A 126,050-nucleotide genomic window follows, 5' to 3' on the forward strand; every position below is an offset into this window, starting at 1 on the left:
ATATGGTCCATTCAGAATTCTAGAAAAGATTGGTAACAATGCAATTAGGTTGGATTTTGCCTTCATATATAAAAATTTATGCTGTTGTTAATGTGGAGAACTTAAGGTTGTATGAGCCTCATTTGATATAAGATCAATGAGAAAGTGTCCAAATTCCTTCCATTGAGGATTTTTTTACTGAATATCTTGATGAACTACAACAAGACACCATTCTTAACAGAAGAACAAGATCTTCAAAATGAGGGAATGTGGATTACCTTCCAGTGGGGCTCAAGGGAACAAAACCTTCAAAGTCCAAATGGACCGAGATTGGAAAGGTGAGGGAACTGTACCCTCACCTACTAGACAATCGAAAGTGATCTTTTGGGGTCCTAAAGGCTTCCAGTGGGGAGGAATGATCAGGTGCTAAAAAAAAATAGCTCAAAATTCAAAATTTTCGGATTGGTGTGGAACCTAAATGACTGCATAGTGCTCGTCATCTTGAATCCGTTGCAACTCGTTTCGTATGAAACAGACACCATATGCTCCCAGAATCATGTTTTGTTCACTTTCCCAAACATGGGAATTAAAAAAAAAAATTCTCAGCCCAGTCAGCAGTCTGTACTGCTGATGTGGCATTAACTAGGCATGTCTATGTGGTAGGTTGACTGGTCAATATACTCCAGTGAATGACATTGTGCCAAGTGGCACATTCTCATGGGTGCATTTGGCGAATTTTTAATGGTTGGTTGGTGGCCAACCACGGGCTGACACATGGCCAACTCCGGTTTGACATGTGGCCCAACCAGAGGCCACCAAGTGGCAACCTAAGGGCCACGAAAATTATGGGTCGAAGTCCGGGAAGCAGCAGCGGGAGTCGAACTTGCGACCACCAACGAACGAGCATAGCCATACACCAACACGCCATAGCCAAAGGACTTAACCATATATGTTCGCGATGTTTATTTAAATGTTATGAATGCGCCATTTGGGGGAGGGGCCAGCCTAGGGGGCCGACCCTTGGTCACAAAAACACCATACGACCACTAACCAAAGGGGAGTGGGGGCTCAACTGACAGGGGCAGGCCGTTGGCCTTAACCCCGGACACGTGGCCCCCATGTGCTCAAATTTTTCGGAATTAAGGCATTGGAGGCTATTAAAGCGTTCGACAATTTCGCCCAAAATTTGGTGAAATTGTTGCTTCGTTAGTGCGTTTTGGGGCAAATTTGTAGGATGGCGCCGGATTTTTGGAATTTGTGGTGCAATTAGAAAAAAACTTAAAAATGACATAATTTCTTTAGGTTTTTTTACCAAATCAGGAGCAGAAATAGGCTACATAGGCATTTTTGAGCCATTGGAACATGTTCCAGAGCTTTCTGAGCATTGTAAATTGTTGTATTCACATTTTTGAGCATAATAGAAAGGGCCAAGCCATTGAAAGTTGGACCAAGGAGACATAGCCCAAGAGGGGTGAAATCTTTCATCATATGTTGATGTGATACTGTTTATGGTGATGTTTATGTTTGTTATAAGCTATTGTTCAGTCATTTGTTTATGTTATTTTGCACATAAAATTTACATAAAAGCACTCAAAAACTCATGTTTTTAAACTTGCAATTAATCTCATGAATCCTTAAGCACATTTAACATAATATGAAAAAGAATTTAGCACAATAAACTAATTATCCCAATCAGATCAGAAAGGAACATTCAAAGAAAGCAAGAAACCGAAGAGATATTTAGGATATGCAACTTACATGACCAGACTTATTGAAGTAAAACCTATGACTTATGAAAATGCAGTCGAACATCAAGTATGGAAGCATGCAATGTTAGAAGATTACCAATCTATAATGAAGAATGAATTGTTGCTATACCTAAAGACAAATTAATTGTGACTTCCAAGTGGGTGTACAAATTAAGCATGCAGTTGATGGAAGTATTGGCAAATATAAGGCAAGATTTGTGGCAAGAGGATTTTCTCAATAAGAAGGAATTGATTACGAAGAAACTTTTGCTCCAACAACCATATACACAACCATTATACCCCTCATTTCTATTGCATCTACTATGGGATGGAACATTCATCAAATGGACAAAACGACAACCTTTTTGAATGGGACAATTGATGAAGAAGTCATCATTCAACAACTCAAGGATTCAAAGTGCATGGCAAGGAAACACATGTTTGCACATTAAAGAAGGCTATATATGGCTTGAGACAAGCCCCTAGAGCATGGTATGACATAATGGATACTTATCTATTAAGACGTGGTTTCTTTAAAAGTTATGTAGATTCAAATCTCTACATCAAGGTGGTAAAGAATGAAGTCATGATCATATTACTTTATGTGGATAAATTACTAATAACAGGTGTGGAGCATCGTATTCGGGAATGCAAGAAGGAACTAGCAGTTGAATTTGACATGAAAGATCTTAGACTAATGCATTATTACTTAGGACGTGAAGTGTGGTAGAAACCTGGTGAGATTTATCTTGGTGAAGGAAAATAGGTGATCAAGATTTTGCAGAATTTGGTATGATGAATAGTCAACCTATGACAGCTAGTATGATCACTAATTTAAATAAGTTAAGAATTTTGTAATCAAGTTTTTTTGATCCTACATCCTACTAACAATTGATTGGCTCCTTGATGTACCTTTTGAACACCCGACCAACCATATGTTTTGTAGTGAACACTCTTATCCAATTTCAGATGGAGCTAAGGCATGATCATTGGATATCAACCAAACACATGTTATGATATCTTTATGGTACTATACATCATTGTTTGAAATACGTTGCAGGAAATGAGATTCAGTTATTAGGATACACAGATTCAGATTAAGTAGGCAGAGATTCAGATGGAAAAGTACTACATGAGGATGTTTTTGTTGTTTGGGATCCTCTACAATTTCATGGATGAGAAAGAAACAAGACTCACTTGCATTGAGCAGTGTTGAAGCCGAATATATAACAATCAATGAAGTTGTTATATAAGTAGTTTAGCTACGAAAGTTGCTTACATATTTGTTTGAAGGACCTTTGGACCCTACCATTATATCTTGTGATAACTAGAGATGCATAAGGTTGACAGAGGACCCAATTTTCCATGCAAGGACAAAACACATTAATATCAAGTATCACTACATTCAAAGCTTCGTGCATGATGGGGTCGTGAAGTCACAATACATATCCATTGATGAATGAGTAGCTGATATATTGGCGAAGTCTCTTCCTAACATGAAGCTTGAGTATTTGAGAGACAAGCTTGGGCTTGTGGATATTTCCTCCCTGGTTGAGAGGGAGTGAGGATGGACACTGTATTCTCAGTGTGTCATGCACTATGGTTAGGACTAACAACCGTAAGCCCAGTGAAGGGACTGGTAGGGAGAATGGTGGATTGGATAAGCATCTTGGACCAATATTCTTTGAGGATAGATGGTATCCAAGATAAGAATACTCCCGATGATGAATATTCTTTGAGGATGGGTGGTATCCAAGATAAGAATAGTCCTATGAGGGCAGACCTAGTGAACATACATATGAGGTATGTTCCTAGAGAGTCATTGGTGGTGTCCAAATTTATGCCTCCCAACGTTGTGATCTGATCTAGTAGAGAGATAAAGTTTGTTAGCCAAGGCCTTGCTATTTTTTGACAATGCTGGTTATGATGATGCTTATCAATTTGAATCCCTTCTTATGAGAATATTTCAATTTGAAAGTATCCTATTGTGTCATGAATACCTCCCTAGTTAAGAGGGAATGTTGAAAATATAACTAGTGTTGATGTTCATAATGTAATACAAATGTATAAATGACGTACTAATTATATTCATTTATTACATTCATTATTATTATTTTATTTATAGTAAAAGCATGTTCTTCATGCTTATAGGATCAATTGAGTAAAAAGAAAATTTATTATGAGTCAAAGAAATGCAATTAAGTCAAAGTCCCATTTGGACTTCTTATAAGAAAAAGAATTTTTTGTTTGTTTGAGTCATAAAGTCAAATTGTCATCCACAAGACCAAGTCTACCCTCCCTCGACAAGTCGGCCTAAAAGAGCTAGCCATTGGACCTCGTGGACAACTACAAATACAAGACACTTCGAACTCATTCATTCACTCATCCAACACATCGATTTTTGTGGCAAATACATGAATAAGAATAGTGAAGTAGAAGAATAGAGAAAATTCATATTTTCTTTTGCTTGCTTTTGTTCACATGTGCAACAATTTTTGGGCAGCTCTACCAAATTACAGGTCCGAAATTCTGTGATTTGACAATATTTGACCAACGTTGACTTTGACTTGGTAGGAGGAGATTTGAAGGAGGAATGTGGGAAACTTGTTATTCAAGGCCCCATGAGAATGTTTTCAATGCCAATTGTGTCAACATTCTCTTCTAGTTTTGATTTGTTTTGTGTTTACACTAACCACTACTTTGTTTGATGTTGATGATGCATGGTGTCCTAATCTCTAATCTCCATCACACAATGACTAGCAACTTACAATCTCAATGTAAATGCAGTGATAAACACACATATGAACAATGAATCCTACATAACAATATTGAACTAGATCACTCAATTACGGGGTAGTTGTCTACTCATGCATTAAAGGTTAGAATGCATATTTAGAAATTGTAATTAAGAGCGATTAGCTTTGCTCTCTACTACTTAGCGCTTGATTGGCTTACTAAAACTTCCTCTTGATTTTGATTTAGCTCAGATTTGGCTAGCATGTTGTCCAATCAAACTCTAATATCTATCATCATATTTATTCTCCCTATCGAATCTCATCTTCTTAGACTCTTAAAACCCCAACGTCATTATTTGACTTCATCTTCTTTATACCATAACACTCCAACTTCCTTCAATGTAATGTTTCACTGTATTGTAGCATTGTTCTTATTCTTTTTGCTTATCAATATATTGGTCATAACATTCATTGATACATTTATTATCTTGATCATGATCGGGTTAATATCATCCAACCACTCTATATTCATCTATCACACACTTACTCCCTCTGAACCAAAAAAAACATGTGTTATCTTTATCACATTTATGGTTTAGCATTTGCCCATACTATCTCAAAATGTGGGGTTGTGCACATTTACACCCATAATAAAATATTTATTATATACTTTACATCATCGTAAATAAAACCATACACGAGAAATTAGTTATTCATCATAAAACGGGCTTTACCCATCTTTGTTTATGGCTAACTAAGCCAGTATGCGAAAACACCATCAAAATTACAAATTTCTCTCGCACCTACCCCATCATTTGCCTTCCCTCCAATTCGAGTTTGTCTCCATAAAGAAAGCATTTGCATAGGATTGTTTGCGTTGACAAAAATAAATTGAAGAGCCGAAGGGCGGTTGGGGCTCTAACCGACTTCACCTGCAATAAACGGGCCGAATTGCTCTGTTCACCCTCATTTCAACCCCTCTCTCGGCCGGTCTTCGTCCCGCAGTTATCATCCCATGTCCCGCGATGGCTCTGAAATTCAGCATGAGAGTAGTGTGCATGGATTATTACATGGCCACTCCTATTCCAGAGGTGGATATCTGCTACAACGCATTTCATGGTATTCTACTCATCAAATGGCTTGTGAAACCCTTGAATTTTACAGCACTTTGCCTGTCAAATTCCTTTTTTTAATTTATTTATTGCTTTTATAGTTAATTTGATGGTCTTCCGTGTTGTTGACAGGTCAAACAGTGGCAGAGGTGCCCGTGATAAGAATATATGGCTCTACTCTCGCTGGTCAGAAGACTTGCATGCATGTTCATGGGGTTAGATTTCGAGTTCTTTTATTCAGAAGAATTTTAAGAAATGATTTTAATAGCTTGCATCTTTGGACTTTTGTTGTATCAGCAAGATAATTAAGAGCACGGGGTTCGAACTTGCGACGATTGGAAGCAATTCCAAAACCTTTTCCTCACTCTAGTTAAGTAGGCACAGTATAAATTTAACACAAGAATTGACTTCCTCGGGCAATCAGGCTTTCTACTTGTTAAATGTGCGCATAGGTTTCATTGGAACATGATCGCAGATAGATAGGCATATTAACGTGGAACAAAAGTTTGTCAAAGGATACGTGCCTTTGTATTAAGTTTCCTTTTGCATATTATAGGCATATTAACGTGGAACAAAATCTTATCAGAGGATACGTGCCTTTGTATTAAGATGCAATTGCATATTTGCATAACATCTGATAGGCCAATTATGCTGGAGGGGATGATAAATAAACAAAAAACTCTGCATTATAATTATGGCCAATATCTTTACATTGGATGTGATCCTACATGATTCTACCAGAAAGTTAGACAATAAGCATCTCTGATGGTTATTTTTCAGGTTTTTGTTTTCAGACACACTCTCTCTCTCACATACGCATGCTACATATAGAAGGAAGGGGATGGTTGAAGAAGCAAACATAAACACCTTGCAACTAATTGATCACTATGTTGGTAGGGGCTTGTTACTGTTTGGATTGTCTGGATTAACAGTCAAGATGCTAGGGCGGACAAGTGCATACTTAGTGTCATCTTGGCACGAGTCCCCACTCTTTAAGCCAACTTCTAAACGAGCCACTAGAGGCTTCTTTACACAACAACAATACTCCACCACAAAATCAATTGACAAGTGCCTACGAAATCTTCTTTGGGTGATTGGGGTCTAGGAGTTAATTTGAATAATTGCCAATCTGAAAATTTATTAATCACTATGTTAGCAGGTAATCTGTTACTCTTTGGATTAACAGTCAAGATTTTAGGGCAGCACTGCATAGGACAAGTCTCACTCACTGTCATTTTGGCATGAGTCTCCACTCTTTAAGTTGACTTCTAAAAGAACCACAGGAGACTTGTCCTATGAAATCAATTGACTAGTGCCTATGAAATCTTTTTTGGTTGATGGGGTCTAGGAATTGATTTGAACAATTGCCAATCTGAAAATTGATTTACTATAGTAGAAAAGTGTAGACCAGCAACCAAAACATTCAATAAATGAAAAAATAACCCCTCAAAAATGCACAAAATTGAGTGTGAACTGTCCTCACCAATTTTAGGATGAATGGCCTTGATGTTACCTTTGATACGATGTTGGAAACATAGTTTTAAAAACCGGAACTGATGACCGGATTGGTTCACCTAATAAACTAGGTTTCAAATCGGCATTGGTCAGATCTCAATGAATCGATTTTAAAAAATGGAAATAAATACAAGTACACAAGTACATGCTCAACACATTACAGATCATCAACTGAATGAAACAAAAACAAACACACAAGTGACGCTGTTGTTTTTGGACTAATGTCCTCGGAAAAACCCAATGCGGGAAAACCGGTGCTGAGGGTTTGATTTATTAAGCAGTTTCAAAATACAATTTGGGTGCCAAATCTGGCTCACCCAACAAAGGAAAATCTCGGCAGTAGTACCTCTCTACTCGGAAGCAGATATTCCGGCTGAAACCCTGGATAAACACTCCGACAACTGCACAGCTCCAATCTACCCCATGAAACCCCAACGTCAGCCTCTAGGGACTGCGTCAGTGTATCTCTGGCTCAGCGTTAGCCCAACGTCACTCTGGCTTGGCTTGCGTCAGCATCTGGAGGTACTGTGTCTGTCCTCTGGCCCTCTGCGTCACCCATGCTAGCCCTCTGAGGCACTGTGCAGCTCTTGGCTGCCTCTGCGTGAGCCTTGGCTAGCTCTGCATGAACCCTTGGCTGCTTTTGCGTCTCTCTCTCCGGCTACTGCGCTGATCCTATCAGTGCTATCTCTCAACTTTCTCAGCAAACCCAGCCCTAGAAAGTTGAAATTTTGATCTCTTGTGTGTTCTCCAAGTGACCCTCAAGCCTCCTTTTATACTTTTCTCGTTGACAAATCAACGGCCGAGATTAAGTCCCTAATCAACGGCTAAGATTAGATCTAGCTTGATCTATGACTTTTGGACCATTCTAACACAATTTTATATTAATTCACATTAATATTTTATTTTCCCTAAGTTTAGACTTAGGGACTCCATTAAAAATATTAATTATTTTAATATCTCCCAAACTGTTTAGAATCTGCCCAAACCCTTTTATTGGAGATCTCATGTGTCTTAGCCTCTCCACCAATTTTCGTGGCTAGAGCACATTCGATGCTACCCCAAATCAACACTTCCTCTTAGCGAGGACTCTGCTCTAGCAATACTTCTCACCGAGTATCACCCTGATCATCCGCCATCGGTCCTTGTGCTGATGCTAGGCCTGCTGCCCATCATCTGCACTGCTGCATCTTGTACTGCTACCCATGGCCCTGCCACTGCTACTGCTGCATCCGTATTGCAACTCCCTCTCATCCTATTGCATCGTGCTGCCCATAGCATTGTCACTGCTAACCACTGCACTGTAACCCAGTTACTGAGAAGTAAGTAACTGATCTCCCAACTCTGACATCTTCGTCAGGCTAGAGACACCCATGATGCTGAAGCTCCCTCTGTCGCTGACAAGAGATCCCTCTCTGACCTTTGCGTTGCTGCAACAACTCTGTGCATCTCGCACTGTTGCACACCTCTCTATGCCATCCTGCACTGGTGCAACACTCCCATACTTCTTGCACTGTTGCCTCACGCTGTCTTGGGAACCCTGCACTGTAGCTCCCTCTGTCGCTCCATCTGCATCTGTCTCTACTGACATCCGCCAGTACTGTTACTTCTCTTCGGGGCTCTCATAGCAAGGTCTAATCCAAGAGGATGGGTACCTCGAAGATCCCATCCTCGAAGATCTTGCCCCTCATCGCTTGTAGTCTGCTTGACTATAGCTCAATGTCTCCCCACTTTCACTCAAGTGGTATGTGTGCACTCATGGCATAGTCATCGTCTGTCTCTACTTCCTTCTCTGCCCTTGCTGGCACAACCTTGGTCTCGGAGGCCTCTCCCTTGCTCTTCTTCCTTGCACACTAGGTCGCATGATGACCCAGGTCCCCATAGTGAAAGCATTTGACCTTGGAGAGGTCCTTCTTTTGTTTCTCTTGCTTTCCCTCAGATGTTAGGGTAGCATCCACCTCCTCCTTCCTGATTCTGATCCCCTTGTCGCTGCTTCCCGCCTTGCTTAGCCTTCTGATCTCTTCTTGGCGAAGAGCAACCCACATTTCCTCCCAATCTGGAAGGGTCGTCTTGCCCAGTATGCTCTGGACAAACACCTCCTAGTCTCCTGAGACTGCGTTCATGGTTGTTCTTACCATCGATTCTTGATCCGGTGTGGCCCCTATGGAAGTCAGCTAATCCTGAATCTCCTTCAATCGACCGAGGAAGGGGTCGATCTGTTCTCCCTTCTGCATTTGGTATGATCGCAACTGATTTTCTAGTAACATCCTTCTCTGCACAGAAGTATGCTGGTACAATTTCTTTAGGGCCTCCCACATCTCATTTGCCGTGTCCTTTTCAACAATATGTGGTACTACATGGTCCTTGATCTCGTCAAGGATGATGCTCTTGGCCCTCGCCATTGCCTCCTCGTACTTGTCGTTATCAGCTGGGTCAACTGGGATAGCTATCGTCCTCAAGGCAAAGTGCTTGACACGATTCTTGTCTAGAACGGATAGGATTCTGGCCTTCCAGACTACGAAGTTTGAGGCTCCATCTAGTCTGTCCTGGTCTCTTACTTCGTTCACTGCCATCTCGTTGCTCCTCTACTTCCCTCCTGGAAGTTTTCGGTGTGACTCCCTCTGAGCCTCGATTTCGCTCCTGGAAACCCTTCTGCCAATGTCGAGATGCCCCCACTCAGATTGCCAATGCAGCGGCATCACTGATCCGGATTTTTCGGCTAGAAATCCTTGGTAGCAACTCCCTCCTCCTTGGCCTTGCCCTATTAGGTACTGTTTTGACTACAACACCCCACCAACTACACTCGGCAACTTACCCACAACCTCCTAAACCCTAGCAAATTGAAGGTTAGAGCTCTTAGGCTCTGCATTATCCCGGCAAATCAGCTTCCTCAGTCAACTGCGTCAGCCCTCCTGGCCTTTGTGTGGCTCTGCATGAGCCTGTCTTTGCCTCCCTCAGCATCTGCGCTGCCTCTTCCTGGCTCAATCTTGATGATGTAGGCACTATGTCACCCCTTTCTCGCTGCTACTTTGCTAGGAACAACTTCTGTCACTCGGGACAATTGTTTTTTGCCATTGCTGCTTTGCTCGGCTGATGTCCTCAGTTCTTGTGTGATTTGCAACCACGCTCTGATACCATGTTGAAGTTTCTAAGTCTAACCTGTTAGAAACCCTTCATGTACTTTACTGATTTATTCCTACCTACTTGTTCTGTTAATTAACAAGTTATTTACCATGTAAATACTGGAAATAAATACAAGTACATGCTCAACACATTACAAATCATCAACTGAAGGAAACAGAAACAAGCACACAAGTGATACCGTTGTTTTTGGACTAATGTCCTCAGAAAAACCCAATGCGGGAAAACCGGTGTAGCTATTTGAAGGTTTGATTTATTAAGCAGTTTCAGAATACAATCTGGGTGCCAAATCCGGCTCACCTAACAAAGAAAAATCTCGGCAGTAGTACCTCTCTACTCGGAAGGAGAAATTCCGGCTGAAACCCCGGATAAACACTCTGGTAGCTCTACAGCTCCAATTTGCCCCACGAAACCCCAACGTTAGCCTCTAGGGACTGCGTCAGCCTCTCTCTGGCTTAGCGTTAGCCCAGTGCCACTCTGGCCCTCTGCGTCAGTCCTCTGGCCCTCTGTGTCAGTCCTCTGGCCCTCTGCGTCACCCATGCTAGCCCTTTGAGGCACTGCGTAACTCTTGGCTGCCTCTGCGTGAGCCCTGGCTGGCTCTGCGTGAACCCTTGGCTGGCTCTGCGTGCCTCTCTCCGACTACTGCACTGATCCTCTCTGTGCTATCTCCGCCTCTTTGCTTCTGTATTCACTGCCCCTAAGCAACAACTTTGATCATTCTCTCAACTTTCTCAGCAAACCCAGCCCCAGAAAGTCGAAACCTTGATCTCTTGGTGTGTGTGCACTCATGGCATAGTCATCGTCTGTCTCTACTTCCTTCTTTGCCCTTGCTGGCGCAGCCTTGGTCTTGGAGGCCTCTCCCTTGCTCTTCTTTCTTGGACACTGGGTCGCATAATGATCCAGCTCCCCATAGTGGAAGCATTTGACCTTGGAGAGGTCCTTCTTATGTTTCTCTTGCTTTCCCTCAGATGTTGGGGCAGCATCCACCTCCTCCTCCTTGATTCTGATCCCCTTGCCGCTGCTTCCCGCCTTGCTTAGCCTTCTGATCTCCTCCTGGCGAAGAGCAGCCCACATTTCCTCCCAATCTGGAAGGATCGCCTTGCCCAGTATGCTCTGGAAAAACACCTCCCAGTCTTCTAAGACTGCGTTCAGGGTTGTTCTCACCATCAATTCTTGATTCGGCGTGGCCCCTATGGAAGTCAGCTAATCCTGAATCTCCTTCAATTGACTGAGGAAGGGGTCGATCTGTTCTCCTTTCTGCATCTGGTATGATCGCAACTGATTTTCTAGTAATATCATTTTTTGCATAGAAGTATGTTGGTACAATTTCTTTAGGGCCTCCCACATCTCATTTGCCATGTCCTTTTCGGAAATATGTGGTACTACATGGTCCTTGACCTTGTCAAGAATGATGCTCTTGGCCCTCGCCATTGCCTTCTTGTACTTGTCGTTATTAGTTGGGTCAACTGGCATAGCTATCGTCTTCAAGGTGAAGTGCTTGACACGATTCCTGTCTAGAACGGATAGGATTCTGGCCTTCTAGACTACAAAGTTTGAGGCTCCATCCAGTCTGTCCTAGTCTCTTACCTTGTTCACTGCCATCTCGCTGCTCATCTACTTCCCTCCTGGAAGTTCTTGGTGTGACTCCCTCTGAGCCTCGATTTCCCTCCTGGAAACCCTTTTGCCAATGTCGAGATGCCCCCACTCCGATTGCCAGTGCAGCTGCACCACTGATTTGGATTTTTCGGCTAGAAATCCTCGGTAGCAACTCCCTCCTCCTTGGCCTTGCCCTATTAGGTACTGTTCTGACTACAGTACCCCACCAACTCCACTCGGCAACTTACTCACAACCTCTGAAACCTTAGCAAACTGAAGGTTAAAGATCTTAGGCTCTGCGCAATCCCGGCAAATCAGCTTCCTCAGTCAATTGCGTTAGCCCTCCTGGCCTTTGCGTGGCTCTGCATGAGCCTGTCTTTGCCTCCCTCAGCATCTGCGCTGACTCTTCTTGGCTCAATCTTGATGATGCAGGCACTACGTCACCCCTTGCTTGCTGCTACTCTGCTAGGAACAACTTCTGTCACTTGGGACAATTGTTTTCTGCCGTTGCTGCTTTGCTCGGCTGATGTCCTCATTTCTCCTGTGATCTGCAGCCACGCTCTGATACCATGTTGAAGTTTCTAAGTCTAACTCGTTAGAAACCCTTCATGTACTTTACTGATTTATTCCTACCTACTTGTTCTGTTAATTAACAAGTTATTTACCATGTAAATACTGGAAATAAATACAAGTACATGCTCAACACATTACAAATCATCAACTGAAGGAAACAGAAATAAGCACACAAGTGACATCGTTGTTTTTGGACTAATGTCCCCGAAAAAACCCAATGCGCGAAAACTAGTGTAGCTATCTGAGGGTTTGATTTATTAAGCAGTTTCAGAATACAATCTGGGTGCCAAATCCGGCTCACCCAACAAAGAAAAATCTCAGCAGTAGTATTTTTGTTTATCAAGAAGTTTTTTGCTTCATTGGTATCAGAAGAAGTTCGTTCCTCAAGCTCTGTTGATCTTCCGCTATCTCTGCCATCCGTCTCCGCTCCATTGCCATTCTTTGTCCACACGTCGTCTGCTACAATTACCCCGCTAACGTCTCTGCACTCAATCCGCTGCTGCGCATTCCATTTCCGCTGCAATCCGCTACTTATTCTTGGCCGACCCCATCTCGTCCGTGCACTGTTCACCGCATCCATTCCCAACGCCTGTGCACTCCCTCACATTGCGGTCACGCTGTTTGGTTTCCGCTGCCAAGTCCCTCGCTGCAATCTTCGCCCCAAACCCTCCGCTCCGTCGCTACGATAACCGCGTTTCCGCTCCATTGCACACCAGTCATTTGACCCACACCGTGCCACGTTCTGCCAGTTGTTTTGTTGCTGCCGTAATTAAGATCGAACTCTGGGCAAGTTCCGTGTGACCTGCGGTTGTGTGGAAAACAATTGCGATGATAACGCTGAAGGGGACCGATAATAACGCAAAAAAAAATCGAAGGGTTTGAATAGTCAATGGTTGACATTTCCATTGGGACGAGATTGTCCATTACGTGACTGTCCATTCGGGTATTGAAATAATTATCGAGTAATACGTGACTGTTCATAGAAAACACACACACACACACACACACACACACACACACATATATATAAGATATATAATATATATTATAATTTAATTATAAATTATATAATATATAACTCTTTAATTTAGTTATAAGTTATATATAAATATATAAAAGTTAATTTAATTAATTAAAATTATTTTAATTAATTAAAAAGTATATATATATATAAATGTTAATTTAATTAATTAAAAGTTATATATATGTTAATTTAATTAATTAAATTTATATGTATAAAATTTATTTTAGCTAATTCAAAAATAAAAAAAGGAGAAAAAATATTTTAGCTGGCAAATAAATACACACCCCCGCAAACCCGCTCAATGTTGACAATGACAATGGCGGATTTCCAAAAAAAATTGTTGGATGCGGAGCATAAGATAAATAGCAACCACGATGAGGTCAATAAAAGATTAAATGAATTCTACATCAAGCTTGGGGAGCAAGCTGATGAAATCAAAAATCTTCACGATACGACAATTCGAATAGAAATAAAGATGGAAAATTACCATGTCCAGACAGAAGCAGGCATCAAAGATGTCTTAACAATGCTGAAAATTTTGTGTAAAAGGTCGAATTGTACACTCGAACACCTACTAAAAGAAGGTGAAGAGAATCAAGAACACATCTCGTCAGATTCAACAAAGTCAACAGACTCTCATGACAAAGTTGAATCCCCAAAAAAATCAGCGACACCCCACCAAGAAGCGAGTAACACAACCTTTACAAACAAGCAACTCTGGGATAACTTTACCAATCAACACCCTTTTTTCGCTCAACCATTAGCAACATACCAGCGAAGGGCAAAAGTCGAGATGCCTAAATTCGATGGAAACGAAAAAAACAATGTTGCAGGGATAAATAAAGCAGAAGAATACTTTGAGATATATGACATCAATGACGATGACGAAAAGCTCAGGCATGCATCCATGAAAATGGGAGGAGAAGCATATAACTGGTATATGTGGTGGAAAAAAACAACACACGTCATTAGCTGGAGAAAATTTAAAGATGCATTCTTTCAAAGATTCCAAGGTGTAAGAGAAGAAGAGTTCTTTTCAAAACTCATTAAGTTATGACAAAAGGGAAGTGTGGACGAATACACTCAAGAATGGGAGACCTTAGTAACACGAGTACCTAGGTTATCGGAATCTCGTCTAATTCAATCATATGTCTCAGGACTCAAAACCCATTTACAAGCAGAACTTGAGATGCATGACATCACATCAATAGAAGTAGCAAGACGAAAAGCAAAAACAACTGAAAAGAAATCCGAACCAATATTTTGGTCAAAAGCGGAAAAAACATATGCAAGACGAAGGATACCCCAGTATGTGGACTCAAATAATACGAGATATGTTCCACCACATCGTCGTGAAGATGAAAAATCTAATGTGGAAATGCAAAGGATAAAAGAGGGTAAATGTAAACGTTGTGGTGAGAAGTGGGACCCCAAACACAGATGTGCTAAAGGAAAAGAACCAAAGTACCTATATAATTGTGAAGCAACCAATGATTCAAACAGTGAAGATTATGAAATAGAAGAAACAGAAGATGCCCCAGAATTCTCACCAAAATTAGATGACGGAAGTATTCCGCAAGTGTCATTATTAGCTATGACAGGTATATCACAACCTCAAACCTTAAAGTTAAAAGGACACATAAAGAAGAACAACGTAGTGGTTCTCATCGACTTTGGTAGCACACACAATTTTTTAGATGCAATTGTGGCAAAGAGACTCAATATTTTTTCATTTCCCTTACCAAACATGAAAGTGATGGTAGCTAACGATAAGAAGATTGAAAAGGTGGGGAAATGCCATAAGGTCAACTTGCAGATTCAAGACTTTAATTTAGAGTCTCCGTTCTTCACGGTACTGTTAGGAGGAGTAGATGTAGTCTTAGGTATTCAGTGGTTATGAACTTTAGGTACTTATGCTGCCAACCATCAAGTACAATTTATAAAATTCAAATGGGGAGGTCACAAGTACAAACTACACGGATTCCAAGCACTAGAAAATCAATTTGTATCATCATCTCAGATGATGAAGCTGAGTCGAAAAGGAGCACCTGCTTATGTAGTACAATGTCACCAATTAGAAATGTTATCTGCAAATATGACTAGTGAAGAGTCACCAGAGATACAAGATCTAATTCAGAAGCATGAAAAAGTATTTCAAGACCGACCTATGAAAAAGCCATACCGATATCCACATCACCAAAAATCGGAAATTGAGAGATTAATTCAAGACCTTTTAAAGTGTGGAACCTTGATCATCTTGGAATATTTGATCAAGTGGAAGGACTTACCCGAAGAAGACGCTTTCTGGGAGAATGAATCATTCTTCAACAACATCCGTTGTTATTAATGCTTTGAGGACAAAGCAGTCTTTCGAGAGGAAGGCAATGCTATGTAAAAACTAATTAGTTTTAGGTTTATTATTTAATTTTAGGTTTAGTTAGACGAAAGGGCACGATCATAAGATCATGCCCTTTCCCAAAGGGTGTCATTGCGGTATATAAGCCAGGAACCTCATTGTAATCAATCATCATCTGTCAATTCATTTATTAATAAAATATTTCTATATATATTTCTGTTTATCAAGAAGTTTTTTGCTTCATAGACCTTTGAAGAGTGATGTTGTGCCTCCTCAATAATGGCCTGGAGTGTAAGGATGTGGTCAATGCTCTAATAGTTAGGTTGGGGTCCAGCATGTCCTTTGGCTTTGAGTAGCCTCCTCTCAAGCTCCCCCGAAAGCATCAAATTGGCTATGGCATAAAATTTAAAAATTATATGGCCTAACATGATTGTCTTGTAGTTGTTGGGATTCATACGAGAGCCTGATTAGTGAATCAAGTGGATAATATGATGCTACCAAGATTGTCAAAAACCCTTGTAGACTACATGGTTGAACAATTTGGCTAGGTCGCTATCCCTAGCACGAAGACCCTGTTTGAAAAGCTCTGCTTGGAATGAGTGTGAGTGCGACTAAGAAAGACTTGGATATAGAGAATGAGTGTGGCATTACAGCCAGAGAAGAGGCAGAGTGCAGGTCTGCTTGCGGTAGGAGAATGGCAAAGCTCAGAGGCTGTTTCAGCACGCGGGAAACATGGAGTTATCAGAACCAACAAAGTTCTGGTACCACTGCCAGATTGGGGATGAGCAACTCGAAGATTGAGGACATGTAACTCCACCTATCTGTGTTTTTATTAACTCAAAGCTGCATATATACAATGGGAGGTAACTTTTTCTTGCACATCCTATGAGAGACTCTTGGTCTTCATCCAGGCTCTCCAGTTCATGTACCTCTGTATTATGTACATCTATAACAATACAATAATCCAGAAGGATTGTGTGTCGAAAATACTTGTACTTTTGCTACGCTCTCTTCAAAGTTCATACTATAGTGACGTGGTTCTGTAGATCTTATCACTGCATCACCGTTCTCCAATTTTTTAATATTCGTTTTGGCACATTAATTCATTCTAATCAGGCAGTCAATATTTCCTGTTGTAAGTATGCATATGTACATTCTTGCTCAATTTCGATTTCTTATCGATGATATCCATCCGCAGCATCATGAGGCTTAATACTAGCCATAGAAAATTGTTCTCATAAACTTGTACTTTTTTTTGCTTCCATACTGATATAAAATTATGAATTTCTTCAGTTATTCTGGGTACTGTATTAATAATCGGGGGTTCAATATTAAATTTATTTGCCGTTTGTCTTTTTTTCTTCTAATAGGAATAATGTTGAACATTGCTAAGTGTTTGGAGCTACATATTAGTAAGCAAGGACAATGCGTGTTTCAGCTATATGGACTATGAATAATGACTACAAATGTCAAGTGGTTTGTGATTGGGCATGGTTCATCCCGTCACTTAATGTTCTTGGTATGATGGATAGTAGCCAATTACTCCTAAATTTTACGTAGGCTGCATTTCATTCTGGCCACTCTATTTTTTTTGTATATGGGCAAGTACATCAAGTTGTGATTGTAGCGTGTCAAGGAGATTGACCCATAACAAGAATATGTGGTTTTTGTCAATGGCTGAAAATTTAATTTTCCCAAACAGATTATTTGGTTGGAGTCGGGTGGTGGTGGCAGTGACGGGGATGAATGGCAGCAGTGTGAAGGAAAGAAAGGGATCGTGAAGTAAAAATTAGTAACACATAGCCAAGGATGTACACTAACACTACTTGTTCAAATCTGCATGGAATCTAATTAGAAATACTCAGAAATTACATCATTCTCCCTTCAATAGGCAGTGCTGTAACTGATTGATGATCATGACAGTACGGAAAGGAACAGAACAGTAGCTTCTATCTGAAAAAAGTTGTTTCCTCACAGAAACAAACATGGTAGTTCGTAATATTAAACTATAGAATGTTTATGGGCTTTTACATATTAATATGTGGGAATATACTTATATTCAACTAAATATCGTTAAGTATTTTATGGTTTAGTTCATTTCAAATTCAGAGGAGAATGGAAATGTTGTTTAGCTTTTACATTATTTCACATTTGTTGGGATGCAAGGTAAATTCATACTTTACTGTAATCATATGAAAGCTTCAGTTTAGAAATCCTGGTGATCTGCATCTTTACAAGTTCAGCATGCAATTTATATAATTTTGTGCAAATGACCGTTTTCTATTTTATAGTGTCAACTTTATGCTATCAATCTATCTTTGCGCATGCAACATATAGTTGTGGAAAAAATGTTTTAGCCCTGCTAATTTTGTTGTTGTGCTGGTTGACAAAGTTCTAGGTTTTTCATGTTAAATTTATCCTGCTTCAGAGGGTTGCTTTTCATTTAGTTTTAATAATTGTTTTCTACTGAACTTATGCAGGCTTTCCCATATCTCTATGTACCATACGATAATGACTTGCCTCAAAATCTTCAAGAAGGCTAGTGCTCTTAGCATCCAAATATTTGCTTTATGAATTTGATTTTGCTTTTCAAATTGCAAATACTATGACATCTTTTTTCCCACCATGTGTTTCTGTTTTCTCCATGAAGGCTCAATTTTTGACTTTGATTGTTGTTTATGTCTTTTATCTTAAGTCCCAATGGACGATAGTGGCTGCAAAATTCATCCATTATGTCCACTGGTTTCAAAGGACTATGTGAAGTAGTAAAAAAGTAAATAGTATGTTGTCTATTCAGTCCAAAATGCAATGCATTATTATTTGCATAGGAAAATAGAAGCTATTTATACTTTTTATGTGAGAAGTTTCTCATGCAAATGTCTGATCCGGAATCTCTATAATAATAGAATAAGATATTTATTTCAGGCTTGAATTAACTATAAATTTGCTTTTGTTGGTTTATGAACACTTCTCACTTCATGTCATCCTTTGCCTGCTTTTCAAGTGAAGGGATCCTTTGTGGTTGTTCTAGTCTGAGTGGATGTCCCCTTGTCATCCCCAGAATCCCTTATCCTTAGAACAACTCATACGACAGTTTACTTTTATTGAATGATAAGGCTTGTCAAGATTTAAGCACAGCTTTCCACCACAATCAATAAGCATGCAATAAATTAATACATGTGCTTTTGTTCTTTGATGGGCAATGCAATTCGTGGCTAATTCACTGGGATTGGCACTGAATCGCTATGTAACAAGGATAACTGTAATAAGAATTCCTCACCTCCCATTTATAGATTTATTTTTGAAAGCTTCCATGCCTGAGCTGGATTTAAGGTGACAAGAGGAAGAGTTCCATAATTTATTTATGTGCTCATCTGCTGAACAATCTGTATTTTCTACTTATCTGCTGAACATCCATCTGAATACTTCTGCTTATCTGCTGAGCAGTGAATCTGAATTACTTGGTACGAGAATGATTATGCTACTGCCAGATGTCTTGTGGGCAGCTTATTCCTCCAGGTGATCAGTCTGCCTAACCAACCTAGCACTAGGTCAATCCATGTTCTGGAGAGGGATTAATTACCTTTTGCCTATCCATTGGTGGCAATGACTTGGAACTCTAGGAAATTATGTACTTAGGCCCCTTCTGTCCATGTCACCTTAAACCCCTTCACTTTCAATCTTGATATTTTCTCTTCAACTCTGTGCGTGTTTCCTCTACTTGACATAATACTTCTCATACACTTCCATTGTGAAAAAGAGAGAGTCTAGTTAATAAATTAATGTCAACTCCCAAAAGGCTTGGTGTGATGTACCTTACAGTACTCACAGAGTCGAAATATGCCATTGGCATTCATAACTTAAGGGCACAAGACCACATAGTCCAAATGACATAAAATAAATATATTAAAATTTAAAAACAAAATATATCTATATCTATATCTATATATATAGCAGATGTGTTAACACCAAATTTTCCTACACAATTCTTGGTGTTAAGTTCTAAGGTGTGTTCGTGGATATTATATGGCGTGAACTCAACATCACTGAGCTTAACATTTGGCATAGGCAGTTTGTGGACATCATATGGTTGAACTCAACTTTTTGGAGTTGATGGTTTGTAAGAACCCTGGCTGTATGAGTACCCCTATTCCAGCCCAACCTTGTTCTAGAGTTGCAATGTTGGAGATTATCTAGCAATCTGTATTATAGGAGGAAAGCATGTGCTATTTTTTGCAAGTTTCCAAAGATCTATTTTTAGCAGCTTTTCCCCAGTCATTACAGGATGTATGGGGGATGAGGATAGTGAGAAGGGAATTTTAGATCTTAATTCTGTTATTTTAAGCTGTTTCTTTTTTCAGAAACTTGATCTTTTTCAGTAGCAGATGAGACCTAATGTTAAGTTATTCAAATAGGCACATTGAGATTTTCAAGATTTATAGTATATTACTTTATAGTTGATTTTCTCGTTCCAATATTTTTATTAATTCTAACTAACTTTTATGTATATTACTTTATATTTATATATATATACACACATATAATTTATACATATATTATAAGAAAAGGTCCTTTATATAACTAATTCCCATTTAAATACTAAATAACTTATAATTTTAATTATCAAACAATACCTTTTTGACTAACCATTAACACCATTTAAATTATTTTATATATTTATATATTTTTTATTGGTCACCTAATATAACTAATTTCCATTAAATTTTAATAATTTTTATGACTCTGGTCCTAAAGTCAAAATTAGCAGTTGGTCAAGATAGCCGTTGGAGGCTCTGCTCAGACTATTTAACATGCTAAGATGGCTCTGTTTCTTCAACTTGTCCTTATGATGAACCACACTAGTTGGTTCGAAACGCGTCAACAAATGATTTATCTTGTGATTTAAGCCGAAGAATTTCTCTTAAAGATTTATAGTGTTGTAAAATTATATTTTTAGAAATTTTATCTTTCTTGAAATCTAAAGGCAGATTTGGATCCAAGGGGGCTTTGTTTGTGCGAGGTTTTGACGTATTTTTGGCCTTACTCAAAGCTAGTCAATTTTTGTCAAACTAAGTTATAAAAATATAAATTTGCTCTTTTAGAATATATCACATTTTTGGAGCTCAATTTTGAGTATGGAGCGGGGGTGAATTTTGGTTGCATTTAGAGTCTATTGATTTTTGGTTTATTTTTAGTGGTGAGTTTTTTTCGATTTGGTCCTATTTTTTAGAAACCTAGTATTCTATATGATATTATTTATGTCCAACATGTGACCACTAATGTAGGTCAAAGGGACTGTTCAATTGGGTCCTATTTATTAGAAACCTAGTATTTTATATGATATTATTTATGTCCAACAAGTGACCACTAACGTAGGTCAAAGGGACTGCTCAATATAATGATGCCAATACATAGTGGGAACCCTAAAGAGGATCCTATGAAAGTAGAGTGCAGAAAGCAAGAATGTGAATAACAGTGGGGTAAAGTTTCACACTATTTCAATAAATTTGGATTTCATATCAATTTGGAGCATTTCAGAAGATACTTTGTGGGCCCTATTACCCTTGACCCATGCACTTGGGTAACTCCTAGGAGGAAAAAGTTCTCGTCTTTGGTCAGCCAGCTAGCCAACAACTCTATGATGATCCTCATATAGCTTCACTTCAAAGCTCTCCACTTTTGGTTCGGTTAGTGCTTTCTCCCATCTAGCATACTTCTTGAAGTAAGGTGGGTCACATATCGAGAGGTACACTAAGCATTTCTATAATCATGTGCTTTCGTTTAATGCTAAGGGCATTCTAATATGGATCATAGGTTGAGTTGAATGATTGACCACTTTTGATTGTATCCTTGTTCCCACAATTCACCTGGGAGGTTATCATTTGCCCCTAGTCTTGTGTGACCTTCCGTAAGGCCTTTTTCTTTCCACTGTGTAGGAGGGACAAATAGGAGGCATTGATTGATGTAGCTTGCCCAAGGTAATTCATACTTGCCAATTTTCAGCTGTCCTTGTATCCACTTCCATTCTTTGGGCTGATTGTCATTTGTCACTATCACTGACACCCTTTATTCACATCTCTGAGTTAGGGTTTGGAACTTTGCCCTAAGAGTTTGATGTAATCGAAAGAAATATAAAAGCATATATAGCCACAAAAGAACAAAATTGAAAAATGCAAAAGATGGCTTGGAATAATAGTAAGCACTGTTGAGATTATAGCTTGGAAGCTTGAAGGTGATTTTGCATGGATCAGGTGCCATGACATGTAGCGAGTCACTTTAAATATCTCCTACGACAGTTTATTAATGATTTTCCTAAGTCAAGACTTTGGACGACAATTTAATTTAATTGTTGGGTATTTTTTATCAAAATGGAAAATAAGTTAATGACAGATTAAGTGGTAGTTGTTGATCTTTTGCTTGAGATTAGGATTTGATCTTTTTAATAGGAGATTCGAGCCAAAGGAGATGCACTTTTGATTTGGCATGAGTTTGGATTCAATGGAGCGTAGAATTTGACAGCGAGAGTGAGAAAAGGCTAGATCGAGATCAGGGCAAAGTGAGATCAACAGAGAGGCCGAGTTTCATTGTACGTAGAAGTTTTTTGTAATATTGTATTTGCTGAAATATGCTATTCAACCCTACAAATTTCAAATTTTTCTTTGATTATTTTCGTTGAACACTTGGTGAATATATATTTCAATTTCATCAAACACTTGTAATGCAAAGTAATGAACACTTTTAGCAAGAAGATATGAAGGGAAAATTAAAGGCTTTTATTAACTTGATTGGAAGCTTTTATAATGCAAAATCAATGAAGAACCTGGAATCCATTTCCAACAATAGAGTAGACCAGCTCGACCCACAAGAAGAGTGAAACCAACTCTTTGAAAATGGACTCAACCTAGAAAAACAAGTGATTCGACCCCCTCAACAAATTAATCTCGGACTCAACAATTTAGTCCCTAATAGATAACAAAACTCGACCCCTCAAGATGATCACGATTCACAAACCTAATGGAAGAACTCGGCCTATGGATAACAAACTTGACCTTTAGGAAACGAAATAACTTAGCCACCAATTGATGAGTTCGGCCTCTCTGATTTGCAAGTAGTAACTCAGCGCAAATACTGAACTCTACCAACTTAGAATATATTCGACCCTCCAATAAATGCGAATTTGGCCTATCCTATTGATCCTCGTAGGATATAGTCCTCGATAAAGGGGAAAACCCAAAAATACCCAAGGTTGGGCAAGTTTTGGGGTAGCTAGGGCAAAAGGCTCAAGGTGGGGGCTTGGTGTGAACATCACTCAATTAATTAAAGAGAAAACCCCCTAATAGAAATCTATAAATACAAGAGGCCTAGAAGCACTTGAGATATCATTGAATTGAAATTGAATTGTCTTTGTTTTTTGAGCCCGAGGCTCTGAGTGTTTTAAGACGCCTTTTTCCTACTAATTTTGGTGGTGAAAGATTCCACCCTATTTAGTAAAAATTCTATTTTATCTTTTATTTTTCTCTGTTTTGGTTAAGCAAATTCTCTATGTTGTCCCATTGGTCAACAAATTATGCCCGGGAGTAGAGGTGATTGTTCAATGCCAACGCTAGATAAAGAAGGTTCTGAAATAGGGTGGCACCGTTGTTTTCTAAGGCAGTGTGGTTGTAGGGAAACAACGCACTAAGTTCAGGGGTTCTCACTCAGGTTGCAGCCTCAATGCCAACCCTAATCATAGAACACTTTTGGCATTTGAGGTGATCCTATGCGTTGCCCAGGACAATGACTTTTATTGAGCCACAATGGACCTATTTGATACGACGTGAAGTGTATCTAATTCACACCTAGCGGCAAGAGAGATGCTTCATTTGCTACCATAGGAGAAGCGAATGCGTTCACTATCCAGTGAGATTTTTTTTGTATAGCGAAGGAAAGGTGCCATGTAGTCATAGCGGCTCAAAATTTCTAATCTAGCACATAGCAGCTTAGAATCTAAAATTGCACATGCATTGGAGGACGAATCAGGCAACAAGAATTACAAAATTTTGAATCGAGCATGTAGCGGGTTGGAATTACGGAGACCTTTCGCAGTTGTAGAGGACTTGAAGGGAAATCACAATTGACTTGTTGAAGCCGTATTGGGTTACAAACACATTTCTGAGGCCGCAAATGGCGTCCGGTGGTGTATCATGGCGCAAGGAAATAAAATAACATAGTTCTGATTGATTCTAGAGACAAGCCTCAGACGGTTAAAAGCATAGTGGTAAGGGACAACAAGTTAGTGCGCTTTGATAAGGCACCATTGAACAAAGCAATAGGGCCAACACAAGGATTGTCCCAACCATAGGTGGAAGCTTGAAGAGAGAGAATGCCGCAAACCCCTTTGACAGTGAACCAACTGGACATAAGGAAAATAAAGTGACAATAGTAGTGAGTTATTAATTGGTACAATAGCCATAGAATTGAATAATTGTTAATAGTGGTAACTGTTGAAATGTCCAAGGGAAAATCTGGGCTATATTTTTCAGTATTGAAAGAATTGATATTATTGGGGTGAATACTGCTTATCTTTTACATTTGATATTTTTTGATGCTTCTTTATTTACCGTGTTTTGAATGATCATTATGGAAAGTGTAATGATTTCTGTGATATCAATGCAATATATACTCCATATTTTGAAACCCCAAGGGCAGAAAATCCCCTTGGGATACTACAGTGGTATCAGAGTTGGCTATCTTGCCAGCCTGGAGGGTGTTTGAAGATGGGACAGTTGTAAGCGTTTTTTGGCGAGAAGTAAGCAGAGTCTCGGAGGAAGTTGGAAGAGCTGCAAGTGAAAACTATAAAAAAATTGCAATATTGGAACAAAATGGCTCTTATAGAATTAGAGAAGTTGGACAGAAAGGCTGCAGCACCTGAGGAAAATGAATTGGATCAATCTCTTGAACTCGATGATAAGAGCACACAACAAAAAGCAGATAGAAGGAAATGGGACGATTTTTGGGCTAGCTACAAGAAAAAAAACAAATTGAGCTGTTGTCGCGCGGATTGGCACGACAACGCTCAGACCGGGGGCTGTCACTCCGATCCCCGATCCCTCCGTTTAAGCCTGTCTCCCGCGGCTAAGGGGGGTAGTCCCTATGAGATGATGCGACCAACTGTCGACCAGTTGGTTGGGAGACACGAGACACGAGCAAGATAAGCACTAAAGTGATTTGATTAATTGAGCAGACCAGTGCCTTAAGGGATGATTATAAAAACGATTACTGGTTAAATGATATAGAAACATGAACCATGAACAGTAATCATATGTTAACTTCGCATCTCGACTTGAAAATTCAACATGAAAGATATAACATGAGAAACCACTGAAATTGGCAAAATTGATTTTCCACAAAAAAAAATTCAAAAAATTTCAAATTTTTTTTTTTTTTTTAAACAAAAAAAAAGTTAATTCCTAAATTAAAAAATTTAACTTTCCTAAAACCTAAATCTAAAAAAAAAATAAAAAAAAAATTAAACTAAACCCAAAAATCCCTTTTTTATTTTTTATATTATAAAAATGAAACTTAAAAAAAAAAAAAAATCTAACTTAAAATCTATGCTAAAACTAAGCTATAAAAAAAAAAAAAAAAAAAATCAACCCAAAAATCCTTTTTTATTTTTTTATTTTTATTATTTAAATCTAAAAAAAAAAAAAAACTTGAATCTAAACTCTTTAAGATAAAAAAAAAAACAAAACTAAAGCTAAAATATTAAAACTAACAAAGTAAATCTAACTTAAACTAAATGAATTGAAATCTAATAAACTTTAAATCTAAAGTCTACGACTATACTAATGGATTGGCAATACTACGGTGAAGGAATAAATCGAAAACCAGGATGGCAGCAATAGATCGATTTCACGCAGCTGCCCACACCATTTCCTGAGCCAAGATTCGTGAGGGCATACACGACAAATCGATGTTTCAAATACACCCTAATCTACAGCGTGAGACGCGACTGAGTGCATGAATGATTCCACACTGCAAAGAATGAAACCGCAGATTGATGCTAAACCCTTCGCGAAAATGCAGGCTTTACCACGACTTTACCTGGCCCAAGAACGATGAGAGACGGCATACATGTGTCCAGCAGAACGTTACCAATGTGCAGATATCTAGATTGCTGAGGATAGCGTGAGATTGAGACAGCGGATTGGATTTCTGAGCGTTTTGCATGTAGGACGTAATCCCGAAATGCCCACGCCTGGAGAACGCCGAAAGAAATCGACCAGATCAAGATCCGATCTTCTTACCGCAACAGCTGCTCTTCTGATCGTGAATACAGCGACAGTGTAGCGTGGAAATACTCGATCTCCGTTTCCAAGAGCCAGCTATCGTGTGCATAAAAATAGACCAGCGTTCTTACTGTCCAAACTAGCGAAAATGCCCTCAATGTGCTTACTGCTCAGTTGACTTTAAGAATTTACAGCAGCGTTAAAACACCGATGAATATATTGCCTAGGATTATTCAGTATGTGCGTCGCAGCTTCTGACAGGATCACGTGATGGAGAGAAAATGTGTAGATTTTTTCCAGATCTGCAAAACCCTTGACACCGAAATGGTAACCTTGCAAAACTAAATTTTTCTTCTAGATCTTATGTCAGGTCTGTATCCTGCAAAACCCGGCAGCTACACGCAAAGATTTAAAGTAAAACCTTTTAAAAAATTACCTAAAATCACAAAAAAAAATTTGCAGTAAAACCCTAGATCCAGAAAAGATTTAGAGATATGGCCCCTTGACAGCCTGATTTAACAAATAATAACAGGAAATATTTAGAATATCAGATAATACTTCAGAAATCTCTCATGTAAACCAGAAAAGAAATTTTAAATGATAAACCCAGGGCCAAAATCAGCTAGGCTCTGCACAGAAAAGCCTGTGGGAGTCGGCTGGTTCAGCCTAGAACTTCCCCAAACGCCCACCAATATTCTCTATCAACAGGTTTTCCTGCACATCTCAAGCAACCATCAGCACAGAGAGAAGGAAAACTGCTAGATCTCAGTAAATAATGGAGATACCTGCCATTATTTCAGAAACCCTAGCAGCCTTCAAACCCTAGCAGGTGAACAAGATACCTGTGCTCACACTACTCAGAAAAAACAAGCTATGATTAATGGCTGAAATCCGAAATAATGCAGAAAATTTTAAGATCTCACAGCAATTCCAGAGAGTAACACCAGCACAATTTGGACCCCAAAGTCTTCTTTATTAACCAGAAAATCAGATTACACGAGAGCTTTTTCAGTACTGACTCACAGATCGAATCCCTCTGAAAATGACTCCTAGCACCCTATTTAAAGGAAATGCTCCAACGGCTAGTTCGATTGATCCATGTAAAAATGATCTCGACCGTTGATGAGGATCAAGACATCTCTTGATCTCATCCGTCGATTTATTCAATTAATTTTTTATTATTAGTTTTTAAATTTTTAAATTATTTTTTATTATTATTTTTTGAATTTTTGAATTTTTATTATTTTTTTATTTATTTCATTTTTTAAATTTTTAAATTTTTAATCTTTTATTATTTTATTTCATTTTTTAAATGGATCATCGAACTAAGCCATTGGAAACATCACCTAGGACCTAGGACTTAGGACTCACGAGGGGATTTAAAACATTTCTCAACCCTCAGGACACATTACATCATGATTTTTTTACAATTTACATCTCAAAGGGATGAACCCACTTAACACAGACCCTCATAGAACACCCAGTTCTGCGACACAACTATAATCTAGCAGACTAACATATAAGACTCTCCCAAACTTTCTGATGACGAAATCCATCCCGGCTTTGGGGTCAGGTTTGAAGGAAAACTCTGCCGATCCGTGGATCGGTGAGACAAAAAACCTTCCGGGACGTAGATTATCAACAGAAAGTTAGGTCCACCTAGGCAAATTACATACATTGACTCATGTCTGCTTAGATTATTTACAATTCATATATGCAGACTGGGTTTACAATTGAAATCCTCAAGCTGCTGATGACTGTAGGCTGGCACGGACACGTCGTTCAGGTGCTACCCCTTTCTGCCAAGAAAAGAGGGTGTACTGCATGGGAAGTTGACCAGTAGTGGTCAACATCTGGCTCTACTTGGGGACACGTTGCTGCTCTGTAGGAATGTGAGAATCCAGAATCTGCATCCATGCAACACACAACAAAATATAAGTAGCGTCCGTCCAAAATCATCATATACATTAAGCACAGGAAAGATAAAAGCTCTTCATTTATTAACTAACTAATAACATGAAAAGTAAATCTAATCCTAAAAACAGAAATGACATGCTGAAAAGACAAGGAGTAGGGATAGAAATACAATACAGAAGATGCCCCATGGCATCAGATATCATCTCTGAAGAACAGCTTGAGCATTTGGCCGTTCACTGGTAGATCAAGTGGTTCGCCATCCAATCTGCTCAAGTAGAATGAGTTTGGCCCAGCTATATCTCTGATGATGTATGGTCCCAGCCACAAACTATCAAACTTCTTATGTTTTCCCGGCTTTTCATTTTTGCGATCCCAGAGTAAAACCATATCTCCAACCTGCAAAGATCTAGATCGAGAGCATTTATCAAAGCTTTTCTTAATATTAGATTGATTTTTACATATAGCCTCAAAAGCTGTCCGACGAGCCTCATCTAATTCCACAATCTGATCTATCCTATTCTGAACAACATCTTTATTGGTGGAAAAATTTTGGAGAAGCTGATATGCTGGCAATTTTAGGTGCACAGGTAAGGTAACATCCAAGCCATAAACTAATTCAAAGGGAGATTTACCAGTAGACTTCTTCTTAGTAATTCTGTCTGCCCACAAAGCATACTTGATTTTGCTGTCCCAAGACTTCTTGTTATCTCCTACTATCTTCTTGATAATGGTTATGAGATTTTTATTACTTGATTCAGCTAAACCATTACCCTGAGGATAGTAATTCGACGAATGAGATAAGACAATGCCATATTTGAAGCAAAAAGATGTAAACTCTGAAGAACTAAAAGCCTTGGCATTGTCTGTAGTGATCTTAGCGGGGACACCAAATCTAGTAATGATGTTATTCTCAATGAAATCCATAATCACCTTTTCAGTGGCATTCTTAGCAGGAATGGCTTCGACCCATTTAGTGAAATAATCGGTAGCAGTTAAAATCCATGAGTAGCCATTGCTAGAATTTTCATGGAACTTCCCTATGAAGTCCAGACCCCAATGCTGAAAAGGTGCCTCTACGATAACAGGCTGTAGAGGAAAGGCAGCAAGCTTCTGCTTCCCAGTGAACAGTTGACAGGCTTGACACGTTCTAACATACTTGTGCACATCAGAAAAAATCGAAGGCCAGTAATAGCCAGCTCTCAGGATTTTGTGGGCGGTAGTTCTAGCGGCATAATGACCACCACAAAATCCTGAATGAAAATCGGAGATTAATCTTTTGGACTCAACATCGTCAACACACCTAAGCACTATGCCCTCAGGATTTCTCCATCCAAGGCCATCCTTCATAAGGCAGTACTTAGTGGCTTTTAGTCTAAGAGCCCTTCTCTTATGAGCGACTAAATGGTTAGGACATGCAAGATTGGTTAAGTAGTAAATTATGTCCTTATACCATTCATGCTCAGCTAATCTTCTCAACTCTGGCGAAGATAGATCGTCAAGGCAGAACAAACCAAGAGTTTTTTCATTACTTTCAGTTAACATTTGAGCTAAACCTTGGCCTTTGATCAGCTTGGTGGGTCTAATTTCTAAATCATACTCCTGTATCTTAGTAACCCACCTAGCACGAGTCCCTAAGCAATCAGTTTGAGTCAATATGTCTTTAACCGCAGAATGTGGGACGAAAGCAATGATCTTAGAATAACCCACATAAGTTTTAAAATGCTTAAGAGACTTGACCAAGGCATAAGCCTGCTTTTCCATGGTATTGTACTTCAATTCGGAGTTTTGAAGTGCTCTACTCATGAAAGCAATAGGCTGCTCGTGACCATCTTTATTCTTTTGAAGCAAGACACCGGCAATGGTATCCTCAGAAGCAAAAGAAAAAATCATGAAATCTTTGGAATAATCAGGACTAACAAGGACAGGAGCTTTCGCAATAGCAGACTTGATTTCTTGGAAAGCCCTTTTGCCTTCTTCCTGCCAGACAAATTTCACATCTTTCTTCAGAAGACTTTGAATAGGCTTAGCTATTTCTGCATAATTCGGGATGAATCTTCTAATAAAATTTATCTTTCCAAGGAAAGACTGAAGGGACTTGAGGTTATGCGGGAGAGGAATCTTTTGAATTGCTTCAACTCGTTCAGGATCGACCTTGACTCCTTCCTTAGAAATGATATGACCCAGAAGTTTCCCTTCAGTTACCCCAAAGACAGATTTAGCCGGATTCAAAGAAATTCCATATTCTCTGCATCTATCAAAAACCTTCCTAAGATGATCTATATGGCTGATACCATCTTTAGAGAAAACAGTAAGATCGTCTTGGTAAATTTCGATGATTTTCCCGATTAACCCTTTGAAGGCATAATCCATGGCCCTCTGGAAAGTAGCCCCAGCGTTTGTCAACCCAAATGGCATTCTAATGTATTCAAAAGTGCCCCATGGTGTTGTGAATGTGGTCTTGTGTCGATCTTCCTTTTTAACCCAAACTTGATTGTACCCAGAAAAGCCATCTAGCAATGACATCATTCCAGACCCAGTTACTCTTTGCAACAAAGTTTCCATGTTTGGTAAAGGGTAATTATCCTTTTTGCATGCCAGATTAAGGTTTCTAAAATCGACACAAAGTCTTATTGAACCGTTCTTTTTTCTAACAATCACCAAATTCGAACACCATGTCGAATGCCTAGTTTGAGCGATGATCCCTGCTGAAAGCATCTTAGCAAGCTCTTTCTGGACCAAGGGGGCTAATTTCGGATTAATTTGCCTAAGTTTCTGCCGAAAGGGTTTAGCATTCTCGTCCTTTAAAGGAATAGTATGCTCCATAACATCTTCCCTATAGCCTTTTAATTCATCATAGGAAAAAGCTAAAACATCTCTATATTCATGAAGTAAATCAGTCAACTTTTTCCTTTCCTCCAAACTAGTACCTTTACCAATTTTAACTATTTTCGGATTTTCAGAAGTACCAATGTTGATTTCGAGGTACTCGCCTGGGTCCATCTTGTTTTCTTCTCTAAGCTTTGTGGCATCATGCCGATCAAAATGTTGCTCCAAAGCAACCACATTTCTAGGGGTAGGATTTATGATATGCTCATGATTCAAAGATCCGTCCTCCTGAGAAATTATGCGAAAATCCTCAAACTCATCTAAACTATTGAGAAAACGAACGACTTGTTTTTCATCATTAAAAACTTGCCAATGCTCTGAGTTGTCTGGAACAGATGGTCTGAATATTACTTCCATTTTAATTTTATCGTTAATTAACTCGTCAGACAACTGGAAAGTGGTAGCAGCTACGGCAAGCTCATCCGCCAAACTATTTTGTTCTCGAGGGATTGCTTCAAGGTTAAGGGCATCGAAGTGCTCCATAGTATCCCACACAGCATTTCGATAGTTTCTTAATCTCTGATTTCTACATGTGAATTTGTTTTTAAGTTGCATGATAACCAGATCGGAATCCCCCTTGATGCTAAGCAATTTAATCCTCAAAGCTTTGGCCAATTCAAGACCCAACAATATAGCTTCGTACTCAGCGACATTGTTGGTTGCTTCAAATTCTAAACGATAGGCAAACTTTAATATGTGACCAAGGGGAGATTTAAGCACTACTCCCGCACCCTTACCATGACTAGAGAACGCACCATCGAAGTACATATACCAGACTTCATCTTTAAGATTTTTTACCTTATCATCGGGAGGAATTATGAAATTAGACATGATAGAATAGTTCCCGATGTCAGATTGCTCCCTAATTATTTCATTATGAGGCTTCTTAGGATTTTCAACATGAAATTTCCTCTCGGGCTCTCTATTTAGCCTAACAAAACCATCACCGCTAGGAGAAGGAATCATAGCATATGACCAATTCATCTGAATGCTTCCTCCTAGATCAGAGGCCCACTTTCTAGATAACAGCATACCCCAAGCATCAGGTACATCAACGACAACGATATCCATAACAACCATGATGTCCGGGTAAACTGAAAGGTGAACTTGTAAATCCTTGATCAAACCATGTACTTCGATTTTCTTAGAATCCATAGCACATATATTATAGTAGGGTCTAGAAACTCTTAAGTTAAGCTGTTCCATGACCCTTTTAGTCATAACACAAGCAGATGCGCCTGAATCCAACATGCAGTTATTCAATTTATACCCGTTGACTAATAAGGTGATAAAGAAGGGTTGATGATCTTTGTTATCAGCATCTACGCTTTGCAGATAAATAGGAGCATCATGGTAGTCAACCTCGCGAATCTTCTGTTGAGAAGCGTTGACTTGAGGACCCTGAATTGCTTTTAATAACTTGTCTCTTTGGGAAGGGATCTTAGCGATCTCAGATACGGGAACCCAAATTTTAGCATTATTAAACCAACTACCCAAATCGACATCTATTCCAGAGTTTATACCAGGGTTTAAAGTTCGAGGAGGAATTTGATTTCCGCTCTGATCTTTATCCCTTCTCTGGTATGTCAAACCCCTATCTCTAGCAATTTCTAAAATTTTCTCAGGAGAGGGTTTCTCACCATATAGCCTGGCCAAAATGTCATCTTCGTTTTCAAGGTTATTTATACTAAAAGCAGATTGAGGGTTCACAACATCATAGCTCCTTTCCTTAACCTCTATCCAGTCATTCATGGGCACAGGAAACTTGCTCCCTACTACGTTTATTTGCTCACCTGTCCCAAGCATTCCATTATCCAAGAGTCTTCTGATAGTGGGACAAGAGGACTCTTCGTGAAAAGCATCGCAAGCACGACAGTAAGGAGGGGCATCATCTACCAGATTAGTAAGCGGGTTAGGGGGTCTCTGCTCACTAGATTGACCCCTTCTTTGCCAATTATTATTTCTGTTATTATTATTTCGAGGCTGAAAATTTTGCGATTGCGTTCTTTCCATCTGAATCAATCTATTCTGCAAAGTGTTTATCTCCTTATTATGATTGATTTCCATAGTTTCAATTTTTTGAAGCAATTTAAGAACAAGCTCACTTTCTGGCTCCTGGACTGCTTTTCCCTTAGGTTCCTTTAGTTTCGTAGCAGCCCTATCAAAACCTGGGATTTCAGATTTCCCAGAAGCTGCTTTGTCCTTTTCAAGCTCTATAGCTAAGGCTTGGCAATCTCGATAATCAGTGAGTTTAGCACGCCTTAACTCATAAGATGGTTCAGGACTGAAGGCATCAACGTAAAAATCTAGGAGAGTTTTATCTGTAGGTTTATAGTCTTGAGGTAATTCTCTAATAATACCATTAAACCTTCTATTAAATTCTTCAACAGTTTCATCCTCTCTCTTTTTTATCAGAGTAAGAGCTCTTACAAGATGTCTTCCCTCTCTCTTATCTCCATATTTTTCTCTAAATGAATTTATGATTGATTGTAAAGAGTTAAATGTATTTGGAGGTTTTTCTGTAAACCAGTCATAAGCATCACCTGCTAGAGTCAAGACAAAAAGAGACATCCTGACATCTTCATGATCAAAATCAGGAGATCTAGCATACTTAGCCATCCATATATTGAAATCTCGCAAGTGGGAATTAACAGTAACGGCATTATCCCCTTGAAAATTAGGCAATTTGTCTAACCCAACAGATGGAATAGCATTGGGAGATCCAGGAATGTTAGAAAAATCACAAGGGGCGTACAGACTCATGATGCTGCGCCTAACTTGACCTTTAAAGAGCAAATGAATATCGGAAAGGGCTTCTTGTCCAAGATTTGCAAGGAGTGTACGAGAAGCAAGTTTGTGTGATCGCACCCTGTAAACCTTTTCAGGATCAGGAGTGGGGTTGCACAGACTGCTTGGATGTCTTCTAGTGTACACTCTTGCAGATAATATAGGAAGTGGAGTCGCCACTTGAACAAGAAGCTAGACACAGAAAAGCTTGAAGTGTAAGAACCAAGGACAGAAGAACTCTATCCCCGGCAACGGCGCCAAAAAATGTTGTCGCGCGGATTGGCACGACAACGCTCAGACCGGGGGCTGTCACTCCGATCCCCGATCCCTCCGTTTAAGCCTGTCTCCCGCGGCTAAGGGGGGTAGTCCCTATGAGATGATGAGACCAACTGTCGACCAGTTGGTTGGGAGACACGAGACACGAGCAAGATAAGCACTAAAGTGATTTGATTAATTGAGCAGACCAGTGCCTTAAGGGATGATTATAAAAACGATTACTGGTTAAATGATATAGAAACATGAACCATGAACAGTAATCATATGTTAACTTCGCATCTCGACTTGAAAATTCAACATGAAAGATATAACATGAGAAACCACTGAAATTGGCAAAATTGATTTTCCACAAAAAAAAATTCAAAAAATTTCAATTTTTTTTTTTTTTTTTAAACAAAAAAAAAGTTAATTCCTAAATTAAAAAATTTAACTTTCCTAAAACCTAAATCTAAAAAAAAAATAAAAAAAAAATTAAACTAAACCCAAAAATCCCTTTTTTATTTTTTATATTATAAAAATGAAACTTAAAAAAAAAAAAAAATCTAACTTAAAATCTATGCTAAAACTAAGCTATAAAAAAAAAAAAAAAAAAAATCAACCCAAAAATCCTTTTTTATTTTTTTATTTTTATTATTTAAATCTAAAAAAAAAAAAAAACTTGAATCTAAACTCTTTAAGATAAAAAAAAAAACAAAACTAAAGCTAAAATATTAAAACTAACAAAGTAAATCTAACTTAAACTAAATGAATTGAAATCTAATAAACTTTAAATCTAAAGCCTACGACTATACTAACGGATTGGCAATACTACGGTGAAGGAGTGAATCGAAACCAGGACGGCAGCAATAGATCGATTCAACGCAGCTGCCCACACCATTTCCTGAGCCAAGATTCGTGAGGGCATACACGATAACGATAAATCGATTTTCAAACACACCCTAATCTACAGCGTGAGACGCGACTGCGTAAATTTACCTGAATGCATGAATGATTTCACACTGCAAAAAATGAAACCGCAGATTTATGCTAACCCTTCACGAAAATGCAGGCTTTACCACGACTTTACCTGGCCCGAGAACGATGAGAGACGGCATACATGTACCCAGCAGAACGTTACCAATTTGCAGACGTCTAGATCGCTGAGGATTGCGTGAGACTGAGACGGCGGATTGAATTTCTGAGCGTTTTGCAGGTAGGACGTAATCCCGCAGTGCCCACGCCTGGAGAACGCCGAAAGAAATCGACCAGATCAAGATCCGATCTTCTTACCGCAACAGCTGCTCTTCTGATCGTGAATACAGCGACAGTGTAGCGTGGAAATACTCGATCTCCGTTTCCAAGAGCCAGCTATCGTGTGCATAAAAATAGACCAGCGTTCTTACTGTCCAAACTAGCGAAAATGCCCTCAATGTGCTTACTGCTCAGTTGACTTTAAGAATTTACAGCAGCGTTAAAACACCGATGAATATATTGCCTAGGATTATTCAGTATGTGCGTCGCAGCTTCTGACAGGATCACGTGATGGAGAGAAAATGTGTAGATTTTTTCCAGATCTGCAAAACCCTTGACACCGAAATGGTAACCTTGCAAAACTAAATTTTTCTTCTAGATCTTATGTCAGGTCTGTATCCTGCAAAACCCGGCAGCTACACGCAAAGATTTAAAGTAAAACCTTTTAAAAAATTACCTAAAATCACAAAAAAAAATTTGCAGTAAAACCCTAGATCCAGAAAAGATTTAGAGATATGGCCCCTTGACAGCCTGATTTAACAAATAATAACAGGAAATATTTAGAATATCAGATAATACTTCAGAAATCTCTCATGTAAACCAGAAAAGAAATTTTAAATGATAAACCCAGGGCCAAAATCAGCTAGGCTCTGCACAGAAAAGCCTGTGGGAGTCGGCTGGTTCAGCCTAGAACTTCCCCAAACGCCCACCAATATTCTCTATCAACAGGTTTTCCTGCACATCTCAAGCAACCATCAGCACAGAGAGAAGGAAAACTGCTAGATCTCAGTAAATAATGGAGATACCTGCCATTATTTCAGAAACCCTAGCAGCCTTCAAACCCTAGCAGGTGAACAAGATACCTGTGCTCACACTACTCAAAAAACAAGCTATGATTAATGGTTGAAATCCGAAATAATGCAGAAAATTTTAAGATCTCACAGCAATTCCAGAGAGTAACACCAGCACAATTTGGACCCCAAAGTCTTCTTTATTAACCAGAAAATCAGATTACACGAGAGCTTTTTCAGTACTGACTCACAGATCGAATCCCTCTGAAAATGACTCCTAGCACCCTATTTAAAGGAAATGCTCCAACGGCTAGTTCGATTGATCCATGTAAAAATGATCTCGACCGTTGATGAGGATCAAGACATCTCTTGATCTCATCCGTCGATTTATTCAATTAATTTTTTATTATTAGTTTTTAAATTTTTAAATTATTTTTTATTATTATTTTTTGAATTTTTGAATTTTTATTATTTTTTTATTTATTTCATTTTTTAAATTTTTAAATTTTTAATCTTTTATTATTTTATTTCATTTTTTAAATGGATCATCGAACTAAGCCATTGGAAACATCACCTAGGACCTAGGACTTAGGACTCACGAGGGGATTTAAAACATTTCTCAACCCTCAGGACACATTACATCATGATTTTTTTACAATTTACATCTCAAAGGGATGAACCCACTTAACACAGACCCTCATAGAACACCCAGTTCTGCGACACAACTATAATCTAGCAGACTAACATATAAGACTCTCCCAAACTTTCTGATGACGAAATCCATCCCGGCTTTGGGGTCAGGTTTGAAGGAAAACTCTGCCGATCCGTGGATCGGTGAGACAAAAAACCTTCCGGGACGTAGATTATCAACAGAAAGTTAGGTCCACCTAGGCAAATTACATACATTGACTCATGTCTGCTTAGATTATTTACAATTCATATATGCAGACTGGGTTTACAATTGAAATCCTCAAGCTGCTGATGACTGTAGGCTGGCACGGACACGTCGTTCAGGTGCTACCCCTTTCTGCCAAGAAAAGAGGGTGTACTGCATGGGAAGTTGACCAGTAGTGGTCAACATGAGCGATACTGATGGTGAGCCCAAAACAGAGAAATGAAGTACAGAAGAAGCTGAAGCAAGGATAAAGGCATATTGGAAAAACTGGTCATGGCTATATCCTCCTAAATAGAATAAAAATCCTAAAGACGAAACCATACCTAGTGGTAATGGTGTTGACAGAAAACAACAGAGTGGTCGTCTCAAGGAAGGGGACACCTTTTCTGATAGCAATGTCATTCAAATTTCAGATATGTTCGAAGGTAAAGGCAGTAGTGTTTGCAAGGACTCTCCAGACACCTCTTGCAGTGGTTTGTCACTGTATAGCTCAATCTCAGTGGTAGCAAGCACAAAGACATCAGATAGTGATACTGACATTTACACTAAGGGTATTACAGGGTCTACTATGAAGCTGTTAGAGAAAGATCTACAGGTTGCAGTGGGTGTTGGTCGTGATATGGAACCTTATAATATTTTATCAGATGAAGAAATAGATGAGCAACCTGGTGACCAACATGCTATTAATGATAAGTCAGAGGGAGCTAATAGTATTGATGGCAAGTCAAAGGTTGTTGGTGGTGTTGATGACAAGAATCAGATTTTGAGGAAATTGAGTTGCATGGAGGACCAGGAAAAAACAAGCTCAAAACCCTTGGACACACCTATAGAAACTGCTACTACAATTGTGGTTTTTGTTCAGGGAGAGCCTGTTTTGTCGGTTGAAGGTGTTGGCATTTCTTTAGCTACATTTGCAGCCACTTCAAATTATGGTGATCCTAAGAACTATAGTCTTGGAGCTTCTTTTGAAAAAGGGACTACAGCTGATGTCGTGACCACTCTATCTGGAGACAACAGAGACCATACTGTAGCATTGATTAATGGGGAATTTTCTCTAGACACAAGATTCAATGATGCAAATGGTGAACCTGATACTAATATAGAAAGTATGGCCCGTAGGACAGAATCCTTTCCATACCAAGCCATAGGAACTAATGTCATTGCAAAGGATAATATTAGTGGTGAAAAGCCTGTAAATGAAAGCTTACCTTTGCAGACAGAATGTACACCTATTGAAGTGCATGAAGTGCCATATTTTGAGTTGGAATTGCATATTGACATTTGATCTACTTACAGTCTGCCTTTGGGTGCTGTAACTACTACTAGAAGTGACAAGAGTGTGTTTGTAGATGTTCATAGTGACAAGAGAGCATCTCTTGATGTTGATGGTGACAAGAGTGCCCCTGTTGAAGTTCATGAAGTTCCATCTTCTGAGTTAGAATTGCCTTCTAGTAATGAATTGCCTGTTGATACTGGACCCACTTTAGTTCACAGTCTGCCTTCAGGTGCTGAAATTACTACTAGAAGTAATAAGGATGCATCTGTAGATGTTGATGGCGACAAGAGTGTTGCAGATGTTGAGAATGACAAGAGTTTGCTTTTGCAGACAGAATGTATACCTATTGAAGTTCATGAAGTTCCATCATCTGAGTTGGAATTTCATGCTACTAATGAATTGCCAGCTGACACTGTGGCTATGCTTACAGTCTTTTTATTGGTGCTGAACCGAATATTAGAAATGAAGAGTTAGCATTTGTAGATGTTGATATTGATAGGAGTGCAGGAATCAATGTTCAGCCGGTTGAAGTTGGGGGTAATAATTACATAGACGACTGAGAAGACTCCGGGTCAAGACAGTCCAGCTACAAAAATTACTGGCATATCAGACAAATAAGCTGAAAGAATATCTAGGTGTCTCTAGAATATCCTCTGTTGATGCTGAAAACAGAAGCAACCATTTAGGGTCTACCAATACTAACTCTATTTCCAGCCCTGTTTTGAGACAAATTTGACTACCATCAAATGTGGTGAATGCTAATCCACATAAAAATACTAAATTCTTGTGCCAAGTGAAGATATCTCCAATGCCTAAAGATGTAGAATATACGGCCAATGGGATAACAAACACCCATGTGGTCTCTATTTCTTCTGTAGATGTTGCAGATGATGTGCTTTAGAGATTGGACAGCCATGTTGGACCAATCACTTGGGATGATCCTTCTTCTGGAGCTGCACTGGATACTGGCGCAAGGCATCCTGCTTCTGATCAGAGCATGCTTGAAGACAAAAAAACTGATTGAGTTTGTTGAGGATGTCAAATCACCAGCTGACGCTGGACATACCATTAGGTTAATTCATGGTGTGCATGATATCATTGGGCCATGTGGGGGAGACACTGTTCCTGTTACAGATATAGAGTCTTCTGATAAGACAATTTTCTCCCAGAACACAGGGCCATTTGGATACATTATCTGGGATAATCTCATTGGATTCTAATAAAAATGGGATTTCCACAGATAAGTTTCCTTCAATGGAGCTTGACAGTGTTCCAGTTGTTGTGACAGATGAAGAACTAGGTTCTGATTTAAAGCAAGAGCAAGATGCAATGCAAACTCCCGTTGAAAATGGTGGTGGAGATGTATTTATTGGTCAGAAAGTTAGAAATAGGTTTGAAAATAGGGAGTACATGGGTGAAGTAGTTGGATTTGATCAAGAAACTTCTTGGTACAAGGTAACATATGAAGATGGTGATGAAGAAGACTTTGAATGGGAGGAGTTGGAACCTCTATTAGTACAATTGAAGAGGGGCAGTTCAGAAATAAAAAGGAGAAAGGGCATTTAAGATCTCATACGGGAGAGTCAAGAAGTTTCAAAAGGGTACAGAGACCTTATGAATCTATAGTTTCAATAGTAAAAGTAAGAGGGGGTTCTGTTTTAGACAGGTGAAAATTTGTAGAGAATGATGTTTTAAAACAAGGTGGTAAAGGTGCTCCTCATAGTGAAGATCATTCGATGGTAGACTCTGCAGATAGGCTTTCAAGCCCAATGAGAACAACTAAAAAGAGACATTCAGAACAGGTGAATGCAACACCTAAGACAAGAAAAGTAGATGCATATTTTCCAGCTCATGATTAGATAACAGGGACAAGGGCCGCAAAGAGAAGAAAAGTAGAGGAACATTTACCAGAGCATATGATCAAACAATAGAGGTTAATGAGAAAAAGTGGCACCACTTAGATTTGTCATTGCTTGGCAATGTTGGGAAGGGGGGACTTTAATGTCCCTGTGGGATTAATTAGCCCAAGGGACAAAGTAGCCTATCGATCTCCGTAGGCTATAGTCCTTGATAAAGGGGAGAACCCCAAAATACCCAAGGTTGGGCAAGTTTTGGGGCAGTTGGGGCAAAAATCCCAAAGTGGGTCTTGGTGTGAATATCGCTCAAATAATTAAAGAGAAACCCCCCCTCACGGAAATCTATAAATATAAGAGGCTTAGAAGCACTTGAGGCATCATCGAATTGAAATTGAATTGTCCAAGTTTTCTTGAGCTTGAGGCTCTGAGGGTTTTAAGATCCCTTTTTCCTACTAATTTCGGCAGTCAAAGATTCCACCCTAGATAGTACAACTTCTATTTTATCTTTTGTTCTACTTTGTTCTGGTTAAGCAAATTCTTAGTATTATCCCATTGGTCAACAAATTCTGCCCAGGAGTAGCGAGGTCTTTTGTGAGGTGACTAGTCAACACCAATGCTATATAAAGAAGGCTCTGAAACAGGGTGGCATCTCTGTTTTCTAAGGCAGCGTGGTAGTAGGAAACAATGCATTCTGTTCAAACGTTCTCACTTAGGTTGCAACCTCAACGCCAACCTTAATCATAGAACACATTTGACATCTAAGGTGATCTTGTGCACTGCCCAGGATAATGGCTTTTATTGAACTACAATGGACCAATTTGATGACGTGAAGTGTATCTACTTCACACCTAGTAGCAAGAGAGAGGCATTGTTTGCCACCACAAGAGAAGTGAATTTGTTCACTATCTAGCGAGATTTTTTCCGTATAGTGAAGGGAAGGCGTCAGGCGGTTGTAGCGGCTCAAAATATCTAATCGAGCATGTAGCTTCTTAAAATCTAAAATCGCGCATGCACTGGAGGACGAATCAGACAATGAGAATTACAAAATTTCAAATCAAGCACATAGCGGGCCATAATTACAAAGACCATCCGCAACTGCAAAGGACTTGAAGGGAACTCACAATTGACTTGTTGACGTCGTATTGGGTGACAAACACATTTCTGAGGCCACAAAGGACATCCGGGGGTGTGTCGTGGTGCAATGAAGTACAATAATGTAGTTTTGATTGGTTCTAGAGACGAGCCTCAAGCAGTTAAAGGCGTAGTGGGAAGGGACAAGAAGTTAGTGTGCTATGTTAAGGCACCATTGAACATAGCAATAGGGTCAACGCAAGGGTTATCCCAATCGTAGGTGGAAGCTGTGTTGTCGCTCAAATTGTATACTTCAAATGCGACAACGATAAATAGCGGGGCTTGTCACTTTGATCCCCACTCACTCCGTTCTAGCTATCTCCCAGGGAAGCTAAGGGGTGTAGTCCCTAAAGGTGAAAGATGAAGGATGAGGGGAAACTTGCTAGGAACCGACAAGTTCTAGGAGATGCACTTAGCTATCTTATGCACTTGATTGTAATTAGTTCTCTAGTGATTATGAGCAATGTATTAGAGATCTTGATTAGATTGTATTCTTAGAATACTTCAAGATTTAACGGCTAAGAGACTCGTGCCTTCATCTACAATGCTCAGAGAAAGTAACTTGCAGAATAAATGGATTATCAAGTCACAAGATAACAAGTGCTGCTTAGGGAAATTAGCTTGATAATTAGAATCATGAGCAAGAAAAGAGAGTTTGCAACAATTTCAACCACAAGTGATTTGTAATTAAGCTCAAGACAACAAATGGATGATTTGATCCACATCAAAACTTATAACCAATCGAGTTGCAATGAAGGAGATTAGGATCATGGTTTCAATCACCAATGAAGATGCAATTTTAAACTTGAAAGCAGATGCAAAATGAAGTTAGTTTATATATTCCAATGAGAAGCAAGTTACTTCAATGCCCCAAGGAATACAGTATCACTTGAATGCTTTAAGATAAATAATTAGGCACAATTATCCACTTAAGCATAATAATTGCAAGAGTTATCAATTGATTACCAATCATATTTTTGGAGATCTTCTCAAAGGAACAATACTGGTAAATGGAATTCCTTAATTAGCAATGATGTGCTTATTAGAACTCTTATCAACTTAAGCTAGTTGGATCTTCTTGTTCAGAGTAATATTTAAGCCGCTTTTAGGCTCAAAAGCACAAGAGCAATGAGATTAATGAGACATATGACAATAATGCAATTGCAATCTACTTAACAATGGGATGCAAGGATGCCTAATGCAGTGAACAAGTTAGTATGCTGTGCTAAGATGCAATCAATTCGACATGCGCTTAATGCTAATGCCGATCCACCACGCTACAATAATGCACAGACATATTTGAATGAACAAAGGGATGCACAAGCTTCCAAAAATACTACTGTCATTCAAAAAAAGGGGAATGCAATATTTACAAGAAAGGGATGCTTATGTGACAAAATGCAATGAAGAATGCAATGAGCTACAATGATTATTCAATGAATGCACCAGACCTCAAAGCTAAACAGACAGCCTACTGCCATGAATGCTTCGGAATGTCAATTAGTACCAAATTTCTTAGATGTCAATTATCTCAAGAATAGATTCAGATCCTACCCTTGTCAAGAGTGAAATCAGACTTATAAAAGTTATATCAGGCTTCTGCAACAACCATGTCAGTCATTCTAATAGACAAAATCAGTTATCCAAGTAAATGATAGCCAAAACACTTGAGATTAATGTATGATTATTTTGTGCTGCTTGTTATTGTTTTATTTAGGACTTATTTCATGTGTTGTCACTGTGATTAGGGTCTGTAGTAAAGAGTCTCAGATCTGAAAAACCTGTGACAGCCTGCAATAAAATGATAGTTAAGAGAAATGAGGCCTTGTTGCCTTGCGTCCAAGCCTGCAAAAAACAAATTATTAAAATCTTCTAACCAGTGATTAAGGATCCTTACAGTCAAAGGAGGAAACACTTGGGATCCACTGCAATTAATTTTCAAAATTTTATTAGAATAATTGATTGAGGTGCGTGGGTTTTATATTGGGTAATTCGATTAGGTTAAGAGCTTATGATGGCTTCCGATCTTTGTGAATAAATCAAACAGCTCTACAAATGCAGCAAAAATGGCCCTTATCACCTCAAATATGGCATTTCTAAACCCTGCAAGCAACAAACATTGACTTCAAAAAATCTAATGAGAAGAAATCAAGCTTGCGTGTAGGTTGAATGGAGTCTCCAGGCCTGCAAAAACACCAAGGATCAGCTCCCAATCAAAAGCGATAAGGGACAAGACCCCAAGGAAGCTCTGCGGTTAAGTCAAATAATTCCAAATGGACCTGCGGCCAGACCTAAAATCCTCAAGAATTTTGGTGGCTGCCTCAAACTTTTCTTCAACAAATTGATGTGGCAAAAGTGGCCCAGGTCCCTGCAAATGAAAATTAAAGGCACAAATAATGGACACACACTGAAATCCCTTGTGGCCGTCTCAATTTGAATGCAGCCTGCTTCCAAAATTATAGGTGAGCTCATGCCTTAGAACATCAAATCTATGCCAAAAATCTATGGATAAAAAAAACTCTTAATTATTGTGAAAGTCCCTGCAATACCATTGAGGGTTAGCGTAAAAAATTATCACATGCAAACTTAATACCTTAGAGACCTGTGGCTCACAAAATCTATTATGAAATCTCTATGCCCAGGCTAGAGTGAAACCCTCCTCAAAGATCTCGCTAATCACTGCAAAATGGGAGGGTTAACATATGAAATCGTGAAGCAACACTTTAAAGTCAAAAGAAGAGTAAAGTTATGCCTTTGTCCTTGCAAGCAAAAAAAAGGGCTCCAAACCCCAACGAAGTCTTTAAATAAATTTTCCCAAAAATTGTAAATAAATTATGGGTGAAGCAAATTCATTTTTTTCCAAGGTTTGGCCTGAAATCCTCCGCTTCTCTACAACTCTGAAATAAAACTAGACTCAAAGCCTAAAATATATATAAAAATAACGACATAACCAAATTATGTACAATGTTAGATTTGCATCAAAGGGTTAGTGGAAAAATATTCACAAAAAAAATAATATACAAAAACAATGATTATAATTACAAGGGTTAGGAAATTATTTACACAATGAAAAATAAAATACAACGGCCCAAAAATTATTTACCAAATTATTTACGAATTATTAACAATATCTACAAATAAAATTAGAAGTTTTAATTAGCATATAAATAATAAATTCCTTTTGTAGAACAAATTAATTTTGAAAATAAGATAGATGAGTTAGAGAAATAATTATTTTACTGGCCAAACTCTTTTGATAAGAAATTGTTAGATCAAGACTTGGAGCCAAACAAGCATGTAGTCCCCTCACAGTATGTGAAGTTGGAGGCCAAGGGCTGGAGCAACAACCTGTAGCTCAATGCATTTCAAAAGATAGATTATTAGATCAAGGGGGGTTTGATTCCCACAAATCCCCTATAGATAATAGCTCAAAGCATATAACAAAAAATTATCCAACACATACCTCATACCAGCAAGCGAGAGACACCTTGAATTGAACCCCAAAGACTTTTTTATTAATTTAAGAAAAATCCAATAGAGCTTAGCTTAGTACATTAGAAAATTTTCAATCAGTACATGATGATCAACGGGGAGCTCAATAGCTTCCTTATATAGAAAACCCCTCCAAGTGGAAAATAACAGCTAGTTGGCTTGATCTTTGTCAAAATAATATCAACCGTTGAAAATCTTTAAATCTCCATTGTTGATCTTTGATCCTAATCAAAATTTGAATTTTTATCCTTATTTTTGAGGAAAAATTCGAATTTCTCATAAAACCCCTTTTTAATTAGTCCAAAAAATAATATTTTGGACTTTTATCCTCAAAAAATTAATTTTGACTTAACTTCCATGGTCCCGCGAGTCTATTCTTAAAAAATCGATTTTCCTTTGATGGGAGTGCCCCAAAATTTGACTTTTCTTTGACCCAAAAGTTTTTGTGATGAATTCCCAAGGGCATTTAATTTAATTTTGACACCTTTAATTAATTTTCCGGCTTAGGATTTTTATTTAATTTTGCTAGAAAAATTAATTAATTGACTCTAGAGGGGATTAATTATTTTTTCCACTCTCAAATACTTTAGCCATGGTGTCTAATTATGAGTAATCATGCACTAAAATATTTTTTACAAGATATTACAAATCAATTCAACCCTTAGAAGGGGAAATACACATTTATACATAGACCCCCAAGACATTACCCAATTCTGCGACACAATATGATATAGTATGAAAAATACATAGAGTCAATAAACTCTAGGACTTACCTAAGACCTTGTCAATTAGTTCCACCCTAGATTTGGGGTATATTTGGGAGAAAAACTTTGCCAATTAGCTGTGTTTAGAAACACAGATAATTTGGTGAGGTTAAAAAACTCCCTAGGATGAAACCCTTTGAGAAGAATCATAAGCTTACCTAGGTGTTGTTACATGGCTTAATAGTTGTACTAGAGTCATTTACAATAATTTAGCAGAAATTGGGTTTATAATGATAAAATTGGACGCTGGATGATGACGATGATTTGGAAAAATTATCCCTTTGACAGACACTTTTCTTCCTAGAACTGTTGACACATATGCTGTCAAAAGCCGGAGGGGAGAGGTTGTCGCAGACCCTCTTTGATAGTGAACCAGCTAGACATAAAGAAAATAAAGCGATAGATAACACTGAGTTATTAATTGGTACCAGTAGCCATAGAATTGAATAATGGTTAATAGTGGTAACTATTAATTGAATAATGGATAATAGTGGTAACTATTGAAATGTCAGGGAATATTTGGACTATATTTTTTAATATTTGAAAGAATTGATATTATTGGGGTGAAAAAATCCTTAGTAAACTATTATGGGGTCAATAGTGCTTATCTTTTACAACTGATATTTTGTGATGCTTCTTTATTTATTGTGTTTTCAATGATCATTGTTTAAAGTGTAAATATTTCTGTGATATCAATGCAATATATACTCCATTGAAACCCTAAGGGCGGAAAATCCCCTTGGGATACCACACAATAGTCCTATAAGTCTTGAGGAAACTCAGATGCCCCTAGATGCCCTGCCAATGGAGAATTGTGTGCGCATATATAAACTCCCCCTTCAATTGTGATTCTAGCATCAAGTAGATCTCGTCCTTGTTGTAAATGATGTCATCTACTACTCTGTACTTGTCATCCTGCAACTGACCATCCAAAATATCGCAAGCCATCTTATTTTTCGAGTACTCCACTAATAGTTGGGACTTCCAATCAGTCGAAAAATCCATGAGAGAATGCTACTGGTCTCCTAGATATAGCCTTGACAAACTCTATCTCAAAGTCATATATATCTGGATCTTTCTGACCCACTTCTACTGTCTGTTGTTTAGGTCCTTTTGATCCAGTAAGAACCTAAGGCTATTATGATCTGTCTTTATTTTGAACATGTTCCCCACCAAGTATGGCCTGAACTTGGCCAATGCTTGCATGATGGCCAATATCTCCTTATCGTAGATGGAGTAGTGGCACTCATAGCCCTTGAGTTTCTGCTCTGAAATGCAATAGGATGATTGTTCTGCATCAAGACTGCCCCAATGCCTTCTCTTGAGGCATCACACTCCAAAACGAATAACTGCGTCAAATCTGGCAATGCTAATACAAGACATGAGCTCATGCCCTCCTTGAGTTGCCCAAAGGCTCCTTGTGTTGTGTTCATGTAAAAAAAAGCGTCTTTCTTGGTAAGATCTATAAGAGGCGCGGTTAGTTGGGAGAACCTGTCAACAAAATGTCTATAATATGTGCAAATACCTAATAATCCCTTCAACATCATTACATTACTGAGCGTTGGCCACTCAATAATGCCACTAATCTTCTCTTGGTGCACTTGTACGCCTTCTCCAATAACATGCCCCAAGTAAAGCATCTCTATCAACCCAAACTCACATTTGGACAATTTGGCATAAAAATGTTGCTCCTCCAAAATCCTCAATACCTCATCTAAATGCTGCAAATGCTCCTCCTGGGTCTTGTTGTACACCAAGATGTCGTCAAAGAAGAGCAACACATACTTACACAACTGCTTGATAAAGACATGTTTCATGCAAGAGTGGAAGGTGGCTGGAGCATTGATTAGCCCAAAGGGCATAACCAAAAACTCATAGTGCCCATAGTGGCATCGAAAAGTAGCTTGGATATCCTTCTCTTTAACACAAATTTGGTGGTACATGGAGCGAAGATCTATCTTAGAATAATATTTAGCCCCCTTCATTTCATCCATCAACTCATCGATCTTGGGGATTGGGTATCGGTTCTTCATGGTCTTCTTATTCAGGGCGTTGTAATCTATACACACTCGCAAGGTCTTGTCCTTCTTATTCACTAAAACCATTGATGAGGCAAACGGGCTCAAACTCAGATGAATGTGGCCTAATGCAAGTAGCTCCTAGATTGCCTTTTCAATTTCATCCTTGTAGGCCTTTGGATGTCGATATGGAATGGTGATGATTGCTTGGACCGCCTCCTCTAACTCGATGATGTCCTCAAAGCCGTGTCAAGAGGTTTACTTGGGGGATTGTCTTCAAAGACCTTATGATGCCTTTGTAGAAGAGTCAAAACCTTTGTTGGATACTGTCGTTGCTGACCCCTTATTTGTAATTTGACTTTCCATTGCCCATATAATGTCCCCATGCCTTAGATCTATCTTCATCCTATTTGTTGATACTATTTTTGGTGGGTATGTATGCACGCCTCTCAAAATCACCTTCTTACCATCTGGTCCCATGAACTCCAACTCCATTTGCTTATAATCAATAGTGTAGTGCCACTTTATGGAACTCCCAATACTACATTATTTTCGGGAACATTTACCACAAAGAAGTCATTTGTAACTGTGTAGTTTCCCATTTTCAAGCTCATCGTGGGAATCATCCTGGTGCACTCCATGCGATTGTTCTCGGGTATGATCATTGAAAATCCCTCAAACTCCTCTGTGGCTAATCCTCTCTTGGACACGAGGCTGGCATTTATAAAATTGTGAGTAGCCCCACCATTAATCAACACTGTTACTTTCTAACTTTGTATAGTGGCTTTCACCCTGAGCATGTAATATCTAGGGATGCCTGTAAGTGACGCAATGACACCGCTCTTAGCCTAAAAAAATCTAACATATGAACCTCTAAGCTGCCTATTTTTCTGTGTCGTGTTAGTTCTCTGAAGTATATTTCTGGGTCCTTATCAAACCTCTTAACGAGTCCGTGTAAACTCTGTATACGATGTGATGCTCACATGTCCTATTGTGATCAACCCATGGTACCACCATTCTTGGGCATCTGCATCCAGGTGCAATGTGGTGAATTTGATGGCATTTGCCTCCTCCATCGGGTTAAGCTAAAGATAAGTGTCCAATTTCTGCACTGATGTCCTTGTAGAAGATTTAGAAGACCCATCAAAGTTAGATAGTGACATTTAACCCATGCCTCGCCATAGATCTTGATTCTAGTTGTTGTTCATGTAAAACCCCATGGGCTTATGCCTATCTCTCAAATTACAAAATTCCTTGAAGGGAAGGGATGCTCGAATGTTGGGTCCCAATGCCCAGTTTGATGTAAACGACTCCACCTCTGTTGCAACCATGTCTGACCCTCATAAAGCTTCATCCATAAATTGAGGTACGGTGGGCCTAGTGGATTTGCCATAGAAATGGGGATGGTTTTGCAATGTGGTGCGGGCATGAACACGACTTCCCTCGCCTGAGTGTGATCCCCATTCCCCATTGTTGTCTTCACGGTTTTGATTCGCCAAAGAGGTGCTGGCCATTTGTTCAAGTATGTCAAGCACTGCCTTTTGCATTCTCGTCATTTCTTTCGTCATATCATTTGAATCTTCTTTGTCTCCCATGAGTTCTCTATCCCTATTTCCTTCGACTTCCTCTTCTGATTCTGGTTCTCTATATCTCCTCCTCGACATTACTCTACTTTAGACCCACAGTTGGCCAAGAACATGCTCTGATACCACTATAATATACTATCTACTGAAATATGCTATTCAACCCAACAAATTTCAAAATTTTCTTTGATGATTTTTTTCAAACACTTAGTGAACAAATCTTTTGTCAACACTTGGAATGCAAAGTAATGAACACTTTCAGCAAGAAGATATGAGGGGCAAATCAAAGGTTTTTGTTAACTTGATTGGAAGCTTTTACGATGCAAAATAAATGATGAACTCGGAATCCATTTCCGAGAAGAGTGGACCGGCTCGGCCCACAAGAAGAGTGAGATTGGCCCTACGAAATTGGACTCGACTTGGCAAAACAAGTGATTCGCCCCCGTCAACAAAATCTCAGACTCAACAATTTGGTCTCCAATAGATAGCGAAACTTGACTCTTCAAGATGATCACAAGCCTAATGGAAGAACTCGTCTTGTGGATAGCAAACTCGACCTCCAGGAAATGATATAACTCAGCCACCAATTGATGAGCTCGACCTCTTGGATTTGCAAGTAGTAACTCAACCCAAATACTGAACTTGACCTCTTGGAATGTGATGAGAAATTCGACCTTCTTAGAATAAATTCAACCCTCTAATAAATATGAATTCTACCTCTAGATCAATGGCAATTGAATTGTCAGTTTGGCCTCCAAGGAAAATGAGATTCGACCTCCAAAATTTGTGTAATTCGACCTCTTGCTATACTAGTAATTTGACCCTGTTATGCAGAATTTACGATTGCGAATAAAGGTGAATTCCCTAGACCCAGTGGACTGGTCTAGAACAACAAAAGACAAAGAATATAGAGTTTTCCTTAGAGAAGTTAGAGAATGGAAAAGAGGCCTACCTCGAATCTATAGCAAGCTTTCCTTCCTCCTCATTTGTAAGCTCCAATTGTTGCTCCAAGTGCTATAATAAGAACATGCGCACATGACTAAAACAAGCAAAAGATCCACAACAACCAAGTAGCATAGTCTAACATCTCTATTCAATGAATCAACAAGGCATTGAAATATATGAGTGTAAACATAACACAACAAATATAGGAAAACAAGATACTCTTTGTATTAATAGAAATAGGAGAGAGTTTACAACCATAAATAGTAGCTAATCTTGTAGATGTCTCTCCAAGTTGACTTGTTCTTCCTTGTCACAAAGCACACCTCATTATCAACCCTAATGCATGACGATGATGGCTCCTTTAGTTCCAACGCAGCAACATAAGGGCATAATCAATCTCCTAAAGCCAACCCTGATGCTATGGATGGCAGTAAATTTATAGGAGAGGGATGGTCGTTTAAGATTTACTGTAATGGGCTTGAGAATCGAGATCCACTTATGATGGGAGGATGAGCACAAGAGATAAGAGGTGAAGTCTCCAAGGTAGGATCAGATAGTATTCGAGTTTCTTATCCATGTTAAATGGATAAACAACCCTTGGAAGCTTCTGGAAGAGAAATCTTCGAAATTATTTTTAATTTTCCCAAATTTTTAGAATCAATGTACCTGCTGAAGGGAGCAACTGGTGCTGACTAGCGCTGGTATAGAAAGAAGCAACCAACGCTGAACGCAGGTGGCTAAAGGGACAGGGTGCGTTGGGGCTAAAAACATTGATTTTGAGTTATTAATCCCAGTAACTCAAACTTTTTGGAGAGGTCATGCGTAGGGCTTTGTGAAGGGATGATGACATGTTCATGGATGTTGGTTGATTTGGTTTGTAGGCCTATTGACTAGATGTGACAAAATGGCCTATAATAGATTGCCCCCTAAAGTACAAAGTTTGAATCGACAATTGATGGCTGAAGTGCTTTACCTTTTGACAAGTCCAGATCGAGAACAACCCCAAAAGTTTAGTAAATATGCAGATTTCTGAAGTCAACTGCAGCCCTAAACTAGGGCAGTCAATATCGGTCAAACTAGAGGCTAGGGCACCTCGATTTTTGTGCCAAAAATTGCGGCCTGCCTAGGAGAGGCAACCACACCCAATCCGCACTTCTGGGAGGTCAATGCTTGGTCAATGATTGTTATATATTTAGGGGGGATAATATGGGGTACCAAGGGAGGTACCTAAGGTAATAATGTAATAATGGGATGGGCCATAGTAATAAATAAAGCGGTTAACCCATATCATGTAAGGGACCACAAGTAGTTAGTAATAATGTAATGGGCCCATGGTATTAGTTGCTGGTATGAGGGAACCATGGTAATGACCCATGGTATTGTATGTATGAGGCCTATATAGAGGCTAGAGACTCCACATCAAGAATAGTGAAGGAATATTGTATGAACAAGCATATGGCTTGTGGAGTGTTCTCCTTCCTTAAGGAGTGAATGTATGATGTTGCCCTACCTTAAGGGTTTGATCAATAAAGAATCATTTCATATTATTTCTGGGTTTATTTGCATTATCTTATATTTTCATATCAGATCTATAATATTTCCGGGTTAGATCTATAACAAGTGGTTTTGATATCAATAAAGAATTATTTCATATTATTTCTGGGTTTATTTTATATTTTCATATCAGATCTATAATATTTCTGGGTTAGATCTATAACAAGTGGTATCAGAGCTATAATGTTATATACTTAGGGGGGATAATATGGGGTACCAAGGGAGGTACCCAAGGTAATAATGGGATGGGCCATAGTAATAAATAAAGTGGTTAACCCATATCATGTAAGGGACCACAAGTAGTTAGTAATACTGTAATGGGCCCATGGTATTAGTTGATGGTATGAGGGAACCATGGTAATGACTCATGGTATTGTATGTATGAGACCTATATAGAGGCTAGAGACTCCACATCAAGAATAGTCAAGGATTATTGTATGAACAAGCATATGGCTTGTGGAGTGTTCTCCTTTCTTAAGGAGTGAATATATGGTGTTGCCCTACCTTAAGGGTTTTGATATCAATAAAGAATTATTTCATATTATTTCTGGGTTTATTTTATATTTTCATATCATATCTATAATATTTCTGGGTTAGATCTATAAGAAGTGGTATCAGAGCGCTATAACAAGTGGTATCAGAGCACTTTCTTTGGCACAAAAGTGGAGAATTTTTTTTAATTTTTTGCAGGATTTCGGTGGCGGCGAGTTTGCATATCAGATCTGTATGTTTTGGTGCAAGATCTGCAAAATCTAATAGCAGATCTGTATTCTTTGTGAAAAAATAGCCTATTTCAAAAAAAAAATCGGTTGAATCAGAGTCCGGATGAAGGAGATATCGCTGATCTAAAAATTAGTGGGGTTGCAGACAATTTTTCAGGGCAGCGAGTTTGCGGCGCAGATCTGGACGCCCTGGTGCAAGATCTGCAAAATCTAATTGAAGATATGGATTATTTGTGAAAAAATACCCAAATTCAAAAAAAAAACAGTCGAATTGGAGTCCGGATGAGGGAGATATCGCTGATTTAAAATCAGCTCTTTTTTGCAGAAATTTTGGGGACAGCGGGAGAGTTGCAGTGCAGATTTGAAATTCTAGTGTCTGGATAAGGATTTCTATCACATGGACAGATGTAGAATGGTTGTTCCATTTCCAAAAACAGGTCATAATAGGGATTCTGAGCAATATTAACGGACTGTGACAATTTCAAATTTTCTCCAAGTAAGTGAATTTTTTCAAAACCCTCTTCATGGCGACTCTATGTTTTACAGGAAAAGATAATGTTCCTACTATTGAAGAATTCATACGAAGAATAAAGTCCAAATATGGGATATTTTGGAAAGCTATAGTACGGCTTAATTTGACAGAAGAGGCTGACATATGGTGGAACTCACTTGGCATCAAACAGTTGGACGACTTGTCGGATAAAGAATTTGAAAAACTCTTTATGGGCAAATGGTCTTGTGCTAGAAAAAAGAATGAGACACGTCAGGGGTTATGTTCTACTGGTATATCCTTATTGCAAGTTCATGGATTAATTCAAAAAGAGAAGATCATTGTTTCTATCAATCCTAGTTGCAAACATAATTTTATCAATGTTAAGTTGGCAAAAAAAATTGCAAGTTCCAACAAAACACATTGAAAATACACAGGTTGATGATAAGGATGTTCAAATTTATAAGGATTTGAAGCTTTCTATGGATAAGTATGTGTTTCATGGTGATTTTTATGCTTCAGATATGGATAACATGGATGTTGTTTTGGGATACCCTTGGATGGAATCAGTGGGTACTATCAATATTAATGTACAGAAGAAATTCCTGAAGCTCTGGTATAAAAAGAGGAAAATTACATTACAGGATATTTCCATTAATAAATAGGTAGAGTCCAAGGAGGCTGAAGCAGAAGATGTTCCAGGGTGTGACATATTAGATGATGAGCCAGTGATGATAAACAATCAAACACAAACAGAGGCTGAAGCAGAAAAGGTTACAGGTGCTGATACATCAGAGGAGGGCTCAGTGGTTGAAGTAATATTGAAAGATAAGACACCACAGCAGGCACCACAACATAACAGTCAGGCTCCAGTAAGGGGTGAATTAAAGAAAAAGACACCGTGGATTAAAACTTCAACATATCATCACCCACATCACCTCGCAAGATAACCATCAAGATGGCAACCAATTAGCCACACGGACAACAACCCCCGCAAGACAGATAGAGAGGAGCGAAGATCCACCTATTACACATCTACACAGAAGAGCTACCAGCGAGCGAGGCACCAACGAGACAGAGGGTTCACCTTTCTCTTGGATGGCTAGATGCACGTGCATGGTAACAGTGGACTACTCTTTTGAGTAGATCTTATTATTTGTGTTCTTCCCATGTTTCGGGGACGAAACATGCTTAGGGGGGTGGAATGTTATATACCTAGGGGGGATAATATGGGGTACCAAGGGAGGTACCCAAGGTAATAATGTAATAATGGGATGGGCCATAGTAATAAATAAAGTGGTTAACCCATATCATGTAAGGGACCACAAGTAGTTAGTAATAATGTAATGGGCCCATGGTATTAGTTGATGGTATGAGGGAACCATGGTAATGACCCATGGTATTGTATGTATGAGGCCTATATAGAGGCTAGAGACTCCACATCAAGAATAGTGAAGGAATATTGTATGAACAAGCATATGGCTTGTGGAGTGTTCTCCTTTCTTAAGGAGTGAATGTATGGTGTTGCCCTACCTTAAGGGTTTTGATATCAATAAAGAATTATTTCATATTATTTCTGGGTTTATTTTATATTTTTATATCAGATCTATAATATTTCTGGGTTAGATCTATAACAAGTGGTATCAGAGTTATAACAATGATGGTCAAAGATGACTTACTGTCTTAATTTCTACGTCTTCTTTGCCCTAGGACGTTTTCCTTTCAGCCACACGTGTGTGAGAGAGAGAGAGGCTCTTTTCTGCGTAGGAGAGAGAGAGAGATGTGTGTGAGTGAAGTGTCCAAATGAGGAGAATGCTCCTTGTATTTATATGCATAACGTTGAGGTTGAATAGACATGACTGTTGGGCTTCTGAGCCTACATAAGTTTGCTGGCCGACCTTGACAGTTTGTCCATAATCAAAATAAATTCATATCTCCATAAATACTTATTAGAATCGAACGATCTTTAGATCAATCCTACACCTCTCGACGAGAGGAATCTAGGAAAAATATCAGCAACCATAAATAAGGTGACCCACATGGAGTTTGGTCTTAGTTGCCAATTTTAACACTCCCTCTCAACTAGGGAGAACTCCATCTGCAATCCGTCTGAACATCGCTACTATTCATCCATCAAATGCACTGCTCTGCATAGCTTGACCCCTGCTTTGCTCTGTTCTGCTTTGCTCTGCTCTGCTTTGCTCTGTTATACTCTGCTCGAACCATGAAGAAGAAGGAATGATTGAGGATGTATCATACCATCCTCCACTGACTTGAAGTCAGTCTCAGAGTGTGTACCACTCTCACTGATCCCAGATCAGTATCATTGTTCCCAAATCAATGGAGGTCATCTTAGCATAGGGAGTACGGTAGATGCAACAATGTGTCCATCAATAGAACTACTATGGTCCCTCTCTTCATTTCCCTTCTCAGTGATCAGATGAGAGGTACTTCCCATGAGTCCCAGACTGCATGGGTAGGATGCCTCGACAGGAGAACTAATCATCCTGTCCACTAGAGAACGAATCATTCTGTCCAGTGGATGCCATGGAGAACTAATCATCCTGGCCTACAAGATAACTAATCATTCTGTTCCACAGTTGCCACGGAGAACGAATCATCCTGGCCCATAGGAGAACTAATCAGCTTGTTCCATAGTCGCCACGGGGTGTCACAGGGGCAAGTTGAACCTTTTACCCTGTACATAGTGCACCACCAGAGGATGGTGAGTTGCCCTGTGGTCACATGTTGCTCCAAGAAGTACCCCGCGCCCCCTTGGAGCTCCAAGAGCTCAATACATCATACTTGACCCTCATAAGAGAGTCTCAGAACGACTCCATGTCGTTCTCGGAAAGTCAAGAATTTGACCTTTCCCAGGGGCTTTGTCAAAATGTCAGCGACTTGTTCGTCTGTACCGATATGTTGGAGCCTTATAGCTCCCCGTTGCACCATATCTCGAATATAGTGGTACCTGATATCGATATGCTTGGAGCGATCATGGAATACGAGATTCTCTAATAAACGAATCCCACTCTGGTTGTCATACAAGATCATAGTGATATCCAATGTAAATCCAAACAACTCACTGAAGAGCTTTCGCAACCAGACTGCCTCACAGGAGGCCATGCTAGCAGCAATGTACTCTACCTCGGCGGTGCTCAAAGCCACCGACTTTTGCTTCCTGCTCATCCAGTATATCGAGGCAGATCCCAAAGAGAAACAACACCCGGAAGTGCTCTTACGGTCCACCACACTGCCTGCCCAATCAGCGTCAGTGTATCCAAGTAGTCTCACATCTTCGGCAGTGTATCTCAACCCATGAGTGATTGTGCCACGAAGATATTCGAACAGATTCTTGGCACCAACCCAATGTGTGTGGTGAGGTTCAGCCATATGTTGACTCAATGTGTTGACTGCAAAGCATATATCCGGACGGGAGTTCACCAAGAACATCAATGGTCGGTTGACAATACTTGGTCACATTTCGTAAAACAGGTCCAACAACACTACCGCTTAACTTCTTGAAGTCAAGCTCCATCGGGGTAGTTACGGGCTTGCAGTCCACCATACCAAATCTTTCCAATATCTTCACCACATATTTTCCTTGAGATAGGAAAATCTCCTTTGGCTTCTGCCAGACTTCAAGTCCTAGGAAATAGTGCATGAGTCCTAGGTCCTTCATCTCAAACTCAGAAGCCAACTTCCTCTTACATTTGTGAATGAGAGGGTCTGCACCTGTTAGAAAGAGGTCGTCAACATATAGTACCAGTATGAGAGGTTTGTCATCTACAACCTTAAAGTAAAGGTTAGGGTCGGCTTCACTCCTAATGAATCCCAACTTCATCAAGTAGCTATCGATCCTCTCATACCATGCTCGAGGTGCTTGCTTTAGTCCATAGAGAGCCTTCTTCAACCTGCACACATGAGATTCTCGATCATGAATCTCAAATCCTTCGGGTTGCTCCACATAGACCTCCTCTTTGATTGAACCATGTAAGAACGCAGTCTTGACATCCATCTGATGTAGGTTCCATTCTTGCGAAGCAACAAGGGCTATGATCGAGCGAATGGTGGTATATCGGGCAACAGGTGCAAATATCTCGTCATAGTCTATACCTTCCTTTTGAGACAAGCCACGAGCGACAAAACGAACCTTATACTTTTCCGTACTTCCATCAACTGCATGCTTTATCTTGTAAAGCCATTTTGAAGTGACAACTGCTTTGTCCTGAGGTCTGGCGACCACATCCCAAACATCGTTTTTCATGATGGACTCATATTCCTCGGTCATAGTATCCTTCCATACTTGATTCTTGACAACTTCTGTGAATGACGAAGGCTCATTTTGGATGATCGTGCTCATGATGGTTAGGTATCCTTGATACTTGTTCAACTTCTTACTTTCCCGGAAGGTTCCTTTGGGTGCAATGTGTCCTTCAACATCACTAAGTGTCCCCCCTAAGCCATGAAGGCCTCTTCCTGGAAGAGGAAGGCTCTTGCGGAGGAGGATCAACAGGGTCCATAGGTTCTTCCACATCGGGCATCATCTCATCTTCTTTTTCCTTTGGTTCACTGGTGTCAGCTTCTTTAGATCCTCTTAGAGTAGGAAGATTGTCTACTTTGCTAAGAGCCATATCTTTGTCAAAGGTGACATCATGGCTAATCTCGACTTCTCTTTGACGAACCACATAGATTCTATAGCCCTTAGTATTTTCGCTATAGCCCACGAAAATTCCTTTCTTTCCAAATGCACCCAATTTATTCCTTTTCTCCTTCCGCACATGAAAATATACAGGGCTTCCAAAAATTCTAAAATGAGATACAGCAGGTTTCGTATCAGTGAACATCTCTTTGGGAGTCGTGGAACCCAATGCTTTATGAGGGCATCGGTTTTGTACATATATAGTGGTGTTTGCAGCTTCGGCCTATAAAAACTTCGGAAGTCTTTGATCATGGAGTATAGCACGGACAACTTCCACAATCGTACGATTCTTCCTTTCCGCCACACCATTCTACTCAGGAGTATATGGTGTAGTAGTCTCCCTCTTATTGTCAGCCTCATTGCAAAAGTCATGAAACTCATTGGATTCATATTCAGTCCCATTATCAGTCCTTAAGGTCTTGATCTTCTTCTCAGTTGATTCTCGATCAAGGCTTTGAAGTGTCGAAACCAGGAGAACACTTCATCCTTCTTTTTCAAGAAGTATATCATAGTCTTGCGAGAATAATCATCTGTAAAAGTGAGGTAATATGAATATCCTCCCAAGGAGTTCACAGGCACCATACCAGGTATGTCTGAGTGAACCAACTACAGTATATCGGAGGTCTTGCTTTGGCTTGAGGGGAATGGTCCCCTTTTGAGCTTTCCTTCGGCACATCCTGGACATACACCTTCTTGCTCTACTCGGAATTCGGGCATCCCTGTCACCATTTGTCTCACATCGGGTAGAGCTTTATAATGAAGGTGAGCAAACCTCCGATGCCATAGTTCGGACTGAAGAGATGTGTCACAAGACATGACACCTAGCGGACTTCCTCCGACCTGATATAATGAATCAACTCGAAACCCAAGAGTGAAGGCATCTTTAATATTCTTTTTCCATACACGTACCTTGCCATCGCTGAAGGCCACCTTGTAGCCTTTGTCTTCCATTGCCGAAATGGACACCAGGTTCTTTTTGAGATCAGGTACATATAATACATCTTGTAGGTGGATTGTATTACCCTGATTCAATTGAAGAGTGACATTTCCTACGCCTTTCACGAGATATTTTGAATTATCTCCAAGAACAATTTCCAGGTTGGTTTCCTTCTCTATCAGATTATAGAGAGCTTCTTTGTAACCAGTGAAGTGCCTTGAGGCACCACTATCAATAAGCCAATTTCCCAGCGAGTTTGGGGGAGCAGAGGTAGATAGAGCTGCTGGTAAATAATATTCATCTTGCTTATTGTTAACGGTGTTAGATTCATACCTGGAATTTCTTGTCTTCTTGAATGGTTGTCCTCTTCCTTGATTTCCGGCACTTCTTTTACCTTTGCCATTTAACCTGCCATTCCTTTGATTGCCTTGAGAAGGATTTTTATCATCGTCCTGATGTGAGTCCCTTTTATCATGGCACTCCCTTGCATAGTGACCCATTTTATTGCAATTGTAACAACATCCTTTTTTTCCACCCTTTGGTCCAACCTTTCCTTTGAATTTAGCCCCAGAATTATTTCTTCTTTTAGCATGAGAATAAAATGCAGCGGGATGACTTTTAAGTATGGGCATTTCTTGCTCTTCCATCCTTGTTTCTTCTTGAATGCATCTCGCCATTAATTCCTCAAATCCAGGAATTACATTATTGTTGAGAAGAGTAGTCCTGAATACTGAGTTGCACGAAACGGGGAAACGGGTACGAGTTTCCGAAACAGGAAGCGATACGAAACGCGACCTCCCCAAATTTTGGAAACGCGAATATATATATATATATATATATATATATATATATATATATATATGTGCAATCATAAAGCATAAATGATACATTATAATTTATTACACTTAAACATTACGATTTAATTTACATCACATTTACTCATGAATGATCACATAATGAAAATAAAAATATCGGAATATCCAAAAGCAACCTTTATTATATATCCAAATCTCAAAATCAACCTTTATTTATATTAATATATGAGGCTGCAAGAGAGAGATCCAAACCAAGATTTTCTGCATCCACATCCCATTCTTTAGAAGGACCACTATTGTATTGGGAGTCTCCTCCTACATAGTCGAACGACCATAGTGCTGACTTGATTAAATACACGTTTCATACCCTAGTACCCTACACGATCTTGATTATTGGGAGTTTCCCCTGCATAGAGGGCTTGGTTCTCTTGATTAAATACAAGTTCCATACCCTAGTACATGATAAAATCCAATGGAAACATTGCAATCCCTCCAATCCTGAAATCCTGAAAAACAAACAAGTCTGCTGGATTTTGAGTGAGATCTAAAATTCTACTTTCTCCATATGAAATCCAATGAGGGCGAAACCACTCTCAAACATCCTGAGTCATTTCATGGTAATGTTAAAAATTTAAGTAAAAGGATGAAAATGAAAAATAAAGGAGAATATCACTTTTACTTTAAGAATTTAACATTACCATGAATTGCATATCCCTAAATTCTAGAACATCCTGGAAACCCTAAAAAAATTAAAAAAAAATAAAAAAAAAAAATTAAAAAACCACAGTTTTTTTGGGGAAACGTGGCCCGTACGGCCTGGAAACGTGTTTCCGGCCGTACGGCCACGTTTCCGTTTCGGGAAACATGGCCGTATGGCCGGAAACGCGTTTCCAGGCCGTACGGTACGGGGAAACGCGTTTCGTTTCGTTTCCCCTGGGGAAACTACCCCTAGGGCCACGTTTCCTGCAACTTAGCCTGAATATATACCATTCAGATGGTAGTTCTCCAAGAGTTGTGAGTGTCATTTCCCTATTAGGAATTACTTCCCCAATAGATAGGAGATCGTTCTTGATCTCGGTGATCCTTAAGAAATATGCTTGCATACTTTCATCTTTCCCTTCTTAATTTCCTTCAGCTTATTTCTAAGAAACAAGACTTGATTTGCATCATTAACTTTAAATAAACTCACCAGTTTATCGTAGATTTCCTTGGAGGTGTTTAGCTCGGAAACATAGGCCACCAAACGCTTGTTGATAGAGTCCTGGATGATCTTCCTTGCTTTGACTTCTCCCTTGGTCCATTTGTTCCTAGCAGCCGCGGATGCATTTGATGGAGGCTCAACAATTCCACCTCTCACATGATCCAATACTTCCTGCTCTTCTAATGTTAGATTGAGAGACATCTTCCATTCGTGGTAGTCAAACTTCTCACGGAGTTTGTCTTCAGCAGGGAAGTGTGTTGAGGACCCCATGTTTTAAGACTCCCTGCGAATCCTTCTCTTCGGTGATTACTCTTGCTCTTTCTTGGGCTTTGTCTTCACCTCAGCTCTAATACCATGTTAAATTACGGTATGTTCTATGCTTAGAGCAATTTACTTGTTTTTCTTTTTATTAGCCACAGATTAGCAATCACATATATATTAAGTAAAGTGCAAATAGAACATTAAACGATCAATCGAAAACAAGCCAAGGCAAGAGACACAAGATGTGGTGGGTAGCCAGGGACAAACCCCAATTCGGGGAAACCCTTTGATCAAATCTTCTTTTATCTTCAATAGTTCAGCAAAGAGAAATAGTACAAAAACTGAATTCTGTAATTTTATATCAGCAACAACAAACCCTAGATCATCAAAGTCAAACTTGGTCAAACTAGCTGAAATTGACCTCTAAAATTCTTGGTCAAATTTTGGTCAACTTGTCCTCGAACAGCCTGAAGAAACAGCCCTAGAACAGCCCCAAAAGTTCAGTCAATATGCAGATTTCTGAAGTCAATTGCAGCCCTAAACTAGGGCAGTCAATATCGGTCAAACCAGAGGTTAGATCACCTCGATTTTTGTGCCAAAAATTGCGACCTGCCTAGGAGAGGCAACCACACCCAATCCGCACTTCTGGGAGGTCAATGCTTGGTCAACGATGGTCAAAGATGACTTGCTGTCCTAATTTCTGCGTCTTCTTTGCCCTAGGACGTCTTCCTTTCAGCCACACGTGTGAGAGAGAGAGAGGCTCTTTTCTGCACAGGAGAGAGAAAGAGATGTGTGTGAGTGAAGTGTCCAAATGAGGAGAATGCTCCTTGTATTTATATGCAAAACGTTGTGGTTGAATAGACATCACTGTTGGGCTTCTAAGCCTACATAAGTTTGCTGGCCGACCTTGACAATTTGTCCATAATCAAAATAAATTCATATCTCCATAAATACTTATCAGAATTGGATGATCTTTAGATCAATCCTACACCTCTTGACGAGAGGAATCTAGGAAAAATATTAGCAGCCATAAATAAGGTGACCCACGTGGAGTGTGACCCTAGTTGCCAATTTTAACAGAGACAAAATGATGCTGATGTGGCACTGGTTTAGGAATGATAAACATGAATGTAGGCTTATGAGTATTGTAGCAGATATTAACTGAAGGACATCTCTTGAACATATCGGCGAGATTGAATGGAGTTGGCAGCATTGACCCAAAACTAAATACAAAGGCTTTGATATGGTGAGATGAACCAAAAGGCAAGCAGATTTCCCATCCCAAAAATCACAAATATGAAGTGGAAGAGTGTCATGTTCAAGAGCGACTCACTGCCATTAATAGGTGGAGTACCCTGTTTTCCCAATTTCCCAGTCATTTTGACCAGTAGTTCTTTATTTTTTAACAAACTTGAGGAGGATAACATATGCTTGATTTGTAAGTTCATCCTTCAGATGAATCCCTCTGAGTATATTTAACGAACCCTGAGGAGTGGTTCGGTCTTGTCATGTTCGACGAGTCCATTGTTGTACGACATTTTTATGAGTTTAGCGAAGGTGAAACTCTACATCTTTTTCACGTTTAGAGAGTTTGAAAAAGAGGAGGAAAAAGAAACTTTAAAGGTTCCTTTTCGCAAAGTTGTCTCTTGAGTCCGAAAAGGCAGAAAACAATACTCAGGAGAACCACTTAGCCATGTTTGACTAAGGTATTCCTTTTTCGTAAATAGTCTACCCTAGTCTGAAAATTGGTTAAACTTATATTGGGCAAACGCTTTTTCATTTACTTTAACGAGTTTGAAATGACAAGTGATCAACAATCTTCTCATGTTTAGGGAGTTTGAAAAACGCTGAAAGAGAACTCCTCTTATAGGAACAAGTGGTATAAAGGGTAGCAACTGGTTTCAGTCATGATGGAACTTCTCAAAACACGCAAAGGTCAAGAGACTGACTAATAAGACCACTCATCGCAACGGTTCCTCAGGAAAGGGTAAAACAACCAAGTGAAAGCATATCATCGTCCAAGCAGATGGTGACGATGGAAAGAGAAAACCAAGGTTCATCTGGCAGAAATAAGCTGATAAAAATGGCAATCACGAGGGATAGGATGAGAATGGTTTCATTTTTACACAAGCTTGAAACATGGGAAAATATGCTTGAAATTGGTTTCATTTTTACACAAGCTTGAAACAAAGAAAAACTATGCTTGAAATAATTTTGCATGCCCCCAACATAATGAATCAATTCGAGGTACATGGCCCCCAAACTGCGCTTCATGCAACTAAGTAGACTACTAGTTACTAATAGGTGGATGGAATGAAGGTTCATTTACGAGATCAAGTGAAAGAATCGACTGTGAATTTACGAGATCTAATCAAAGACTCGAATTGGAAGGGGATCTGTTTCATTTTTTAACGAGCTTGACACAGGAAAAGAATTATGCTCAAGGGACTTTGTTTCATTTTTTAATGAGCTTGACACAAGAAAAGGAACTGTGCTTCTGGAACCTTGTTTCATTTTTTAACGAGCTTGACACAAGAAAAGGAACTCTGCTCAGGGAACCTTGTTTCATTTTTTAACGAGCTTGACACAAGAAAAGGAACTCTGCTCCAGAACCTTGATCATGACCTGTAGAAGGCCATGGCTTCCAAGAGGTTCTCATCAGATGGGAGAACAATGTTTTGGAAGAGATACATATCAAAGGATCCAATGGAAAGATCAAGTGCCAGTGCTCCCTGTACATGATGCACTACATCACGTACTAGATCAACAGAATATGCAGGCATAAAACAGGTTGCCACATAATTAATCTGTGGCCTCCAATGGAAAGATCAAGTGCCAGTGCTCCCTGTACATGATGCACTACATCACGTACTAGATCATTAGAATACGTAGGCATAAAACAGGTTGCCACATAATTAATCTGTGGCGGGGGAGATACCACTTGCATATAAGGACCATTTAGGGAAGATGGTTGATTGGGAGTCAAATTAGAACCAATGAACGAATGTTGTGTAGAAATTTACAGGGTAAGTTCCACAGAAAGAATACCAAAAGGACACCGCTCACAACCAGATCTCAAATCAATACACCAGTATTTTTGACGTGGTTAAAACCCTCAGAGTGCAAGGAGGGAAACAGTCCACGGCCTGTCCCAATGTGGGTACTACAGGCAATTTATTAATCAAAGAATGAAAATTTACATAAGCTTCTCTCATGCACGGATTACCCGAACAATGACCCTCCATGTGCTTTAAATAGAACTCATGGACCAATCGGGTGTCAAGCCACGGATCAAGTGTCGGTAATACCGAGGTGAGAGTGAACCGTCGGATCACTACATATCGTGACCGTCGGATTGTAAGTTACAAAATGTACAACGGTAAAGAAACACACTTTACCTAACTCTAACCTAACTCTATACTAGACCAAGTTGAACTTAACTATATCCTATGTGTCGGAATATCCTAACATCCCCCCTTAAGAACAACTTGGGATAGGATTGAAGGATTTACAAATATGACACAATAGGAGAAGGAAGGAGGCACTAGAGCCTATCCCCCCTTAGTGACAACTTCCTGAACTCCAAGCATATATCGAAGTTTAGTGAACTTCGCCTCTGTGAGAGCCTTTGTGAAGATGTCTGCAACCTGATCATCTGTTGGACAATATTGCACTTCAAGAACATGGTCATGAATGAGCTTTCTGATGAAGTGCATGTGTAGTTCAATGTGTTTGCTGCGCTGATGCTGGACTGGATCTTTGCATAGCTGAATGGCACTTTGATTATCACACCAAAGTGTGGTTGGATGCTGCTGCTCAAAGCCAAACTCTGATAGGATCTGACGAAGCCACAAGGCTTCCTTACTAGCTTCCACGGCACCACGATACTCCGCTTTTGCTGACGAAAGAGAAATGGCAGCCTGTTTCTTATAAGCCCATGTAATAGGTCCTGAACCAAGAGTGAAGACATAACCGGCAGTAGACTTCCGATCATCAGGGTCACCAGCCCAATCAGAATCAGTGAAACCAACTAACAGAGGAGCTGCTTTGGCACTGTAATGAATCCCAAACTGTATTGTACCTCGAACATAACGAAGTATTCTTTTCGCTGCTTTCCAATGACTTTCACGGGGGTTTTGCATAAAACGAGCAACAAGGCCAACAAAAAAGGAAAGATCAGGACGAGTATGGGTTAAATACAAGAGTTTTCCGACAAGTTGACGGTATAAGGTAGCATCAACTTCAGGAGAAGTACAAGAGACTGAAAGTTTGACTCCAGACTGAAAGGGAGAAGGGGCTGGCTTACAGTCTTCCATGTGAAAATGACGAAGAATATCACAAGCATACTTGGACTGGGAAAGGAAAATACCCTCTTGGGATTGCAAGACTTGAAGACCGAGAAAATAGTGTAAATTTCCTAAGTCTGTCATTTCAAATTTCTTTTTAAGGCTGGACTTCACATGGTTTATAAGGTTGGGATCACTACCAGTAAGAATAAGATCATCAACATAAAGAACAAGGATGATAAGAGAGTTGCCCACTTTCTTGGTGTAGACAGTATTGTCAGAATGACACCTAGAAAAGCCAGATTCTAAAAGAAAGTTATCCATTTTGGCATACCAAGCCCGAGGAGCTTGCTTGAGGCCATAAAGGGATTTCTTAAGTCGACAAACAAGGCTGGAGTCTGTTTGTATGAAGCCAATGGGTTGTTCCATATAGATTTCTTCCTGCAAGTCCCCATGCAAGAAGGCAGATTTAACATCCATCTGATGGACTTCCCATTTTAAAGAGGCAGCAAGGGAAAGAACAAGGCGGATAGAGTTCATTTTGGCAACAGGGGAGAAGGTTTCAGTGTAGTCAATGCCTTCAACCTGTGAAAAGCCCTTAGCAACGAGACGAGCTTTATGTTTATCAACTTTCCCATCTGGTCCATACTTGGTTCTGTAAACCCATTTACATCTAACAAGTTTGCGTCCCTTTGGTAGAGGAACAAGATCCCATGTATCATTTGTCATTAATGAATGATATTCTTCATTCATAGCTGCTTCCCAATGTGGATGGCCTGAAGCTTCTGCAAAAGTGTCAGGATCATGATTTACTGGAGCTTGAGCCAGTAAAGAAGAGGCTCTTTCAAACTGAGAACGTGTACGTCGCTGATCTGTAGGATCACCGGCAAGATCACCTGCTGCATCCCGAGTAGCACGGACCCATCTTGGAAGTTGAGGATCCTGAGAAGGTGGGGGAGGATTATCATCCTCGCTTTCATCATCTGAAGAAGAAAGGTTTTCAAAAGTAGAAGAGATAGGAAGAGGTGGCACATCCGCCGGACTAGGCTCGCAGGCCGATTTATTTTCATCAAATTTTACATCTCTTCTAATGATAACATTTTTGGACTTAAATGGAATAAGTCTATAACCTTTTACATCTTCAGAATATCCAACAAAAGTACATTTCTCACTCTTAGGTTCTAAAGCTTTATGCTTTTCATCTGGAATATGGGCCCATGCTTCACTTCCAAACACACGAAAGTGACTTACATCTGGTTTAATGGAACTCCAAGCTTCTTCTGGAGTGATATTCTCTAGAACCTTAGTAGGAGTGCGATTGATTATATAATTTGCACAATTAATTGCTTCGGCCCAAAAACTAAGACTGAGTCCTTTAGATTGCAGCATACAATTAGCCATTTCCTTTAAGGTGCGATTTTTCCTTTCAGCTACACCATTTTGTTGTGGAGTGTATGGAACAGTATGTTGCATTTGAATTCCATTTTCGGTGCAAAAGTTGATGAATGTGTTTTTAACATATTCTCCACCATTATCAGTTCTTAGCTTAAGAATTTGATGTCCAGATTGTTTTTCAACAAAGGCTTTGAAGGCCAAAAAAGTGTTAAATACTTCGCTCTTGAGTTTTAAGAAGTATACCCAAGTGCGTCTGGAGAAATCATCAATGAAAGTTAAGAAGTACTTGCAGCCAAAGAATGAAGCAACAGGAAGAGGACCACATAAATCACTGTGCACAAGCTGTAAAGGGGCTGAGGCGTGCCAAGAGGCACGTTTGTCAAAACTGTCCCGATGATGTTTTCCGAGTACACATCCGGAACAAACACCATCTCTGCAAGATACCATAGGAAGACCTGTCACCATATTTTCTTTACATAGATGCTGAAGGGAGCGATAGTTTAAGTGACCAAATCGCTCATGCCAAAGTTTGCTCACTTCATCATTATGAGCAACAAATACTGAGGGAAGATTGGATGACCCAAAGTTGTGAAACTTATACAACCTTTTGGAATCATCAGCAAGACCAGTAGCTAGAATCTGTTTAGGATCTTTTAGATCCTTGATTACAACATCATGAGGTGAAAATTCAACAATTTTACCTTCACCTGAATGAGTTATCTGATAGACAGATAGAAGGTTGCAGGATAAGGTTGGAACACATAATACATCATTAAACTGACCATTGTCTAGATGAACAGTTCCAGTCCCTACAACATTAAGAGATCTATCATCACCAATATATATATTTTTGGTGTTACAATCATTTAAAGAAGAAAACATGGCTTGGTTTTTGGCCATGTGACAAGAGGCTCCAGAATCAATGAGCCACTCATGAGAATGAGAAGAAGAAGATACATTTAATGCATAACCAGACTGAGATGATTGACAATGAGATGCAGAAAGTGCCATTCCGGAAGTTGAAGTTGAAGTAGGCTCCACATGGATGTTATGTTTCTTCATTGCGGCTTCCAAGGCTTCCATCTTCTTAAAGCATTTAGATTCTAAGTGGCCATCTCGATTACAAAAGTTACAATGTCTATCAGTCTTCTTCCATTTGTTTTTATTGGTCTTATCATTTTGCTGAAATGATCTTTCATTTTGAGGCTGAGATGGTTTAGGACCATTCTTTTGAGGATATGACTTCTTAGGATTCTTTGAATTTGGTTGCTGCTGGGCGGCTAACGCTTTCGTGGAAGAGTTTCCAAGATTAAGAAGACCAAGGTGTAAGAGTTTTTCTTGTTCTCTTATTAAGGAATCACAAAAGGAGTCAAAGGAAGGGGCCTTGTAGTCTTGTCCTTGACAAATGAAAGCTTCCCTTGTAGAATGGAAAGTGGAAACAAATACAGAGTAGGCTGGTCCCAACTTAGTAAGGATGGAATAAATAAGGTTACCATCTTCTTTCTTAACTTTAACACCTTCCAAGAGATATCTAAGGGTCTTGAATTTGGACAAGAAATCTTCAATGCAAGAAAAATTATTAGGATCCAAAGTAAGCAGTTCATTTTCAAGTTGATGGGCTCTAATTTCATTTTTAATCCCAAAAACTTTAGCAAGTTTTTCTAATGCTTCATGAGGAGTCTCAAGTCCTGCAATGTGGAATCTAAGATCAGGAGAAATAGACATCCCTATCAAACCACGTGCTTGATCTTGTCTATTTTCCCATTTTGCCGCCTTGTCTTCATCTTTTGGTTTCTTCTCTTGGTTTGTGGCTATTCTGAAGAGACCTTTACTTCTAAGTAAATCTTCCATGTATTCTACCCATTGGAAGTAGTTAGTGCTGTCAAGAATGACTTGGCATGGACTTTCCATTTAAAAAAAAAACTGAAGCTGAAGATGCTGAAAGTAAGTGTTCCAATGGATAGATCTCGAAAAAATAGGCGGTTTTAAAAAAAACGGCTCTGAAAAAGGCTTCCGGATGAAGAAGTTATGGCTTTTTGAAAAAAAATTGTTGACGTTGCCGGCAAAGTGCGCGAATGTGCGGGAATGAAAAAATCCGCCCCCACAAAATGGAGACTTGAACCCAAGACCTCTACTCTCTTAAAATAGCTTTGAACCAATTGATCTATACAAAAAATTTGAGAGAGAGAGAGAGAGAAAGAGAGAGAGAGAGGGGGGGGGGCTTGGTTTGCGTGCTTGCCTTGAGAAAGCTCTTTTTCCCTACAAAACACAAAACACAAAACCCAACACGAATATGCAAAGAAAAATGAACCTTGCGGCTCGAAGTTAGCTTTAGCCAAAAAACTAGAAATTTAAAAAAAAATCTCAAAGTTAGCTTTAGCCGAAAAACTAAATATTTTTCTCAATGTTTCTGATTTTCCGAGATCACACTAAGGTGCAGGGAAAAGAGCATACGCATGAGAAAAATCCTTCCTTTCTGTTTCTGATTTGCCCAGATCGCACAGAGTCGCAGGGCAAAGAGCATACGCAGAAATGAAAGGTATAGATCCAGTTAAAAAAAAGGCTAAATAAACTGAGACCGAAATAAGCAGAGAGAAAATAACAGTAAACTGCAAAAGAAACACTGTATACCTCCCGATCTGAAAAATGACGCAGCTAGGGCTACCGGAAACCTTTTCGCGTGAAACGAAAGGGGTTCCTCACTGGAACAGATGCTCCGAACGCAACAGAGCAGTCCTCTCGGCCCGAAAGCAGTCAGAAACAACAGATCTAGGAAACGACAGCGGCATGCAGTTCTACCGGCTTCAGATTTGGATCACCAACGGATGCGGCCCTCAAATAGCTCTGATACCATGTAGAAATTTACAGGGTAAGTTCCACAGAAAGAATACCAAAAGGACACCGCTCACAACCAGATCTCAAATCAATACACCAGTATTTTTGACGTGGTTAAAACCCTCAGAGTGCAAGGAGGGAAACAGTCCACGGCCTGTCCCAACGTGGGTACTACAGGCAATTTATTAATCAAAGAATGAAAATTTACATAAGCTTCTCTCATGCACGGATTATCCGAACAATGACCCTCCATGCGCTTTAAATAGAACTCATGGACCAATCGGGTGTCAAGCCACGGATCAAGTGTCGGTAATACCGAGGTGAGAGTGAACCGTCGGATCACTACATATCGTGACCGTCGGATTGTAAGTTACAAAATGTACAACGGTAAAGAAACACAGTTTACCTAACTCTAACCTAACTCTATACTAGACCAAGTTGAACTTAACTATATCCTATGTGTCGGAATATCCTAACATGTTGGTCACTGGTCACGATTCTTCCTTCAATCGGGAAACACATCAAATGAAAGAGTGAAGAGACAAGAGCTCCCATGACATAAACATAGTCATGCCCAAGGAGTAAATTAAAATCCAAAGGGCCTTGGACTACTATCGAGTCGCCAATTTGTTATGCAAAATTTACGATTACAGACAAAGGTGAATTCCCTAGACCTAGTAGATTGGTCAAGAACAACAAAAGACAAAGAATATAGAGTTTTCCTTAGAGAAGTTAGAGAATGGGAAAGAGGCCTACCTCAGATCTATAACAAGCTTTCCTTCCTCCTCGCTTGTAAGCTCCCGTTGTAGCTCCAAGTGCTATAATTAGAACTTGCACACATGACTTAAACAAGCAAAGGATCCACAAAAACCATGTTTCATAGTCTAACATTTCTATTCAATGAATCAACAAGGCATTCAACTATATCAGTGTAAACACAACACAACAAATATAGGAAAACAAGATACTCTTGTATTAATAGAAATAGGAGAGAGTTTACAACCATAAATAGTAGCTGATCTTGTAGACGTCTCCCTAAGTTGACTTGTCCTTCCTTGTCACAAAGCACACCTCAATATCAACCCTAATGCATGAAGATGATGACTCTAGTTCCAAGGCAACAACATAAGGGCACAATCAATCTCCAAAAGCCAACCATGATGCTATGGATGGTAGTAAATCTATAGGAGATGGATTGTAGTTTAGGATTTACCATAATGAGCTTGAGAGCCACTTATGATGGGAGGGTGAGCTCAAGGGATAAGAGGTGAAGTCTCCAAGGTAGGATCATACAGGATTCGAGCTTTTTATCCATGGTAAATGGTTAAAACAACCCTTGGAAGCTTTTGGAAGAGGAAGTTTCAGAATTATTTTTAATTTCCCTGAATTTATAGAATCAGTACACCTGTTGAAGGGAGCAACCAACGCTGGTGTAGAAGGGAGCAACCAACGTTGAACGCAGGTGGCTAAAGGGACAAGGTGTGCTGGGGCTAAAAGTATTAATTTTGAGCTATTAATCCCAGAAACTCAGACTTTTTGGAGAGGTCATGCTTAGGGCTTTGATGAAGGGTTATGAATGTTGATTGATTTGGTTTGCAGGCCTATTGACTAGATGTGACAAAATGGCCTATAACAAACCCCCTTAGAGAATGTAATTTGGCCTCCTTCAGATGTGAACTTAGCTACACATTTGGCCTCCCTCAAACAATGATTTCGGCCTCCTTCAGTAAGCAAATTTGGCATAATAATTATGAGTTTCTCCCTTCAATAACTTGGCCTTTCCAATGAGATAATTTGGCCTTAAGTACCAGACTTTTGCTATGAGCACAAATTAGCCTTCCAAGAAATCATAAACTCTGCTGCAAGAGGATTTGGTCTTCTAGATAATGCGTCCTCCACAAGAACAAATTTGACTTTCAATGCCCAATTTCTGCCTTAGAAAATGACTTGCAATAACAATATTGGTACACAGAAAATCAACCCTTGGTCTAAGGGTTTCTCCTTTGTAAATTATGCTCCAACGCGTAATCCTTGGGCTATGGAGTCTATGATGATTCAAGATTTGCCAAAAATGTCTTGAAGGTGGCTAAAGAATGGATGCCCTAGCAACCAAACTTTAATGTTTACCCACCCAAGATCTATGGTTTTTCCTGGAAGAAAAACAAAGTTCATCCACTAGGAACATTCATATATTGCCATGCAATGACTAACGTATGCAATTGCCATCCAAAATTGTCTTTATAATGCTATTCAATAAACTTGGATGAGGTGGAATGGGGCACAGGTGTCTCAAGGCTAAATGCCGGGGGTTCAATGGTGGTAATGATGAGGGATGTCCACATATTTGGGTGTATAGATGTAGGAGGGAGCAATCGTGGTACATGAGTTACCTCAGCCTTTGTTTTTCCAGCCTTCTTCATTTGCCTTTTTCCTTCTCTTGATTTTTTTTGAATTTTATTGCTCGGGGCTCTAGTGGATGAGTGCATTTTGTGTATGATATAAGCATTGGTTACCCACTTAAGGTGGGGCAGTTCCTCGACCACCAAGGGTTGGGACATGCATGCATTCCTTAATAATGCAGGCGTCACTCCAGGGGCCCTAGGAACCAGGATGATGGCCATAATGAAGGGGTAGAGCTCATGTTTGTCTTTTGCCCATGCGTTGACATAATGTCTGTAACAATCATGGTGAAAATTTCATGTAATAAAAGTTAATAAAGGCAAAATAAGACCTTATTCCCAGCTGAATGTTGGGCAAAGATATCCTAGTGGGCATCACTGGATGTGTGTTTTGGCTAAGGAAAATTGGCAAAGGCTAAGGCAAAGGCTTTGAAAATGCAAAAAACAATTTTGGCACATTTATTTATGAAAATAAAGGAAAATAGGGGAAAAGGAAGGTGAAAGGTCATAGGTTGCATGTGAGGAGGAAATTGAAGGAAAATAATGGAAAATGAAGAAAATAGAAACCTCATTAATAAAAAGGATTTTGAGGATTAGTTGGTAACCTTTTGTCAGTGCAAATTTGGAGCTTTCTCATTATTCTCTGTTTCTCTCTCACTCTTGGTCACTTAGAGTTTTCTTGGAGCATTCTAGTGATCAAGGAAGAAAAAACAAGCAAAGGGAAAGGAAGGAAAGCAAGGATCAAGGAAAAGAAGAGTAGGATCAGGACTTCAACAGGGATACTTGCAAGGAACCTTTTGCATGTGTGATTACACCCCAAAGAGGTGAATAGCCACGTTTCACTATGGTTGTAACTTTTCAAAAAGAAAAAAAGAAGATTATAAATATATATAGAAAAAAAGTTTATAAAAAATAAAAGAAATAAAACAAAGTTTAAAAAAAATTAAAAAAGAAGAGAGTTTAAGAAAAAAATATATTATAATTCTATTTTTGAAAAAATATTATTATAGAAGTTAAACGACAAGTTAAGTACAAAGTGCAAGGTATTATATTAAAAATGGTGGCTACATAAAAGATTACAAGGTTACATTGGTGGAGTCAACCATTAAAGAGTAGATACGATTATCTTATTCTTCATTAAGTGGTTTACAAGCTCGTGGTTTAAGCAACAACAACCCATGGTAATTGCCCATGGTATTTTCAAGGTAAAATAGAAACAAAATAAATACAAAATCTCTTTATGTGAAAGGTAAGTTTTACTTTTTACATGGAGATTCTCCATATCACCATTTAGGCCTTTGGCCCCAAAAAATTAAATAAAAATAAAAATAAAAAATAAGGCCTTTGGCCATTGATATTTTAATTATTCTAGTAAAAACCAATATAGTTTGATGTAAATTTTGAAGGAGAAATTCATATATATATAAATGTTCTACATTATTGATAAAAAGTGCATGATAAAGTCAAAAGAGAATCTTTCCAAATATGTTTAAAATTATATGTAAGAGAAGGAAGAGCAGATAAGATTATTTTGATTAAGAAGTGTTTTACATGGAGATTCTCCATATCACCATTTAGGCCTTTGGCCTTAAAAAAATAAATAAAAATTAGAATAAAAAATAAGGCCTTTGGCCATTGATATTTTAATTATTCTAGTAAAAACCAATATAGTCTGATGTAAATTTTGAGGGAGAAAATTCATATATATATATAAATGTTCTACATTATTGATAAAAAGTGCATGATAAAGTCAAAAGAGAATCTTTCCAAATATGTTTAAAACTATATGTAAGAGAAAGAAGAGTAGATAAGATTATTTTGATTAAGAAGTGAATAGCCACGTTTCACTAGGGTTGTAATTTTTTATAAAGAAAAAGAAAAGATTATAAATAAAAGATACATAAAGAGAAGTATTATATTATAAAGGGGTATTTAAAACAAAAGTTCAAGTCATAAAACTATTGAAAAGATATACAAGTACAACGCAGGTCTTATCATAGAAGGTTACTTAAAATGTCCATATATTAAAGTTTATAAAGGGTTAAATCTAGAACTATAAAAAGACATAAGGATAATGAGCTATAACAAAGGAAGAGTATTTTTTAAAAGCATTATAATAAATTTAATGAGTGGTTTATTTAAATAGTGGAGCTATATTAACTTTTTTTGAAGTGGGAAAAAATATATAATTGAGGAAAATGAAACTTAAAGAAATATATTGTTGGAATTTCTATGTCTATCTGCTAGAAACCCTTCATGTACTTTACTGATTTATTCCTACCTACTTGTTCTGTTAATTAACGAGTTATTTACCATGTAAATACTATAAATAAATACAAGTACATGCTCAACACATTACAGATCATCAACTGAAGGAAACATAAACAAGCACACAAGTGACACCGTTGTTTTTGGACTAATGTCCCCGAAAAACCCCAATGCGGGGAAACCGGTGCAACTATTTGAGGGTTTGATTTATTAAGCAGTTTCAGAATACAATCTGGGTGCCAAATCCGGTTCACCCAACATAGAAGAATCTCGGCAGTACTACCTCTCTACTCGGAAGCAGATATTACTATTGAAACCCTAGATAAATACTCTGGCAGCTCCACAACTCCAATCTCCCCCATGAAACCCCAACGTCAGCCTCTAGGGACTATGTCAGCTCTCTTTGGCCCAGCGTTAGCCCAACGTCACTCTAGCTTGGCTTGCATTAGCCTCTGGAGGCACTGCGTCAGTCCTCTAGCCCTCTGCGTCACTCACGCTGGCCCTCTGAGGCACTGCGTAGCGCTTGGATGCCTCTGCGTGAGCCCTAGCTGGCCTGCATAACCCTTGGCTGATTCTGCGTCCCTCTCTCCGGCTATTGTGCTGATCCTTTCGGTGCTATCTCTGCCTCTCTGCTTCTGTATTCACTGCCCCTCAACTGCGACTCTGATCACTCTCAACTTTCTCAGCAAACCCAGCGCTAGCAAGTTGAAATCTTGATCTCTTGGTGTGTTCTCCAAGTGACCCTCAAGCCTCCTCTTATACTTTTCTCGTTGACAAATCAACGATTGAGATTAAGTCCCTAATCAACGGCTAAGATTAGATCTGACTTGATCCATGACTTTTGGACCATTCTAACACAGTTTTATAGTAATTCACATTAATATTTTATTTTCCCTGAGTTTAGACTTAGGGACTCCATTAAAAATATTAATTATTTAATATCTCCCAAACTGTTTAGAATCTACCCAAACCCTTTCTGGGTATTAGAGATCTCATGTGCCTTAGCCTCTCCACCGATTTTCGTGGCTAGAGCACATCTGATGCTACCCCAAATCAACATATATAAAGGTGTTCAAGTTTATCAAATAAAAGGGCGCTTATTTTAAAGAAGTACATTTTTGAAGAAAAAAACGAATGGAGTCTAAGTCAAAGATGAACAAAGAAACTATGGACTCCATATATAACTCTACAATTTGGACTAGATGTCCATTTTGTTGAACAAAAGATCATTATTTGTCGATTTTTAAAAATAGCACAATACTTTGTCCAAAATGTCAAAGATTGTTTACTTTAGAAGAATATCAAGATGAACGCCCATGTTGAAGAATTAAGGGCAGTTAGGTGTAGTGTGATTCTTCTTGACTGGATAACAATTTGTGGAGTCTTTTTACTTTTTATTGTTAACTTAATCTTCTTTTTCTTCTTATTAATGCATGTGTGTGTATTTCATCAAACTGCTACCAAAAACATAAGAACAAGAACACAAGATGTTGGCTCTCTGCCAGGGTCAAAATCTCTCTTCTCTTGAGAGGAAAACCCTTCGGTAAATTTCTTTTATTGAAGCTTCTCATTGATCAATGCCAAACCCTAGACCCTTGACTAGAATGCCCTTCGAGCACAAGTCAAGTCCTTCCTCCTTTTTGCACTTTGTTCCTCGACACTTAGTCTTCCTTCTTCTGGCACTTTGCTTCTTGGCACTTTGTCCTTATTCCAACAACTGATAGGAGTCCTTGTTATGTTTCTTCTATAAGAGATATTCCTCTTTGTTCCTCGGAAGACTCCTTTACATATGAAGAGTACTTTATCCTTCCTCCGACCAAGCTCTTTCTTGAGATATAGTTGCAAGTCTGATATGACAATAATGTATCACTATTTCTTCTTATGTGTGAGGGGATTCCTTCAAGATTCTTATGTGGAGGTCCTCTTTTCTTCTTCGCTTGAGTGAGCTTCCTTTTCGCTTGAATGAGAGGCGTTATAGGCCTACTTTTCTAGCCCAACCAATGAGATATGTATGACTATGGTGGGGGGTTGCTATGATAGCAGAGATACCCTCTTTATCTTCGCACGTGCGACTGCAGCTTGCCCTAGAAACAATCCTCTTAGGCTCGGTTGTGTACCCTTCTTCTTCGCTGCACTTGCAAATCCCTTCTTCACCCTTCGTTCACCCTTTTCTCTTGCCTTCTACCTTCGTTGATTTTAGAGATGAATGCTTGACGTTATGAGGGAGTGGACAACCTCTATATATAGGTCTGCCCCTCCTTTAGGTCGACTTGTAGATTGTAGGCTGACTTGTCCTCTTTGCTTTAGATGGGTTCTTTTGATGGTGCCTTTGCTTGGAGGTGTCTTCTTTGACTCTAATACATAAGTATACCTAGTGTAACACGCCCTTAAGGTCTCCAACATAATTCTTTTGACTCTTTGACTCACCTATAGCACTGTAACACAGTGTTGAAAATATTGGTATCGGCAAAATATTGGCGAGGGTCCAGAAAATATCAGTATCAACAAAATATCGGCGAGCGTCCAGAAAACATCACATATCTTGTTGATCCCTGATAATTGTCCAATCAAGGACTCAAACAAAATAACATCACATATATAAAACTTTAAAAGTATTTCATCATCATGAGTTATAAACTTATATGTAGCAAAAGTTGCAAAACAAATAAAACTAGCAGCTATCTATCTGAGACCATTGGCCTCTTCCTAGCAGCTTTCTTTCTGTCTTGTTCAGCAATTGTTTCAAGAGCTTTTTGTATAACCTCCGCACTAGAAACCATACAAGGCATTACATCTGCATCATGTGCAGAGAGTCTAGCCAGATGGTATTTCAATCGTGTAACCCCTCTTGACATCTTGGTCCCACACAATTTGCATGATATATATGCCCGATTTACCCCACCAACAACCTCCCCATACTCCCAAAAAAAACAAAAAACTGGCATCAAACCCCCCAACACAAAAAATAATAAGTAATAACCACCTCATTTAAAAAAAATTACTACATTATTTGCATTTTGCAATGTGAATGAAAAATGGCAATAAGAAGGTGCATAAGAAAGTTGAAAAAAAAATAAAGCTTGCTGTCCAAATATGGGGAAAACCCTTGCATTGGCTCATGGGCATGAAAATTATAGCAAATGGAAAAAAAACAAAGAAACAAAATGTTGGTAGGCAAAGAGGCAAGCAAGCATAACCCTAAATCTATTAAAAAATCATTAACATACGGGTTTTTAAGAACATACCTGTTAATGGAAGAAATGAAGTTTGTCTCACTATTCTTCAATCTTTGATCCACAAAAAAATCTTAGTTGGTGGTGATGATCATTGTTTGATCCTCAAACCTTCCTTGACAACCACCACGAAACTCTTCCCCTTCCTTCTCCAACACTCAGAAACAAAAATGAAGAAAAAAAATGATTTTTCCTTTTTTCTAGCCGCGACAAAACACGCCTGGCGATATTTTACGTCTTCTCGTGATATTTTGCCAAGATATTGGCGAAATCTTGGAAATATCGCGATATTTTCGGGAGCCAAAAATATCGCGATATTTTCTCGGCGATATTTCGGCTCGTTGAAAATATTGCGATATTTTTGATATTCGGCAATATGTCGCGATATTATCATCACTGCAAGTTTAACATGTGCTAGACCTATTTCAATGAGCAAGAAACTCATTGACTTATATTATGAAAATAATATTTCTTTTCTTGAATGAATACAAATATCAAAAGTACAATTATGAAGACCGAACCTAGTTACATTTTCTTCAACACTCCCTCTTAACTAGGGAGGTATTCATACAACATTACAAGGTGTTTGGCTATTTTTCAATCTTGAAGAATTCACATAAGAGAAACCGGATTGGCAATCCATCTGTTATAGCATCATAGTAACCAACATTGTTTCCACAACAAGGCTTTGACTGACAACTCTATCTCTCAATAGATCAGAGCACAATTTTGGTGAGACCTATGACTTATAAACACCATAATCATTGTTTCTCAAGGTACATATCCACCCGGGTGTTCATTGAGTATGAGTCATGACCTTCCAGGACTATTCTTATCTTGGGTTTCCAGCCCTCAAAGAATATCGGTCCTTTTGCCTACTCTTGTCTTGGATGCCTTACACATCCTCAAAGAGTATCGGATGCCAGATGGTTACCCAATCCTCCCATTCTTTCTTCCGAGTGAAGACAAGCATGTTGTGTCTATCTCATCCTCTCAGTTGAGGAAGACATGCCCAATTATCCTCTGACAAGGTACTTGTCCAAGTTCCTTTGTAATTGGGAACTTGTTATAACTCCCTCTTAGCTAGGGACTTGTCCATTCATCAACGACTTTTTCTTTGTGGGTCCTCCAGCTGCTTGATCTCCGTCTTTCCTTTGATGTCATGAAGTCTTTGTTCGAACTTCTTCTTGGTAGGGCACCATCCATCGATCACTTTCCTTCTTGGTTTGCCATGCCATTGCTTCCTTCGTGGAAAGTGGCCTTCTTGTCATATTAGGTTCTCTTGTCATCTGGCTACTCCTTTGTCATTTGACCATGCTTTGGAATACTCTTCTCATGGATGCTTCGTTGTACTTGCTTGTTTACATGCTTAGATCTTGTAGCCCTTAATGACTTCATCCTGATATTGCTTCAACATTAAATGGTGCTTTTGCTGGATGGCTTCTTCATCATGATATTTTTGTAGAGTAGAATCAGTTATCTGCACCTTTCATATCTCCAAGGCCTTCACAGGAGTCAACAGTCCTTTGATCTTTTTCTTCCTTTGTCAAAATTGTCATGCCTTCTTTCGGGAGATGTCTTCAAAGTATCTTGTCAGATAGTGATTCTTTTTGATCATGGTGTTTTTCACATGCTTGATCTCTTTCTTCATTTGCTTCTTCTTGGATAGATTGGTCAACCACCTTATGCTCCTTGTGGGAGCACTTCTTCTTAGTCAACATTCCTTCTTCACTTGCTTCTTAGTTAGCAATCTTATACTCCTTATGTGAGTATTTCTTTTTGTTGACCTTCATTGCATTGTAGTACATGCCTTCGAGCATGCCATTGGTGAAAAAGATTCTTTCCTACTTGATCATGTCATAGAACTATTCCCATGACTCAATAATATACATACGATAACATGACCAAACTTTGATGCATACATACCTCATCTTGATTCTCCTTTGATCATCTTATCTTCAATTGATTGTCCATAGTGTGGCCCTTCTCGCTTCATGCTTCATCTTAGCTTGCCACATATCATCCTTTTTCTTGAATCCCATGAATGGGACTCCCAATGAGACATTTGATTTTGTTTATGAATCTTCTTTTGAAGATTCCATCAGAGGATCTTGAAGACCCTTTCCTTGCAAATGTTTCTTCCTTTTGATGATGGAGGTCTTCTAAGATTCTTAATCATGATCAATTTTCTTTCATTTTGGATGAGGTCCTTTACTATGTATGCTCCTTCTACATGAATATATTGAGCTATATCTACCATGCTCTTATATTCTAGAAGATATTTCTAACCATGCATTTTGTTCTATTTATAAATGCTCCTTCTACATGAGTATTTTGAACTATATGTACCTCATGCTTCAGATTTTAGAAGATGTTTCTAGCCATGCAATTTTATTCTATTCCTACGTGCTCCTATACTACTCAAAACTTTGAAAGAAGACTTTAAGTAAAGAAGTAGACTTAGTCATCGTAGAGGTCCGAAGGATCTTCTTTCTTTTGCTTCTTCTCTTCTTCTTTCACCTCTTGAGTCATGTGAGATTCTTCCCTTTTTCTTTTGTTGTTGTTGTCCTTCTTAAGTTTTGGACAATTTCTTTTGGAGTGCCCATATTCTTGGCATCCAAAGCATTGGATTTTGGACATATCTCTATTGTTTGTTCTTTGTGGACCAAATTTGCCAAATTTTCCCTTTTTCTTGGCCATGGTAGCAAATGCTTGCTCCTATGATCCCACATCTTCCTTTGCTTTGAGTCTTGTTTCCTCTATCTTGCATAGAGACCACATTTCACCTAGTGGGGTGGCTTCCTTCTTGGCATATATGCTAGATGTGAAATTGCCCCAATCCTTAGGTAGAGCATTGAGTACTACAGTTGTCATTTCTTTGTCAGACATGAATTCTCTTAGCTCTTGAAGTTGATCCCTCATCTCAGAGATCTTCATGAAGTAAGGAGCTATTCCTTCCTTTGATATCTTCATTTTGTACAATTCATTTTGTAGAGATATCACTTCTCCAGCTGTGGTTATCGAGAATAGCTCTATTAGTTTGTCATAGATTTCTTTTGATGTTTCAAGTTTGGAGACATAAGAAATGAGAGAGTCTTTGATGGATTCTATTAGAATCCTTTGAGCTCTTGTCTCATCCTTATTGTACTTGGCTAAGGCTTGAGTTTGTTCCTTAGTAGGGATAGTGACATTCCCTTTGATGTGTTCTAGAAGTTCATTCTCCTTGAGAAGTAAACCAGTCCTCTTCTTCCATGCAAGAAAGTTATTGGTACCTACCAATTTGTTGGTTTCCTTGCAAAAAGACATTGATGTATATTAAGAAGGGGACATATACTTGATAGATTTTGAGATGTAGTGGACTTTCTTTTTCCTTGAAGACTTGATGGCTTGCCTTAGATCTTGATGTTCTTCAAGTTGCTTTCTCCAAGTGGACTTGCTTGATGATGAGAATTGCTTTATGGCTTGTAGATGATGTAGGCCGTTCTTTGTTTTGCTCTTCTTGTAGGGTCCTTTATGTAAGGCTCTTCTTCTTGCTTTGTAGTCTTCCTTGATGAGTGATGGATGGTAGACCTTCTTGTCCTTGATGTGATAGAGACTTCTTGGCTTGATGCTTCAACTTTGTAGATGTCCTTCCTTGATGAGTGTTCTTGAGATGCCCTTTCCTTGATGTGTCACCTTAGCTCTGATACCATGTTGAAGAATCAAGGGCAATTAGGTGTAGTGTGATTCTTCTTGACTTGATAACAATTTGTGGAGTCTTTTTACTTTTTCTTGTTAGCTTAATCTTCTTCTTCTTCTTATTAATGAACGTGTGTGTATTTCATCAAACTGCTACCAAAAGCATAAGAACAAGAACACAAGATGTTGGCTCTCTGCTAGGGCCAAAACCTCTCTTCTCTTGAGAGGAAAACCCTTAGGTAAATTTCTCTTATTGAAGCTTCTTATTGATCAATGCCAAACCATAAACCCTTGACTAGAATGTCCTTCAAGCACAAGTCAAGTCCTTCCTCCTTTCTGCACTTTGTTCCTCGACACTTAGTCTTCCTTCTTCCGACACTTTGCTTCCTGACACTTCGTCCTTCTTCAAGCAACTGATAGGAGTCCTTGTTATGTTTCTTCTATAAGAGATATTCCTCTTTGTTCCTTGGAAGCTTCCTTTACATATGAAGAGCACTCTATCCTTCCTTCAATCGAGCTCTTTCTTGAGATATAGTTGCAGGTCTGATATGACAGCAGTGTATCACTATTTCTTCATATGTGTGAGGGATTTCCTTCAAGATTCTTATGTGGAGGTCCTCTTTTCTTCTTCGTTTGAGTGAGCTTCCTTTTCGGTTGAGTGAGAGGCCTTATAGGCCTACTTTTCTAGCCCAACCAATGAGATATGTATGACTGTGGTGGAGGGATGTTACGACAACAAAGATACCCTCTTTATCTTCGCACGTGTGGTTGTAGCTTGCCTTAGAAACAATCCTCTTAGGCTTGGTTGTGTACCCTTCTTCTTCGCCGCACTTGGAGACCCCTTCTTCGTCCTTTGTTCACCCTTTTCTCTTGCTTTCTACCTTCGCTGATTTCAGAGATGAATGCTTGACATTATGAGGGAATGGACAACCTCTATATATAGAGGTCCGTCCCTCCTTTAGGCCAACTTGAAGGCCGACTTGTCTTCTTTGCTTCGGATGGGTTCTTTTGATGGTGCCTTTACTTGGAGGAGACTTTACTTTGCTTGGAGGTGTCTTCTTTGACTTTAATACTTAAGTATACCTAGTGTAACAAGCCCTTAAGGTCTTCAACATAATTCTTTTGACTCTTTGACTCACCTATAGCACTTTAACATGTGCTAGACCTATTTCAACGAGCAAGAAACTCATTGACATATATTATAAAAATAATATTTCATTTCTTGAATGAATACAAATATCAACAGTACATTTATGAAGACCGAACCTAGTTACATTTCCTTCAACAACCCAGACACAAATTAAAAGATTAAAAGAAGAAATCACAAAACTTCAACAAATCAACGAAGCATTAGAAAAGAAATATAAAAATCAGTGTTCCACCAAGGTTCTGGGAAGAGGGGGCGAGGGAGTTAGGATACGTGGGAGCGGTCTATGCAAAAGCTCCCCACCAATTTTTAGGAAACTTGGGGGGACGTCAAGATCTTAAAAACTTATAAATATAAAATATAATTTAATAATTTATAAATTGAGTCCACTATGACATTTGGGTTTGAATTGAAAAGTTGCAAAGCATGATTATTGATATGAATATAATTATCTAATATAGTAATATCATATAATAATAAATTTAAAATTCTAATTTATTATCATACATCGTACATTATGATTAAAGTTTAAACCATATTGATGTTCCACTTCCTAAGTTCCTACTATGAACATTGAATACTGAACAGTGAACAATGAATATTGACATAAAATTATAAAAGTGAAGTCTGATACATCATACATCAAGAGTCAAAATTTTATAGAATTATAAAAGACTAAAGTCAAGTTTGATACATCATAATCAAGAGTCAAAATTTTATAAAATTATAAAAGACTAAAGTCAAGTTTGATACATCAAGAGTCAAAATTTTATAGAGTCAGAATAACATAAGAACATCAACATATCAAAAGATAAACGAGCATAATTTTGCTCAAGCCTCAAGGTAATGCCCTGCTAGTCTCTGCATCCAGCTGCTGCATGAATAAATCAGGATCAACCATATGGTCCATATCACCATCTAAATCTGAATCACTAGCATTCTCAAACATGCTAAGTGGCACACCAACCAACCCCCTCTGTCTCTCATCAAGTCTCTCCTCCATATCTACCTGTGCATCATCCTCTGGATCAACATCCCATCCTGTTGCTAGTCCCTTCAAATACTTAGGTGTCTTCCTATGCTCAAGACGTAGGGCATTGTGCATAACAACTAACTTCTCCGCTCTTTTAGAGGTAAGCTTGTTCCTCTTGATAGAGTGGATGAAGCTATATGTGGACCAATTCCTCTCTGTTGCAAAGGAACTAGCAATCTGAGACAACAAATGCATAGCTAGATCTTTGAGCTCTGGAGCACCATCCCCATGCATCCTCCACCAACCAATCGGGTCATCTTGGGCTAGATCTATGCGATTTGCCTGAGCACCACGTGTGTTGAAGGGGCCACTAAGAGATGCAAACTGAACAAACTGTCTTCGAAATCTTGACCCCTCTTCACTGTACATCTTTGCAATTGCATCTAGGAAGCCATTCTTTACCTCTGGATCATCAATAGGAGGTACCCTCCTAGGTCTCTCAACATACCATTTTGGGTTTAATGCATATGCTGCCATGTGCAAAGGTGTGTTCATGCGATCCCACCTACGCTGAATGATGGATCGAATCTGAGAATTATAGAACTCTAATGAGGGCTCCCTCTGCTGAATGGCTACCTTCACACGACCCATCATGTTATCAAAGGTCTCATAGATTTATCTAAGACTAGGAGCATCTGGATCAATGTAACAAATGACCTCCATAATAGGGCCCAAGAATGACACCAAATAAGAACAATTTGCCCACCAATCATTGTCCAACATCTGAAGCTTGACCTTCTTCCCCGTGTCTGTCTTTGATTCTGACCACCTTCCCCACTCTGAACTCGCAACCAAGGATTGTAGAGGTGCTTGTACCTCTATCATCCTCTCCAATAAGAGAAAATAGCTAGCATATCTAGTATCAGTGGGCTTGAGGAATTCCTTCCTCGTGTGAGCCCTGTACATAGGCAAGGAAATGTGGTGGTTGTAGATAAACATCTGCACATCTCTTGCTGTTGTCACCAAGTCTGATATCCACTGAATCTTGCCAATGTCCTTCAGTGCATTATTGAGTGCATGCACTCAACAAGGAGTCCAAAAAATATGTTGATACCTGTTTTGAATCAATAATCCCACTGATCTACAAACTGCTGCTGCATCTGTCACAATTGCTGCTGCATCTGTCACAACCTGCACCACACTATCAGGCCCAACATCCTCTATAGCTTCTCGAAGAAGCTCAAATTGGAAAGATGCATCCTTGCACTTTCTAGAACAGTCAATAGCTTTAAGAAAGAATGGACCTTTTGAAGATGTCACTATGATGTTGATTAGTGGGCGTTTTCGGATGTCAGTCCATCCATCCATAACAATAGAGCAATCAAACCTCAACCATGTTTGTCTCATTCTCTCTTTTTGCACATTAATTTGGACACTTGTCTATCTAAAATTGTTGTTCGTAGTTTATGTTCTTCGGGTGGTACATATGAAGGCCCTATTTTTGCAATTGCTTGGACCATTTCCTTGTAATAAGGAGAACGAACAACATGGAAGGGAATTCCATTGGCAAAAAGAAATTTGCCAATTGCATCATCTGTGTCATCTCGATCTAGAATGTTGTACATCCCAGACATTGTACCACCCATTGCACAAGAATGAGATGCACCAGTAGAAACCTTTGTCTTTTTTGATGAAGCACTGGATGGAGGAATATTTGTGGATGGATCAACATGTCTGCTAGAAAACAATCATTTTCCAGTGGCTTCCCTTTCTAGCCTCCAAAGTTGCTCTCTTTGAGCTGAATTCAAGTTCTTTGAGGGACACATATTGACTCCTTTACCTGTAATAGCCAAAATGTGTTGCTTCACCTTGGTATAGCTGCCAACAAAGTGATGCCCACAAGTATTGCAGACCCAATCACGTGAGCCATCGCCAACTTTTGGATTCTTTTTCTGCAGTCTGGTTGCATAGATTAGAAGCGGTTTTAGAGGATTAAATGTCCCCTTTGCAATTTTTTCCAGCTCTTTTAGTGGGCCTCCAAAATATACACCATGCCTATTCTGGTATCTTGCCCCCTTGTGACCGCTTTCAACTTCTTCTTGTGCATCGCGTGGCTCATTACCACTGTAGCTACTGTCACTGTTCTCACTCTTCCAGAAGAAGATTGACTTTGACTCATAGTTGTAAGTTGTAAGTTGTAACTTTGTAAGTTGAATGACAAATCAAAATGTAGGCTGCAGCCTGTAATGAAAATAAAAAAAAATTTAAAAACATTACACAGGCTAGTAGCTACAGCACACACATTGAACACTGAATTTTTTTTTTTAATTTACAAGAAAAAAATTCTAGAAGAAGTTTGACTCTGACTCATAGATGTAAGTTGTAACTTTGTAAGTTGAATGACAAATCAAAATGTAGGTTGCAGCCTGTAATGAAAATAAAAAAAATTTAAAAACATTACACAGGCTAGTAGCTACAACACACACATTGAACACTGATTTTTTTTTTTAATTTACAAAAAAAAAATTAAAATTAATACACAGTCAAAAGTTCTAAACAATTAAAAAAAATTAAAATTTACAAAAACAATTTCAATTTTTTTTTTTAAAACACAGTCAAAACTGAAAAAGAAGAAGAAGAAAAAAAAAAAGTAGCCTAAAAAATTAAAACACAGTCAAGACTTCTTACATGGGTCTAAAAATTTAAAAATTAAAATTTACAAAAATAAATTGAAAAAAACAGTCAAGTTTCAATTTTTTTTAGAAATACAGTAATTTAATTTAATTTAAAAAAAACGAAAAAATAACGCAAAAAAAATTTAAAAATGAAAAAATTTACAAACAACATGGGTACTTACCTGAGAGGCAACTGTTAGCGTTTAGGCAGGGCCGTAGGTGACACTGGACAACAGACCTGAATGGCGACGAACCGGTGGATTGCTGCTCAACGGGGAGGAGTGCTGCAGCCTGCAATGGATCGGTGGACTGTTGCTCGATGGGGAGTGCTGCTCGACAGAGGGTGGAGTTTGGACTGCTGCTCACTAGAGGAACGCTGCTCGACGAGAGGATTGTGCCAGTGTGCTCGATCGGTGGACTACTGCTCGACGGAGGACGAGAGGAGTGAGGAGCGAATGGTGTGAGGGCGCAGATATTAAAAGTTTAAAAGTTAAACCCCTACATAATTACAAATAATGTGCTCCCAAATTAACAGTTAATTAAATTATAAAACTTAGTTATTTTAGAATTTAAGTTTTAGTTTAAACCAATTTAAAAAAAAAAATCATGCCCCTCGTCCCCCCATGACCCCCCTCGTCCCCCTTTTCGGAAACGACTCCTCAGGACAGGGAAATGACCCCCTGGCACATCCCGCTGCGTACCCTGATTTTTGGGAGCATGGTGAAATGACCCCTTCTCGTCCCCAAGTCCTCGGAGCACGGGGGAGCTAGGAAACTAGACCCCTAAGGGGGGGGGGGCGAGTCCCCGTGGAACACTGACAAAAATCTGGAAGATTGGTTTCATGAAAAATCAACAGAAAGCAACAAAGAAATTTGGTGTCTAAGAGACCACAATGAGAAATTACTTTCACAGATAAAAAATTCCAAGGTTAAGAAACAAAGACCAAAACAAGAAAAGGAAATTTCTGATAAGGAAATAAAGGAGAATCAATCAGAAAAAGGAAAAGAAAATTTGTGCCTAAAAACCCTTAATAAAAAACTATTAGAGCAAATAAAAAATTTAAAAGATAAAGAGAAAGATACTAAAGACAAAGTTAACGATTCGGAAAATGGAGAACTTTTATGTCGAAGGAATCATAACCAAGCCTTACTTACGTAAATAAAGAAGCTTAAAAGTGACAAGAAGTCGCTAAATGACAAGTTAGAACGACTTAGACAAGAAGAAGTATCGAAGCCTTCAGTCCAAATTGAAGATAAAGGAACAAATACCGATCCAGTCAATATCATAACTCAAAAAGATGAGAAACCAACAGAAGTTAAAACTTACGCAGATGTTGTAGTACAAACAATGGAAATTCCAAATAATGATTCAGTAGCCAACTCAACAACAACAACCCCTGAAGGAAATCAGGAAACAACCACTAACATGATAAGGGAAAGTCCACCTAGAAGAACTATTTAATATTTATCGACATCCGAATGACGAGCAAACTTTCCAATCAATCTACGTACCAATCTCACTTAGAACATAAACGACAAATTTATGTTCCCAAGAATACTGAAGTTTGCAGAATCCAGTCTTAAGATAACTGTTCATCACAAATTTCCAGAGATCAGAAGATTGCATAAAAGATTAATCTAGGATGGTTCAATCCGTTCTCAGTACGATAATTTGTCTATCACTCAGAGCATCATATCATCTTGTATCAATGAAGATGAACGTTTAGAGACGGGAAGATATTCTCAGTAAGCTTTGAGGACCAAGCTTGTTGAACAGAGAGGCAATGTTATGAACATAATTCATATAAAAATAATAAGTATAAATATAAATATAATAATAATAAATAATAATTAATTAACTAATGGTTAGTTAGTTAGCAATGAAGAGGTATGTCTTAGAGACATGACCATTCATGAAAGGCCACCTGCCTAGGGTATATAATCAGGCCCTCATTCTCATTTGTAAATATCTCGTATCTCATATCAATTCATATACAATATTAAATATACAGTTACATGTCTTACAATGTACATTTACGTCTTTGAAGTATTTTAAAGATTTGTGCTGGTATACGAACCTTGTTCGTTACATTCTTGCTCTTCAGAGAGCAGCTTGGACTGATAGATGTGACCCCCCTAATAAGGGGCTTCACTGATCGAGAACACTGAGCATAGCTCTTCCTCCCTTGATTGAGCTCCCAAGGCGGGAATGGAGCATTGAGGGATATCTGGAAAATAGGGGATCTTCCCTATTTGTCACCCATACGGTGTGTGTGATCTTTGTCTGTTTTTGACAAGTGGGGTATTTCCCCATCTTGGTCTAGCGGAGTATACCCTAGTTGGCATCATACCCATAAGCTGGGCTTGTTGCGATTGTCCCTCCCAATTTGGCCAACGGGTTGAGGAGGCTTGGGGGTGTGTGATCCTTACTTTTGGTGAGTCGAGTATCTCACCCAAGATCGGATTATGATGCAGTTGTTCTACCACATGACTCTTGATGGTCATTGTTGGGAAGATCGGCAGACAATAGTATGGGTGTGATCCTTACATCTTATATAGCAAGTGTTATCTTGCCCATTGATTTCATAATGGGATGGTTGTGATCCTTGCTCGGTAAGTTGCATCTTGCCTATTGCTTGATATAGGGTGGAAGTCATATGCTCCCCTATGAGAGTGCCCCATAAGACCTTCCTCATTGTTCTAGAGGGTGGTAGCTGTAGCTTCCCTATGATTCTTCTTCTTTAGATTTGAGAATGTTTCAGATAGAGTTGAGCAGAGATGGGACATGATTCGATGACAGGATATTTGCGATGAGCACATGATGTAGTTGGAATTTCTCCCTAACTGAGAGGAAGTGTTAATTCGGCAACTCAGTGACAAATTCCAATCATTGGATTAGATTCCTGTAACAACCCATCTCAAATCCCGAACAACATAGCAATATTAGCATGCATGTGAGGCATGCATGTGATAGCTACATATGCATGCATCATATACAATGCACTAGTATAAGTATATATATATATATATATATATATATATATATATACATCGACTATATATCGACTATTCATGGAGAATGTCTATAAGATAAATGAATTAATTATCAAAGGTGTAACTAAATACCTAATTCTCGTAAATAGAAGAAATATACACTCACTAAGAAATATAGTTGAGTTTATTCATATGGTTACATATATATAACCCAAAAGGTGTACTAATAAAACTAAACCCATAAACCTTATGATTAAACTGGATATTTTATAAGACACAAAATAATATGTAATATTTAAATCATCATGGTTTTATACTATTTAAATTAAAGTACCATCTATCATAAATTAAAGTGACACCATCCGATGTTGTGAAAATCTGATTCTATTAAAGGCAAATATCAAATCTGATTCTATTAAAGGCAAATATCTTGACAAAGCGGTCACCGCCTTACAAAATCTTATCCTTTCATAAAGACGGTGGACTGATGCGTGGAGGGGGAGGAACCTCTGCTATAAAAAAGGGGGGGTGTTCTATGTCTCGGGGGAGGATGGATGCCTGTGGATGGGGAAGGTGGTATTTACTGTGAGGGGAAATACTGAACAGGGTGCTGTTGAAGGAAGAAGGAGAGGAATTTATCCATACTGCTGGTAATTCGGAACTATTGAGCATTACTTGTTTTGAAGTCTCTGGGCACGGGGGAACGGTATGCTTCGTGATGAGAGGCATACTGGATTGAGTATCCAGGTATACTCGGTTCGGCTGGGTGGTTTGGTCATTCGGTAACGAGAGAAGTTCAGAAGTTTTGCAGCATCCTCATCGCAACAGCCGTAGCAGATCAGGTAAGTACTCCATCAAGTCAACTAAACATAGCTTCACAGTTTCAGTAATCTTTACAGTTTCGGTAAGGACTCTTTAACTTCTTAAACGTAGGACGGTCATTACATATGGTATCAGAGCGCTGGTTCAACTTTCGGACCTGTTAAGTTTGTTAAAAGATTTAAATTTATCAAAATAAGGTGGTAGTAAAGCCATTCAAATCATGCATTCAATAATAAATCTGACTGAAACTGTCTGTTAGCACTCTGCAAATGTTAGGTAACCAGAACTGTAAGCTATTAATTACAAAAGTAATCCAGAAACTGTAATCTAAATGGTGTCATGGGCTGTGATCTAAATTATTACGATCTGAGCCTTCTGGACTGAGATACGAAGCTACTATGACAAATTCAAAGTGGTGCAAAATTCATCTCCTTTGATCATGTTTGCTTGTCCTGCAGCAGCTATGATGATATCCGCCTCACTTATTATACTCTTTGGATCTGAAGTTTTAGAATGCACCATTGTCACAGTTGCATCTAATTTGATTAGCAGCAATGCAACTGGCAATCCTACTATGTTACTCCTTCCAACCACAACTGCTCTTTTATTTGATATGGAGACCCCACTCCTTTGCAAGAGTTCTGTGCACCCCTTTGGTGTACATGGAACAGATAGAGGTTCCCTTCCCTTCATTGCAAGTTTGCCAATGATGAGAGGATGAAACCCATCTACATCCTTTTCTATGCTTATTGCACTCAGTATCTTCTCTTCATTGATGTGTCGTGGTAGTGGAAGCTGGACCATGATGCCTATTAAACAATACAATAATTAGAACAGAAATGCATTTATTACTTATTTTATGCAGGTTCCTTCCATTGATTGAAGACAGTGATATTAGATTCAAGTCTCTACTATATGCTATAGGAGCATCTCTTACCAGCAAGTAAACTGCATTCTATTATTTTCATTTCAATTTTACTTATTTTGATCTCTAGGCAGTGAATCTGCCTACCCCTGCTCATCACAAGGAATACAGTCAACTGAGATATAGGCATGAATGCTTCTAAATATACGAAGTTTCTGGAATGCATGGTAGATAAGATAAAATGTTACTGTAACCTCCCTGATATACTACCAGTATCCCCATCATGACTCTTATGAATATATTCATTTGATTTTGTAAAGAAAAGGCAGGCAGACTGATGATGAAACATTGACCATCCATCTCGAGAAATATTAAGAAAGATATTGCATTTTGCTTAACATCAAGATATTCATAATATTTTCAGCGATCTCACAAATCTTGCTTGTTCACAAAATGCATGAATGAAATCAAACAGAAATACCTTTCATTCAAGCAAGTTCATCACTAGCTTGAGCTACTGCATTATGAAACAAGGTCACCAAGTTTGGATTTTGAATTCAAAATCAATACAGTAAAGAATTAAAATCGTATTAGAAAAATCCAATTTGGAAAAATTTGGGGAGTACACATCTAAAACAAACATAAATTCTTTTATGAATAGAGAGGAATATGTAGGAGAGCAACAGAAAATGCTTATGCAGAGGTAGCAGCCACCAAATCTGAAAGCCACAATCATGCGGATGACCATAATAATTTCCCGGCGATTCTCTGTAACGATAATAAGGCTCTGTCCACGGCGCTGAAACTGGCTGGGGACGTGGTACATTTGGCGGAGTCCAGTGATATGGAGGATAGGCGCGTGGGCTGGGTTCGCCATACGCGTACATGGGACTCATTTTGCAGCTTCAAACAATCAAGCGGCACTTCGTCCGCTAAATTATCTCCAAGAAGCACAGAAATTGATGAAAATCGATACCACAACTGATATCAAATGCGAAAAACGTTAATCGACAAAATTAAATAATCACATTTAGATCCGATCGAACACAGAAAACTATGAAATTCGACACCGAAATTAAAACCAAACAGGAAGAATTGGATGATTAATATATAACTATACCTCACTAACGATATGCGCTTATAAATCCACTAACACCTGTAACGACCCTGCATGCATAAATCACTCGGTGCTCACTCATCGATTTAAAACACCTGACGCGTTGAAATTCATTCTTAGATGGCGATTAGTGTTAAACGATGAAATTAAGGATCTGAATCTTTGACGTGTGCCACTACCGTAAGATAAAGGGACATGCGGTATGACGGTGGGAGCGTCCATCAAGAGACAGGTGTCAGTGGAATTGGTGTCGCTCGGTCTCGCTTGAGGGAATTGAAAGTATCAAGAAGCATTACAGTGTTTTAAGTGACTATGTTGTAGCCCATTTTATGGACGTCGTCGTCCCAGATACAACACGGTGCAAAATTGTTGTGAGGATTCGAAGTTAGAGTCTCCTAGTGCCGGCAGTGGGGTTTCTGGAGAAAACAATAAAAATCGCGGAAACGGAAAATTATGGTTGTGGTCAATTTTTAAGATTATGGCCGACAAAGAGCTGAAGCCCCCATTTATTTGAAAATTCTGATCGGCTGTCTGCGTTCTCACTGCAATTTTCTATCTATGCAAAGATTCCGGACGCTTCTCGCGGAGAAGAAAAGCATGGACAAACTGCGGGATCTTGTCGAGGAAGCCAAGAACCGCGCAGTATTGTATGCCATATTCATCATTGTATTTGCCAAATTTCTATCACTGACAAGCAATTCAGTTTTGTTCAACATTCCGCTATCGATTCTTATAATTTCAGTGCTCAGATATTTTCCTTGGAAGTAGAGATTCGGAGGAGGGTTCCTGTTCGTCAGGAGTCTCATCTTTTGCATTTTCACCATAGACAGGAATCTCATATTGATCGGCTTCTTTTGCCTCCACCGATCTCAAAGAAATGGAAGAGGAAGATTGATTCTCCAGTCACTACAACAGCAGTGGAGGAGTTTACGAGGAATATTGTACAAGAGTTTATTACCGATTTGTGGTATTCGTCAATTACTCCAGATCAAGAACTTCCTGACCAGATTTGTTTATTAATCAATGAGGTACTTGGGGAAGTGTCTCAGCGGCTGAAACATATTAATCTCATTGACTTACTCACCAGGGATATGGTGGATCTGATAGGGAGTCACATAGAACTTTATAGAAGAAACCAAGATTGTATAGGGGTTGATGTTATGGCGACCCTCTCTTCTGAAGAAAGGGATGAAAGGCTGAAGCACTACTTGGCTGCTTCTAAGGAACTGCACCCTGCCCTTATTTCTTCAAAGGTTGAGTGCAAGGTTCTCCAGCGGTTAATGGGAGGAGTAGTGGCAATTGTCTTAAGGCAGCAGGATGCTGAATGCCTCTTGTTCGATGTCTTGCTCGAGAGCTTCTAGCCTGTGCAGTTATGCAGCCAATCATGAACTTTGCAGTTATGCCACATTCTGCCACAGAACCAAACAACCTCAGAAGTAGATTCCCTAGAAAGGATATAAATGAAACAGAAACTGATGATCATCGAGGCGGAGGTCTAAGTTCTCTTTGGAATGATAAAAAAAAATCCAGACTATCAGGTAAAGCCTATATCTTATCCACAGTCTCTATCATGTGATTGGGCACAATTAGTGGAAGCTAAAAGAAAAGGGAAAACTCAGTTTCTGGCACCTGAAAACCCTGACAATCTTTGGATAAAGGGGCAGAGTAACAAGTTGAAGGATACTAGCACAGGTCAATGTAAGCCAGGTCCTTTGGAAAAATCATCAGTTCTATGGCAAGATACAAGAGGTACATTGAAATGTGATGATCCTCTGATGACAAAGGAATCTATTCAGTGGGGAAACACATGCAAGTCAACTGAAACAGACATGCTTAATACTCCTGGAGATGCAAAAAGGACTGAGAAACTGAAGCATGTTCCAGCTTCTGACTCGCGGAGCAGTGGTCTAACAGAATGTAGAGATACAGATCAGAGTAAAAGAGTTTCACATATAAATGTCAAGCTAGCATCGGAGAGAGGTTATGAAAAGCAAGAAAATAGCAGAAGCCGAGAAAATCAACTGTTAAAAGTTCAACACAGACGATCAAAAGTAGTGGTACTGCATATGAGGGTTCTGAAAAGTTTGATAGATCATCTTTTCTGGAAGATAGGGTGAATTCTGTTGACAAAATTTCACAAGGTTCAAGAGTAGGTGAAATACGAGATCATTTACACATTGGAAATCAATCAGCAGTGGAACGGCCTCATACTGTTAATGCATCTGTTCGCAAGCTGGAATGTTGGGTTCTTGGAGTCCATTTTGAAAGAGTAGGATTAAAGTCTATTGCTGTTTATTCAATTGCCGTAACAAATTCAGAAAAGAAAAGTTGGGTCGTTGACAGAAGGTTCCGCAATTTTGAGCAATTACATCGGCATCTTCGAGATTAGACGAAATAATCCTCTTTGGGGGTAAATGAGGGCTATAATTCGGTATATCTCGAAGATGGTGGTGATGGGGACACTCATTTCTTAGTACGAACTGATGGTTGGCAGTCTGACACTGATTTGCACGAAGAATATTTTGCTCCTCATTCAAATCTAAATTCAGGAGGAAATCCTACGAGTTCATCTTTTGAGAAAGGTCAGCAATCTGACAAAACATATGAGACCATTGACTCGGATGAATCGTCCGCCACTGGCTCTTTGACAGGGTCTGAAATTATGGATGATGGAACTGGAGTTCCTCCAGAGTGGACTCCGCCAAGATTAAGTGTTCCTATTCTGAGTTTAGTTGATAACATTTTTTCAGCTTCAGGAGAGGGGCTGGATAAGAAGGCAAGTATTCTGGATTGCAAAGCAAATCCTGCAGTTGCTCATGGAGGATGCTATTGATGACTGGCTATTAAGGCAAATACAGTGGTTAAAGAGGGAAGATGTTATCGCTTATGGTATTAGACAGGTGCAAAATGTTTTGTTGTCCGATGGCATCTTCACTTCTGAAAATGGCTTTCAACAACAATCAGAAAGTGCAAGAGCTGGCAACTTTGGTGGTAAAATTGCTGATAAGGTGATGATACACAGCAATATCTCCCCACCTCCATCATTTCAGCAGCATCTTGAATCAGCTCGGAGGACAAGACTTGTTCATGACATTATTCTTGGATAAGGAAGAAAGTCGAAGATTACTTGGTTCCTGAAGTGGAAGTTGGGGTATCAATCCTTGCACCTTGGAATCTTCAGTAGTATTTCTCAGAAGTTTCAATCTTGGAAGGTACCAGTGAAAGAATGGTTAAAGGTATGATCACCTATCTGATTCTAACCTTTCTATACTCAGTGATCTCTAAGTAATGTATCTATGGCTCCTGAATTTGTACTGATATTATTGATCCTTTAAAAAGCCAGGGATCAAATTGAGCAAAGTATTAACATCATATATCATCCTTGTTATGGTACTTCTTGGCATCTTATGGAAATCCGAATTGGTTTTATTTTTTCGGTGATTTAACCTCTCTAGGGTATGGTCCAAATATATATGAGTAAGAAGAATCGATAACAAGAAGTCGTGGTATTGGTCCTCTTGAAATCTCTGCAATCAAAATCAAGTCCCTTGGATCCAATAAACAAAGTCTCTCTGATGAGCTAGTATCTGCCTCTGTAGCCAAGTTATAATCTTTGTGGCATTTTAAATCTGAGGCATTTTTCTGGAAAGATCTATTGGTTGGCAAGGGCATCTCTGTAGGTTTGCAATCAAGATCATGCTACCATGAAACTTCTATCATTCTGAAGTTTATATGACGAGTTCGACCTTTCCTTCTTATATACCTCAATTTCAACTATATTAGTGATGATCCAAGTTATAATATATCTCTATGATAGGCATTCTGTTAATTTTAGTTATGTTCTTTGTTAGAACAATTACTTCAATGTTCCATATTATCCCAATTAACAGTTCCATTTCATTTGCAATACCAATCACATAAACCATTATCACATTGACGGGAACTGTAGAAAGAACAAATTTGATTGGGAAACTATAACGAAGAATACAAATGTAGAAGATTGTAGATTAAAAGAGAAAGGGACTCAAATACCGAGGATGCTGTGAATTGAGATGCTTCACACAGACCTAGGCAGCATTGACCTAGAGTGGTTGAAGGATATTCCACCTGATGATACAAACTAGCCTTTCCTGCCGATGATGATATGGACTTCCTGATGAGGATAGTATGGACGAGCTTAACTCCTTGAAGAGTTGAACGAAAAGGAGTTGACGTATTCTCTAGAGATAAGTACTTCTTGAATATTTTGATATTATGCTTTTAATTATTATTAGTCTCTTGAAATTGTAAATTTTGCTTGGATGAATTCGTTTTATTATTATTTATGCTCTAGTAACAAACAAGTGGTAATGATGGTTATATTCTTACAAACTTCTAGATATTCATTTTTGTTTAGTCATCCTCCTTTATAATTACTAGGGGACTCACTCCTCAAACTGTCTTCTTCTATCTTGCATAGAAACCACAAGATGTTGAATGGTTAGAATCTGCTCTTGCCTTTTATAAATCAATGGTGCTCTGTAATGATATATTCTTCACTGTTGGATTGATGCAATTTAGGAACATCTTTAACAATTGTTGAAGGCTAGTTCTGTTGTTACATGCCTACCTCATGCATGAGCAGAACCATCACATAAACCTTAAACCTCACACATTCTACTGCTGGTGCATTTGATTACAGTTAATACAGTCTTTTGTTATTGACTCCTGTATATTCTCTTAGTTTCTAATAAATCTCTGAGTTTTGTGTGAAGGTTACAGTGATCTTTTTTTTTTCACATCAGTTATTATCTGTTAGCTGTAGGTATACAGTTTTCCACTATACTCCCAGTTAAATGATAACAGTACCAGCCAATTGAGCTCAAGCGGGTATATATACCATTCACAATTCTTCAACCAGGAATACACTACTATTAAACACCGTGTGATGAGGAACTAACTAAGAATTGCAACAGTCATTAACTCATTTATTTAGAGGCATAAAAAAAAAATAATAACTGGTATAATGCATAGAACTTAAGTTCGGACCCTGGAATGTGCGCTGGCAAAAGATCTGGAAACAGTAGTTTACTTGGCATGAATATCAAGTCCTTGGTAGTAGAACAGTCAATAGGATCGGATACTACGCAACATTCAGACCTAATTTAGCAATAAGATAAGTGATGAATACAACCTGAGCAAAGGTTCCATGAGCATAAATTCAACCCATAGGGCCAAGGTATTGAAAGAGTACTACCATTTAAACATAGAGCAATGTTCGGTGTATTATTGTTAAAGGAAATGTTGAGTTCAAAATATGTTCCCCAAATATGTTGCATACCATACTTTTGAGCTAGGTATTTCAATCAATTTATATATAGAAGAACACAACAATTAACAGTATTGTTAAAAAGAAGGAATTGAGAATTGTCCTTGCTAATGACTGTCCATATGATGCATTTTGTTACCAAGTAAGACAATAACCCAGTTAGTTGTTACTGAGCAAACACATTCAGATCAATGAAAGTTTGGAACATAACGATATGTGCTCGTAAGATCAATATCAAGTGTCAGTTAGCAATTTAAAGTCATGAGTTTTATGCACAAACAATACACGAAAGAATGATTATATTGTAAATATGAAAGCTAATGACATGAATAGATTATGGCAAGGTATGTTATACTTTAGATGACATGTATGAAATATACATAAGCTATGTGTTTTTTTAATGCACATGTTATAAATGCATGGACAAGTGTTTATGATTGCAGATAAAATCCGTTACCAAATGACCACGTGATGACAGAAACTTCAGAACAATTAAGGCTCAAAGAGATTCTATGATAGGGTATTAACCCTGATTCTACTGGGAGGGGTGGAGGTGTTGCCCACCGTTTATCCTCTAAAAAACTTGGGATCATGGGAGGATTGTGCGAGTCACGCTCCCCTAGACGTGTGATGATGATTGCCGGATGCCTACTGGGAAATTAGGTCGAGATAGTCGACGCTGCCATCCTTAGAGTTTATGCATGGTTAGGTCAGTATAGTTGACGCCATGGCATACTCCAGTAGAGGACGGATAGGATGGGAGCGGAAGAGATTAGGAAGGATAGGATGATTTTAGAATAGCTTGGGAATCTGGTTTGGGCAAGGCATGACTATTAAAGTTGGAAATCTATCAGCGTTCAAAATCTCAAATTTTAAAGTGTCCTCACGATCATAAATGAAAATTCAATCACATAATACAATCCTTACATACCTTAAAGGAATTATCAATATACTTTATAAACCCTTAACTTCGGGACGAAGTTCTTTTGAAGGAGGGGTGTATGTAACAACCCATCTCAAATCCCGAACAACATAGCAATATTAGCATGCATGTGATAGCTACATATGCATGCATCATATACAATGCACTAGTATAAGTATATATATATATATATATATATATATATACATCGACTATATATCGACTATTCATGGAGAATGTCTATAAGATAAATGAATTAATTATCAAAGGTGTAACTAAATACCTAATTCTCGTAAATAGAAGAAATATACACTCACTAAGAAATATAGTTGAGTTTATTCATATGGTTACATATATATAACCCAAAAGGTGTACTAATAAAACTAAACCCATAAACCTTATGATTAAACTGGATATTTTATAAGACATAAAATAATATGTAATATTTAAATCATCATGGTTTTATACTATTTAAATTAAAGTACCATCTGTCATAAATTAAAGTGACACCATCCGATGTTGTGAAAATCTGATTCTATTAAAGGCAAATATCAAATCTGATTCTATTAAAGGCAAATATCTTGACAAAGCGGTCACCGCTTACAAAATCTTATCCTTTCATAAAGGCGGTGGACTGATGCGTAGAGAGGGAGGAACCTCTGCTATAAAAAGGGGGGTGTTCTATGTCTCAGGGGAGGATGGATACCTGTGGATGGGGAAGGTGGTAATTACTGTGAGTGGAAAAACTGAACAGGGTGCTGTTGAAGGAAGAAGGAGAGGAATTTATCCATACTGCTTGTAATTCGGAACTATTGAGCCTTACTTGTTTTGAAGTCTCTGGGCACGGGGGAACGGTATGCTTCGTGATGAGAGGCATACTGGATTGAGTATCCAGGTATACTCGGTTCGGCTGGGTGGTTTGGTCATTCGGTAACGAGAGAAGTTCAGAAGTTCTGCAGCATCCTCATCGCAACAGCCGTAGCAGATCAGGTAAGTACTCCATCAAGTCAATTAAATACAGCTTCACAGTTTCAGTAATCTTTACAGTTTCGGTAAGGACTCTTTAACTTCTTAAACGTAGGACGGTCATTACAATTCCTCATTCGGAGAGGACCAATTTTGACCTTTGAAGCATTGGATTTGGACAAGGGAAAGTGTATTTTTGAAGTGAAGCCCACAATATGACATTTGTTTAGGTTGGCCTAAAGGACAAATTGTCCCTCCTCTGAAGCAGTTCAGCAACTTTGACCAGCATTGATTTTGACTTTCTGGACTGATTTTTGGTTCAATCTTTTGAGGGAATTTCTATTTGGGAAGGCCACACTTTTGGCACAAAAACCGAGGTGTTTGACTTGGGTTGACTGCAGAAGAAATTGCAGACTTGACTTCAGAGTTTTCTCTTTCCTTTGACCGAGTTTGACTGGATTTTTGTTGACTGTTTTGGGCTGACTTGGACCAGCAATTGAGGCTGAAGTTGTAGGCTGTTGACCAAGCTTTTGAAGGGCTGTTTGATTGTCGACTGAAGGACTGGTTAGGGCACATTGACTGCTGTTGACTTTTCAGATTGCAGACTTTATGACAGTTGACCAGATTTGACTATTGGCACATATTTTGATATTGGTTGGTAGATTTATTGTGCAATTCAAAACTTTGAATTTGATATTATTTATAGATTTGGGCTCATTGTACTCTCTGCTGAACATTTGAAGACAATCTAATAGATGACGAATTACAAAGGGTTTTCCCCCTTGTGGGGGTTTTCTCTGGTCTTTGACCAAATCGGTGTTTCTTGTTGATGTGTTGATTGTCTCCTATTGTCAGTGCATTTACTGTTCTATTTTCTATCACTGTTGATGATTGGAAGAATTAATTATTGTTGAATAAATTGCTAATTGAAGAATTGAATTGGGCTAAAGTAATATATATGGCATAGAGCAGTGGAAAAATTAACATTGCTCAAATACGGAAGAGAGAGTAAAAACTACTGTATCATTTATCTGAAAAAGCAAGGGCTTATAATGTGTAAATTATGTTGCTGATTGGTTAAGTTACCTGGTCCTTGTTCATGTTCGAATTTGGTGACAAACAAACTTAGGAAAAATTGCAAGTGCTGAAAATGACAAACAAACTTAGGAAAAATTGCAAGTGCAAAAAATGATAAAATTCTCCTTCAAATTGAGCAATAAAATTAAGCAAGAAGGTTTTACTTCATTTTTTTCAAACAAAAAATGAACAAAAATGTTCTTTCTAAAATAAATTTTAATAACTTGAAATTTGATCTAAAGATACAACAAATTAAATGTGAAAACCAAAAACATGTTAAAACATCATATTTTCTTAAAAAATATGTACACATCGATTCATATAGCTTAGAAACTACCATGTTGATTTGAGGCTATTAAATTTTCCAAATTTGAATTTAATTGCTAGTGCTTGAGATTCAGTGAGTTTCAAAATTTTCCAAAAGAATTGCTGAATGTGGTGACACAGCTGGTCAGTGATGTGAGAAATGCTTAATGAAACACTGGTTTTCTTATACGTTTGGAATTTTTATTCGTGTTTTGGAAAAAAACAACAGTTTTGCATCCTTGAGACATCATTTTGTTTTCCCCAACGTTTAGGATGGGGCTCTGCTGTTCTTCAGATTTTCGTTTTTAGTTAGTAATCAGAAAATCCATTGGAACATCACTGAAAGCAAAGTTGTTTTGAATGATTATTACCATGTAAAATATAATATAATTCTGATTGGGTGGGCAGGTTACACCTATGTTCGTCTTTTAGCCTCTGCAATAGAGAAGGCTATGAAGGTATGTTTACACTTCCCAGAAAAGGGTAGAAAGTTGATACTTTAGCTAGTTCACTAGTTATGCATGACCTTATATTTTAGAATTGAACCCTTCTTGCTGCCATGTTTGTTTGTGAAGTTTCTTATTTAGTCTTATTATTTAAGCTCTTGTATGTTGACATTTTATAAATAAGCAGTTGAGCGGCGGTATTGGTGCAAAAAGGCAGCATGTTCATAGCTGCAGCCTAGTGCGTGCTAAGAAATTCTATGGTTATCACCCTTCTGATCAGTTATTTATAAAAATTGTTCTGTATCCTTTTCACCATCCCATTCTAACATGTTAAGTGTATTGCATGAGACAATATTTATACTTCAAAGTGTAGATACTTAATGTTTTTTATGTGCATGAGTAACTATAACTACAAGTGTATGTACTCCGGAGTTGCAATAGTGCTTTGAAATATTAGAATAACAGTAGTTACAATATTCTGCATTTTTTGCTAGCGTACATTGTGTTAATTTATCAATACCAGGTCTGATTTAATATTCTCAGCAATTTATTTTATACACAAAATTATATTCACCTCAACAATTTTTTTTTTTTCTAAAAACTGCTGGATAAAAAACACACTGGCATTTAATTTTAAATAATTGCAGCTGATTTTTACTAGAAAATCAGTTGCAAAACACAATAGAAATTTGCTCAACAAATTCTCCTTCACTTTTGTATTACTCAGGAAAATTAGGGCTCCCTTAGAAGGGAAAATGATTCTCGAGAATACTTAGAAAATACAACACAATAGAACCCAAAATTTCAGCCCCCTGAAGAATTCTGCCCCATAAATAAGTCTGCCTGCAACTGCACCTGCACCTGCAAATTCAACCTCCTTCTTCTCAACCCGTATAGCCTCTTGGGCCTTGTGCATTATAGAAATTTGTCTTCCTTCCATTCTGCATACCAGGCTGGAAAAGCTCTGTCCCTCACAAATTCTGGCCTCTCCAAGTCTCAGCCTCCTCTCCCTACAAAGCCTTGAATCCTTCTCTTGAAATCACTTCACTGCACCCATTTCTTTTATCTTTAGTCTCTTCTGAGAAAATCTTTCTCCCTAGTTTTTTCACCTCTCAATCTTTTATAATTTTCATTTAGCCAAATCTTTAACCCTCAATCTGCAAAATGATGAATCGGTAGGATTAAATCCTAACCCACTTAGATCGACGATAGAGATTAGATCTATTCACTAAAATGAATTCATTAGAAACCTTAGCTTAATAGCCAACATTAATTAATTAATTAATCAATGTGCTTTTCCTAAGTTAAACTTAGGAAAAAAATCATGAGAGTCACTTTCTTAACATAAACAAGTACCTAAAGAGGATTTTGGACATCTTTTGCATGCTTGACACTTGGCCTATGTAGAAGCACCTTTCCGAGCTATCAAGATCAGCACTCCCTCCTAGCAAGGAAGGTATTTTACACCACCCCCAGCTTATCTTTGTAGAGGGCAAGCTCCCCCTCCACATGTTAGAATCCCATGCACCCCAGGTCTGGTCTATGCTCTTAACTAGAAAACATAAACACACTGAAAATGCCTAACTTCAAAAACTTTTGCACAACAAGATATACCAGCAATTAGATCAATGTACAGTACACTATTTATGCTCAATTCTGATTTCTTATTAGTCCATTAACAAGAAAATTCACAGGGCTCTTGTAGCAGGGAAATGGCCCTTTACAATCCTTGTCCAATGCCAAAATGAACAAGACAAAATACAACACTTTTGTACAAGTCACCTGGGCTGAGGCTGAGTCCTTTCAACTCTCATATGCCTTGACCAGTGTCTGTCCTTTGCCACCAAAACCTACTATCACATGTTGTAGCACATAGGGCACTCCTTAAATTTCCCAACCAGTTCCCTTTAGGCTCACTGTTAGGTCAACAAGCTCTCTTCCCATCTGGCAGCCTTGCTGTAGCAATTATCAGGCCTCCTTTAGTCCTTTGCTAGCTTTTTTTTAGCTTTGCTAAGCCTCAACCCTCTTTCTTGATTGCGACAACCTCCACAACAATGTTGCACGAAGCGGGGGCGAAGTGGAAGCGTTTTTTGGAAGCGGGGACGCAGAAGCGTCATTTTCCAAAAATCTAGGAAGCGAAGCGTCCGCGGAAGCGTCTGCTATATATATATATATTTATACTTTTTTTGCATTTATACTCAAAACAAACATCCCAAATAGCAAATTAATTGTAGAAGACATGAAAACATGCATATTTTTGCATAAATCAAGATAGATATAACATCCATTGTACATTAATGATTAATTATTCGAGCATCAACCATTTAGATGCTCTAGCCTTTGCCTCTACCTCGATTGTCTAGGGATATTAGTCAACATTGCCCAATTTTAATCAAACTACCTAATTCAAGACTTAAAATATGGTAGAAAAAGCTTAACATGCTCGATCGATGATTTTGACTTGATTGAAAGGTAATTTTTTGCTAAGGGCGTGCCGCGTGACAAAGGAGTTCAACAATTAACATCACCAACACTAGGGTACATATAGGGCTTGGTGCTCTTGATTAAATGCTAATCACATACCTTCATACTTGATATAATTTAATGAAATGCCACAATCCCATTGATCCTGAATTCCTGAAAACTGTTAAGTCTGTTGAATTTTGAATAGGATATGAAATTCTATTTTCTCCATATGAAGTCCAATGAGGCTGGAACCACTCTCAAACATCCTGAATCATTTCATGGTAATGTTAAAAATTTAGGTAAAATGATGAAAATGAAAAATAAAGGAGAATGTCATTTTTACTTTAAGAATTTAACATTACCATGAGGGAGCATCTGCTATAGTTATATTTTTTTTTTGCTTTCATTCGTCACCCTAACCCAAGGTGGACCCACCCCCAACAAGCAAACTCACCTAAAATTAAAAAAAAAATTGAAAAAAAAAAACGATTTTCTAAACGCTTTTCCGGAAGCGTACGCTTCCTCCTCCGAAGAGCCACACTTCCGACGCCCGAAGCGCCGTACGAAGCACACTTCGGTGCTTCCGTACCACGCTTCCAAATTTCCAGGAAGCGGCAAAAAATTCGGAAGCGCGCTTCCGGCCAAGCTTCCTAGGCGCTTCCGTACGGGACGCACTTCGGGGTTTGGAACTGTGGGGGGGGGGAGGGCGCTTCGTGCAACATTGCTCCACAACAACCCTACGACCTCCTCAAAACAATGCTGTGGCCCTTGTGGCCTCCTCAGAACAATGCGACGACCTAACAGCCTCCTCAAAACAATGCTGTGACCTTGCGGTCTCCTCCTTAAGCTCCATGACCAACTACTTAAGGCCATGGTCTGCTTCTTTATGCCTTGCCTCATATCTCTACACGTCCTCCTTGGTGGCACGTCTTGCCACATATATTTACAAGACATGAGGGATGCGAAGGGGTGCAAGTAGCCCAATTGATGTGTCTCTTCGGCTCCCAATCGACCCTTCATATACTTGAGTTGACCTATCATCTCCTAGCCTACCCTCTTAGTGAGGTAGGTATTTCCACCACCACCTAGAAGTGGCCTTGCCTCTGAATCTGATCTACAACCAGATCCTTCTAGAAGACTTGGATCTTCAAAGACACCATGCTCCTAGAAGCCTCTTGCTTCAGAGGCCAACCAAATGATGTTCTTTTTCTAGAAATCTCCAGCTTATGGCTTTTCCTTGCATGGCCATGACTTCCTTGCATGTGCCATGACTTTTCTTGCATGATCATGACTTTCCTTGCATGGTCCATGACTTTCCTTGCATGTACCATGAATTTCCTTGCGTGCACCATGACTTCCTTACATGGTCCATGACTTTCCTTGCACGCATCACGACTTCCTTACATGGTCCATGACTTTCCTTGCATGCATCTCGACTTCCTTCCATGGTCTACGAGTTTCCTTGCATGGTTTGCGAGTTTCCTTGCATGGCCTAGAAGACTCCACTTTCTCGCTTGAACTCTAAAGTTAGACTTCCATTAGGTTGTTGACTCTCCCTCAGAGCTCATTGATTCCCTTTGAGCCTACAAAACCTTCCTTTGGCTCACTTTGCTTTCCCTCTTGGAAAATAACCTCATGAAAACCTATGCACATGTTGCAATTGAACTTGTTCATTTCAAGGTGAGTCTTGAGCTGTTGTTGAACACTTGGCATAGTCCACTCTAAACCACCACAACTCAACTCTGCAAGTGTTCTCATCCTTTTGGGTCAAACACCTCATATGCACATGGTTCCACTGCCGGATGTGCAACTCTGCAATCCAATGAAGATACTATCTCACGAAACTCATCAAACTGCAATCCATATCAAGCTACCTTGTCCATGCCGAATAACTCCCTGCCAAGGCACCAGAGTTGTCGTAACTTCCTTTGACAAGTTAACAAAAATCCATCAATGATATTGATAACCAACCACTCAACATACTGCTTTGCATCGAGTTCTCTGCCAAGCCACTAAAACTCCCATCCTACCACCCCAAGCGACAATAATCCGCAGCTCCTTGTCTGAACATTCTACTCCATGTCTCACAAGGTATACCTAACTCACATAGCAACACTGTTGCTTCTTGTGATAGTCTCACAACTCCCTTCTAGAGCTAACACCTGTTCATGTCTTAGATCAAATTGCTCTTCAAAGAAGCTTTGATACCATGTTAGAGTTTTATGCACCCTAGGTCTGGTCTATGCTCTTAGCTTGAAAACATAAACGCATTGAAAATGTTTAACTTTTTTTTTTTTTTTTTTGCACAATGGAATATACTGGCAATTAGATCAATGTGCAATACACAATATATATCCCAAATCTAATTTCTTATTATTCCATTAACAAGAAAATCCATAGGGATCCTGTGTTGAAAAATGTAGCTTTGGTTGGTACTTCTATTGGCAAAATATTAAAGTCAAACAAAATAAATTTTTATACTGGTCAGGTCGGCTTCATTAAGGACAGGTTGGCTCCATCTCAAAAGGTGGGCTTTTGAAGGGTCATAGCCCTCCCACATAGACACTATATATAACCCAACAAAGGAGGACATTTGATCATCATTCAATTACACAATAATTCGTCTATCAATCGCAGAAGACTACACATGTGGGAAGAAGAAGTCCAAAAGTTTCAGATCAGAAGTTTAAGTGCGTTGACCAAACTATGGAAGAAGGCTAAAACTGCAGTGACTTCAGACCTCAGTTTGTTTGCCATTTGTGATCTTTGGCCCCGTGGAAATTCGTCCTATTGACCTGCTTTGACCTTAGAAGACCGAGCTGTGGTAGATTTGCGACTTTGACTAGAATTTTGACAGTGTTTACCAATGATATTTCTCTCTATTTTTGGGGTACTTTGACTTAACATTGAAAGGTCAATATTTGACCTTTGATTGTATATTGTTGGACAAGAATTGGAATTGATTTTTCTCTTATAAGGAAAATATTGGATTAGGTTTTCCCCTTTGTGGGTTTTGCCCTAGTCATTGACCTAATATCTGGTGTCTATTGTCTCTTTGTCTTCTTGTGATCTCTACTGCTCATTGTTTATGGTAGAAGTTTTTCATGTGTAACTGCTTGATGATTTAAATGCTCTACAAGTTACATTAAATGCTCTAAAGTGGATTGAGATATCATTTGAAGTAGTTACCGTTTTTGAAAAATTTATTTTAGTTCTACTTTCACTAGAAAATCTACATGGTATCAGAACTAAGGAGAAGAAACTAGAGCATCGAGATCACCTAAGAGCATTTGTCATCCTTGTCATGTGTTGACAAGTGGACTGTTCCAAGCACAGGTGACTTGGTTGTGCGAGATCCTTGACAAGTGGGTTATCCCCCCACGCAGAGATGAGACTTGGTTGTGTGTGATCCTTGTCAAGTGGGTTATCCCCCCAAGCAGAGATGAGACTTGGTTGTGCGAAATCCTTGTCATATGTTGGCAAGTGGCAATCCCCCCAAGTGAATATAGGGTGATGGATGAATCTTCCCTATGATGATTCTTCTTCTTTAGAGTGAGACATTATTGTTCTAGATGATACAAAGCAGAGATGAACAGAGACAGGGAGAGAAAACAAATATCTTTATTGCAGAAAGAAATTCCTCCCTAGCCAAGAGGGAGTGCTGAAAATTGGCAGCTCAGGGATGAATTTCTAAAAAGTAGAAAGTTTAAAAATAGAAAGTCTAAAAGTAGAATTTCTTAAAATAGAAAGTCCAAAAAAATAGAATTTTAAAAGATAGAAAGTCTAGAAATGGAAAGTCTAAAATTATAAGGTCTCAAGATAGTAAATCACCTTGCATCAATTGGTAATCAAGTATTATTGATGAAAAATCACTTCTTATCATTAATCAATCCTAATAGTTCAATCTCAACTTAATATTTAATCATTATTATTATTATTATTCTTATGATACTATTATATTATTAAAAAGAAATTCCAGTCACTCAATCATGGCTCTCAATAATGTTCTCTTACACTCTCATTATTGGCATGGCATATTCCTCTTACACTCTCATTAATGCTCTCTCACTCTCTTACACTCATTAAAGCATGTCATGAAAGATTCCTCTTACACACTCTTTAATGCATATGTTGCACTCTCTCTTAAAAGCATAAGTTACAAAGGCATGCATACCTCCTTAATGGCATGGGTTACATTTTCTAAATGGGCATATGTTACTCTCGCTCCTGGCATGTGAGTTACTCCTCCTATATATATGTGCTTCATTCTTTCTCCCCTCACTATTTGTGCATTGTGAAAGAAAAATTCAAACTTGAGAGAGTTGAAGAAGATTGTCAGAGAGGGACTTGGAGAGTAAGAGCAGAACTTGATGAGCCAAGGTTGATTCAGTGCTTAAATGTTTTAGTGTTGATTCAATAGAAGGGAAGGTTTTTAGTGTGTGCATCTGTTGCTGCTACCAGTGATTTTCATGCTACAACTTGTTTAGTTTTGGGTCAACTTACTCGTTCTCTTGATCTGTCATTGTACTCTGTATCTCTGCTGAATAATTGATTTTTAATAGAAGAAGAATTTGGTTGGGTTTTCCCCTTGTGGGTTTTGCCCTGGTCATTGGACCTAAATTCTCTGTCTCATTTTATTCTTGGTTTTCTTCTATTGTTCCTTTGATTTATGTTCTATCTACAATTGCTTATCTAATATTGCAACATGAATAAGTTTTGTCGTAAGTGATTGTTACAACATAGAACATTAGAATTTCAACAACATCTTCCTGTTGTTCCACTTCAAGTTTTTCTTGAACACAATTTTTCTCTCATAAGTTTGGAAATCAAAGTTTGGGCTTTAAGCTCATCTTATAGTTCACTCAACTGCAATATTGGTTCTCCAAAAGCCAAGTTAAACCTTCCTTCCCATCATGTTTTTTCTTGAGGACCTCATTGCAAGCAAGTAGGGTGATTTCTTTAAAAATATCCTTTACCATATAAATTTTCTTTTCCAACGTCTTTCTCTCTTTTTCCTTGGAGGTCATCACTATTCTTCTACTGTCTCAAATGTTCATGATAATGTTGCGTCCTCTTACAGTTGGTTAGATTATCCTTACATAGAGCTTGCCGATATGCACTACCACAGGTTACTTCATAGAGTTCTTTTGAACTTACATATGCCGAATATCAATTTATAGGGATTAATGAATCTTAGATTTTGCCTTATGCGCATATTTAGTCAACAACTTGAATTGGTGTTTGGATCATTCAGGATAAGTTCAGTTTTTGGTTCAATTTGTTTTCTTCTCCAAACTTTTGTAGGTCTCCTTGGTAACTTTTGATCCTTGATTTGCTTAGGGGTCTACTTCATTTTGCTCCTACAATCTCGTGCTATATGGCGTAAATTGTGACATATATAGCATTCTACATTGAACCTAAATGGAGTAGCTGAACTGTGATAACCATTGACGATTCTGTCTTGTCTTCTAGCAATCTTCCTTCTAGGGTTTTGATGATGACCTTTCTAATCATCCTTGTAGTATGCTTTACAATCTCTAGTTTTATGAACAAAGTTAGTGTAAGAATAACAATGATCAGAGAAAATATTTATGTACCTAGGTGAGGAACATTCTCTTGATGATATTTTGAAGTTGCTTTGCCTTGGAAGAGCCTCAAAATTTTGTTGATCCTTACTGCTGCTTGCATTATGTATGGATCCCTTGAAATTATTTGCATAGTTGCTTCTTCTTGGTGCGGTTCTTCCAAATTCATCTTGATTTCCTCTTTTGCTTTCACTGGGACTAGAACTATGAAGGATATGAATCTCAGGTCTCTTAGGGTTTTCATCATCTTTGCATGAGGTATCACCTGTATAGCCAAGGCCTGATTTGTCAAATGGCGAACTTTGGCAACTGAGGATATTATCTAATACATAAATTTTTAAGTTCTTATTGAGCTTGTCAACCTCATTTCTAAAGGAAACTATCTCTTCTTCAAACCTTTCACAATCTTCTTCTTTCTTCATCAGCTGGATCTTCATCACCTTTTTTTCTCTCTTTTCTTCTTCTAGCTAAACTTTTAGGGAGTTGACTTCTTCTTCATGTCTTCTTTCTTGTTGATGCAATTTTGCTTCAAGCTCGCTGATCTCCTTAATAATTATTTCTTAGCAATTAGCACTTTATTAATCTTTTTCAGAGCATTAATTAATCTTCAATTATTATAATTGTTCAGTAAAAGTAGTAAACAACAATGCAAAAGATAGAGACAACAGGCACAAGATTTTTAGGTGGAAACCTCCTCCAGGTCAAAAACCACCGAACGCTTTTTTAATAAGTTCTTTAATCTCCAGCCCCAATTGAAAAGAAAGCTACAACTTCCTAGAACTCTAGAAAAACATTCTTCTCCAACTCCCACTAGAAGGACGCCCCAACGCCTTAGTTTTATCAGCAGTCAGTTGAAAGGATGCCCCAACACCCTAGCGAGCCACAACTCGCCCTAGCACCGCCCTGAAGTTTTTACAGGCCCCAACTCGAAGGTGACTTCATTCACCAGCCTAACACCACCCTACCACCCTATAGAGACCAAATAAAATAGAAGTGTGGACTCTCGTAACAAGGACACTGATCCACGTTACAATGATATTTTCATTGAATTTTCGTTGACTGGCCAACAACTCTAGGATCTAAACCCTTGTCCTGACAAAACAAAACCTTAGACATAAGCCCTTATCCCAAAACAAATTTGTCTTCTTCAACTCTAGGCAATGACACTGACTCCTTACAAATGTGGGCTCTCGTACAAGGGGTGATACCCCATTTACAATAATGTATGTTTGACAAATGACATTGACTCTTGAACAAACTCCTTACAAGACAAGAGATATGGATATTGCTGAAATGCTTTTGCTCTTTGTCATTTGCTTGCTTGTCCTCTCATTACTTGTTGCTTGACCTCCTCTTCAATTTTCACTTTTTTTTTTTGATTTCCAAGAGACAACTTTTGATCCAAGACTCACAAGATTTCCCAAAGTAGATACTCCATTTTCTTTTTCTCTATCAAAGTTTGAATCAAAATATCCAATAAAGTCATCTACTTGTGAATATTTGAGCCCATGTTATGTATAAAAGTTAAATGTATATTAATTATGATTAATTTAGGAAGAAAGGGCATGATCAAAAGATCATGACCCCTCGTGTAAAGGCACTTGAGGCTATATTTAAGCTAGGGGCTGTCATAAACATCATCATTCAATTTATCATATAATAAATATATATAAACATATGTTATTTTTATAATATCAATTGTCTTTGTAACATTTGATATCAGAGCATTTCGTTCCTCTGCTGCTAGTTGCACAGTTCACTGTCCTAATGCTCCTGGCTCCCACTGTCCGCAGATCGTCTCACCACTAGTTCACTGTCTACCATTTTCCTTCTTCCTCGCTGTGTTTTACTACATCACTGTCTTGCCCCGGCTTTGTCAGCTCCATTGCTATTCCTTAACGTTGTCGACCTGTTACAACTGCCATCTTCCCTACCTTTTTCCACGTCGTATGCCTTGAATCTCGCATCGTTTCCTTGATCGCTTGTTCTTCGCCTATGTTTCTTGTCATCCCTTGGTCACGTGCGTTCATCACAGTCCGACTCATTTATGCTCGAGCGTCCCGATGCCCTTGTTCCCCGCTAACTGTTCTATCCCTCGACACATCCCTGATACTCTTGTCTCTGTCGTTATAAGTCTTGCCGATTGTCCCTTGACCATCACTTCGTGGCCACAATTTCCCCCCCGTCTATTGTCACATACCAACAAAGAGTAAAACTCGAGTTGTCGAAATTTGATAGTAATGAGAAACACGACGTAGTTGTGAAAAATCGATAAAAATATCGCTTATTGCAATCAATTGGTAATTATCCAATGTATTTAATTTTGACCAAAATTATTATATTGCAAAAATGGATGCAATATTTTGTACAAAAACATCCCTGGAAAAATCGCAAAGGGAAAACTAGTTCTTCAGATTTGAGAGTTTTATTATTCTTCAACAAATTTTGCAATTGATGAATATTACAATTCTACTTGCCAAACCCCTGCAAAGCTCTCGCAACATATTTCTTCAACTCTAAAGGTCGATTTGACCACTGGAAGGCTCATGGCCTCCCTTTGCAACTTGACATGGCCTCTCTTGCGATTCACACTGCTATTCTAGCAATCTGATGCAAATTCTTGTGATCTGTCTTTTCTGCAATCACACTGATTCCCTGCAATTTGCTCTGCAACTGGAAATCTTAATCTTTTGAACTGGCAACTCGTATGGCCCCTCCTAGCAATCTCGACCTCTCTGTTTATAGAATAACTTTGAGAGAATTCCTCCTCCGGATTTCGAAAATTGAAAGAATACTGATGAAAGAAAACTCCAAAAATATTCACTACTTCAACTATTGTTGAAACCTTCATTGGTGTCAAAACCCCATGCTATCACTGTGCTCTCTTCACTGCAATGAATGATCTCCAAGACTGCCCATCGATTTCCTTTATTTTCTCTCGTTGAAAAATCTTTGGCCAAAATCTAGATTTGAGATGATCTAATCAATGGCTAAAATCACCTAAAATCTTTACTAGAAGTCTCTAGGGGAAAATCAACCATGCCTCAATTATTACTAATTAATTAATTAATCTATTTCATTGGGTCAAAAATTATGGAAATAATTAAAACTAATTAATTAATTAAATTAAGACATTTACATTTAAAAAAATCAGTTGGCCTCGGAGATATTTTCTGCTCTTATGTTCCTAGCCTCACTGACACCACCTGAGGCTAGAACACATATTTGACCTACATCAACCAATAGTAGCATGGTTCAATAAGGCAGAGGAGTATTTTGAGATTTACAATATTGACAAGGACAATAAAAAAATCGAGCATGCATCCATGCAGCTTGAAGGCGACGCATATAATTGGTACATGTGGTGGAAGAAGTTAACATATGCAACCAATTGGAGTAAATTCATAGATGCTTTCTTTAAATGTTTTTGTTGCCCACCACCAGTGGGTGACCCCAATGGAGAAATTTTCTCCTAAGATTTGTCTTCAGCCGACAGCCAACAACCCCTTGTCAGCCACTTGATAGCTTTGATGTGCTTCTTTTCTTCGCCACTTGAGCCATCCATTGTGTACCGTCGCTCATTTGTCATGATCATATGTTTGAAGGTGGGCCATCCAATCCCAAAGGTATGATTTTTCATTATGTAATTGGGTGTTTATGCTTGTTTTTCTTGGGCATGGCTTACTGGGTGACTTGGAAGAAGCAAGTGCTTTGACTATACTTTTGTTCCCTTACCTCAACTGGGGGTTCAATCCTGAATATTAGTCCTGTGGGATCTCCTTTATTGGCTATTAGCTTTAGGAAGGGCACTACATAGGAAACCTTGATTTTGGTTGCATGGTCCCACTTCTTGATACCATATATCTCACTCCCCTTTGCTGATTACAAGCCCCTTTTCACATTTTCCCAACTACGTCCACATTTGTCCATCAGGTCCATAAGGTGTTGGCATCCTCTTCCCCTTGTCCACACCCTAGGTCGGGCTTGGAACAATGCCCCAGAGGTTGATGTAGCTAAAAAAAGGATTGAAGCATAATATGACCACATATAATAAAAAATGTACCACAAGATGCAAAAGATGGTAGGGACAAAATAATTTAGCATGTGGGCAAAAACCAAACATGAGCTCTATTCCCTATCATTATGGCCATAACCCTAGTTCCTAGGGCCCCTTTGAGTGCCCTTTGCATCACTAAGGAACCCATGAATGTCCCAACCTTTGGTGGGTGATGAATTGCTCCACTGGGGCAATCACTGCTACATCTTACACATCATGCTCTCATCCCTTGCGAGCAGTGAAATAAAGAAAAATCAATAAAAGGCAAAATGCATATTGAAAGGCAAAAAAACAAAGGCCGAGGTAGCTCATGTACCAAGATTGCTCCCTGCTACCTTCATACACCCAAGGTGTGGGCCTCCCTTATCATAGCTACCCTTGTACCATCGCATGTGGCTTGGAGCTCTCCCTTTGTCCCCAATCTGTTCCATCATTATTTCACATGACACCTACCATTTGACGGATGTACCTTGGACATGTCATTCCCTTAGAGGTTGAAACCACTCAATAATGTCCTTCATTAACCACTCTTACCCAGGAAGGTAACACTAGTACATGTTCAAAGCCCTGGATTGTAAGTGCTCACTTCTGCCCTTGATTAACGAGCTTATTTTCTCAATTGCACTAATGAACCATTATATTGGAGGGTGAACAAACACATTAGGTCTTATAGAAGATTGCAGGTGGGTTTTCATCTTGGACTTGGCCTCCTTATATGGGATCCAAACCCTCCAGAGGATCACAATGGCATTTGTAAGGTGAGTGTTGAGAGCCATGGGCCTCCATTCATGCAGAGCATTGATTGCCACACCATGTGCTTCTTCAGCATCATCATTTGCTTGTTCGTGCCCCAGTTATTGGAGATGATGATGCGTCCGGACCACGTTGCCCCAACGGGCTACACATGGTACTCGACACTTAGCAGCTGATCCAAGGCCCAAAGGAGGTTATGTCTTTTCATGCCCTCATAAGCTTGATTGCTTAAGAAATAAATCAAAATTGTTTACTGTTGTCATAAACTCATTTGCTTCTCCTTTATCATTAGAACATAAGTAGCTTCCTGTTGTCCTAAGTCGCTCATTTATGTCATTTGGAATCTAAATATCATAGGTGGCTCTAGGTGCTTTCGTTGATTCATAAGATGGTTTACATTGGATAGGGAATATCTTGTTGGTCATCTTGTTTACATCATTTGTCTTTTGAGATTCTAATTGGTTCAAGAGCCTTGGTATAACTCTCATTCTTGTTTCATTGCTAATATATCTTATTGAAAGATAACTTTACATTGGCGCTTTAAGATCTAGGGATTTGTGAGTCTTCTTGTTTTAATTGAGCATCTCTTAAGTTGAATGGTCATTGGCATTTTCTAATTTAACTAAGGAACATTGGTTACATTGTCTAATAATCGTTGGCTAAGTGTTCTAATAGAAAGGTGCTCTAATCATTACTATTGGCTTATATTGTTGCTATTTTGAGCATATTGATAAATCATTTATTTTGTTGGGCACATCTTGTTAATTTGGCACATTCTCTTATGGTTAAGATTGTCTTTTGAATATCATTGTCAAGTACTTGTTTCCTTAATTCAAGATCTAATCATAGCTTAAGTACTTAATCATTAAGCAAATCTTAACCTAAGACTCACTTTCCATCCTTGCATTGCATCCTAAGTTTAGTTGTAGTAATAACTTACCTCCAACCACAAGCTTGGTTGATAGACCTTTAGGGCCAATCTTCTCATCTAGCTTGAGGGGCTTAACAACGCTTCAGTGGTTAACATGGTGACCTTGCAATCGTCAGAGCCACATTCTCTGCAGCGTTGGAGGCATTGAGTGATAGGAGCCTAATAGAAGGTATTGTTAATCAAGCCTTTGTTTGGTTCATATTGGCCTCCTCCACACAACCTACCTTGGAGCCTAGCTCCAAAATAGTTAAGGGAAGGTCATACTTAGATTAGGCATTTAATTAAAAATAACCAAGATCTTTGCACCTCACCTAAGTCTTAGGATTTGCATTTCATATAAGTTAGTGAAACATCCAAGCAATAGTTGTCCATCCAGTCACTTGGTCTCGATTTTATAACAAGAAAGAGTGTTGACTCCATAAGGCACTAGTCTCAAATATAAATTTAATCTAATCATTAAAATCTTGCTAAATTTAACCAGGTAGCTAGGCCACTCAACTGTGTCTCCCGGACTCATTGGTTCCCAACTTGTCCTTCATCATCTCATTTCCATAGGGTCTACCCCCCATAGCCTGCTGTTGGGAGACAGTTAGAACTGAGAGGTTGGGGATCAAGGTGACAGCCCTCGACCTAAGCCGTTGTCGCGGTGGCTGTACAATCTGAGCGACAACAGGGCTCTAGGGGATGAGAGCATTGTGTGTAAAATATAGAATGATTACCCTTTTAGGGTGGAGTAGTTTATCGCCCACTAGAGGTTGGGACATTCATGGGTTCTTTAATGATGCAAGGGGTGCTCATGGTGGCCCTAGTTACTAGGGTGATCACCATAATGATAGGGGTGATAGAGCTCATGTTTGGATTTTGCCCATGTGCTAAATTTTATTGCCCCGACCAACTTTTGCATCTTGTGGTACATTTCCTATCGTATGTGGCCATATTATACTTTTATCTTTTTTTTAGTGGCATCAACCTTCGGGGCATTTTTCCAGGCTCAACTGAAGGTGTGGACAAGGGGAAGGGTATGCCAACACGTTGTGGACCCAATGGACAAATGTGGAACCAGTTAGGAAAATATGGAAAGGGCTTGTAATGAGTGGAGGGGAGTGAGATATATATGGTATTGGGAAGCGGGACCACGCGACCAAAATAAGGCTTCCCATGTAGTGCCCTTCCTAAATCTAATAGCCAAGAAAGGGGATCCCACCGAACTAGAATTTAGGATTAAACCCCCAGTTGAGGTAAGAGAACAAGAGTACAGTCAAAGCCCTTCCTTTTTCCAAGTCACCCAGTAATCAATGCCCAAGAAAAACAAGCATAAACACCCATTTACATAATGAAAAATCATACCTTTGAAATTGGATGGCCCACTTTGAAACATATGATCATGCTAGATGAGCGAGGGTACACAATACACAATAACTAGCTCAGGTGGCGAAGAATGGTAGCACATCAAAGCTATCAGGTGGCTATCAAGGGGTTGTTGGCTACTGAATGAAGACAAATCTAGGATAATTTCTCTTATGGGGTCACCCATTGGTGGTGGGTAGCATTTTCCATGGTGAATTCTTCCATTTTAGGGCTGATGTCACAAGCCCTACCTAATTTTTCCCTAGGGTAAACCCTAACCTAATCCTAGGCTTCAACTTGGGGCTTGCTTGAAGGCTTGTTGCTCCAATTATTAATCATATCTATCATATCAAGCCTTTTCTTCGCCTTGTGTACCTTGGCAAGCCTTTCTCCTTGTCTATTCATTGAACCCTAGGTCACAAGTGCCCTAGATAGGCCTTCTGGAGGGTATGCTTTTCCTTGTCTTTCCTGATATGAGCCTTGTCCTTAAGGTGGGTGTCATTCCTGGGCTTGTCCTTGTCAGCCGTAGACTTCAAATATCTATTATGTGACCTACATAGGGAAGCCTCCCATGTGGTATACCGTATAGGTCCACTTAATAGCAGGAGGTGGTGGCTATGGTGATAGTAGGTCTCCACCTCATAGAGTTGTCCCTTGGTTTGGCTTTTGTCTTGTGATCCCTCACACAAGACCTGCTAGATTTTGAGGCAACACTTCCTATTTATTAATGCCAAGTAATTGTCACCTATCAAGAAGTAGGATATTGTCACATTTTATGCAAATGCCATATTGACCAGACTTAACAACAATGATGGTTCCACTATTTTATGTGATGAAACATACTGCACTTTTGTGAGTAGTTGAACCCTCATGTCTCTGTACCTAGATTTTGAGAATGTTGCACACACCTATACCCAGTTTTCTTGGCATCTATGAGAAAATTCCATGTGTTGTCTACCTTTGCAATACTGACAAATGTTATAATAGATATAGGAAAGCATAGAAGAAAGTAGATAATGTTGAGAGGAAACTTGAAAATGGAATGTTGCACATATCTATGCACAAATGAATGTGCATAAATGGTATTGGCATTGATCAAAGTAGCAGCATTTGCAAGTCACTATATCAAGATACCATAAAAGATGATAAACTATGTTGTAGATCACTGGAAGAATTATCTTGATATCTACTCTCATCAATGCCTTGGAATAAATAATGTGATTTTACCAGTTCTGAGAGAGTTGGGTGGCAGTTGAAAAGCATCTCCTAGCCGACTAAACACGAATAGTTATGTCTGAATGAAATTTAATATAATATTATTTGTAAACCTAACAGCTAGGTTTCCCCCTATGTGCTAACAAAGATCACTGGAAGAATTATCTTGATATCTACTCATCAATGCCTTGGAATAAATAATGTGATTTTAACAGTTCTGAGAGAGTTGGGTGGCAGTTGAAAAGCATCTCCTAGCTGACTAAACACGAATAGTTATGTCTGAATGAAATTTAATATAATATTATTTGTAAACCTAACAGCTAGGTTTCCTCCTATGTGCTAACAAAAGACGCGAAGCAAATATAACTACAGACAATATATGCTAGTTAGGATGAAAAACTCTGGTCGTTTGCCATGCTTTGTTTTTGTTCTGTCATCCAGTTAGGTACAAATTACCAGTGTTGAAAATATCAGTATCGGCAAAATATCGGCGAGGGTCCAGAAAACATCTTCTCGGCAATATCGGCGAAAATATCGGCAAGCATAAAAAATAATTTTTTTAAATTTTTAAACATAGCCGATATTTTGCCGATATTTGCCGATATTTTGAAAATATCGCGATATTTTCTCTTCGATATATCGTTTTGCCGAAAATATCGCGATATTTTCTCTTCGATATATCGTTTTGCCGAAAATATCGCAATATTTTCTCGGCAATATATCATTTTGCCGAAAATATCACGATATTTTCAAATATCGCTGATATTATCAACAATGCAAATTACAACTAATTTCGTATCTTATCTACTCTCTTTCTTGTCACTTGATATTTTAGCAGTGAAGTGAATCTGATTTTATAACTGCCACTGTGCTATGCAAATGAGTAACAGTTCATTGAGCTTAGCACAAAAGCATTTTCTATTTTGTTTGAATCTTCATCTTCTTGATCAAATTGAAATTCTTTATCTCAGTTGCAGTGCCATGTTTCCCTCATGGGTTTGCTGGTTTACTCATTTATCCATCTTCTCCTGTTTTGTTTCAAAACTGATATTTGAGTGATAAACAAATTTGACAGTATTTATAGGATAAATGGAATAAAAAGACTACTTGGAACACTGATTTCTGATTTTTGAGTGATGTTTGACAGTGTTTATAAGGCAAAAGGAATGTAAAGACTTTACTTGGAACACTGATATTTAGTAATGTTGATGTTTGACACAATTTATAGTCTTCTACTTATTTTTTCAGTGCCATTTGGCAAGTAATTTGCTCGTTCTCGGCTCTATCTCAAATAAGTCTGATTAATGAAATTTTTTATTCTCAACTTTTGAATTCAATTCTTTCTTAGAAATGGAAAAGTTGTTGTGTTGGAGACCTTGATGATGACAGATATTATCCACACGAAGGTACCCGTGTAGCTGCTTTGCTCCTGGTAAGCTTATATATTCACAATCAGTTTTTTTAAACCTTATGTTGGTAAAAATTGGATCTTGGTCTTCATCATGCTATTGACTATGGTGGCTTGTGGTCTTGTATCTGTGGATGTGTCATGTTTCCTTCCCTTGGGGAAACTCATTGGCTTTAGTGAGGCTAGATTTGAGAAACAGATCATTCTTATGGTCGTTTCTTCCATGGGTTTATTGGTCCATTCTTTATTTCTTTACTTATTAGCCTCCTTGTTCTTTCATAGAAGACTTTCATGTTAATATTAATCTCTTTTGCTACATTGATGTAAACTGACATGACTTGGTGAGGTCTAATGAAAATTATAGTTTTGCATGGTCAAATTGTTAATGGTGACATCCTTTATCTTTTTTGAAATGGTGAAGGTCCACACTATCTTGGGTAGAACTCGATACATTTTTTTGATGGAGACAAAACTATCTAGTATTTAGTATTACTCTTAGATATACTTTATCAGCAATTTAAAAGGTTTAAGGGTTCTCTTTTTAGGAAATGCAGCTTATAAAAACGTACAACTCTCCTTTTGTTAAGCAGCCATGCTATGAGAGGGGCATTTCTATGCTGTTAAAAATTAAAATCACTTGGGGATTGCACTTGGCCTCATCCACACCCACGTGAACGATTTTGAACCTTGGCGTCCATGTCAATAGAAGGCTGATCACTTGCTTTTTTGAGGAGAGATAATCTAATAATTTGTTTATTTAATTATTTTTATTTTCCGAGGCAAATCTTGTAAAGGGATGCTTCTCCATATTCATGAATGGCGTCTGTAGTAAACTTGTTGGCACAGACTAGTGTGCCTCATCTAGTGGGATTCAAATTGGGACTTGTGGGCATGGAACTAACTAAAATGCCTAGAAACAATTGGCAACAATTGATTAAGCTAACCCCTTGGGCTTTAGTCAAGTGAACATGTGTGTACATGTATTATACTATTATATTTGTACTCCACATCTCTTTTGGGTGTGTTACTCTCAGTTTATCACACCCACTTTATTATGCTTTTCTTGGAGACTTGGTGAAGTTCGATCAGTCTCCCAATACTTTTATACACTATATTAGTAAACAAAATTGAGTGAACATGTGTATAGTTTTGATAATCTTCTTCTCTTTTATTTGCATACTTGTCTTGTTACCCTTTACTTGTATGTAAGGATCCTTCCATTGTTGGAATTGTCCTGATATCAACTGGTTTCACAACCTTATGTCATGCCATTCTAGCCTCCTTTAGGATTTGTTTGGTACCTAGAAACTTTCTTCAAGCTTTCTTGTGGTAGACCCACACACATAACATGTTGAAAAATGGTAGCTGTTGTTAATATTTTCACTATCAAAATCAAAAGAGATAATTTGAATTTATAATTACTGGTTTATTACCCAACAAAGTGTCCAAGTCAACCCTTGTAGATCATGTCGACCTTGCCAAAGAGACACGTCTTTTCACATGGACAATTAACTATATATTGAGCTTATTGACTCATTCAAGGCAGATTTAGATCATTTCTTGTATCTCTGTTTTGGTGCCCAAATATCTTTGGGGAACCTTGCAGATCTGTGGCTTATATCTTCTATGGAATTTGAATTTATAATTATTGGTTTATTTTTCCACAAAGTGTCCAAGTCAACCCTCGTAGATCATGTTGACCTTGCCCAAGAGACGTCTTTTCACATGGACAATTAACTATATTTTGAGCTTATTCACTCATTCAAGGCAGATTTAGATCATTTCTTGCATCTCTTTTTTGGTGCACAAATATCTCTGGGGAACCTTGTGGATCCGTGGCTTATATCTTCTATGGCATTTGCGCAGTTTTGTGGCATCCTATCTTTGTGACTCTTGAGAGTTCTGTGGCATCCTATCTCTTTGGCATATGAAAGTTCTACGACATCCTATCTCTGCGACTCATGCGAGTTCTGTGGCACCATATATCTGTGACTTTTGCGAGTTTTGTGGCACCATATCTCTGTGTCTTATGCAAGTTTTGTGGTGTCATATATCTGTGACTTCTGCGAGTTTTGTGGCACCATATATCTGTGACTTCTGCGAGTTCTGTGGCACGATATATCTATGTCTTATGCGAGTCCTGTGGCACGATATATCTATGTCTTATGCGAGTCCTGTGGCACGATATATCTGTGACTTTTGCGATTTCTGTGGCACCATATATCTGTGACTTATGCGAGTTTTGTGGTACCATCTTTCTATGGACCATGCAAGGTCTGTGGTGATGGCTAAAGCATATTTCATACCTAATTGAAGGGATCTTTGTATTGTTATTGGAGGGCTGGCTTGGCACTTGTGGCAGGTCAACTTGATGGTCAGTATTTGTCTATGTGATCTTATCAAAGATATGCTATTTTGATTGATGTAGATTTTGATGAATTGAACTCTCTCTCATAAGGAAAGATTGTTGGGTTTTCCCCCTTGTGGAGTTTGCTCTGGTCAATGACTAAAATTTTGGTGTCCCTTGTCTTACTGTCTCTACAGTGATTTTCTACTTCTCTACTATGATTTTGTTTGAAATTTTCTTATCTATGACTGCTTGATGTGAATGCGATATGAAGAAAATAATAATGTATCATTTGAGGTAGTTATCTTCAAGAAATTTGTTCTTGCATGTCACAACTAGGAAAATCAACATGGTATCAGAGCAAGGATTAAAGAGCAGTTTGATATGGGATCCAAACTACCTTTGTGGTTGATGCCAAAATCTACTTATTGATGATGATCTGAGTTCTCTCTAAAGGGTTGAGTTCCTTGTGACATTTCTCCGTTATTGAAGGACAGAAAGTCTGAGGCGTCCAAGCCTTCTGTGGCATTCGTGTTTCCTCTGTGGTAATATTATTCAAGGCATTTGAACTCTCTGAGGTAAGTATTGTCATCCGAACTCTTTGTGGTAGTATTGTTATCTCTGTGAAAATGCAAGTGCGAGATAATGATCTGAGCTTTGAAGAAGATGCCCATATATGGTGATAAGAAGCGCTTTTCTCGGAAAAAGTCTAAGCCTCCTCATCCCTGTGGATATCTTAGTAACTAATCCTCTATGGTCCAAGTAGTAATTAATCCGAGTGAAGACCGAAGTTGTCCTCTCTATGGAACTATGACCAGTTCAAGCATATGTGGAACTGTGACAAGTCCGAGCATCTGTGGAAGGATCAGTGATCCAAAATTGAATTCAAATCCGAGTTGGTATAATTCTGTGGAAGGAGACTAGTCCAAACCTCTTCATCTCTGAAAAAAGTGACAAATTTTGAGGCCTGTTCGAGATTGCTTTTAAAGAAGACCTTTTGCAGGCCAAGGTTCTGAGCACAATTTTGTGCACAAGTCTGTGTTAACATTTGAAATCTAGAAGTCCAAGATCAACTCTATAGTATGGTCTGTAGTCCAAGCTCATCTCAGTTTGTGGCTCAAGTCCATGGAGGATTCGAATATATGGTGTGACCAAAGGTCTATGATACTCAGATTGCTTGAAGGGGACTCTTTTCTATACATGAAAAGGACGAAATACATTGCAAAGAAACCAACCTGATTGATCTGAAATATATTCTTTTTGTCATAAATTATTGCCTTTGTGAAAAGAACAAAAGTTGTATTAGAACGAAGTTTGTCACTAAAGTCTGAAGGCTTAAATCCAGAATATGTTGAAACTTGAAATTTTTGCAATCAATTATGGAAAGTATTGACATTTACCTTCTGTCTAATCTCCCTTTGATTTTTATTCTAACCTTCAAAACAATATGACAATGATGGGTGGCTTAGTATCTCAATTAAGAACCATTAGGAGATGAACAAGTTGCAATTCTGCAAATGAAAGGAATAGTGATAGCCTATAGGAGATTACTTTGGAATCTCAAGTATTGAACAAGGCCTGGAAGCTTCTTTAAAAGGTCTGCTAAATCTGTCAAAGATTCTCTTGATACAGTCCTAAATGACTAAGAGCTTGCATATTTGAGTATAAGCCGTAGACCTCAATGATGGAATTTATTGCAAGAGCAAATGCTGCTGTTACAATGATGTTATGATAAAAGAGTTTCTTGATTTGAAGATCATTGAAAGCATGTAGCTTTGGAAATTGAAAATAAATGCAATGATGTCAAGGTTACACCATTTGCTAAGCAAGGCAGATATAGTAAGAGGTCGAAGCTCCTCTTCAAGACGTCAAGATTTTAGGGATGTTCTGGGTTTGTAATCCCTAGCAAGGGTTTGAACTAGAAAGCCCTAGGGTTTTGTTTTGAATATAATTTATATAAAAAATAATGTAAATATCGTAATGATAACATTGGTATCACAACTTTCCTCTGAGTTACCAACTTTGTTCATAATAGGTTTGTGGACAAAATCCTAGGACTGATCATTCAATATGTTGATATTGAAAACAATAATGATGAAGTTGGGAAAGAATGCAAGAACGAATGTTACACATCTAGAGTTTGTAAACCCTAGATTAAACTTGAAGAATTATTAGGGTTTGGAGTTAAATCCCTAGCTAAACAATTATTAACCCTAACTAGACAAAAAGAGTTGGAGAAGAAAGGCTAGGGCTTATGGATTGATTGCTTTTGCTTGAAAGACGAAACCCTAACTCCTAAAGAAATGACATCTTGATGATGAAGTTGATTTGCAGGTTGGATGCAAGAAGGCTAAAGATTAAGAGGGCGCTGATATATTCTCAAGAGATAAGTACTTTATATCTCTCTTTCTTAATTATTACTATTGTTGTCATTTTTATTATCAATGTCTTGTCTTTGTATTCATTTTGGTTGTGTTTGTTTTTCCTTGGCCTCCTAGCGTGGATTGCAGGTACATAATGAAGGTTACCATAGATGTGGTAATTAATGAATGGAAGAACAAACTAAAGTTTGTGACAAGAAGTCTTGTATTGGATAAAGCTTTGTACTTGGAGGCAACAGACATATAAGCCAAATTGAAACATGTTTTGATCTATGATGAAAACAAGCCAGTTGTGACTTCCAAGATGTAGATGGATAAAAGTTTTGAAGAGCGATGCTGATCTGAATTTGTTGAAGATGAGCCCATGATTTTTCTTCTATGTGATGATATGTTTTTGGCAAGGGCCGAGGACTTCTTTGTCCAGTGTAAGAGGGAGCCGATTGAAGGATCTTTGTCTAATATATTACTATATGAAATTGAAGGTATTGCATAAGCTTGTTGAAATCCTTCAAAAATTTTGTGTGATGGGCTGCGAGTCCATGGACATCTCCATGATGAGAAATTTGAAGAAATTGCAAGACCTTGATTCTAATCCTTCTTTGTATCATCAACTTATTGGCTCTTGAACTATCTGAAACCTGATATTTGCTATGCTCTGGCGTGCGCATTACATTGTAGCGAAACATATATTGAAATATTTTCTTGACACCATTGAATGGTGAATTGCAGCTGCATGAAATATGATTAGGCTAGATGCACTTATGGATGTTGTTTTAGCCTAGATATCATGAATGAGTATGGTTCATACCTCTGTTGCACTTAGCACGACTGAAGCTGAGCATATAGCTGATTGTTCAGCCTGTTGTAAAGCAGTTTGGGATTCAAAAGTTGTCTACCAGTTTGTTTGATCAAGTGTTGGAATTGACTGTGATATATTGTGACAATCAAAGTTGTGTGAAGCTTTTGGAGAATTTGCTTTTTCATAATAGCTCGAAGCACATTGAGATCAAGTGTCACTATATCTGGAATGTTGTCCTAAGAAGAGCTGTGAGGCTTGAATACATTTCTATCGATAAGCTGGTTGCTGATGTTTTGACAAAGCCACTATCCCAATGAAGTTTGCTTACTTCTGAGAGGAGCTTGGGATGGTTGAGAATCCCTCTCTTTGAGAGAGGAAACATTGATTGTATAGCATCATGAATCTCCCTTGGGCTTGGTTGAGAAGCCATGGTTTATGGTTGGGAAGATTGTTTTGGTTACTCCCATGGGTCATTGAGTTTGGCTAAGAAACCTTATGGTTGGGGAGATTGGTTTTGAGGTTTGGAGTGATTCGTTAGGTCATTGTGTTTGACTAAGAGATCAATAGGCTTGGTTAGGGACATTGATTTTGAGTACTCTCCCTTATGTCATTACATTTGATTGAGAGACCATATGGTTGGGGAGATTGACCCTTTTGACATTGAGATTAGGACTCCTTCCTTGGGTCGTGGACTAAGAGACTATATAGTCGGGGAGTTTGATAGTAAGATAGAGATTCCTTTCTTAGGTCATTGAGATTGACTAAGAGATCTTTGTTAATGGTTGGGGAGATGGACCCTGTGTACTCTCTTAGGTCATTGGGTTTGATCGAGAGACCAGTGGTATGGTTGGAGAGTTTGATCCTGATTTGAGTCATGTTGTTTGACTGAGAGACCAGTGAGACGGTCGTAGATATTGACTTTGATTACTCCCTTGGGTTATTGTGCTTAAGAAACCATTGCTTATGGTTGGAGAGTTTGGCCTCATGAATAATATTGACTGATCCCATGGTCAGTTGGGCTTTGACCTTGATGCCATTGGGTTTTGGTTTACAGGATGAGTCTGATGCTATGTATCTTTCCTAATGATGAGTCTTATACTTTTGATCTCTCCCTAGGGTTATTACTGAGAGAGCAATGGATTGGTTGGGGAGTTGATCTTGAGAGAGAATGAAAAGTACCTCCCTAATTGAGAGGGAGTGTTGAAAAATGGTAGTTGTGGTATTTTCATTAGTAAAATCGAAAGAGAAAATTTGAATTTATAATTATTGGTTTATTACCCCGAAAAGTGTCCAAGTTGGCCCTCTTAGATCATGTTGGCCTGCCTAAGAGCCATGTCGTTTCGCCTGGATGAATAGCTATATATTGAGTCTATTCACTCTCATTCAAGGTAGTTTCAGATCATATCTTGTATCTCTATTTTGGTGCGCAAATATCTCTAGGGAACCTTGCGAATCTCTGGCTTATATCTTCTATTGCATGTGTGCAATTCTGTGGCATCCTATCTCTGTGAATCATGCAAGTTCTGTGGCATATGTGAGTTCTGTGGCATCCTATCTCTGTGACTCATGTGAGTTTTGTGGCATCATATATCTATGACTTATGCGAGTTTTGTGGTACCATATATTTGTGACTTCTAAGTTATGTGGCACCATATTTCTGTGACTTATGCGAGATTTGTGGTACTATCTTTCTGTGGATCATGCAAGGCCTGTGGCTATGGCTAAAGAAAATTTCATACCTAATTGAAGGAATCATTGTATTGTTATTGGAGAGTTGGCTTGGCACTTGTGGGAGGTCATCTTGATGGTGTTGAAGTTTCTAAGTTTACTTAGTTTAGAAACCCTTCATGCACTTTTTCTGATTTCTTCCTACCTACTTGTTATTTTTCTTTAACAAGTTATTTACAAAGTAAATACTGAAAATAAACACCAGTTCATGCTCAACATATTACAGATCAACAACTAAAAGAAACAAGAACAAACACACCACATGATACCATTATTTTTGGACCAATGTCCCCGGAAAAACCCAATGCGGGAAAACTGGTGCAACTATCTGAGGGTTTTCTTATTAAGCAATATCAGAGTACAATCTGGGTGTCGAAACTGGCCTACCCAAAAGAGAATTTCCTTAGTAGCTATACCTCAAAGTTTGAGAGAAATCTCGTGGCTGAAACCCTGGAAAATTCTTCCGGCAGCTCCTCAGCACAAAACTGCTCTGCAACCCCAGCGTCTGCACATTCTGGACTGTGTCAGCCCCTCTTTGTCTCACGCTGGCCCTGCGTCAGCATTTCTTGGCTCGCGTCAGCCCAAGAGGCCTTGTGTCACCTTTCTGGGCCTCTGCGTCAGACACGCTGGCCTTTCTGATGCTCTGCGCAACATTTCGCTGCCTCTGCATGGCCCTGCATGAGCCCTTGCTGGCTCTGCGTCACTCTTCTTGGTTGTTGCGCTGCTCTCTTGACACAATCTCTACC

At 38.7% G+C, this 126,050-nt stretch overlaps 1 protein-coding gene and 1 pseudogene across 1 annotated transcript; both read left to right on the forward strand.

The window, feature by feature from the left end:
- The first annotated feature begins 5,225 nt into the window (after positions 1-5,225).
- On the forward strand, positions 5,226-120,382 carry LOC149200631 (DNA polymerase zeta catalytic subunit-like). Its single transcript, XM_089399612.1, has 7 exons — positions 5,226-5,581; positions 5,707-5,789; positions 18,257-18,314; positions 100,250-100,299; positions 100,475-100,587; positions 118,031-118,073; positions 119,916-120,382. Exons 1-7 carry the CDS (start codon positions 5,488-5,490, stop codon positions 119,937-119,939), a joined length of 465 nt encoding a protein of 154 aa, XP_089255738.1. The 5' UTR covers positions 5,226-5,487; the 3' UTR covers positions 119,940-120,382.
- On the forward strand, positions 91,611-94,369 carry LOC149200632 (uncharacterized; annotated as a pseudogene).
- Positions 120,383-126,050: the final 5,668 nt, after the last annotated feature.

Source organism: Pinus tabuliformis, chromosome 2_1 (assembly GCF_031772625.1).
Source record: "Pinus tabuliformis cultivar Carrire ecotype Pingquan chromosome 2_1, CPIR1, whole genome shotgun sequence".
Lineage (NCBI taxonomy): Eukaryota > Viridiplantae > Streptophyta > Pinopsida > Pinales > Pinaceae > Pinus > Pinus tabuliformis.

What these genes read in the sequence shown, in the direction of transcription:
- LOC149200631 (XM_089399612.1), top strand. Translation starts at nt 5,488, where the DNA reads ATGGCTCTGAAATTCAGCATGAGAGTAGTGTGCATGGATTATTACATG. An exon ending in CTTGCATGCATGTTCATGGG is followed by an intron (nt 5,790 to 18,256) that starts GTTAGATTTCGA and finishes GAACTTATGCAG; the next exon opens with GCTTTCCCATATCTCTATGT. An exon ending in TTATTTATAAAAATTGTTCT is followed by an intron (nt 100,588 to 118,030) that starts GTATCCTTTTCA and finishes TGATGATGACAG; the next exon opens with ATATTATCCACACGAAGGTA.